The sequence below is a fragment of the Brassica rapa genome, chromosome A06 (assembly GCF_000309985.2).
Source record: "Brassica rapa cultivar Chiifu-401-42 chromosome A06, CAAS_Brap_v3.01, whole genome shotgun sequence".
Lineage (NCBI taxonomy): Eukaryota > Viridiplantae > Streptophyta > Magnoliopsida > Brassicales > Brassicaceae > Brassica > Brassica rapa.
The window spans coordinates 15,654,558-15,796,781 of NC_024800.2; the positions used below are offsets into that span (position 1 = coordinate 15,654,558).

The 142,224-nt window shown below is 38.2% G+C and overlaps 13 protein-coding genes, 2 long non-coding RNA genes, 1 other non-coding gene and 1 pseudogene across 24 annotated transcripts in view; 6 read left to right on the plus strand and 11 right to left on the minus strand.

Annotated features, from left to right (window-relative positions):
* LOC103873636 (brefeldin A-inhibited guanine nucleotide-exchange protein 5) overlaps positions 1–500 on the minus strand; it is a 38,297-nt gene extending 37,797 nt beyond the window's left edge. For 3 of the 4 annotated variants that reach the window (XM_033272331.1, XM_033272330.1, XM_009152042.3), the window contains exon 1: positions 189–500. In XM_033272331.1, the coding sequence (XP_033128222.1) occupies positions 189–291 (103 nt within the window). In that variant the 5' untranslated portion in view covers positions 292–500. The remainder of the gene's footprint in view (positions 1–188) is intronic. The other variant, XM_009152041.3, reaches the window with a different exon arrangement.
* Positions 501–5,492: 4,992 nt separating this feature from the next.
* LOC103873633 (protein FATTY ACID EXPORT 2, chloroplastic) lies at positions 5,493–6,707 on the plus strand. Its single transcript, XM_009152039.3, has 3 exons — positions 5,493–5,942; positions 6,164–6,298; positions 6,393–6,707. Exons 1-3 carry the CDS (start codon positions 5,558–5,560, stop codon positions 6,530–6,532), a joined length of 660 nt encoding a protein of 219 aa, XP_009150287.1. The 5' UTR covers positions 5,493–5,557; the 3' UTR covers positions 6,533–6,707.
* A 147-nt stretch (positions 6,708–6,854) lies between these two features.
* On the minus strand, positions 6,855–11,694 carry LOC103873635 (indole-3-acetaldehyde oxidase). Its single transcript, XM_009152040.3, has 9 exons — positions 11,453–11,694; positions 9,606–11,374; positions 9,305–9,514; positions 9,000–9,218; positions 7,951–8,907; positions 7,764–7,859; positions 7,573–7,671; positions 7,280–7,469; positions 6,855–7,195 (listed from the first exon to the last, which is right to left on the minus strand). Exons 1-9 carry the CDS (start codon positions 11,583–11,585, stop codon positions 6,969–6,971), a joined length of 3,900 nt encoding a protein of 1,299 aa, XP_009150288.1. The 5' UTR covers positions 11,586–11,694; the 3' UTR covers positions 6,855–6,968.
* Positions 11,695–11,815: 121 nt separating this feature from the next.
* LOC103873632 (protein NPGR2) lies at positions 11,816–15,268 on the plus strand. The gene is made up of 3 exons (XM_009152038.3): positions 11,816–12,805; positions 12,894–14,143; positions 14,344–15,268. Exon 3 carries the CDS (start codon positions 14,583–14,585, stop codon positions 15,087–15,089), a length of 507 nt encoding a protein of 168 aa, XP_009150286.1. The 5' UTR covers positions 11,816–12,805; positions 12,894–14,143; positions 14,344–14,582; the 3' UTR covers positions 15,090–15,268.
* Positions 15,269–20,114: 4,846 nt separating this feature from the next.
* Positions 20,115–20,536, minus strand: LOC117125829. Its single transcript, XR_004448256.1, has 2 exons — positions 20,446–20,536; positions 20,115–20,373 (listed from the first exon to the last, which is right to left on the minus strand). It is a non-coding gene; the product is annotated as an uncharacterized LOC117125829 (long non-coding RNA).
* A 10,813-nt stretch (positions 20,537–31,349) lies between these two features.
* Positions 31,350–31,456, minus strand: LOC117126386. Its single transcript, XR_004448954.1, has one exon. It is a non-coding gene; the product is annotated as a small nucleolar RNA R71 (small nucleolar RNA).
* Positions 31,457–51,623: 20,167 nt separating this feature from the next.
* LOC103873629 lies at positions 51,624–58,787 on the plus strand. 2 transcript variants are annotated; one of them, XR_004448250.1, is made up of 5 exons: positions 51,624–52,663; positions 53,372–53,451; positions 53,599–57,829; positions 57,933–58,009; positions 58,194–58,787. It is a non-coding gene; the product is annotated as an uncharacterized LOC103873629 (long non-coding RNA). The 2 variants fall into 2 exon arrangements; XR_634016.3 differs by having other exon boundaries at positions 51,627–52,663; positions 53,602–57,829.
* Positions 58,788–62,123: 3,336 nt separating this feature from the next.
* On the minus strand, positions 62,124–84,177 carry LOC117125827. 2 transcript variants are annotated; one of them, XR_004448244.1, is made up of 3 exons: positions 82,849–84,177; positions 70,735–71,146; positions 62,124–65,946 (listed from the first exon to the last, which is right to left on the minus strand). XR_004448244.1 is itself a non-coding variant. In XM_033272334.1 (2 exons), the coding sequence occupies exon 1, from the start codon at positions 72,246–72,248 to the stop codon at positions 71,181–71,183; it is 1,068 nt and encodes a 355-aa protein (XP_033128225.1). In that variant the 5' UTR covers positions 72,249–72,686; the 3' UTR covers positions 62,124–65,946; positions 70,735–71,180. The 2 variants fall into 2 exon arrangements, 1 of the variants encoding a protein (XP_033128225.1); XM_033272334.1 differs by lacking the exon at positions 82,849–84,177 and having other exon boundaries at positions 70,735–72,686.
* LOC103873628 lies at positions 80,341–82,855 on the minus strand. The gene is made up of 2 exons (XM_009152037.3): positions 82,573–82,855; positions 80,341–82,210 (listed from the first exon to the last, which is right to left on the minus strand). The coding sequence occupies exon 2, from the start codon at positions 82,181–82,183 to the stop codon at positions 80,555–80,557; it is 1,629 nt and encodes a 542-aa protein (XP_009150285.1). The 5' UTR covers positions 82,184–82,210; positions 82,573–82,855; the 3' UTR covers positions 80,341–80,554.
* A 3,057-nt stretch (positions 84,178–87,234) lies between the features above and the next one.
* Positions 87,235–93,493, plus strand: LOC103873627 (N-alpha-acetyltransferase 35, NatC auxiliary subunit). The gene is made up of 16 exons (XM_009152036.3): positions 87,235–87,492; positions 87,561–87,628; positions 88,012–88,167; positions 88,277–88,444; positions 88,974–89,124; positions 89,533–89,612; positions 89,901–90,173; positions 90,269–90,412; positions 90,999–91,130; positions 91,535–91,633; positions 91,775–91,837; positions 92,066–92,270; positions 92,375–92,493; positions 92,602–92,670; positions 92,806–92,904; positions 93,056–93,493. Exons 1-16 carry the CDS (start codon positions 87,381–87,383, stop codon positions 93,281–93,283), a joined length of 2,166 nt encoding a protein of 721 aa, XP_009150284.1. The 5' UTR covers positions 87,235–87,380; the 3' UTR covers positions 93,284–93,493.
* A 5,915-nt stretch (positions 93,494–99,408) lies between these two features.
* On the minus strand, positions 99,409–102,235 carry LOC103873625 (calmodulin). The gene is made up of 3 exons (XM_009152034.3): positions 102,039–102,235; positions 101,319–101,688; positions 99,409–99,905 (listed from the first exon to the last, which is right to left on the minus strand). Exons 1-3 carry the CDS (start codon positions 102,112–102,114, stop codon positions 99,722–99,724), a joined length of 630 nt encoding a protein of 209 aa, XP_009150282.2. The 5' UTR covers positions 102,115–102,235; the 3' UTR covers positions 99,409–99,721.
* An 18,269-nt stretch (positions 102,236–120,504) lies between these two features.
* Positions 120,505–123,851, plus strand: LOC103873624 (annotated as a pseudogene).
* Positions 123,852–124,199: 348 nt separating this feature from the next.
* Positions 124,200–129,651, minus strand: LOC103873623. Of its 3 annotated transcripts, none has more exons than XM_033273170.1 (4): positions 129,600–129,651; positions 125,967–126,790; positions 125,043–125,853; positions 124,200–124,960 (listed from the first exon to the last, which is right to left on the minus strand). In XM_033273170.1, the coding sequence occupies exons 2-3, from the start codon at positions 126,750–126,752 to the stop codon at positions 125,605–125,607; spliced, it is 1,035 nt and encodes a 344-aa protein (XP_033129061.1). In that variant the 5' UTR covers positions 126,753–126,790; positions 129,600–129,651; the 3' UTR covers positions 124,200–124,960; positions 125,043–125,604. The 3 variants fall into 3 exon arrangements, with proteins under 3 accessions (XP_033129061.1, XP_033129059.1, XP_033129060.1); XM_033273168.1 differs by lacking the exon at positions 129,600–129,651 and adding an exon at positions 128,986–129,479; XM_033273169.1 differs by lacking the exon at positions 129,600–129,651 and having other exon boundaries at positions 125,967–127,806.
* A 3,645-nt stretch (positions 129,652–133,296) lies between these two features.
* Positions 133,297–134,241, minus strand: LOC117125706. 2 transcript variants are annotated; one of them, XM_033273173.1, is made up of 4 exons: positions 134,157–134,241; positions 133,846–134,067; positions 133,668–133,733; positions 133,297–133,549 (listed from the first exon to the last, which is right to left on the minus strand). In XM_033273173.1, exons 2-4 carry the CDS (start codon positions 134,024–134,026, stop codon positions 133,377–133,379), a joined length of 420 nt encoding a protein of 139 aa, XP_033129064.1. In that variant the 5' UTR covers positions 134,027–134,067; positions 134,157–134,241; the 3' UTR covers positions 133,297–133,376. The 2 variants fall into 2 exon arrangements, with proteins under 2 accessions (XP_033129064.1, XP_033129063.1); XM_033273172.1 differs by lacking the exon at positions 134,157–134,241 and having other exon boundaries at positions 133,299–133,549; positions 133,846–134,085.
* LOC117125999 lies at positions 133,749–135,305 on the minus strand. Its single transcript, XM_033273171.1, has 2 exons — positions 135,178–135,305; positions 133,749–134,578 (listed from the first exon to the last, which is right to left on the minus strand). The coding sequence occupies exons 1-2, from the start codon at positions 135,248–135,250 to the stop codon at positions 134,217–134,219; spliced, it is 435 nt and encodes a 144-aa protein (XP_033129062.1). The 5' UTR covers positions 135,251–135,305; the 3' UTR covers positions 133,749–134,216.
* A 756-nt stretch (positions 135,306–136,061) lies between these two features.
* LOC103873621 (endoglucanase 16-like) lies at positions 136,062–138,907 on the plus strand. Its single transcript, XM_009152032.3, has 8 exons — positions 136,062–136,455; positions 136,526–136,738; positions 136,975–137,175; positions 137,257–137,334; positions 137,454–137,603; positions 137,685–137,793; positions 137,874–138,037; positions 138,317–138,907. The coding sequence occupies exons 1-8, from the start codon at positions 136,234–136,236 to the stop codon at positions 138,638–138,640; spliced, it is 1,461 nt and encodes a 486-aa protein (XP_009150280.1). The 5' UTR covers positions 136,062–136,233; the 3' UTR covers positions 138,641–138,907.
* Positions 138,908–140,785: 1,878 nt separating this feature from the next.
* LOC103873713 overlaps positions 140,786–142,224 on the minus strand; it is a 1,665-nt gene continuing 226 nt past the window's right edge. The window contains exons 1-5 of the mRNA XM_009152105.1: positions 142,162–142,224; positions 141,864–142,030; positions 141,706–141,767; positions 141,452–141,625; positions 140,786–141,410 (exon numbers count right to left, since the gene is read on the minus strand). The exon at positions 142,162–142,224 is cut by the window's right edge and continues 226 nt beyond it. Of these exons, the coding sequence (XP_009150353.1) occupies positions 140,786–141,410; positions 141,452–141,625; positions 141,706–141,767; positions 141,864–142,030; positions 142,162–142,224 (1,091 nt within the window). The remainder of the gene's footprint in view (positions 141,411–141,451; positions 141,626–141,705; positions 141,768–141,863; positions 142,031–142,161) is intronic.

Consider the following 142,224-nt stretch of genomic DNA (forward strand, 5'->3'; position numbering starts at 1 on the left):
AGCTGGTAGTAATAGACCACACTTCTCCTGACTAGAACGTTCTTGTAAACTTAACAAATAACACGTTGCCCAATTCGCATCTTTGTCCACCGTTCACAGATACAAACTATAAGCGAGAAGTTGATCTAAGGCCTAACATCTAGCAGATAATCAATTTTCTTTTTATAAAAAAAAAAAGGAGATCTGACCTTGATAGGCTTGAATGGCTTTCTGGAGATCAGGAAACTTCTTGCCCCCAGATTCCTTGAGCATCGTCTCGAACGCTCGGCTCACAAATCCACCCGCCGCCATATCAAAATTTCGTGAACAATCAAACACTCGATCGAACGAAATAGAGATAGATCGTTGCAGTTACGAGGGAATCGAGAGAGAAAATGCCTGCGCTCTCTGGTTTTTGCTTTATTCCATTGACCGAAGAGGCTTTGATCGAAGAGAGATCTGAAGCAGCGAAACGAGCCACTAGCTATAGATCTATTTTCTCTTTTTCCTCTTTAAATAACCATTTCCTATGTCACCCATTTGAACCGGGATTTTTAAGCTTTATTTATTCCGGTTTCTTTGTCTTTTGTTTAATAACTTAGGCTGTAATTGTTTACTAATTTTTTAGTTCGAAGAATTGATAAAACCAACTCAAATATTAAGTCAAACCTAAAAGTGTATTCCAAATTTTTTTTTTCGGATACAATTTTAAATTTATTGATCATCGTAAAATAATGTATGTAGAAGACCTAAAGTTTTTTAGGTTTAAAGAATAGAAACAAAGCTTAAAAAATTAAAGAGTATTTGCTTCAAACCATCTTCTCATCAGACCTTGTAGTCTTGGTTTCAAAACATATCCAGTGGAAGTGATACGTATTGGACCCAATTACAGTCAATACATTAATGGGCTGCAATCAAAGGTATGGACTGTAAGGAACTGAAACCCATAGCAAGTAACCGAGCTCAAAAGCGAAGCCATCGAAGTCTCGGAGATCGCGGAACAAGAAACGGAGATCGCAGAGCAGTTACAAAAGTCACGAGGTCGACTCACTATAAGGAATGAAGAACGAACATGAAGAAGGACACGTTGAAAATCCTAAAGAGAGCTACACACTTACATCGACCTTGTTTTCATCCCAATCTTAGACTCTTTCTTTACGGATCTCATTTGTATCACTCGATCTAATTCAACTCATTGTATTCGATCTTATTCAAAACATATATAGATGGTTCAACCAGTGATTTCGGTTTGAAGTGATGAAGTTACAAGAAATATCGTTTAAATTATCAATGTACCATTTCAGTTATATAATACACCGGCTAAACAAAAGCGGAAAACATTATAATATAGGTTAGTCGTATGTTTAGTCTATAATGGATCCTTAATTGTATGTTGTATCCTAGAGAAATTAAATTGGACTAACATATTTTGAAATCAATTCTAATGATGTGACCTCAGCAAAATTGAAATGTAATAAAGTGACACATGAGCAAAGTTCAGTTGTAAATATTACATAATATAAATTTACTATTTTTTTAAATCTTATACAATAAAGTAGACTAATCTCTCTCCTCCTTGAGCCACATCATCAGGTAAGAGTGGGCAAACTGCGACACGTCAGCAAGCTCAACCTCGACCGTTCAATGTATTTGCAAGCAGTGGTTCTTTATGGATAGTGTCGTTTGACTGAGGAATCTTTTTGAAACCAACTCTGTCTCTTCGCTTACCCTAGCAACCACAAACTTAGGAAACTGGCCACTCATCAATCCTTCTTTGTAACTTAGTTTTACATTTACGATCCAAGACCCACCTCCCATTACGTGACAATAATTTTCCAACTCTTGCTCTTTCGACTTTCACTAATTTGATTCTATAAATAGTCATGTCTATACCAAGAATTTCATCACTCACACAACCTCCTTACAAAAGCCAGTAAAAGACAGTCCAAGAGAGATGGATACAGTGGGAAAAGAATTGCTGGTGTAGGAGATAAGAAGAAAAGTTTTGCCCACAGCTCCATCGCCAACACTAACGCACTTTATAATAATTCGTAGCTGTTGTTGTTGTTGATACTGGTGCTGCAGACACAGAAGCTGAAACTGATTTGAGATATGAGAATAAGACTCTCTGATTTAGCTTCTCTTTCTCTTTTTGTGCCCTTGGTTAAGTGTAGAACGAAACTGAGACTTGTGAGGAAAAGCTGAATGATTTTGAAAAAACGTGGAAGAAAGGAGTCAACTTCAGTTTGAGATGTCACGTACACAAAAGTATTTTGAATCCATAGACTTGCTTTTTATTTTATCTTCTGTTGACAATTCTTATGTCCCATTTTGTTCAATATGACATACAAAACTCAAAGGTCCAACCTTTTTCAGCAAAAGATACAAAGTATTATAGAATAAATGTAGTTTATGTGTTGGTGCGAGGTCACTAAAACGATACAGTTAGTATGTTAAATCATTATTAAGGTTGTATAAGCGTATTCTTTTAAGAAACACTTTGGAATAAACGAATTAATTGGTACGAGACTGTTGACTATTTAAAGTTATCAACAAAAAGATCCGATGATGTAATATGATATTCATATTTGATTTCTTTTCTTTTTTCTTATAACAGAGGATAGCCAGCCATACAATTTTGGTGTAAGAAAATAGATCAATTAAAAAGTGGAGAAAACAATTTGTTGGCGCGTAAGATTTTCACTTTTTAATTTTATCACTTGCTTTTATGTTAATATATATAAATGAAATAGCGTTATTTAACGAATTAAGTTTGTTCTTTCAATATATATTTTTTAAAAATGGTTATGTTTATACAATGGATAGACCACCAAGCATCATCATTAACAAGAAAAAAAGGCAAGTCAATCATTATTATCGTGTTTATGCAAAAAGAACATAATTAAAAATTATGATTTCTTTCTTTCTAACATTCATAATGTATCTTTATGCAAAACTAGAGTTCAATCACCCTAAAAACGTGTAAGCAAATAAACGAAATAATATTAACATGTTTAAAGATTTAGTTCATTTTTAAATCAAAATAACATTAACATTCATTTTTTTTTTCTATTACAACTTTCATTATTTGTTCCACTATATAATCAATAGTACATACTACTGAGATGAGACATGCAAGGAGTTTCCAAACCCCAACCGCTGGAGCTCTGTTGAAAGTAACCGACATTGAAACTAAAGCTGCCACTGAAACCACATTCTACATAAACCTAATTCATATTATTCTCAAAAGATCCACCTTAAACAAGAAGTATGTACTACAATGTAATGAAAAATGGTCAACGGTGGCAAGTGGTTGACAATGCAAAGGAACAATACATAGAAAGGATTATGCAATTTTCCATTACAAAAACCCTTATGGCCTTTACAACCTCAATAAGTTTGGTGTTTTAATGTTATGTAGAAGAAAAATAGAAGAAAAGAAGAATCAACTATAGAATAAAGATAATATGAATTCAAACTTCACACCAAATCCACGGAACATGTTGGTTTCTTCTACACTTAAACCATCACTTCAATGCACATATTGGCAACAGTTTCAAATTTATGGATCAAGCAACCAACATAAATTTTCATATGTTCCACATTTTTACTTAAGTGCTTTGAACAACTCCTTCATCACTTCCTTTTTTTTTTTGAGAAAATCTCCTCCATCACTTACGAACTGAAAATATAGCAATACATCTTCACAAAGACTATGTACAAAAAAACACACCAAAATAAAAATCATAAATCATTTGTTCTCCAACTTGCATCAAAAGCTAAATACACTTTCAAAATAAATTCTAAATATCACGGTTCATTACATCACACATAACTCCCAAATAAATAAAATAGTTATATGGAACAATCTGGTGACAAAATGAAAACTGATCTTTTACAAATCAAGTTGCACCAAATTTTACAAAAATATAAATGCAAAGTAATTATTCCCGCCCTGTGATTCTCAATTAATACATGAACTAGGTGATAACCCGTACCCTGCGCAGGGCGAGTAGATTTAAAAGTATTATAACTTTTAATATGTAGACATAATAAAATTTAAAGTCATAGTAAAAAAAATATATGTAAAAAAGTACGGGTTATAGCTAAGAATTTTAGTATGTAATATAAATTTATATGCGATGGACTTTAAAATTAAATTGTATATTTTTTTGCATAAAGGTAAATTATAAATATAATATTAAATGAAACATAAGCAATTGTCTAATAAAATATAAAAGGAACAATGTATCAGAAAATAAAAGAAAATGAAAAATAGAGACAAAATAACTGTTGTCAATACTGTCTTCAAAAGTCTTCGTTTGCAATCCTATTATGAGCAATAGCAAAGAGATCATCTTGAGAAATTAAAAATATTATTTAACAAAATATGTGAATGCATGTATTACCTCAATCGTAAAGCATCAATTTCTGGAATACCAGTGGGGTCGAAGACAATTTTGGAAAACCGATCAATGTTAGTATCCTTCTTAAGTCAGCCTTATTATGAAGGATGAAGTTCTGGTCACGCAAACTTAATTTCACAAATATTTACATGTGATATTTGTAGCCTTCTTAAGTCGGCCTTATTATTGACGTCAAATAGGTAATAAAATGAAGTTCTGGTCACGCAAACTTAATTTCACAAATATTCTCCGATCGATTAATGTAAGTATTTCAATTCTAAGAATTTTGTTTCCTTGAATACGTTAACATTCTCATTTTGTTTTTCTATAATGTATTCGATCCCGTGATCAAGTCAATTGTGTTTCTTTTAAAATTTGAAGCATTAAGTTTTGGGAATAAAAAAAGGATTTTCGTTGACTTGAATCTAAAAGATCATAAAACGATTTGAAGCTCATATTAGTTTTTCAAAACATTATGATAAACATGGTTAACTTGTTGCAGGGTTAGATATGAACTGCAATACTGGTTATGATATTTTCATACAAATCGACATATCAAGCTAAAAGAACTAATTCAAACCGTAAAGAACAGATTATAAAGAAATTTAAAGAACCAATTATTTACTCAAGCGTAAATGATTATAAACACACGTATATTTTATTGCCTTATTTAAATGAACCAATTCCAAGTTTTTGAACAAACAATAAAGTCTCTTTTTGAATGGTAATAATATGTTGCCTTATTTAAATATTCTTTTTTTTTAATCCGAATGTAATTTAATGTTGATCGAAAATCTTATACTATAATGTAATGACCAGTGGCATTTGTTTGTAATTAGTCTAGTTGAGGAAGGGCTTTTAAAAAAATAAAGTGAGAATGCATGTGGTGATGACACTTAGAAAATAACACATATGTACTAAACATATGAAGCCAAAGTTATTTTTTATGAATGTTCCGATTTTATTGGCAGATGTTAAGCTAAGACCTAGACGTGGTGATGCAAGAATAGAATTGTGTGCAGCTTACCTTAAAGGCCCATAATTGTGAGCCCAAATGTAAGAGGCTGAGGAAATTGTTTAAGCAGATAGACGAGAGACTGCCCAAAACGTGTATATGTTCTTCCGTAGCCACCCACCATTCTCTTTGACAAATTAGTTGTTAAACGAAGAAAATGGCGGAGTTGCTTTTGAGTTCGTCGGCACAGTCTTCTCTCAGACCCAGAGGGATCCTCTCGTTCAATACCCCTTCTGCTTCACCGATCCGAAGTCTCGCCTTCACTAGTTCCAAAGGTTTTCATCCTTTAGCGTTCAAATCTGCTCACCAAAGGTTGATCACTTCTATTACTGTTAACTGCGTCGATTCGGGAGCCAAAGCTGTTGAAGTCGAACCTGTGATCGGCGGAGGAGGAGGTGGTGGAATCGGAGGGGACAAGTTCGGCGGGGGTGGGGGAGGCGGCGATGATAATGACGAAGGAGAAGCCGGCGGGGAGGAGGAGACGCCTTTGCCTTTGTCTATGTCGCAGAAGTTGACTCTTGGTTACGCTTTCCTTGTTGGAGGTCAGATTCGCTTTTTAGGGTTTTAGACTTAATTGGAGTCAGCTCAAGTTGATGCTTTAGAGGTTCTGTTTTGAATTGGCTTATGATTTTAACTATATGAGTTTTGTAAGTCTAGTGTCTATCTGTGTATGCATATCTAAACAATGAACTTGACTTATTGAAAAGTATTCAATCTGTTAAACTGTAGCTTATGGCTTCAATATGTCTGAAACTTGATGCAGTTGGTGGGCTGATGGGTTATCTGAAGAGCGGTAGCCAGAAATCGCTGCTTGCGGGTGGACTTTCAGCTGCTGTTCTGCTCTTTGTCTTCCGTGAGCTCCCAACTAAACCTGTTCTTGCTTCAACCATTGGTGTGGGTAAGGAAAGAAAGAGGTTTCCAGTAGCTTGCTATTTTTCTCCGTGAATGAAACTAATACTCTCTCATAACGCCTGAACTTGTTTTGTTAAAAGTGATGGCGGGTGCATTAACGTGGGTGATGGGAACTCGGTACATGGGTTCCAAGAAGATATTTCCGGCTGGAGTCGTGTCCTTCATGTCTTTCATTATGACCGGAGGATACATACATGGCATCATGCGCAGCCTTCACTAAGCAGCAGCCGCACCATCACTTAGCTTTGCAGTTGTGTCTAAACGTTTTCTCGGGTTTAAATTGGACTCTGTTTTTTTTTTCTGTTTGTTTACTTATGTAAAAGTACGCAGCTTTGTATTTGTTTTGTTTGAACCGTACCAGAAATAAGAAAACTACCCAATGTTTAACTTTCTTATTTCTGATGGATTTAGTGGCCAGAATCCTAACTCATAGGTTGATGATCCTGACAAGAATTAAATCGATTTCTCGATTGATGTCCCATTTTGCTATACAACAGACAAGAACTTTACAAATTGTTGCGTCTTTGTGATCATAGACGTTCTTTGAAAGCATGACAATAACTGATATTTGAATTAATAACACATGTATTATTAAGCAAGTATAAGATAATTATATCCGTCTTAAACTTAGAAACATATAAAATTTTCTGTTTAACTCATAAACTCGAGTTAACTAGGGATTTCCATTCCAAATAGCTCTCAACTATGTCTAGACCACAAAGCTCCTTGACAACGGGCATTGAAGCTGGAACTGGCAACTGAAACATTAAACTCGGACCATCCTCACCCTTCCACATCCTTAGCTGTTTCCGCGCTTCTTTAATCGCCTCTCTTGTAGCGCAGTGCACCGAAGCTGCCAGTAGCAAAGGAGGCTCTCCTGAAGCTGTATTTACATACAAAAACAAAATTACTGAAAAGTTAATTCCAAGATCTTCAAATGTTTTTTTCGTGTGTAAAAACTACGGACCTTTAGAAGAGAGTACACGCTTTTCATGGCGTCCACTATTCATCATCTCAACGTTGAACTGTCTTGGGATGGTGTCTACAGTCGGTATCTTGTATGTCCATGTGCTGTCTGTCACAAGGAGTCCTTCTGAATCGGTTATGTACTCTTCAAGCATGAAAAAACCAAGTCCTTGCACAAAAGCTCCTTCAATCTGAAGACCGAATAAAAAAAAATAATACCATCACACAACTGTACTGTAAGTGAAGAAGAATAAATGTGTGTTTGTGTGTGTGCTCTCTATTATTATTATTTACCTGTCCTAAATCGACAGCCGGATTGAGGCTTTTTCCGGAGTCATATAAGATATCTGTCTGTAGAACCGTGGTATGTCCGGTCAAAAGGTCTACCTCAACCTATATTGATTGATATACCAAAAGTTACTCGATTTCTATATTCCAAATTCAGAAGATAAATTGGGAGGAGAATACTAAAGAGAGAAGCTTACCTCGCTAACTGCAACACCATAGTTCAGGTACTTTGTGGGTTTTTCTTCTGGAGTATACAAGTCACTAGCTGATAAGTTCACTGACTGAGCATATGCCTGCGTTTATACATAAGAATCAAGAATTAATGAGAGAGAAAAAAAATCAAGAAGCAGTCAGTGAGTCTTTAAAGAAAAAAAGAAGAGAAACCTGAGAAATCAACTTGTTCCAGCTGATGGGACCATCCGATTTCTCCATTAGAGGTTTCAATCTCTTGACTAAGGTTTCGCAGCAGAGACGAACAGCTGCGCAGCTTCCCTCAGATGTTGTGCTACCTCCTGTAAAGTTTCCTTGGACCATACTCAATGTATCTGATTGTACAACTCTTATCTTATCCAGTAGCTCTTCAGTTGCACCACATTTGAGCAAACCAAGAGCATAGCTAGTCATTTGCTTCACCTTTGTCCATAAACCTTGTCCTAGCTCGATCCCACCAACCTCAACGACTATTGTTCCATCGCTCAAAACGCTTACTCTCCCTGGAGTTGCAAACATGGAAACCGGATAAATGATTGGAACTCGAGATATCCCTCGTTTTCTCCATATGTTAAACTCGTTGAACATTCGGACAATCGAAACCCGCTCTTCAAAGTTGGAAGATACACCCAGCTTATCCCACATGGAAGACAAAGTATACTCATGTGGCTCACCAGCAGCATCCTTGTAGAAGAGAGCTAAGCTCTCATATGTATGGAGATTAATATTTCTTATGGTATCAGCCTCCAAGGAGAGGCTAGAAGCTACATTTTCTATAATGGCTTCGGCGATATAGGTACCCTGAACATCCCCTGGTGCTCTCATGATTGCTTTACTTACCAGGTTCGTTTTGCAAAGTTTGATGTCAAAAGATATGGCTCCCCAATTGTACTTCTTCAACGCCCCAATGATATTCGATGGCATCAATATGCTAAGACCAAGAGTTGCTCCTGCATCAATTAGTATTTCTAGCTTCAAAGCTGTGATCTTCCCTGTGGATTTGAATCCAACGCTGTAGGTTATCTTCATTGGATGCCTCCCACCAGTCATGATCATATCGGTCTTACGGTTTACATATGTCCGCACAGGACGCTGCAGTTTATTAGCAGCAACAGCGCACGCTGCTGCAACCTGAGACGATGGAAAAGCTTTTTGACGTTTCTTGCGTAGAAAGTGAGTGAAAAGAAGACATTTAATTAAAAACAAAAAAACAAAAAACTTACCGGCATTGCTTTGACAGCTTTTCCTCCAAAGCCTCCACCGACACGTCTGGCTATGACGCGGACCTTGTTTTCAGGGATGCCTAGGCAAGTAGCGACCGTGGAGTGTACGTACTGAGGGATCTGACATGAACTATAGACTACAATGGAGTTGTCTTCATCTGGCACTGCAAGAGCTGTTTGCGTCTCCATGTAGAAGAAGTATTGCGACCCAAGTCTTATCTGTTTCATATCAAAGTATTTTTTCTTTTTTATTTTACAAAAAAAATGTGAAGGAGAGAGAGAGAGACTAGAATCACAATACATACTTGGGAGCTGAGAATTTGATGATCAGCTTCGGACATTCCTTTTAAGGTGTCTCCAACTTGTTGTGGATATAAGAAAGGATAAATCTCAAACATGCTAGATTTCTTAACAGCCTCTTCCACAGACAAGATTGGTGGTTCCATATCCTCTGTTTCGTAATCAACTACTGCAAGATTAGCTGCAGTATCTGCATGCCTCTGCGTATCCGCAACCTGCAAAAGAAAAAATATATATTATGTGTGTTTGCTAGTGTGATGGAATGGAACATAACTTAAAAAAACTCATTGTTGACACAAGACTTACCACGAGTGCGATGCATTGGCCAACATGAAGGGTTAACTCATCTGCAAATAAGGGCTCAGTGAAAGACGCAAACTTAAAACCCACATTCTTTCCACTTTTAGGAACATCCTCGCAAGAAATGACGGCAACCACTCCATCAGGTACCGAGTTATCCTTGAAACGAATACCTTTCAACTTAGCCGATGGCTTTGTGCTGTAGATGAAAGCTCCATAGAGGCAGTTTGTGGGCGCTGGAATGTCATCCACATAAACAGCCTCCCCAGAAGCTTGAAGTGATGCTCCAGATTTAGTAGCAGGATCACCAACCGGATAAAATTCTTTGTCTATTGGAACATGTTGTGAAGAAGACAGCATTGGCTGATCCAAGTGGTGCCCAGGTTTCTCTAAGGAGTGAAAGAAGTTGAAAAGAAAGCCTTGAGCTAAGCTTGATCTATAAGCAGGATTGCTTGTACCCTCTTGTGGCTTAACGATCTTGCCAAGTAAGGTAATAGCTTCATAGAGAACATTGTCAGTAACTACTTTCCCAGAGAGAAACTCCTCAACTTCCTTACACCTAATGGCGTGTTTGGTCCCGTAAGCTCCAAAGGCCAGCCGACAGTTAATAATCTCCTTTGTATCCAAATTCACTTGAGCTAGGAAAGCAGCATTCAAGTAAGCCAGAGCGCTTCCCAGCGGACGAGGTGCTGCTCTGTAGGTTTCAAAGACCACATCTCCAGAGTTTCCTTCATGATGCCAAAACGGTATTTCGATACTCAAAACCAGATCATAAGCATCAAGAGGAGGTCCCTGGAGAAACTGTTCAAGTGTTACCTTCTCCAGTCCTCTCGACAAGCTCATAGTGTTAACCGATGCCCCAGCTGCAACAAGTATAGTGGCAATGTCAGAAGGAAAGTTTTTCCTCTGAGCCATTACAAGGTTTCCTCCAATGCTGGCAAAGTTCCTGATAAACCTGGCAGCGATCTTCTCCATATGAGCAGCGAGCTTCCCAAACATGTGAATCTCTTTTAGAGCAGCAATCACTTTAGATATTGTTGCCACAGCTCCTATCTCAACCCCATTGTGACTTTCTCTTATCTCTCTCATCTCGGCTATTCGAGTAAGGTCCACGTATTTATCGTAACTCCCCTCCTTTTCATCCTTGTAGTATCCTGTGCTAGTATTACCAGCAACTAGCTTCATAGAAACTACATCACTGTTAGCCTTACAAGCTCCCACTATAATTTGAAGCTCCTCAACACTCTCCGGGCTACACCATTTAAGCGTTCCAGAATCAATACACTTAATCTCACCATCCTTGAGAAACTCTGGAAACGTACAGACACGCTTCTCACTATCAAAGCGAGGCAAGCTAGTTTTCTTACAGAAAGAGTTGAAGCCAAGATCCTCAATGTCTACATCAGAAGCAAAGCTCTTGCAAGCATCAATGATTGGACGGTATCCGGTACACCGACACAAGTTCCCGGAGACAGCTTTCTCTGCTTCAACAGCTGTAAACTCAGAGGCAGAAGATTTAGAGTCTAAGAGAGCAGAGAAGAGAGAAACAGACATTCCCGGTGTGCAGAAACCACACTGAGAGGCGTGAAAACCGGAGAACCGATTGTGAATGGAATGGAAACCGTCTCTGCTGTTTCCAAGTCCTTCTGATGTTGTGATGCTGCAATGGTTTACGCTGCAGAGGAGTGTGAGGCAAGAGCTGACTGTGAAGTCTTCCACGCTTTTGAGAATAGGATCGTATTTGGAGAGGAGAACAACACAAGCACCACATCCTCCTAAACCAAGACAATATTAAGAACTGTAACCAAAGAAAGAAGACAAAGGGTAATGAAATAATAATAATAATCACTCACCTTCGCCGCAGCTGAGCTTGACGCTCTTGAAAGGAGTCTGGTAGCGGAGGAACTCTAACAGAGTTGTTGAAGGGTCCACGGACGAGAGTTCAAGCTCGAACCTTTGTCCATTAATGGCGAAAACCAAGCTCATTCTCTCTCTCTCTCTCTCTCTCTCTCTCTCTCTCTCTCTCTTTCTTATCTCTCTATCACTTCAAGTGCGTACTAGTATATATTATTCTGACTACTGCTTTGTCCACGTATAAAAGTGATATATATATATTACCGACTAAATTGACTTTTCTTATATTTTATTTTCCTACACTTGTGTTACGTTTCCAAATGGTAACCATAGGAGATGCCCACTAAAAGAAACAATCTATATATATATATATATACAAATCTTTAACAGAAAAAAATATTATCACGTTGCAAATATAGATGCTTTCCCACCACAAAGTCTAAATTATGATTGGTTATTTATTTTGATCATTTTTAGGTCTTTTATTCCTTGATAATAAAAAAATCAAAATGGCCACAAATGAACACCTTTAGCAAGAGAAATTAATTTGATACTTAATAGTGCGAAAACTGTATGTGGATTCTCACATCTGCTAAAAAGAACAAGATAAGCTCTTGTTCCATGACTTCCTAGGATCCAAGACTGAAACTTTAGCATCCATTTCCAAGACTGAAACTTTAGCTTCCACTTCCATGGCTGACCACTTCCAAAAAGAACAAGATAAGCTCTTGTTCGATTATTTCATCGAGCTTCGATTCACTATGATTTTAATGTGTAGAAGAAGATCATGTGAATTAGTTTCTATAGTTGGAAACTTTTCGTCCATTAGATCTCCTAAATAGAAAATTAGAACATCTACAAGTGGAACAAGACATGAGTGTACATTGTTTTGTTTATTTTATAAAACATGAACATTGTTTTTTTTTTCTTTTGTGTTAGCATGTGGGTTGATTGAGCTCTGGTGTGTGAAGTGAAACACTCTTTATGTCCTTCTCTGTCCAACCATAATGTCTCTGATGGATTAGTTGGGACATTGGAAGTGAATTTGACAAATGAGTTTGTGATGCTTTTTTATATGACTTGTTCTTCTTTATTACCTCTCTCTAGCTACTACTACTACTGCTGCAATTTCATGTTGCTTATCTAGATTTTATCTTTCTATTATTTGAAAGACAAGGCAGCAGTGGGGGGGGGGGGGGGGGGGGGATCATCTTGATGGGAGACAACTGCTTGGACCAAGAAGTGAGGTTTCAGGCTCAATCATGAGCAATCGATTTTTAGGAAACAAGAGAAGTAACTCTGATTCACAATTCACGGCTCAAGACCACCCAGAGACTCTGCACTGGTCCAAGGTAAGATAAACCGGAACCTACATTACCTTACCGTGTTCACAGCTTCAAGGAACTCTGTTTTATGTGATCTGTCATTGTCAAAAAGCAGATGCTAAGAAACGGACCTGGAAGCCTCTCCATGAATATGAACCGTATGGCAAACCAGCCTCCACGAGGAGGAGGTGGACAAATCAGTCATTTGCTTCATCAGCTGTCTTCAAGCAGGTTCAAGGATGAAAACGTGGTACCATCAGTTATCTCCCAGACAGCTGCAGATGAAGGTTCACGGACAGGGATGAAAGGTCCAGGTGTCATGAGTCCTTTTACAATGCCAAATCCGAGCAGATTCGAATGTTTTACCCCTTCAAGGTGTGATGTCTCTAGTCTTGTGATGCTTTGTCCTCAAGTCAGTTTCAACTTACGTACTAACTATTGTAGTCATCAGTCACGGACTTGTAAAGCTTTGTGTCTATATAAACATGTGAACTCTTGTAGTCTTGTGAACTCTTGTAGTCTTGTCTATATAAACTTTTATTCACAACACAACACTCTTCTTCATTCATCACACATCTTTTCTCAAGTTCCTTCTCAAGTTCTTTTTTGAAAATAAGTTTCCCTCGACTTGTAAACAAGTTTTATAAAAAAAATTCATCTCATGGTTTCTTTTTCTCAAAACACTTTTGAGGGATCACTTGATAAAAATTTTGATCAATATTTTGATCAAACCTTTGAAAATTTTTCAATTCATTACCTTTGAGAATTTTTCCATTCAAGTTCAGATTTTTTTAAAAATCCCTAATTAAGAAACTTCCATTGGACCGCTCAAAATGAGAGTTTCTTAATTAGAGTTCTTAATCCTACTTAAATACATTTAAAATATTAAATAATCATTAAAAACCCACTTAAGAATCATGGAATAATCATGCTCTAAATATAACACTTTTAGAATCACTAAAAACCCCATATGTGCCTCTTTGTTATTGGTTAAAACAATAAAGGAGAAAATCTGACCTTCTCTTTCTTTCTCTTCGTTAATGTCTTTTTTTTGTTTGGTCTGAGAAATTGGTTCGTCGATGTTCGTAGATGTTTTGAAAAATCTCTCCAAATCATCACACGAGATCAACCGTTTGTTTGTTGGATGAGAGATGCTGAGCTTGGATAAACAAAGGCCTGAATCGTCATCATCGGAGGAGGCGCAAGCTGTGACTCCGTGGGTTGTCTCCGGTAATGTCGATCACGAGAAGGTGATCGAAAAGTTCGGCTGCGATAGGATAGACGAGTGGCTGATTGCTCGTGTCGAAAGACTCACCGCCAGTGCCGGTGCTGATTATTATCTTTCATCCTCCAAGAAAAACAGAGGTTTGATCCCAAAGTTCAAAACTTTTCATTCATTCTTCTTTGGGTTTCGAATTTCAATGTACTTTTGTAATAAGTTTAGGCTAAGATTTGTGTAGAAGGTTGAATTAGCGTATAGCAAGACAAAGATTGCGCCTTTGTGGGTACTTATTTGATATAGTTGAAGATTTGAGTAAAGCTTGTGACTTTGTTGGGTTTTGTAGGGTGTTTGGATCCAGAGGAAGCTATTTTCAGAACGGGAGGATGTGTCTGGTTTGCTGATGGCTTCTAAGATATGTGGTGAGAGGTCTGGTCTCGCTGAGGAAGGCATAGACTATGCGAGGAGAAGCTTAGGCAACGAGTGCGTTCAGTTAGATGGTGCAGCGCGTCTTGTTTTAGGCATTGCACTCACCGAAATCTTTGATGTACTGAGACCGAGCATGTAGCTAGGCTCTCCGAGGGGATGCAGGCGCTGGAGTCTGCTGATATAACAGACCCGAGAGTCCTGCACCGTCTTGCGTTGGAGAACGCAGAGGAGAGGAAGCTGGATTCCGCGTTAGCTTACGCTAAGCACGCGTTGAAGCTTGGAGCAGAGTCTGATCTTGAAGTATGGTTGCTTCTGGCTCGGGTTTTATCTGCTCAGAAGCGGTTTTCAGACGCCGAGACTATTGTTGATGCAGCGCTTAACGAAACGGGGAAGTGGGAACAAGGGAAGCTGTTGCGTTTGAAGGAAAAGTTTCGTGTGGCTAAAGGAGAAGTCAAGGATGCTATTGTGACTTACACACAGCTTCTCGCACTCCTTCAAGTTCAAAGCAAAAGCTTGAGTTCTGCAAAGAAGATGCCAAAGGGATATTATGTAGAGGGATGTCTCATCATTTCAGGGAGATGTGTGTTGGAGACCATCTTGCTGATGGAAGCTATGAAGAGCGGGATGATCCTGATGGTGGATTGGAAGAGGCTTATCAGGTGACTCGTAGTGAGATTCACTTTACAATCTGTCTGCAGGTTTCTTCCTGTTCCATTTGTTGATACCATCTGATCAAACTTCTCATCACGACTGTTTGTTCATTCACATCTTTGATCAAACTTCATGTCATGTATGCTTTTTTCATCTTATAAATAAAACCTCATTGAGGTTCTTCAAATTTTTTTTTTTTTTTGGGCTTATTGTACTGATGATTTGCTAGGATTTCATTTTTTTCTCAAATCTCACTTTATTGGATCTATCATTTATGAAAATAATTTGGAGTTATTTGAAAATGATTTATAGTTGAAATTTAATGAACATAAATTCCATGTCGTGAGTAGGTATTTGAAAATTTTATCAGTTTTCTTTTTCTTCACTGAATTTAGAAAACTTTTACTTTGCCCTCAGCCTTTGTTTCTTCCAGTGAAAAGCAAGAGAACTCATTTCAGAATTATACTTGAGTAAATGAAAGCGATCAGGAAAATTAAAGACTCAAAACAAAAGGCACAAAGAACAAAAAAAATGATAGTCTTATCCGTTTCTGGGCTTTTTCAAGTTTCCGTTTCAGACGAAGCTGTAAGGCTTTAGCCGCCAGTTGATTAACGCTTAGAGATTCAATACTGGTTTTGGTTTTTGAAGGTAATGTTATTTGCTCTATGTTGAGTCTCTACAATCTCCACTGATTCATTCTTCTGTTTAGAAGCATTTCTTTCATGAAGCTTCCATCATTTGAAAACCTATTCAAGTGAGCTGCAGCTTCAGATATCTGCTTCCAGTGTTCATGTCTATGAGTTTGGCCCTTTTTTCCCTAAGATAATGAAAGATTATTTTTAGGGAATATCAATACACGATGACTCATATAATCATCCTTCAAATACTCCCAACCATTACCCTTCAAATAAAACACGCCACAATGGCAGAATATTGCCTGTCACACTGAAACGAGCCTGCAATATATATTTTAACTACCTGGTAAGAAACTAACCATCTAATCTGAACCAATAAGACTGTATTTCTAACTTAAAATTCCCTCACCTCTTCATATATACTTTCTCCCAGCCTTTCTGGTTAGTAGCAACATCCTATCAAAACCAATGTTCTTTCTAACAATATACCATTCTAACAACTAACTATCAGTCTCTCCACGTACAATCTTGGCTTAAAAGTTCATCTCTTTTGCTATGCAATCCCAAGAATATGTATGTAGCGATACTCACAAAACTTTCCAAACATAATTCAAACCCCCAAAATTAACCGTTAGAGCTTAGATCTGTTCTCAAATTCTCTGCAACTTGGAGTGAATAACTGAAGAAACTAGTGTATACCACCTTGAAGTGGAGCTTCACGGATCTGTTCAATCACTTTCTTAAGCTCTATAGCCATCACAAGTCTTTGATGAACAACAAGGGACAGAACTGGAGATGTAACTGGGAGAACAGCTATGATGGTTGTAAGATCACCTCCACTTGAGTCATCCGGGCAAAGCCATTTCGTTTTCTTTTTTAATCTAACGAGCTTTAACGACGTCATTACGTATAAAGACAATCCTATGGTTTTTAAAAAAATCCTACCTAAATCACCATCTAAATTACCAACAAAATCTTCAAATCCCTATTAAAATCTTCAAATTCCACTAAATTTAAAAATCCTAGAATTTTCTCAAATCCTAGCAAATCATCAGTACAATAAGCCCCCTAAAAAAAAAATATTTGAAGAACCTCAATGAGGTTTTTCCATTGGAGGAGAAAAAAATTTAATTAGATTAACAAGGGTTCTTAAGTTTTCATATCACAAATTAACTACTAAATAATTCATTAGAACCTTTGATAGTCTCTTACCAATGGACATGCTCTTAGAGTCATGTAGGATCTCTGAATAGTAAAGGTTGAAGTTGAGGCAATCCCAGAAGCGAGAGATGTAAGACCTGATCCCGGCCGACTAGGCCGCGGTCGATGCCTCACGTCGCTCAGTCCATACCCGGACCGAACCTCTAAAAATTTTGCCCTTTATTTAAAATATCGCCCATTGGCGAGGGCTAACTCAGATCCTAGCTCAAGACTACCTTAGTCATTCCCTAGCTAGATCCCTTCAACTTATGCACAGCGGAATAGTATCTACTTAACCATTGGTCTAAACCAATCTAACACTTGTCTGGTCAGATCACCTCAGCTACTGGTCAGTAAACACAACTGCCAGCTAGCTCCAAGGTCGATCCTGAACCTAGACCAAGTCATACAATCAGAGGTTCCGTTCCCCTAAGCCATTCTATCTAGATCTATGCAACATTGACAGATCATACTTTTGCCACATTCCCGGAGCTTGTTAGCTCATTGGCCCAGCTACGCTAGCTGAAGGAACTCGTAAACCAGCTGATCGAGCTGTCACACTCGAACTGAGCTAGGACCGAGCTATGACCAGCTGCCATATACTGCGTCCCGCTCCTTTACACACACAAAACAACTCCCTTAGGTACTTAGTCATTCAGCCAACCATCCCCACAGACATAAGTAACCCTTGAGAAGTCTTCAAACAGCTAAGGACATGCATCTGGCCCTTACCGGCTCATGCACTGTCTCACATCCTTTTTGCCTTATCAACTTATGATACCAAGTCCAGCTCATGGACTAACAATGCCCATCAGATCCTGAGTCAATCAACCAACCACCCCACATGACTCAGAACTGATGAGTCTTCATACTTCCTAATCAGTCATGGAACCATGTTCCACTGAACCTGATTAGTGTTGCTCTTACCACCGGTGCATCCTTTGATCAATCAGATCAGACACCTTGATCCATCATCCAAGGATCAGGTCGTCCATCCTTGCCCATGATCAGATCACACACGGCCTGCCTTACCAACACCAAGGTTGATAACCAGCAATTCCTTATGATCAATATCATAAATGACAATATGTTCCAGCACACAAACATATGATCAGATATCCTAACACAAGGATCTGACCCCAATATGCTCTCAGGTGCAATTTCGACCGCAAGCAAACCTGCTCCAAAAATCAATTAAAATTCATGACAATTCATGATAAATCATAACTAAGAGAATGGTCCAATCAGATTTCCCAGAACCGGCCTCCATCCCATAGATCTCGGCCAAGATCAGCCAAACCGGCCCAAGGGACCATCTCTAAATCAATCCCTAAAAACTCATTAGGATTCATGATAATTCATGATAAATCTTAACTAAGAGAATGGTCAAGTCAGAATTCCAAGAACCGATCTCGATCCTATGGATCTCGACCTAGAACAGCCCCACCGGCCACATTGACCATCTCGAAATCAATCAGATAAAAATCCCCAAATACCATGATAATTCATGATAATTCACCACTAAGAGGATTCCAAAGTCAGATCGCCATAAATCCATCAGGAAGTAGGAGATCCGGACTTAGCTGCCAAACCAAGGCCATGGAGGGTTCTTCTGAACCGGCCAAGCCATGGTTCAGTGCTACTATGTCTAATCATCAATCTCAATCATAAGAAGAAGAAATAATATGATTAATAATCATAAAACAGAGTAAGGTGTAACTGAAGGACCAGATCAGCCCATAGTGTACCAGACTATGTCCAATGGTCTGCAGTCCCCACCTGTTACCTCATCAGGGGCGTCCATGCTCTTCCTAGCACGCCTTCATCAAACCCTTTTCACATACTTCCAGTATTGATAAGATCTAACCATGGTTCGTGACCATCACTCCTTCCATGGAACTTCCATGAAACCAGTTTCTACACTTCATCCACCTTCAAGGCTATTCATGCCATTGTGAGTGAAGTCCGGCCTTCTCCCTTCTCTCCTGGGTGTTTTCGTGTGTTCCCAAGATGCAGAGGAAGCCTAGGACGTGTTCATCAGTGGTGGAAACCTACCACAGGGTCGTTCATAACTCCCCTTGCACTTCCATGAAACTGCCTTTCTACACACATCTGCCCTTAAGGCTGTCTTGGCCTTTAGGAATGAATTCCGGTCATCTACCTTCTCTCCTCACCATTTGCGTGTGTTCTCAGGCCCTGGAGGATGCATTGGGTGATAACATCACGGATCAAAAGCCACCAGAAAGTCGTTCATAACTTTCCCCCTTGATCTCTCCCAAAACTGCCTCTTTATGGCCTTCACACCACCATGGGTCTTGGATTGGAAATCCGACCAAATCTCTGTCTTTTCTCTGTGTTTCTTTGTGTTTCAGGGTGTAGGACTTGCCTTCCTTATATAGGAGAAGGGGTGGTTACTTCTTAACCATTGCATCCCTTCGGTATCATTTCTGGCCATTGATTTAATCAATGGTACAGATTGCACCCTTTCGCCTATGGCAGTTACCACACGCCCTGGAACTGCCAAACCACTCCTGGACATGTCCAAAACTATCCCACACGGACTGCTCATGCCCCTGGCTAAATCCCAAGAGCCCACTAGCCCATCGGTACACACGAGTCACCCACATGTCGCGGCCACTGTCCAGACCCGCCCCAACTGCCCAACACCTGAACACTCAGTCCAGCTGAGTTGAGCTGATCCCCAGCTGATCCAGCTGAGTGAGCTAGACCATCCAGCTCAGGGAGCTGACCTACACTTCAGTGAGCTACACCAAGCTGCACTACACTTCACCTAGCTGGTCGAGCTTGTTTACTGCATCGCCCAGCTGTTATACACTGTGTCCAGCTTGCTTCCTTTATCTTCTTCAATCCTTCTAAGTCCCTTGGTCAATTTCCAGACCTAGACTTAGTTTTCCCATGATCCATTCTGATCACTCACTTCATCGAGCTTCACCTGGATCTTGTCCAGCTACCAGCTCGCTTGTCCAGCTCCATTGAGCTTGTCTCCTTCTTGGATTAGCTATGCCTTAGCTTCCTGATGCTCTTAACCTTACCTTCAGGCCATGATATACTTGTCCTTAGGTCATATGACCTGACTGGTGCGTTTCCTCGCACCACAGTCCGTCCGGACGTTCCTATCCAGGATCAGGGACATGATAAGTCTCCCCCACTTACGAAGGATTCGTCCTCGAATCCAGTGGTGTTAACCTCTTGTCTCATGACAAAGGTTCCATCCGAACTCCTTTGTACCCGGAACATGGAGCATGCTCGATTGGTTCTTTCTAACCAATTCGTTGCATCTCCCACCTTGTTCCTTCTCACTGACCACGTCTTGGTCATCATATACACAACAAGTCTCCCCCCTTGATAGATATTTAACCCAAAATCTTATCAAGTGGTTCATCAAGCACCCATACAAAGATATGACTTGTGTCACTGACCCAACTCTCCAGGTTGCGTTCCTAGTAGACACCAAGTCCATGTAGAACACTTCAGTTCCATGACTAGATCAAATTCAGTACCTAGGAACATACTGAGTACTCAAGTCTTAGTAGATTCAACCAATCTCCAAGCCACTCGATGCACCAGCCAAGTCCTAGCGAACATGTTCCAATCTTTAGGCTGCTCACTCTACCATGAGTCCTAACAGATTGTTCTGTTCCCTTAAGTCCTTCCTGGACAATAAGGTTTATGATTCCAGCAACTCATCAATCCTGGGTAAAGGGTACTTGTTCTTCACAGTCACCCTGTTCAAACCCCTATAATCAATGCACAACCTAAAGCTACCATCCTTTTTCTTAACAAATAGGACTGGTGCTCCCCAAGGTACACTAGGGCGTATGAACCCCTTCTCAAGCAACTCCTCAAGTTGCTTCTTCAGCTCTGTCATCTGAGCTGGTGCCATTCTATATGGACTTTTAGATAATGGGGCCGTTCCAGGTTCCAATTCAATGATGAATGGGTCAGCTCTATCAGGGGGAATGCCCTGTAGTGCCCCAAACACATCCTGAAATTCCCGAACCAACGGTATACCCTCTGGGTCACAGGCCCCTACAACCTCATCAGTGTAAATGGTAGCCAAAAAGGCCTCACAACCATTTCTAAGCATCCGTTCTACTTGGACTGCTGAAACCACCAACTACAAGAGGTTGGCTTGATTCCTTGGTACTTAATCGGGGTCCAAACTCGTTCTCAAGTTGCACCCTTCCCCGGTGACAATCTAGAGTTGCCCGATACTTTCCCAACCAGTCCATGCCCAAGATCACTTCATGATGCTTGAGGGGGACAACAATCAGATCTATAGGCATCGGCCTATCCAGGATCACCACAGGGATGTCCTTAACCAGACCGAGTGAGTTCATAACTTGCCCTCCGGCCGCACTCACTCGTTCAGGACCATCCCATGTTCCATACTGGAACAAACCTTTTCCAACCACTCCTGGACTCACAACACTATGTGTAGCTCCAGTATCAAATAATGTGTTTCCACACCACCGATCATTAAGTACTTAGATGAGTAGGATCTTGGTTTGATCACACATTTGGAAAATGTCCCATACCATTCTCCAAAGCATCACACATCTGTGAATGTCCCATACCATTCACAAAAGTGTTGATAGTATACTTCAATCCTCATCATACTAAGATACTTAACATCGTGTTTCTAATTCCTCATGGAATTGATCCATTACATTCACTCAATCTTAAGGAATCCTACCTTGACTTACACTGAGTCCAAGCTGATCCATCTGATCACAAGCCCACTCATGTACTAGCCATGTAGCGTCTCCCTTAGACTAACATGAACATTGCATATGCTCACTTATTTTGAACGGCCACCAAGGGATAACATTTACCTCCAAGAGAGTGCTGCACGTTTCTTTCAACCTAAGCCACTCTCTGGTCCATGTTACTTCCCTTGTCCAGGTCGTCCATACAAAGATCTTGCATTGCGTCCATCATCCAAATAACTAGAAAACTAACCTTTCTATTTCAGGGTCTTGCCCTTGGAGAGTGCATCTTGGCTAAGCCGGCTCATCTTGGAACTTCCCCGTTCACAAGCATGAAACCCAATCTTACCTCAACTCCCACTTGGCTCACCACAGCTAAGGTTCCAAGTCCTCTCAGTTTTCAAAAATAATTTCGGTTTGGAACCTAACATCTTTGAGCACTGTCCTCAACAGGATCAAGCATGCTCTGATACCAACTTGTAAGACCCGATCCCGGCCAACTAGGCCGCGGTCGATGCCTCACGTCGCTCAGTCCATACCCGGACCGAACCTCTAAAAATTTTGCCCTTTATTTAAAATATCGCCCATTGGCGAGGGCTAACTCAGATCCTAGCTCAAGACTACCTTAGTCATTCCCTAGCTAGATCCTTTCAACTTATGCACAGCGGAATAGTATCTACTTAACCATTGGTCTAAACCAATCTAACACTTGTCTGGTCAGATCACCTCAGCTACTGGTCAGTAAACACAACTGCCAGCTAGCTCCAAGGTCGATCCTGAACCTAGACCAAGTCATACAATCAGAGGTTCTGTTCCCCTAAGCCATTCTATCTAGATCTATGCAACATTGACAGATCATACCTTTGCCACATTCCCGGAGCTTGTTAGCTCATTGGCCCAGCTACGCTAGCTGAAGGAACTCGTAAACCAGCTGATCGAGCTGTCACACTCGAACTGAGCTAGGACCGAGCTATGGCCAGCTGCCATATACTGCGTCCCGCTCCTTTACACACACAAAACAACTCCCTTAGGTACTTAGTCATTCAGCCAACCATCCCCACAGACATAAGTAACCCTTGAGAAGTATTCAAACAGCTAAGGACATGCATCTGGCCCTTACCGGCTCATGCACTGTCTCGCATCCTTTTTGCCTTATCAACTTATGATACCAAGTCCAGCTCATGGACTAACAATGCCCATCAGATCCTGAGTCAATCAACCAACCACCCCACATGACTCAGAACTGATGAGTCTTCATACTTCCTAATCAGTCATGGAACCATGTTCCACTGAACCTGATTAGTGTTGCTCTTACCACCGGTGCATCCTTTGATCAATCAGATCAGACACCTTGATCCATCATCCAAGGATCAGGTCGTCCATCCTTGCCCATGATCAGATCACACACGGCCTGCCTTACCAACACCAAGGTTGATAACCAGCAATTCCTTATGATCAATATCATAAGTGACAATATGTTCCAGCACACAAACATATGATCAGATATCCTAACACAAGGATCTGACCCCAATATGCCCTCAGGTGCAATTTCGACCGCAAGCAAACCTGCTCCAAAAATCAATTAAAATTCATGACAATTCATGATAAATCATAACTAAGAGAATGGTCCAATCAGATTTCCCAGAACCGGCCTCCATCCCATAGATCTCGGCCAAGATCAGCCAAACCGGCCCAAGGGACCATCTCTAAATCAATCCCTAAAAACTCATTAGGATTCATGATAATTCATGATAAATCTTAACTAAGAGAATGGTAAAGTCAGAATTCCAAGAACCGATCTCGATCCTATGGATCTCGACCTAGAACAGCCCCACCGGCCACATTGACCATCTCGAAATCAATCAGATAAAAATCCCCAAATACCATGATAATTCATGATAATTCACCACTAAGAGGATTCCAAAGTCAGATCGCCATAAATCCATCAGGAAGTAGGAGATCCGGACTTAGCTGCCAAACCAAGGCCATGGAGGGTTCTTCTGAACCGGCCAAGCCATGGTTCAGTGCTACTATGTCTAATCATCAATCTCAATCATAAGAAGAAGAAATAATATGATTAATAATCATAAAACAGAGTAAGGTGTAACTGAAGGACCAGATCAGCCTATAGTGTACCAGACTATGTCCAATGGTCTGCAGTCCCCACCTGTTACCTCATCAGGGGCGTCCATGCTCTTCCTAGCACGCCTTCATCAAACCCTTTTGTTGTAGTACCCACGACTGAGGTTCTCATTATCCGCAATGGCCCTACCATAAGGTCCGGTTCAAGAGTTATAAGAGATGGATTTGCCAAAGCTGTCCAGGAGCTGCTTGCACAGGAACAAACCGGGTTCAAGCAACTATTGATCCAGGAGTTGTCTGACTTGAAGCTTGAAGACACCGGTGAACCACTAGAGGTTCCAGACCCTGTCCATTCGAGCCAGTTCTCCTCCATCGGCCAGAATGAAGCCGGCCTGACCATTTCCACCTTCATACTCAATCCATCCAACCAACTTGCTTCCGGTTCAGAGATATAGCCGACCATCAGAAGGAGTAGTATGTGTTGTACTCTTTTTCCTTATCGAGGTTTTGTCCCACTGGGTTTTCCCGAAAGGTTTTAATGAGGCAACAAGCAAGCATACTATGAGTTCTGATCCGGACATCTCAAACCGCGACCGGTCTATTGTTTTCTTTATTTTTATTTCGGTTAAGACCTTGGCCATTTGTCTAGGCCCTTTTTTATCTTTAAGTCCAGTAAGGAACATCTATTTAAACCCTTGTAGTTGCCAACTTTTCGGCTAAGTCTTTTATGAAATCGTTTTTGCTTTAGCAAAGAAACCCTAAGTCTTTCAGTTGTGTGAAACATTGAGAGCAGCCGTGTGACATATCAAAGAGCCGATCCATTGTTCTTTGTGGCGTCCTTCGATCCATTCCATTCCTTGTCCGAATCTTGAGAGAGACACACGTCCAACAAGAGCCGGATCCATATCTATCTTCTTAACCGCCCTAGGCATCTTGCTGAGAGAGACATACGTCCAGCAGCAGATCCCATCCGCCAATCTCCTCTCTTCTCTATCTTTTGTTTTAGATTTCATTCAACCAATTCCATAAACAAAACCAAAAGAATCATAACTTGTTTCTGTTCTACATCCTGTTGAAAACTCACTAAAAGTTCCTATCTGTTTCAGGTTCGATCACAAGCAAGAGACGAGCCGGCCAGTACCATCCGTCCGAGGCAAGACTGAACCGCGGAACGGCCATCCGTCCGTCCGTCCGTCCGTCCGTCCGTCCGACCCTCCGACCCGTGCCTACAACATTTTGGTATCAGAGCTGAAGTTTCCTGCGAAACTCAGTTCTTTCTGAACCCTAGCCGTCACCATTCAAAAAAAAAAATATTTACTTTCCTTATTTTTTTAAAAAAATTTTCGGAATTGTTCTCCAAGTTTTTGATCTTCCATTTAAAAAAAAAAAAAATTAATTACTTTCCTTATTTTTAAATTTTCGGATTGTTTTCCAAGTTTTCAAAAAAAAAAAAAAAAATTCCCTTTCCTTTTTCAAACCTGATTCGATTTTGCCTTAACTTTTTTTGCATTTACTCTTAGCCTTGGTCGATACTCAAAGTATCCGACCCAAGCAACTATTTAACCCCCCCTCTTGCCTTTTAATCTTTCTTTGAGTTTCTTCTCAGAGAACTATGGGAGATGTAGGTCAAGACCAAGCGGCCATAAACGCTCAGCTCCTAGCTGACAATGAGGAACTGAGGGCGAGCCTTAGGACTATCACAGCCGAGCTTGCTCAGATACGGCAGGGAGGCAGGCCCAACGGACCTCGACCACCAGGAAGGCATCAGCCGGACCCGCATGACACTGACTCGGACGCGGACAGTACCGATGATACGCGCAGTCAGGACGAGGAGAGGCCGAACCGGGGAGGTAGGAGGAACGCGCGAGGACCCCGGGCCCAAGTAGGAGGAGGCCGCGACCATAGGGGAGGTCGAGACCGAGAGGAGGAAAAGCCTTGGTTGGGAGGCAAGGCGCTTAAGCTTCATCCCCCAACGTTTGCCGGCAAGGTTGATCCGGATGCCTACATCGTGTGGGAGAAGCGCATGGAGTACATCTTCGACTATTATCAATATAGTGAGGCCAAGAAGGTTGCCCTAGCAGCAGCCCAGCTGACGGACAATGCTCTTTCGTGGTGGGATCGAGACGTTGCTAAGTCCGGGCCAGTGTGGAGAGCGCGTAATTGGACCGAGATGCGGACTAAGCTTCGCGCGAGGTACATTCCATCTTACTACCAGCGTGATGTGCTAAAACGTTTTCGTAAACTTACGCAGGGAACTAAGACTGTGGAGGAGTACTTTGAGGAGTTCGAGGCACTTAGGAATAAGCTTGAGACCGACGAGCCCGAGGAGACAATGATGTCCCAATTCCTGGAAGGGCTGCAAGACCGCATTGCCCGCAAGGTGGAGAGACAACACTATGAAGACTTCAACGATCTATTGCACTTTGCTACGCAAGCCGAGCAGCACATCAAGCGCAAGACGGCCAGTACCAGCCGCAGCAAACCTGCTTGGACGCAACCGGGTTCAAAGCATGGCGACAAGGGCAAGACGATTGAGATTGAGAGCCGATTCAAGACAAACCAGGCTGAATCGTCTAATGCATCTAAGCCGGAGCAGGGTAAGACTCAAGCCCAAAATTTGCGTACTCGTGACATCATTTGTTATAAGTGTCAGGGCAAAGGCCACTACGCTCGGGATTGTCCAAACAAACGAGTGATGGTCCTAAAGGGGGATGGCGAGTATGAATCCCAAGATGAGGCAGAGGCCGCGGCCGCGATCTCTGATGAAGAAGTAACCGACTACCCGGAGACAGGCGAGCTGCTAGTGACCCGGAGAGCTCTTAGCACCCTCTTTGACCCAGAGACCATCCAGCGGGAGAACATCTTCCACACCAGATGTAGTGTTGATCACAAGGTATGTAGTTTGATCATAGATGGCGGATCTTGTACTAACGTGGCTAGCAAGTATCTTGTTGATAAGCTAGGGTTGGTCAAAACTGCCCATCCTCGACCATACCGTCTCAAATGGCTCAATGATGAGACTGAGCTCAAGATTGCCGAACAAGTTGTTGTGTCCTTCAGTATTGGCAAGTACCAAGACCAGGTCAAGTGTGATGTTGTGCCCATGCAAGCCGGCCATATACTTCTCGGAAGGCCGTGGCAGTTTGACAAGGAGACACTTCACCATGGCCGCACCAACATCTACAGTTTCGTCCACAACAACAAGAAGCACAGCCTAGCACCTCTCAGCCCTCAAGAAGTTCATGATATGCAGAAGGCAATGACGCAGTCCGGCCAGGTAAGTAACACTAACCTTTACATGACTTCCGGACAAGTGCTTAAATCATTACAACGTGAGACACAGGTGCTACTAATGATCTTTAAGGAAGGTTGTTTTGCAGGTTTAGAAGCTCCTGAAGTACCGGACGTAGTAGAAGACCTCATGGGACGTTACAAGGATGTCTTCCCTGACGAGATCCCTGCCGGCTTACCCCCTATCCGTGGCATAGAACATCAGATCGATCTTGTACCCGGCGCGCCACTACCAAACCGAGCCGCTTACCGTGTCAACCCTGAGGAAGCTAAGGAGCTGGAACGGCAGGTCCAAGATCTCATGGACAAAGGCTACATCCGCGAGAGCCTTAGCCCCTGTGCAGTCCCGGTCCTACTAGTGCCTAATAAAGATGGGACATGGCGCATGTGTGTGGACTGCCGAGCCATCAACAACATAACCATCAAATATCGGTACCCTATACCTAGATTAGATGATATGCTGGATGAACTGAGTGGGTCTGTTGTGTTTTCTAAGATTGATCTCAGGAGTGGATACCATCAAGTCCGCATGAAGGAAGGAGATGAGTGGAAAACCGCCTTCAAGACCAAGCAAGGTCTATACGAGTGGCTGGTGATGCCGTTTGGCCTTACCAACGCCCCTAGCACCTTCATGAGACTCATGAATGAGGTCCTCCGACCTTACATTGGTAAATTTGTGGTTGTATACTTTGATGATATCTTGATTTACAGCAGGTCTTTAACTGAACACATGGGACACCTAGAACAGGTTTTGAAAGCCTTAAGGCAAGAAGGCCTTTATGCTAACCTTAAGAAATGTGTATTCTGCACTGATCAGTTGGTATTTTTAGGCTTTGTTGTGAGTTCACAGGGACTGAAGGTTGATGAGGAGAAGATCAAGGCCATACAAGACTGGCCGACCCCAACCACGATCGGACATATCCGCAGCTTCCATGGACTAGCCAGTTTCTACCGACGATTTGTGAAGGACTTCAGTACCATTGCCGCCCCAATGACCTCCGTGATCAAGAAGAATGTAACCTTTGCTTGGGGTCCTGCCCAAGAGGAGTCTTTCAACAGGCTTAAATATAGTTTGACACATGCACCGGTTCTAACTCTTCCTAACTTTGATAAACCTTTTGAGATTGAGTGTGATGCTTCAGGGACAGGGATAGGGGCCGTACTGACCCAAGGAGGCCGGCCAGTGGCTTTCTTCAGTGAGAAATTGAGTGGAGCCGCCCTCAATTACCCCACCTATGATAAAGAGCTATATGCTCTAGTAAGGTCGCTCGAAACTTGGCAACATTATCTTTTGTCTAATGAGTTTATTATTCATACAGATCATGAGACTCTTAAGCATTTGAGGGGCCAGACCACACTCAAGAAGAGGCATGCCAGGTGGCTGGAGTTCGTGGAAACTTTTCCTTATGTGATCAAGTACAAGAAGGGAAAGGACAACGTAGTGGCCGACGCCCTATCCCGGCGCCACACACTCATTACCACCATAGAGGCTAAGATCATGGGTTTTGAGCAACTCAAAATGTCTTATGAAACTGACCCTGATTTTTCTGAGCTTTACAGTAACACGGGTCCATTCTATCAGCAGGACGGGTTCCTCTTCAAGGAAAAACGCCTGTGTATCCCTCATGGTTCCATGCGAGATTTACTGACCAGAGAAGCTCATGGGGGTGGATTGATGGGGCATTTCGGTCGGGACAAAACTCTGAGCGTCCTGTCCGACCACTTCTATTGGCCCCGGATGAGGCGCTACGTCGAGAGCCTTTGCGCCAAGTGCACTGTCTGTCTCAAAACCAAATCCAGGTCGCATCCTTATGGTTTACACATGCCTTTACCTATTCCTATTGCACCGTGGGTCGATCTGTCTATGGACTTTGTGCTGGGCTTGCCCAAGATAGAACACAAGGATTCTATTTTTGTTGTAGTGGACAGGTTCTCCAAGATGGCACACTTCATTCCGTGTTCCAAGACCAATGATGCAAGCCAAACCGCTGATCTCTTCTTCAAGGAAGTGGTGCGTTTACATGGAGTGCCTCGTACCATTGTGTCCGACCGAGACACAAAATTTCTCAGCCACTTCTGGAGGACATTATGGAAAAAGCTTGGAACCAAGCTCCTTTTCTCGACCACTTGCCATCCACAGACTGATGGACAGACCGAGGTAGTAAATGATATCTTGCATATTTGCATTGTTTTATCCATTCATCCATGAGCATTTTCATCATGTAGATTAGGATTTAGCCATGTCTAGGTTGCATTTTGCATTCATTGTCCTTATTAGGTGTTGGAGTGCCACATGGAGTTCTTGGGGACATTTGGATGCATTTGGAGCTTAAAGGACGTGAAATAGGTGATCATTGGACGAGCAGAGCATGGGAGCGAGGTTCCGCAGCGACGTCATGAGCTCGCTCCAAAGAACCCCCCAGAGCGACTTGCCCAGAGCGACGCCCCGAGGTCGCTCGCATCTCACACCCCTCTCGGAGCGACCTCCCAAAGCGACACCCCGAGGTCACTCGCGTCTCTATGGCGAGACGACACGAAGCGAAGCCTGGAGCGACCTCTCAGAGCGACCTACCAAGGTCGCTCCCGATCCAGAGCGACGCGTTGGAGCGACACACCAAAGTCGCTCGCGACCTCTCGCCCGGAGACACCAAAAATCGGCCCTGGAGCGACTTCCCGGAGCGACACCTGCAAGTCGCTCCGCGTTATTTTGCTGCCGAAAATCATGATTTCTCAGGGACCTTTTTGCAATTTATTTTGGACGTTTTGCACTTGGAAAACCTATGTTTTAAACATCTTTTGTAGCCACCAGGCAGATTATCTTTGGATCTATTGAGAAAGACACAAGAACTCTCTGGAGAAGTTCATCTTTTGGATTTTGATTGTTATGTTCTTGTGTTCTTGTTGATTTCTTATCTATTTCTTTACATGATTAATCTGAAATCCAATATGGGTTTAAGAGGAATCATGGAGATTAGTGAGTAATCACCTTTTGAATTCATGGGTTAGGGAGATTAAGGGTGATTAGGTTAGAGCTAGGATGTTTTAGTGTAGATCATTCATATTTCCTTGCTAGTAGAGTAATCATAATGCATCTTCTGAGTTGGCCACTCAGTTGTTGATCCTTAGGCATTTCTCACCCGAAAGGTGTTCGATGAAATGCCCGAGACAACTCTCCTAGGCTTTTAGTATACTTTGCCAAAGACATTTGTTGTTAAAGATGCTAAGATAGCTAATAGACTTGTTAGTAATGATTGCTTTCATATTATTCAACCAAAGACATTTGATGTTTGAGATATGTTAGCAAATGAGCATTCATCTAGACATAGAGCTTGCTTAGAATTGTGTCTAGGCTTAAGGTTGATAGTTTGATTGATCATTTGCCATCCTTAGTTCGATACTTGATCACCCAAGGTCTAATCCCTATGCCCATGAGTTCTCTTTTCCCTTAGTCAAGAAAGTATCATTCTGTTATTGCTTTCTAGTTTAGTAGTAGTTTAAAACCCATCTAAATCATTGGTTGCACTTAGATTAAGTGAGTACTTGCATTCTCAGTGCTTTGATATCCCTCAGAACTGGTTCGACAATCTTTTATACTACAACATTTGTCTTAGGAGCCTTGAAAACTCCTAACATCAAATTGGCGCCGTTGCCAAATTCTGAGTCGATTTGAACATTGAGATTTAGTCAATTGCTTGAGACTAAGTCATTTTTATTTTCTTTTGTTACTAACTCTTCTTCACCTCCCTTTAATCTACAGGTGTATGAACTTGAGGAGCAAGGGTCCATCAAACCTAGTTCCAAGAGCAGCAGACATCAGAGCTTTAGAGAGAGAGTGTGCTAGAAAGAGAAGAGAAGAAGACCATCAGGCTCAATTGCAGAGACTGAACACTGACATGGGAGACGTTCATCAAGAAGATGCAGGCGTCAATGGCGCTAACAACAATGGTCCACCTAACCAACAGCGAGCAGCTCGCCCCATTGGCACTTACGACCGTCCCAACATTCATGGTCATAGATTGGGAATCCGAGCACCCGCCGTGGCAGCCAACAACTTTGAGATCAAGTCAGGACTCCTCAACGTGATCGAGAACAACAAGTATCATGGCTTGGCTCTCGAGGATCCATTTGATCACTTGGACAGGTTCGACAGCTACTGTGGGTTGTCAAAAACCAATGGTGTGTCCGAAGATGCTTTAAAGCTCAAGCTATTCCCTTTCTCTTTGGGGGATAAGGCACGTCAGTGGGAGAAGTCTCTACCCAGCGACTCCATTACCACTTGGGATGACTGCAAGAAAGCATTCTTGGAGAAGTTCTTCTCTACTTCAAGAACTGCTAAGCTGAGAAACGAGATCTCCAGCTTTCAACAGAAGGGCTTGGAAGGTTTCAGTGAAGCCTGGGAGAGATTCAAGGGCTATCAAGCTCAATGCCCACACCATGGTTTCTCTAAGGAGAGTTTGCTGAGCACATTCTACCGTGGTGCTCTACCTAAGTACAGAGCCAGACTGGATACAGCTAGTAATGGGTTCTTCTTGGGGCGAACTGAGGAGGATGCAGAGGAGCTGGTTGACAACATGGTTAAGAGTGATGCAGTCTACAGTGGAGACCACGACAGAAGCAGTAGAACTGAGGATAAGCAAACGAGGAAGGAGTTGAAAGCTCTACAGGATAAGATAGACATCCTCCTTGCTGATAAAGCTACCCAAGAGCAGCTGCACTTTGTTGGCAACCCAAGCCAAGAGACACCAGCTGTTGTCCATGAAGTTGAGGGTTTGGAAGGTCAGGAAGAGCTGTGTTTCATCAACAACAATGGTAGCTGGTACAAGAAAGAACCCAACTTTCAGTACAACAACTACCAACAGAAGTCCTATTCCAACAACCAGCAGAGTGGTTATCAGCCTCGGAACAATCAGCAAGGCAGCTATCAGCCTCAGCAAAATCCCTCGTCTGGTTCCTCTGCTCCTCAAGAGAGCAGCACTGATACCTTACTGAAACAAATCTTGGAGTCTCAGACTAGAAGTGAGAAGCATGTTGGTTATGAGTTGAAGAACCTTCATACCAAGATTGATGGGAGCTACAATGAGCTCAACAACAAATTCTCACACCTTGCTTCTACAGTCAGGAATTTAGAGAATCAGTTTGCTTCCATGAACACTCACCAGAATCGCCAGCAAGGATCTCTACCTGGAAAGTCTGACCAAAACCCCAAGGAGGCCAAAGCTATCACCCTTAGGAGTGGTAAACAGTTGCCTCCTAGAACCCTCACCAAGGATGCTGAGAAACTAGGTGAGGGGGTTGCCATCAACATAGATGATGAAGTGGTGATTGTTGATGAGAAGATCAATGACGAGATCTTGGAGAAGATAGTGGAAGCCAAAGGTAAAGGAAAGGTTGGGGAAGAGAAGAAGACAGTAAAAGATGGTGAAGTTGTAACTCCAGCAAGTGAAAGTTCTTTTGTTCCTCCTCCCTATGAACCCAAACTTCCATTCCCTGGTAGATTCAAGAAGCAGCTGCTAGAGAAGTACAAGGCTCTGTTTGAGAAGCAAATGAGTGAAGCTCAGGTTGCAATGCCCATCATCGATGCTTTCATGTTGATTCCTCAATACAACAATTTCCTGAAAGATGTTGTAGCTGCAAAGAAGAAGGAGATGGACGGCATGATGACTCTTACCCATGAGTGCAATGCCATCATCCAGAGGCTTGATGTTCCAGAGAAATTAGAGGATCCAGGAAGCTTCACACTACCTTGTGCTCTTGGACCTATGGTATTTGAGAAAAGTCTCTGCGATTTGGGAGCTAGTGTCAGCTTGATGCCTTTGTCTGTTGCAAAGAAGCTTGGATTCACTCAGTACAAGAAGTGTAGACTCTCTTTGGTGTTAGCTGATCGTTCAGTGAAGTACCCTGTGGGCATCTTAGAGGACCTCCCTGTGAAGATTGGAAGGTATGAGATACCTACAGATTTTGTGGTGCTTGAGATGGGTGAGGAGGCTCAAGACCCATTGATTCTAGGAAGGCCATTCTTAGCTACAGCAGGAGCTATTGTTAATGTGAAGGAAGGCACGATTGATCTCCATTTGGGTAAAGAGAACATCCTCCACTTTGACATTAAGGAGAAAATGAGGAAACCAACTGTGTTCGGGCAAGCCTTCTACATTGAAGAGATGGCCACTCCTGCTGATGAGCATCTTGAAGAGTTACCACCTGAGGACGACGAGGAGGGAGCATCTCCCTCTACTCATTCCCTATAGAAGGTAAACCACCACACTCCCTTGTATATACCATCTCATTTTTTGCATATTAGTCTTCTTTTCGGTATCTCTCTCTACTTGACAACACAGAGACTGTGTAACTCAAGTTTGGGGGAGGTACCAAGTATTTGATCATGTTTGCTTTGATGTTGTTTCATTGAGTCATGCATTGCATACCTATTTGCATATTAAAAAAAAAAAAAAAAACAATCATTTAGTTTGCATCATTTGCATTTCTAGGAGAGTCTAGAGCATATAGGTTGCATTCACTTGCATTGGGAGCAATGATTTTAAATGCCTTGTAAAGAACACTACGTTGCACCTGAGTAGCTTTTGCACCTCTCAAAAAGACTTGTATGTTTCGAGCCTTGAAAACTCTTCCTGAAACTTGTTGATTGATGAAACTCAGTCTTTGAAGCCAACTACAATCTTATTTGAACTGAACGAACTTAATGTTTCTTGCTCATGGTCCCTTGTGTACTGAGTCATGGCTATACACACTTGAGTTGTCACATCTTTTATGCCGATCTTTTTTGACAAACTCTAGTGGTAGACCACTCCCAAAACCTTTTCCTCCTTTTAAGCTTTCATTGTTTGATGAGTGAGGCCTTTTTCGGAAAGTCTTACATGTGCATAATGTTGAGAGTATCGGGAACGACAATGCTTGATCTTCATTCTTGCTAGATTGGGCACTCTATTGTCTAGCTATAGGTGGGGGGTGAGTGTTGTGATTATGATTTGGGATAAATGAAAAAGAAAAAGATTAGACTCTTTGTGCTTAAGTGAATTGTTTTGTTGGGATAAGTAGAGGAGCATCTAGCTCAAGTTTTGAAAAGTCTTGGCCCCCAGCCTAAAAAAAAAAAAAAAATAAAGGCAAAAGAAAAACGAAAAAAAAAGAGAAAAGAAAAAAAAAAAAGAAAAAGAAAAGAAAAAGGGGGCTAGCAAAGTTGTTAAGAGCTAAGAAATGTTTTGAGGTTGTGAAAAATCCCTTGTAGATTTCAAAGAGAAAGAGTTGATGTTCTTAGGATCTTTTGGTGAGAGATGTGAGTTGGGTTTGACATTTGAGAATAATTGTGTAATTGTACGTTTGGGAAAAGGGTAGAACAATGGAGATTGAGCATTGTATGCATGAGTTGATCCCTTTCTTAGATATATTATGTGCAATGTCAAGGCTACTTGTTTCGAGAGTAAACCACCTTAAAGATCATATGTTTTGAATCTCTTGAATCACTTGAATAAAAGCATTTCCTTATCCAACCAAATGACTTGGACCAACTGACCATTTGCAAGAATTCACCTGATGTTTTGTGCTTAATGAATGTGAGAGTTGGTTGATTTGAATGTGTGGATGCTTGATGATGAGTGTAAGAACAAAAAGAGTTAAGATAGGCCTAGAGAAGCTAGAGTGTAATAAGAGAGGGTGCTAGTTGTGTTTCTTTTGGCTATGTGCTCCCACCTTCAACCTCTCTCCCTAGAGTTCTAGAAAGTTCACTTGTGGACAAGTAAAAGAACAAGTTTGGGGGAGTTGATATCTTGCATATTTGCATTGTTTTATCCATTCATCCATGAGCATTTTCATCATGTAGATTAGGATTTAGCCATGTCTAGGTTGCATTTTGCATTCATTGTCCTTATTAGGTGTTGGAGTGCCACATGGAGTTCTTGGGGACATTTGGATGCATTTGGAGCTTAAAGGACGTGAAATAGGTGATCATTGGACGAGCAGAGCATGGGAGCGAGGTTCCGCAGCGACGTCATGAGCTCGCTCCAAAGAACCCCCCAGAGCGACTTGCCCAGAGCGACGCCCCGAGGTCGCTCGCATCTCACACCCCTCTCGGAGCGACCTCCCAAAGCGACACCCCGAGGTCACTCGCGTCTCTATGGCGAGACGACACGAAGCGAAGCCTGGAGCGACCTCTCAGAGCGACCTACCAAGGTCGCTCCCGATCCAGAGCGACGCGTTGGAGCGACACACCAAAGTCGCTCGCGACCTCTCGCCCGGAGACACCAAAAATCGGCCCTGGAGCGACTTCCCGGAGCGACACCTGCAAGTCGCTCCGCGTTATTTTGCTGCCGAAAATCATGATTTCTCAGGGACCTTTTTGCAATTTATTTTGGACGTTTTGCACTTGGAAAACCTATGTTTTAAACATCTTTTGTAGCCACCAGGCAGATTATCTTTGGATCTATTGAGAAAGACACAAGAACTCTCTGGAGAAGTTCATCTTTTGGATTTTGATTGTTATGTTCTTGTGTTCTTGTTGATTTCTTATCTATTTCTTTACATGATTAATCTGAAATCCAATATGGGTTTAAGAGGAATCATGGAGATTAGTGAGTAATCACCTTTTGAATTCATGGGTTAGGGAGATTAAGGGTGATTAGGTTAGAGCTAGGATGTTTTAGTGTAGATCATTCATATTTCCTTGCTAGTAGAGTAATCATAATGCATCTTCTGAGTTGGCCACTCAGTTGTTGATCCTTAGGCATTTCTCACCCGAAAGGTGTTCGATGAAATGCCCGAGACAACTCTCCTAGGCTTTTAGTATACTTTGCCAAAGACATTTGTTGTTAAAGATGCTAAGATAGCTAATAGACTTGTTAGTAATGATTGCTTTCATATTATTCAACCAAAGACATTTGATGTTTGAGATATGTTAGCAAATGAGCATTCATCTAGACATAGAGCTTGCTTAGAATTGTGTCTAGGCTTAAGGTTGATAGTTTGATTGATCATTTGCCATCCTTAGTTCGATACTTGATCACCCAAGGTCTAATCCCTATGCCCATGAGTTCTCTTTTCCCTTAGTCAAGAAAGTATCATTCTGTTATTGCTTTCTAGTTTAGTAGTAGTTTAAAACCCATCTAAATCATTGGTTGCACTTAGATTAAGTGAGTACTTGCATTCTCAGTGCTTTGATATCCCTCAGAACTGGTTCGACAATCTTTTATACTACAACATTTGTCTTAGGAGCCTTGAAAACTCCTAACATCAGTAAACCGTACACTCTCTCAGTTATTGAGGGCTACGGTGGGTAAGAATCTTAAAAACTGGTTGAGTTGTTTGCCTTTCATTGAGTTTGCCTATAACCATGCAAGGCACTCTATTACTAACCTCTCCCCTTTTGAGATCGTGTATGGCTTTAGACCAGAGACGCCCATGGACCTAGCCGCATTGCCACCAGCCATGCAAGTCAGCCAGAGTGGTGACAAAAAGGCTGAGTTTGTGAAGAACATGCACCGGCAAGTCAAGGAGACTTTGGAGAAGAAGGCTGAAAGGAACCGGATTAAGCTCAACAAGGGGCGCACAGAAGTTATCTTCCAGCCAGGCGATTGGGTGTGGCTCCACATGAGGCCAGAACGGTTTCCGGAAGAGAGGAAGAGCAAATTATCCCCACGAGGGGACGGACCATTCCGAGTGCTCGATCGGATCAATGACAATGCCTACCGGCTAGAACTGCCAGGTGAGTTCCAAGTTTCCCGAATGTTCAATGTGTCTGACTTGTCTCCTTATATTGCAGATGACGGAGATGTTCTGAGGACAGAACCTGTTCAAGAGGGAGGGGATGTTGTAGTACCCACGACTGAGGTTCCCATTATCCGCAAAGGCCCTACCACAAGGTCCGGTTCAAGAGTTATAAGAGCTGGATTTGCCAAAGCTGTCCAGGAGCTGCTTGCACAGGAACAAACCGGGTTCAAGCAACTATTGATCCAGGAGTTGTCTGACTTGAAGCTTGAAGACACCAGTGAACCACTAGAGGTTCCAGACCCTGTCCATTCGAGCCAGTTCTCCTCCATCGGCCAGAATGAAGCCGGCCTGACCATTTCCACCTTCATACTCAATCCATCCAACCAACTTGCTTCCGGTTCAGAGATATAGCCAACCATCAGAAGGAGTAGTATGTGTTGTACTCTTTTTCCTTATCGAGGTTTTGTCCCACTGGGTTTTCCCGAAAGGTTTTAATGAGGCAACAAGCAAGCATACTATGAGTTCTGATCCGGACATCTCAAACCGCGACCGGTCTATTGTTTTCTTTATTTTTATTTCGGTTAAGACCTTGGCCATTTGTCTAGGCCCTTTTTTATCTTTAAGTCCAGTAAGGAACATCTATTTAAACCCTTGTAGTTGCCAACTTTTCGGCTAAGTCTTTTATGAAATCGTTTTTGCTTTAGCAAAGAAACCCTAAGTCTTTCAGTTGTGTGAAACATTGAGAGCAGCCGTGTGACATATCAAAGAGCCGATCCATTGTTCTTTGTGGCGTCCTTCGATCCATTCCATTCCTTGTCCGAATCTTGAGAGAGACACACGTCCAACAAGAGCCGGATCCATATCTATCTTCTTAACCGCCCTAGGCATCTTGCTGAGAGAGACATACGTCCAGCAGCAGATCCCATCCGCCAATCTCCTCTCTTCTCTATCTTTTGTTTTAGATTTCATTCAACCAATTCCATAAACAAAACCAAAAGAATCATAACTTGTTTCTGTTCTACATCCTGTTGAAAACTCACTAAAAGTTCCTATCTGTTTCAGGTTCGATCACAAGCAAGAGACGAGCCGGCCAGTACCATCCGTCCGAGGCAAGACTGAACCGCGGAACGGCCATCCGTCCGTCCGTCCGTCCGTCCGTCCGACCCTCCGACCCGTGCCTACAACACCTTTTCACATACTTCCAGTATTGATAAGATCTAACCATGGTTCGTGACCATCACTCCTTCCATGGAACTTCCATGAAACCAGTTTCTACACTGCATCCACCTTCAAGGCTATTCATGCCATTGTGAGTGAAGTCCGGCCTTCTCCCTTCTCTCCTGGGTGTTTTCGTGTGTTCCCAAGATGCAGAGGAAGCCTAGGACGTGTTCATCAGTGGTGGAAACCTACCACAGGGTCGTTCATAACTCCCCTTGCACTTCCATGAAACTGCCTTTCTACACACATCTGCCCTTAAGGCTGTCTTGGCCTTTAGGAATGAATTCCGGTCATCTACCTTCTCTCCTCACCATTTGCGTGTGTTCTCAGGCCCTGGAGGATGCATTGGGTGATAACATCACGGATCAAAAGCCACCAGAAAGTCGTTCATAACTTTCCACCTTGATCTCTCCCAAAACTGCCTCTTTATGGCCTTCACACCACCATGGGTCTTGGATTGGAAATCCGACCAACTCTCTGTCTTTTCTCTGTGTTTCTTTGTGTTTCAGGGTGTAGGAGGAAGCCCTGGCGTGCCTGAAAAGGCACGGACTTGCCTTCCTTATATAGGAGAAGGGGTGGTTACTTCTTAACCATTGCATCCCTTCGGTATTATTTCTGGCCATTGATTTAATCAATGGTACAGATTGCACCCTTTCGCCTATGGCAGTTACCACACGCCCTGGAACTGCCAAACCACTCCTGGACATGTCCAAAACTATCCCATACGGACTGCCCATGCCCCTGGCTCAATCCCAAGAGCCCACTAACCCATCGGTACAGACGGGTCACCCACATGTCGCGGCCACTGTCCAGACCCGCCCCAACTGCCCAACACCTGAACACTCAGTCCAGCTGAGTTGAGCTGATCCCCAGCTGATCCAGCTGAGTGAGCTAGACCATCCAGCTCAGGGAGCTGACCTACACTTCAGTGAGCTACACCAAGCTGCACTACACTTCACCTAGCTGGTCGAGCTTGTTTACTGCATCGCCCAGCTGTTATACACTGTGTCCAGCTTGCTTCCTTTATCTTCTTCAATCCTTCTAAGTCCCTTGGTCAATTTCCAGACCTAGACTTAGTTTTCCCATGATCCATTCTGATCACTCACTTCATCGAGCTTCACCTGGATCTTGTCCAGCTACCAGCTCGCTTGTCCAGCTCCTTTGAGCTTGTCTCCTTCTTGGATTAGCTATGCCTTAGCTTCCTGATGCTCTTAACCTTACCTTCAGGCCATGATATACTTGTCCTTAGGTCATATGACCTGACTGGTGCGTTTCCTCGCACCACAGTCCGTCCGGACGTTCCTATCCAGGATCAGGGACATGACAAGAGAGCCCAAACCTCCCATGTTTTGGTGATCTCCGGTGACACATATACAGATCCTTCATCTCTTTCTCAAACTTCTGCTTCACCATCATCACCTGTTTCATGATTTGAATAATTTAAAAACTCAAGGCTCTCGCAACAATAAAAGAAAAAGAAAAAAAAAAGAATTTGGTAACTTCATGCGCCAGACGAAATATGATTACAATACCTAAGCTCATGCAGTCGCATTGCCTCATAGATACTTCGCTCAACGAGTCACCAACATCAGATGATTCAGAAAAGTCCCTAGTCGACGAACATTCAGATGAGCATGACGTATCTATCTCTGAAAACCATCTATCTTCTGTTTTCTGGTCATCAGACTCTGAACCACTCTGGTCCCTAAAATCCCAAGAAAATTTCATCAATTCACGTTCGGGAGGCTGGGAGTAAATGATATGTGTCATCAGGAAAATCACCTGGCCAAGTCCATTGCAACTGTTGAAGGAACTAGTAAACTCTCATCCAGTGTGTAATTACCGGAACTTTTCTCAAGTCTTTCGCCGTCACCAAAGGAAATTGGCAAAGATGTTGCTCCAGGAACCTAAATTTCAAATGTCAATAGAAGATAAACCTGAAAAAATTCTTGCAGAAATGATAGCTTCGCATGCAAAACTGACAGCTAGGATGAGGCCTAACACTAACACTAATGAGACGCTTCTACAATGGTGTGTTTTTGAAATAATCTGATAGATTTATAATGTAGAGTAAATATTTGATCTTGTTTGGAATATACAATACTCATGATTTCCAGAACTAGAATAGCAATGAGAGAGCGTCATCAGAAACATAAACCAAAAAGACCATAGCTTCGAAAATAATATCAAGATAATGATTGGTAAACAAAAATCAAAAGAAGTACAATACCTGCCCAAGGAACAGTTCAAACTTTCTTGAAAGGTCACAAAGTTTTTCTTGCATTCTTCTGTAGTAATCATCTCTTTTCTGTATCATCACTTCTATATGCAATTTTCTGAAAGTTATTGGAGATGGGTACACTAGACTAGAGGAAGAATAATGCGTCCAACAGGGAAGAAGATCTGCATAATTTCTGAGTCCAGATGCAGAAAGATCGCACAATTCAAGAAGTTTTGTAATTACTTGTAGCTGTTGACCAGCCCTTAGTATAGGTTCCAAGAAGCCATCCAAGAAACATGGAACAAGCCCTCCTTCTTGCTCCTAGAGTGCAGAAATTGAATCAATCTGCTATCAGTGGATAAATGATACTAAAATCAACGATGCAGAAAAAGAGAACAAAGTATTACCTGAAAGCTTGGTGAGAAATAGGGTTTCTTTGTGAAGAAGATAACTTTCTTATTAGGGTTTTCAACTTAGGTTCATCGATTACAATGGAGTATATTATATAGGGAAAGCATGTACTCATGTAGAGACAAAGGAGAGCACAGATCAGCATGTGACAGCACACAATCCTAAGGTTTCAAAACAGTTTGATAGCTGTATTTCCTTAGCTGTATGTCCCGTACGAAGACTACCTTTAGGCGTCACATGATCTGTGCTTTTGTTACCGTTGAAGAGTGATGAAGATGACTGGGCCTTTGTCTCCGAAGCTTGTGTTGTGGGCTTTGGGTTTACACACCCCCTCAAACTTGGAGCAGGAGGCTTACTGATCCCAAGTTTGTCGCGCAAGGCAAAGAAAGGTTGTTGCGGAAGCGACTTAGTGAAGATATCAGCCAGTTGAAGAACCGCAGGGACCTGACTGACGACGAGAGCACCCAGAGCAACCCTCTCGCGTACATAGTGAAAGTCTGTGTCAAAATGCTTGCTTCTGTTGTGAAGAGCTGGATTAGCAGTCAAGTAGACAGCAGAGAGGTTATCACAAAACAACTCAGGTGTATCAGGAAGAGAGATCCCCATCTCACCAAGTAAAGACGCTATCCACTTGATTTCGGTCGCTGTGAGGGACAGAGTGCGGTACTCTGCTTCTGTTGACGATCTTGACACAGTTGGGTGCCTCTTTGCAGACCACGAGATTATGTTGGAGCCGAGGAACGTACAGAGACCACCTGTGAACCGGCGAGTGTCTTTGCAACCAGCCCAGTCACTGTCACTGAAGCCATACAGAAGGAAGCCAGTTTGTGCGTTGATATTCAGACCAAGGCGGCATGTCCCTTTGAGGTAACGCAGTATTCTCTTTAGGTTGGAGAAATCAGCAACTGTTGGAGAGTGCATCTTCTGGCACACGTAGTTTACTGCAAACTGAATATCTGGCCTTGTCAGAGTTAGATACTGGAGCTTACCCGCTAAACTTTGAAAATATGTCGGCTCAGAGAACAGCTTGTCGTTGCCAGGTACCTTGTCTAACTGTATTGGTAACGGAGTTGGCATTGGAGCACAATCTGACATTCCTGCAGCCTCTAGGAGATCAAGTGTATATCTTTCTTGACAAAGGAACAAGCCATCAGTGTGTGCTTGGACTTGTATGCCAAGGAAGTAATGCACTGAGCCCATGTCTTTCATTCGGAAAGTAGTATTCAGCGTTACCATTAGCTTCTCAATCAACTTCTCATTGTTTCCTGTCAGTAGCATATCATCCACGTAGAGAAGGAGGTAGATAACATCGTCTCCATGGAGATACACGAACAGAGAAGGATCGCCATGAGTGCATTTAAACCCAAACTCCAGTAAGAAGGTACTGAACTTATCAAGCCAAGCACGTGGAGACTGGCGAAGTCCGTAGATAGCTTTGCGTAGCTTGCAAAGGTGATGAGGCTTTTCTTTATCTTCTAGCCCCGGAGGCTGCTTCATATACACAGTCTCCTTGAGATCCCCGTGGAGAAAGGCATTTTCTACAACCAGTTGTTTGATTTTCCAACCCTTAACTATCGCAATGTGTAGCACTGAGCGTATTGTTGCTGTACGTACCACCGGGCTGTAGGTCTCAACAAAGTCAATACCCTCAGATTGCTCGTTTCCTCGAGCTACTAGTCTTGATTTGCGCTTGTTTAAGGTTCCATCTGCGTTTAGCTTCGACTTATGTACCCATCCACTGCTGATTGGTTGAATGGTGGGATCAGGTGGGACTAGATCCCACGTATGAGTGATGTCCATATTATTTTTCTCATGCTGCATTGCATTGGTCCAGTTTGGGTCCTTCAGAGCTGCAGCGAGAGTCTTCGGTTCAGGGTAGAGAGATTTTACAGTGACCAACGCATACTTTGGGTGAGGTTTCCTGATCCCATCTTTGGCTCGAGTGATCATTTGATGAACTGGTGCAGGTTGCACAACTTGTTGTTGAACTGGAGACACAAGAGGCGAAGGCAGAGGAGGGAAATCATCATCAGAAAAGATAGATGCTGCAGATGCAGGGGAAACAGGAGGTGGGGCTTGAGTCTTCCTTGGGGGAGGGATAAACTCTTCAGCAACCGGTTGATCAACCACCTGTTCCTTAGCTGTAACATGTTCAGAACGCCAACTTGAGAGAAGAGGAGTGTCCAGTGATGAAAGGAACGACTGAAACTCCTTTTCATATGGAAACTTGTTTTCTTCAAACAGAACATGCCGACTGATATAGACTCTAGCAGACGGTGGATGTAAGCATCTGTATCCCTTATGCTTCTCACTGTAACCAAGAAAGACACAGTGTAGACTTTTCGGATCAAACTTATTCTTGCCATAAGGCCTGAGGAACGGATAGCAGCTTGTTCCAAACACACGCAGAGAGGAATAAACCGGAGGTTTGCCAACAAGCATTTCATAGGGGCTTTTCTTTTCAGGTAACACTGAAGATGGCATCAAATTGCCGAGATATGTAGCAGTGAGAAAAGCTTCGACCCATAGCTGGTGAGGAACCTTACTTTGAAACATAAGTGATAGTCCCAGCTCAGTAACATAACGGTGCTTCCTCTCAGCGAGACCGTTTTGTTGTGGGGTATGGGGACAAGAAAGATGTTGTTTGATCCCGCAAGACGCAAAATGATTGAGCAGTTGTTTGCTAATAAACTCTCCACCACCATCACTTTGAAACACTTGTATTTTGCTGTCTAGTTGTCTTTCTACTAGGTTCTGGAAGCTCAAGAATGCAGTAAAGAAGTCTGATTTCATTCTCAAAGGGTACATCCAAGTATATCTTGAGAAATGATCTACAAAATCTGCATAAAACCGAAACCCTTGTGTAGACACAACTGGAGAAGGCCCCCAGAGGTCACAATGCACTCTCTCTAAGGGACGGGAAGCTACAAACTCAGAACTAGAAAACGGTAAACGACTAGACTTGCCCAGTTGACACGCCTCACAGAGCTGACGACTGAGATTATTGATGATGATGGCTTTATTTGATGCAAGACGCTGGAGAACTTCATGGTAAGGGTGCCTAGCCTCATGTGCCACACATTACCGCTTGCAGCCTGCTGTCTGTGAGAATAGAAGGCCGTGAACTTCAGGTTCTCCAAGACGTACAGATCTTTCTGTCTAAATCCTTTGGTTAGTATCTGCCTTGTCTGTTTGTCCTTCACAATAACACTATCAGCATCGAACTCAATTGAACAGGGATAATCAGCCGTAAGTTTTGAGACAAACAGAAGTGATTTAGTCATTGCAGGACAGATAAGAACATCTTTAAGGGGAAGATTACCTTGAAGACTAGGCAACATCGCAGTACCAACGTGTGTTATAGGCACACACTCACCGTTACCAACCAACACAGTGTCATCTCCAGTATATGCCTGTGAGGACTGAAGCTGAGAGACGTTATTGGTGATGTGAGCAGTTGCTCCAGAGTCAGCGTACCATTCCTGACCAGAGTCGTAGCGGGTATCTTGGGCACGCATAGCAGCCAAAGCGGTGTGGTACTCCTCTGCTTGGTAAGAGTGATCGAAGCGTTTGTAACACTTGTAGGCTGGATGGCCAAACTTGTTACAGATCTGACAGGTTGGACGGTTATCAAGCGCAGAAGAGGAACCCCGTCCAGAAGACTGACTGATCTGTTGATGAAAGCCACGACCTTGGGTGGAGTAGTTCCCTCTGCCACGAGAACCACCATGACCTCTACCGCGAGAAGAGTATCCCCCTCTGTTAGTGTAGAAAGCTTGGTTGATAGAGACGTCTGTTGGAGCTTCGTAGGTAGCTAACTTGTCGTGAAAGCTGATAAGCTTAAAGACAACATCATCGTAGTTAGGACCCGGGAAAGCATCCATTGAGCTCTCAATGACAGTAGAGATAGACTCGTACTCTCTCCCAAGTCCACGCAGAACGCCATAGATCTTCTCTTGCTCAGACAACGGCACACCTAACGAGTCCAGCTGGTCGCAAAGCGACTTGATTTCAGCGAGATAAACCGAGAGAGTCCGAGAACCCTTCTTTGTTGTCTGGATTCAACTCTGGAGGTCGAGCTTTCTTGTTGGAGAAACGCGGTTGTATTTCTGTGCGAGGTAGTACCACAGCTCTTGAGAAGAACGGAGACCGTAAACACTACTGATGACGGTTTCAGACAAGGATCCGACCAACCAAGCCATGATACGTTGATCAGTACGGACCCATTGAGCGTACTCAGGATTTGCGGTCTCTGTAGTTTGTTCGCCATTCAAGGTGGTGAGAATCGGAGGTGGGCGAGGAGTGCTACCGTTCACATGACCGAGAAGAGACTGACTGTTGAGAAATTGCTCGAACTGAAATTTCCAGGAAAGATAGTTTGAGTCATTGAGTTTCAGAGTGACACACTGAGTGATTGTCAAAGGAGAGGTATAAGGATCACCATCCATGGCTCTGATACCATGAAAGCTTGGTGAGAAATGGGGTTTCTTTGTGAAGAAGATAACTTTCTTATTAGGGTTTTCAACTTAGGTTCATCGATTACAATGGAGTACATTATATAGGGAAAGCATGTACTCATGTAGAGACAAAGGAGAGCACAGCTCAGAATGTGACAGCACACAATCCTAAGGTTTCAAAACGGTTTGATAGCTGTATTTCCTTAGCTGTATGTCCTGTACGAAGACTACCTTTAGGCGTCACATGATCTGTGCTTTTGTTACCGTTGAAGAGTGATGAAGATGACTGGGCCTTTGTCTCCAAAGCTTGTGTTGTGGGCTTTGGGTTTACATTACCCTGGCCCTCTTCAACGGGGAGATGCCAGCCGTATTCCAAGAAAAAGATGTCGATTCAGTGACACATTCCACAATGAACTCTTTATGAGGATCGTTAAGTTCGGCCTTATAAATCCAAGATCTTATAAACTCGCAATATGGCTCACATGTTTTCAGGAAAAAAAACTTAAGCATAGCACTATGAGCAGGATCAGCAACCTACAACAGAAATTGTCGGGAAAAGTCATCAGAAAGAAATCAAAATTTACAAGTTCTTTGTGTAGTAAGGATAGTTTGTAAGCATAAGTTGGACCTGTAATCACCAAATAAATTGGTCTACATCACAAGGTGCAAATAATTATTTAAATGCCATGCATTAATATTCTTCCAAGTTTCTTTAAAGCATTTAAATCCAGGACTTACTAGAAGTGCACATTTTCATGAAAAAAATATAATTAGACGAACACTAAAAAGTAATATAACTTAGCCTAACCTTAAGTTGTGAATATAAGTAAGTAAGCAGGTCACTTCCTTTGTAGAATCCATGAAACCGTGTGGTTGCTTCAGTAACCAGGCATTCCCAAGGGGAGCCACAATAAGATAGGGATACATCATACAAGTCACATATGTTGGCAAGAGCTTCAATCTGTGTTCGTAACTCTCTAGTATGTAGAAAAACTTCCAAGAATTTTATATTTGGGTGAACTACGTTGGTAAGGCAGCCTAGCGAAGAGGGACCACGGTCAGAGCCGTCCACCATGTTAGATGAACGCCTCAGTTGTACAGATGCACATAATGTATCCAAACCAGATATATAGCCTTCTAGGACCTTTCTCACAGCAATAGCAAAAGCCTGATTAACAAGAGTATAGCAGCTCCCCTGTCCGTCAACTTCCAACTTCAAGCTCGTGAAATGTCCTACAAAACTATGGAGAAGAAATACCAAAGAACCAAAGCAGCCTATGTCTCTAAGAATCTGTCCCAATGCGTGAGTGCTTGACAACCAATGCCACAAGCTTGGTATGTGGTGGGTGGTCCTATCAGCGGGCTCAGAGCATAATAGAGAAGAGAGTTTCTCTATGCTAATAAGAGAAGACTCAACACCTTGCAGAGCATTCGACGCCAACCTAACCAAGCTTGATTCCTATTACAAGCAACAAAACGTGGCGGAAAGGAGAAGCAGTCTCAATTACTAGCCGCATAATATATCTAGACAGAAAAAAGAGAGGACCATATACATCTCTCATCAAAGCATTAGAGATATTCCATTGTTCTGAATAACATGTAATTACTAAGAATAGTAATCTGTGAACAACAAGGTTTCTTCAAATCGTAAGCTTCCCTAATATAATGATTTCACCCTAACTCAGTACTGTACCACATCTTCTTAACTAAACTCAAATCAATAAAACTGATTCTTTTTCCCCCAAATCCCCAATTAGGTTTCTGATCCTATCCTAGCCACTCAAGAGCTAAAAGCAAGTTCCTGTATCCACACATACAAACATGAAAAGCATAAATCGTAAACTTACAGAGACAAAGGAAGAGGACGGAGGAGAAGGATCAGATGTTTCAGTCTTTAGGAAGTTCTATTTTTGATAGTAATGAACATTTTAAAATTGCATGAGAAGGAAATGTTGGGAGCCAAAAAGAGTAGCTCCGGCTACAACACGTAGACAAGAGCGGAGATTAATTTCTTCATCTAAAAATGAATTAGCATGAACTGAGGCATTATCAAGCCCAAGAAATCGAATCCATTTGATCAGGGATCGATCTGCGACGAAACCGTGAGCAAACCAAGTATCGAGAAGAAGTAAAACAATGGTGTAACATGAAAGAGACTGGATTGGCAAACAAGACAAATATATAAGTTAGTATATATGTAAATATGACAAAAGTTACTCACCTGATGGTAAAATGTTCGTTTAATTCACTTGTCTGGCATGGGTTCGGCCCTCCAAGTGACAGAATTTTATTATTTTAGCTAAACCGACATCGTTTTAACTCTCTCTCGACATGTCTTCTCTGTCTAGACATTGACTCGCTCAAAAATAACGGTTGACTAACTAAACGTTAGTCAGAGTAGTTTTTTTATGAAATTCAAACTATCGTTCAGTTCGTGTATGAAGTTCAAATTATTGTTCAGTTTGGGTATAAAGTAGTATCCTTTGTTCATTTTCCTTTTTTCTCCACGTGATAAATGTATTTCTCTCTCTCTCTCTCTCTCTCTCTCTCTAACTATCTTCACTAATTTTACTATCCATTCTCCAGTTTACCAGTGTAATTCTTTGAATTTCTCCGACCTGCTCCTTGTTATTCAAATTCTCTTAGATACAAGATGTCGGCGAACCATATATGCTCGAGAAAGGGAAACTAAAAGATTACAGAGCCAAGTTCAGAGCCAGAGAGATCTGGAGCTTCCAATCCAACTGATAGTTTAATCAGGTTTCATAGGAGAGATATACTAGGCACAACCATGAATGATTAAGCTAAGCTGTCGGTGATGATATTTAAGTAAGAGACTTTCCGAGATGAAGGGAAGGGTCAATATACTAGTAATGAAGAAGAGAAGGACTAAGAAGTCGATCATCAAAAAGAAGAGGTCATCTGGCGGCATGGTGGACCTATGTCCCCTTTGGTATCAGATCTTATTCCTCTCAGGCATAGTATCGACAATTATTTTATTATTCAAGCATGATATCCCTAAAAAAAATTTGGAATGTTAGTCGTTGAAGGCCAGTGCTGGAAAAATCATTTTTGGTCAACATTGAAAAGTGTGAATGAATTCGTCACTCGCTTGTACGTCAATGCCGGCTTCACCTTGCTGATTCAAGGCACGATCAAAGACCATGGGCTCCTCTAGTGTGCTACACTTGTGTGTACGAGTCGTGGTTTGGGAAAGATGCCAAGATGTGGTTTCCTATCCCGCACATCATAACGTCATACTGCAACAAATGAGAAATCTCCCTTTCTTAGCTGAATGTCGAGTAAATTCGGATTGTGGTTGCCCTAATGGTTTCCTATCCCGCACATCTCAATATTTGTCAGGTTCTTCGAGGAGTTGGCAATGGTTAGCATAAAGAGCAACACGGGGTTTGCTCATGTCAAGATGTAGCCTTCTCACAATATTATGACTGGTTATCCTTCCAAAAACCAAAACTTTGCACAACATTTTCTATATGAAGATCAACGAGGCAGCTTTAGCCTATGTTTGGGCCACTAACATTCCATGCTCAAGATATCGCGTTAAACGGAAAAGGGCCCCAAAATCTGGAATGTGAACCAAGAGAAAACTCCCTAATTATGCTGGCTATTTGGCGAAACTTTGGTGGAATTTTCCAGAATCCAATGCATATTTTGGACGACATAGCGCTGGATCAACACGAACCGTCCTCTAAGCCAATTCCTGCCACAAACCCTTCCAAGAAGGCAAGGAAGAAAAATTCGACTAAGAAAAAGAAAAAATATTTTGGCAAAATTCAAGAAGTCGATGGAAATGCTGAAAACAAGGCTTCCCAAGTTGAAGGAGTTATCAGAGACTAGGTGTGCCGACTTCTACACCGAGTTTTGAGGTTTAGGGTGGTGAAAAACATTCAACTCTCCCCATAACTTCAAAGAAAGGAGCCAATATGGTAATTCATGATAAGAATGAAGAACAAGCTCGAAAGAAAGCCAAGACTATCCCATTAGTTCAGTGGAGGTCTCATACTTCAGCACAACTTCTTTTGTGAACAACAGTGAATCATGCGTGGACTTGTTCGACCAGTTGAAGGGTGGTGTGAAGGAGTTTCCCGCCGTGACTGACTTGAAAGATCCGGACATATATTGTGATGTAGCTCGTATCGGGATCCATATAAGTAATATTTTTCTAGCCATTTTCTTTCTTGCTTATATATGGTAAATACATATCACTTTTGTGCCTTTGAGTACATTGTTCATATCAATTATATGGTTGTCGACTATGAGGCTACCTTGGCGAAAAAGGAAGAAGACTTGGAGTGCGCAAAGGAGATTGCTTGAAGGGTACCAAAGGCCTACCATACACGTCTACAGGACTCGTCGACAGACCGCCGAGGGTGGAATCTCGGAAACCTTCCTCCAAAAGTCGTTTAAGATTTGACAACTTTCTATTTTGGGTAAATACCGTGTGACTGGTGTTATACTATGAGTAGAACTGGATAGATATAAAACTGTCTTGAACCTCATGCCTGGGAGAAAATTTCAGCTTATTAAAACATAACTAATACATTAATTGTAAGGCATTTTGGACATCAATTATTCTATTACAATATACTCTCTATGTTTCACATGTCTGCCAAATTGAGTCTTAGAGGTTCTTCGCTCGATTTCGATAGAGAAGAAACCTTTGGTTATTATCAATACAAACCACTGTACATAGTCAATTCCAAATAAAATACAAAACAAATCTTTTTTATATTTTAGATATCTCTGAGCTGTACTTTTCGACATAAAACATCACACAATTAAGAAAATCCATGTCGTTATATATCAATTAGTCAATAGTAATATCTCTTTCAAAATTGGTATTGGCCGGTGAGTCGGCTCAATGAAAATGTATAAATATGTTTTGTTTATGTATATATAATTATTTTCTTCTCTCCATATATATTTCGATGAAAACTTGCACATGTGAGACCATGTGAAAACCATGAGACTTCGGTAAAGACAAACTATTGCATTCTCCATTTATTATGTAGCAGTGCCTTAAGACAACTCCTTTCAACTCTGTCCCGTGTTGTAAATACATTCATAGACGCAATTCTTCCTCTGCCCATTCAATCCATAACTATGTATAACTACGTTGCGGCTACCAAGGAAAAATGAGCCACCTAACAAAAAATGCGTTAAATAGGCTATTGGCATGCCAATGAGATATGGTCTTAAAATGCCCCGACCATGTTATAATAAACACACACACTCACATTAAATGTTACCATTTACCAATATTTGAAATCGACCGGAGTTGGATAATTTTTATATTTTTGATATTGGAACTTTGGATAAGAAAAAAAATAAGTCAAAGACAAAACTAATAGATAATAAAAATACTGTGCCACTCTCTCTCTTTTCCATCATTAGAGTATCGTGTATAAATAAAACCCCACATGAGCGCCAGCAGAGGACGACACACATCAACAATATATCATCACAATCAATACTCTCTTTATTTAGATGAAGAAGAAGAACTCGGGCGCCAGATTTTGCGTCCCTCGTGTAAAAACTAACTTATCAAGAACCACAGCGGGTGACCGGAACATCAGTGTCACCCCCATGACTCTCCTAGACCGTTTTCGTGAAGCCGTTCTCCGCATCATCATGATCTCTGCCCCCTCCATTCCTACTCCTCACCGTAGTAAGCCGACTAGAGTAAACTCCCAAAAGTACTATAACTCAACCGACACATATCACAATGAAGCCGTGGCCGACTGTATCGAGTTTATCAGGACCAGCAAGGGTAACGATGTTGAAAACGGCCGCTAAAGCCGTCACTCATTTAGCTATTTTCTATTTATTGAATGTTTCCTTTTGCTTTATAGTTTGGGTTCTTGGTCGATGTATAAATCATTTTGTAGGTTGATGGAATAAAAAAGGTATGGTGTGTCCAATGTCCTGCTTAGAGCATCTCCAAAAAGACTCTCTATTATAGAGTTTTGCAAACTCTATATTTGAAGTTTCAAGATGTTCTTCTCCAAAAGGAAAACTTCAAATTTAACTTCAAAACTATTTGTAATTTACATTATGCTCCTTATATTTGTCATAATTAATATAAATCCATAAAACTTTTGTAGATAACTAGCACATATATAAAAATATTATAGCAATATTAATTAATAAAATCTTACATTAAAATATAAAATTATAAATAGAAATACATAATTAAATATTAAACTACAAGAAAAATACCACATTATTACATAAAATTATTTTATTAGTGCTCCATTTTCGGTTATACAAAATTTCTTTGGACAATATTTTAGAAGTTCCGGAGAAAATTTACTAGACTATTAGTGTTGATGTAATATTTAAATTTGTATAACAATTATGTCTTCATGTATATATCTTCTTAAAAAAATTATTAAGTTTCTTTTGTAATATTCTTTTTTGTCTAAATCTAGTTTTAAAATATTATAAATCTTTATTTTGATTTTTAAAAAACTTTTACATGTAAAATTTTAATTTATAAAAATAAATTTGAAATATTTAAAATATACAAAAGTTTTAAAGATTAAAACCATGAATGAAAAATACTTAAAAATCATAAATGTGATATGTATAATTAATTATAAGGACCAAGATGCAAATAAAAAGATGAAACTTCAAATTTAGAGTTTTGAGTAGTGAAACTTCACTTCTTAAAACTCTAAATTTGAAGTTTTGAAGTTCTTTTTTGGAGAGCCAAAAACTCTATATTTGAAGTTATAGAGTTTTTTTTGGAGATGCTCTTAGGATTTTACAATTTGTAATAAGCAACACTTCATAATTTTCACAGAAAAAATCATTTTAATCAACTACATGCTAGTATATCGTGTAAAGTAAAATTGTTGAGTGTTGACGGTTGTGAAAAGAAACATAAGTTAATGTTTGCTACCGGTCAGAACTTACGGACGGACATTAACTACACCTTAACTTCAAATTCATATATATACTTAAAAAAGTATATATACATATACTTCAAATTTACACACATATATAAACTTATATATATATATATTAAAATATTTATAATTTAGCCAGTGATTATGTAGCTTATGGTTCAAAGTAGTAATAACTAAAAAGAAAAACTGACTATCCGTAAATATGATTTTTGAAGTGATTTTCTAAACCTTTCTTAAATGCAATGGTCACATTGATTTGGAAAAAAATGATTATGGTATTCTTAAATTAAATAATATTGGTATTGATTGGAATCTTATAACATAAAGAAGAGCTCCACTCTCTTTTCCTCCTGCCACGTCAGTAAATGAGGTGAGGGGACGCTGACACGTGTTGTCTATTTTGTTTGTGCAGGCTTCTGTTTTGTTGGGCCATGTCTTTCTACGTCGAGTCCATTGCATGCTTTAACCAATTCAACGTGATGAAACGCCGCGTTTTTCATTTGGGTTAACGAGACATCATACTCGCATCTCCAAAGCTAATGGGGACTTCGGTTGAGCAGCCGATTTTCGTCTCCTTCTTCGCGATGTCAGTAACCGATTTATCATCTTTAAGCACTCAATTAATTGATCACCCACGATCAAGATTTAATACGAGATTTTTCTTATGCAAGGCGGTGGAGTTCGACAATAAAAAGGTATGATTTCCTATCTTCAGAAACATCATCTCATTCATGGTGTATCTACATACTTCCACGGCGTCTCACATACTCCCAATCTCCACTTCCCAAACCACTCCCTCCGCCGCTCCTTCTTCCGTCGAATCTCAACCACCCATCGCAATCCCTTAATTCCCGTCTTCATCAACCGAGTCTCAGAAACTGTCACGATCGGATCTTTGTGCTTTTCCTCACCGATGTTTGATCTGTTTTTGTCTCGGCTGTGATGGTCGGAGTCGTGTTGATCTGTGCTCACCTAGCGTTTAGGGCTCCGAAAGATCTTTTCTTGGATGAGGAAGAGCAAGATCTTTCCTTTCGTTTATTTTTAAGTTTAAGATTCAGGAAATATCATTTCTGTTAAATTTTATTTGATTCCTCGATTGGTGATTTAAGCTGTGGATTGAATCTAGGGTTAGCGTTCCTTTAAAATTTTGGATTCTTTAGATAGTTTTTCATTATACTCCAATTAAATCCTCCTTAGACCTCTCATTGTTCTTATTCATTACCAAAACTGAGTTTCCCTCTCTTTTGCTACTTAGGTAATAACTTTGATGGCTACACGCTTATATCTGTTTGTTAAGTGTTAGTGTGAGTCGTCTGTTGATTGATTGTTAATTAATAAAAGCAATTGAACTTGATAACCTTCACGCCAAACAACTAAAATGGTTCTGTTTTTTTTTCTTACAGGTTAAAAATTAATTTTTAAACAAATTTTTGACGTTTGCAAGAGCTCAACCTGAAGCATGCAAGACGGATATGTTATTGCAGTAAGCTCGCCAAACTTGATGATATTTTTACTGGAATAGTCAGGTGTTGTCATAGATAATAATAGTTTGCATCTTGCTGAGGGGTTAACATGGTAAACACAAGCATCTTACTTAACTGTTTTTTGTCTTGCGGTGTGTGCCTGTTAGCAGGAGAGGATATGACTGTTCACTACAGGTTTGAATGTCAGGATAATCTTGACAAGGGTTTTGAGACCAACACACCTTTCTCTTGGATCACATCCAGTTTCAAGGAGGATGCTTAGTCTGGTGCTACAACTCAGTCTACTCTTTCTCATGAATCTGCTGAGTCGGATTCCCTTTGAAGACAAGTATCTTATCCACTCATGGGCCCTAGGTTGTGTAATTTTTAATAGGTGATCTGTACATCATCATACCGTGTCGTTTAATTAAAACATAACAAAGTTTACTGCCTCTTTGTTTGCGTTTGTTTTTGGCTTTCACCTTATATGCATGAGCTCTTCACATATTCATGATATTTGTTTAGTTATGTACAGATCTTTACTCTTTTGGTGTTATTGAGTCCTTCAAATATTTACCACAAACCTCTTTATTCAAACCTGAAATGAACTAAAAGGTCACCTACTCAGTCACTCATGGAAGCTTTCTATAAGGTATCAAACCATTTAATTAGAAAGAAAAGAGCAACAACTCTAATTGCTCTGGAGTAGTGTCCGATATAAACACAGATTCCATTCTACAAAGAAGCTATAAAAAATTCTCTAAAAAAAGAAGCTAAAAAATAAGAAAGAACCCTATTAAATATAAAACTGAGGAATGCTTTGGGGAATTCAAGTAACAAAATACATAGGCAAAAAATTTCAAAAGGATGAAAGCTTTGAGAGCTATTGCCTTCACTAAATCATTATGAACCATTTTTCTATCTATGAAGATCATGTCTTGAGATGGGCGCACATTCGACATTTAACTTTTAAATTGTTTGGCCTTCAGTAGATATATTGAAAAATTGTACGTACATCAATTACAATATTAATACATCAATTACAATATTAATGGTTAACTGTCTATATACTTAGGCTGTAAATAAGCTAAGCTTAACCATTTTAATAGAAAACCAAACATTTATATTCTACAGCCAAACAAAATACTGATCGAATTAAATCAATTTTTTTTTTAATATGCTTTAATCAATCCAAATTCGTTTAGAAACAAAAAAATATATATCCAAAACACATAATAGTTAATAAATAATATACATTAAATCCATGTTGTAAAATGTATATATGATATCTTATAAATTTTATAAGCCTTTATCACCACTAATATATATATATATATATAGAAATTTTTGGTGAAACTTCAAAAAAAAGAAAATTAATGTAAAAATATCAATAAAATATTTTAAGACTATAGAATTTTTCAGCTTAACTCGGTACAAATTAACCTAAACCATTCTAAAAATAAACATTATTTTGTAAAATATGTTAATATACTATATTTCCATTAAAAATATAACAAAAATGAATTCTGAAAATAATATAATATAATCTCATGCAAATGTAAAAAAAGAAAACTTATTTCCATTAAAAATATAACAAAAATGAATACTGGAAATAAAAAGTATAATACCGTAAAATATAGTTGATAAAATAAAATATAGTTGATAACAAATAAAAATCTAAATGCAAAAAAATTATAAATAAAGGTCAAATGTTAACAAAATAGATATAATATTTAAACAAAATTAACAAATCTACAATATGATCTTAGAAAAAACAATATGTACTATATTATAAAACTAAAATACATTTTATATAAAATAATTTTATATAAACACACCCTACCGAATATTTAGTCTTGAAACTATTTACTTTGTAAATATACAAAGTCATATAAATCTTTGGCGACAACTGAGGACTTTATTGCTGTCCACTTGCAAACTTCTTGCACATATCTTGAATTGTTGTATGCAGTCGGTGAAAATACTGTCAGATATGTGATAAGTGAGAGCTCCTCCGTTCTCTTTTGCTCTTTGATTTTTATAATCTTTTTTGTTGTTGTATCGTACATGAGAATATTACTGATTAAAAAAATGTTATCCTCCCTTTCAGTTGTTATGAGGCTAAACAGAGGCGTGAAGACATGAAGACATCCTGTTAATTTCAATGATACACGTACATTATAAACCGATGTCCAAATATATATAATTTTTTTTTGTAATGCTCAGGTTTAATTATTAGAATATGATATTTTTACTAATTAGAGCTACATTTTTCAAATATATTGTTTTAAATATAAACAAAAGTAGGTTAAATTTATATTTTCACGTACACATTATTATAAATTAGAGTTATAAACCCGCGCCTCAGTATAATTATATTTTTAAATATAATCCATTTGAGATTCAAAGTAATCCTTTGCTTTATGATCCATTAAATATAATCCTTGGGTTTATGATTCTTTAAAAATTCAAAGTAACAAAATAAATTCGCTTTTCAGTTTTGAAAAGATAATTATGAGTTAAAAATGAGATATTACTATCCAATATTCATATATGTATCTCTTTCCACAATGTAAAACATAATATCTAACTATTACAAAACATTTATATATAAAAAGATTAATATATTTTTTTTGTCAGAAGGTTAATATATTTTTATGAGATTATTAAATATCATCATATTTATTATACTTATGTTTTTAATGCCATGTAAAAAGGGTATTTTATTTATTAATTCCATAAAAAATATTAACAGTTAGCCATTAAACTAAATTACTTAAACAAAACAATTAACCAACCACAAAATGAAAGCTCACCGAGTTGTTATAATCAGTGGCAGATCTAGAATATTTTTATAGTGGGGACATATATTATTTAAATATAAAATAAAAATACTTATTACAATTATTTGTTTATATAAAACATATTCTGTTCAAATTTTTTAAATAATAACTATTATTACATAAACAAAATTTTGAGAATATATATATATAAGTTTAAAATTTATTTCTATTATAATATATTTTTTAATTTTAAATATCATTAAAGTAAATAAACATTCTGAGAAATATTTACATAATAGATAATTAAATAAAAATGATTAAAATAAAACTTGGTAAAAAGAATATGCGAGAAAAAAATGAAGAATATGCGAGCAATATATCATAGGACATAGATTCAAAATATGTTGAAATCATTAAAATAATGACATTTATGGGAGAGGTAAATTAGGAAATAGTTTATGATTTATGTTGGAAAGGAAAAAAAGTTTAAAACAAAACAAGATCGAATTAAAAACGTGACTAAACCATAAATGAACGGGGCTAAGACTTTTAGTTAATGGGGGGGGGGGGGAGTAGCAAATAACGTCAGCTTTAAAAATTTTATTCTGGTAAACAAAAAAAACTACACCAGTATTATATATAATATTCAACCTTTTCAGATTAGACGTCGTTCTAATTTTTTCACATTAATTAAGAAAAATGTTAAATGTTCCGTTTACTCCTATTTAGTTATTTAAAATTTATTGATTATTTTCTATTATTTTTTTTTGATGAAAAGCTATTATATTACTCAAACTTGAGGTGGTCTGGATAACTAAACCGGAATAGAACAACCAACAAAATGAAACTCTCTATAGAACGATTTTACCGTCAAAGATAAAAAATCAAAAGTCCGTTTATGTAAGAATTAAACAAATTAACACATATATTAATTCGAAAGCATACAACCTCACTCACACCACATCTAACTTTTCGTGCGGTTGATCTCCGGTAATCATTTCCTCGCACAGATCATTTAGTAAAGCAAACAACGCTAACACATATTAGTTCCAAAGCAAATCTAACACACTACCAATAAGAGCTAAACCATATTTTCTCCATGCCCAAACATCTTAACAACCATAAACATGATTATACATATTTTTTTTTCAATTCCTAACATAAAACACATGCAAAGAAAACATACAATAATATAGACATATACATCATATTGGTATTGATTGGAATCTTATTACATAAAGAAGAAAGCAACTCTATTTTCCTCTTGCCAGCGCAACAAATAGGTTGAGGAGGTACCGACACGTGTCAAATTATTAAAAGGCAGCGTTTGATTTATTCCGAGTTTGGGCCGTCTCATTTTGAAGCCCATGTCGTGATGTAATCAACATCTTCGTGTTGAAACGAGGCGTTTACTATTAGGGTTATCGTGAGTGTAGCTTCGCTTCTCCAGAGGTAAGGGCGACTTCCGTTGCTAGCGCAGCCGATCTTTCGTTTCTTTCGTCGCACGATGCCAGTAACCGATTAATCGTCTTTAAAACCCCATAAATCGATCACCCACGATGTAGATTTAATGCTAGATTTTGTTTTCCAAGGCGGTGGAGTCGACTACAAAAAGGTGTGGTTTCCTCTTTTCAGAAATTAGATCTCATTCGTTCTAGACTCATCAGAGAAAGAAAAAAACTATGGCTAACGTTTTAGTACTCCCCTCTGATCTGCAGACCGGTGTTATTATCGTTCTCCTCCTCCGCCATTGTTAATCTCATTTTCCTTCCTCCGCCATTGGCCATTTCCCCAGGTAATTTACATGAAACTCATCTTAAGCTTCAATTTTATTATTCCCTTCCAACACATTTAATCTTTATGTATGATCATGTTCTCAATTGTATATACACATTTGAATCGAAAAATATCAAACACGTTCGAATGAGGATGAATCTCTGATCTCTGTTTGATTTTTTTTTGGATATATGATCTTGTAGGAGCATCTCCGCAACCTGTTCGTTATAATTCCTCAAAGAGCTTAGAAAAGCCTTTTTTGGTGTTGTTGAGAGGACATGAGAATGGAGTTCCCTAGCAGATCCAATCAGTGGTTATGTAACGACACGACGACATGTGGAGAAACGTGGAGATCCAATCATCAGTTCTCAGACAGGAGAAGAGTTTTCAAATGAGTTTTTAAGGCTGCAGCAACAACATCAGATGTTTTCATGTCGGAGATCTTGAAGCTTCTTTGTAGTTTCGGTGGAAGGATCTTACAGACACCTGGTGATGGGAAGCTTAGATACATTGGAGGGGAGACTCATATCATCTCCATACGGAAACATGTTGGATTAAACGAACTGAAGCACAAGACTAATGCTCTGTGCAACCATCTGTGTATACGATCAAGTATCAGTTACCGACAGAAGATATTGATGTGCTTATATCTGTTTGATCGGATGAGGATCTTCTTCATATGATTGAAGAGTATCAAAAAGAAGAAAAAGGAAAAGAATTGATAAATTATGTTATTCGATTCACACAGTTTTTTATTTCTTTTGCAAGAATCTGGTTTTGGTTTTCTTCAGTTTCAACATTTGATTTTAATCATTTACTAGATTTTGACCCGCGCTTTGAAAGCGCGGGATAACATTTCGGTTAAATTTTTTGACTTAATAGTTACTAATTTTTGCTCTGAATTTTAGTTTTTGAGTTTTGACATATTTAACTGAAAGTAATTTATTTTAACTTCTCATAGTGATAGGCATTCGGGTTTAAGGTACGTGTCAGTTAGGGTTATTCAATTTTCAAGTTATTGGGGTTTTAGGACCCGTTTAGGAGAACCATGCATTTTCGAATCAGATCGATTCGGGTGATGTGCAGTTTGAGTCGGGTTTTTATTTTCTTATAAAACCGAAGTGAACCAAATTAAAAAAGTTTGGATTTAAAGCCAAAATTTATAAAAACACGTCCAAAACCTGAGTTAAACCTGGAAAACTGAAAAATCAAGTAATTCACGTAATTGGGGGGGGGGGTTAGATATTTTTATTGATAAATTATATTATATACGGATAGAAAGTAATACTTTATTATGTTTAAATAAGAACCATTCACATTTTTGTAAATCACTGTTACGAAGGGGATGATCTAACAATAAATATTTTCTCAATATATAGGATAGTTTATCATATAATATATATATATATATATATATATATATATCTGAAATAAAATATATTCGAATATAATTAAAATAATAATATTTTTTGGAAACTTTAAACTAAAAGTCTATTGAATAATACAATATTTTTTGGGTTATAGATAGTTTATTTACTAAAGTATGAAACTTTTTACAATTATTTGATGACATATATTTGAAGAATATAATTGATTATAATTCTGTAAACTTAGAAAGGGTTTAAGTATTTCATTGAAAGGGAAAAGAAATCAAGTAATATATAGTAAGGTACGTCATGGAATAATTTCAGTAATTAAAAAATATAGATTTTAAATAAGGCAAAGACATGGTTGTATAAAAGGGTCACTTTCTTTTTGGATAATTCGGTTTATAATTAGTATTTAGAATATTTTATAATTTTACATCTAAATATAATCAATATTTTTAGGTATACAAAATGTATTTTGGATATTTGGGTATCCATTCGATTATCGGTCTTATTTCGGTTTTTATGTTCGAGAGAAGTATAAGTTTGGACAAATTTATTAACCGTTTGTTTGTTCATTAATATGTTAAGGCATAGGCGTTTGGTTATAGTCTTTTTGGTTTTTGGTTCGATTCCGCTTTGGTTGTCGTTTTTTTTTGACTGGTTAATTATGCTATTAAAAATTATGAGAAATATTACATAGACGATATTACAGCCGACAATTCTACCTGCCTTATGAGGATTCACGCCTGACTGCATCACCCTGAGTAGCCCTATGAGATCCATTCTTGACGGTACTCCTTGCGCTATGCTGAAGATCTCTTGTAAGCATTTTCTCTAATTTTCTGCATAATTTGTCTTCTCCGGAAATTGAAACTCAGACCTCTTCCTGTAGAAATTGCGTTGTCTGGGGTTTGAACCCTAGACCTGGGTGTAGAAACCTTTAAACCTTGGTTGTCGTTTTTAGTTTTTAAATTTAAAAGATATATGAACTGTTAGAGTAGTTATGACTTTGGGTTTAGTTTGGTTAACTTAGTTAAAAAGTTTGGTTTGGATAACAATGTTAGAAATCTGATAAAATCTGACAAAACTTTTGTTGTGTATTTGATAAATAACTGATTTAAAAATTTTAGTGATAGATTATAAATAAATATTTATCATATTAAATCTGTTGTAAATATCCACCTATAATTATAGAATATTCTAAGTATTTTTTTTGAACTATTATTCTAAGTATTTTGATGTTTATAATTATGAATTTTTATTAGATTTCCCTGATAGTATATAAATCAATAAATTACTAAGTAAAACATAATTTTATATACTTGAAATATTTAGTAAATAATAAAAATTTGGAAGGATATTCTTAAAGTTATACCTGAAAATTATGATAATTTAAAATATTTCTGAACCTTGATTCAGTTTTGGTTTCATTTTTTTTTTGAATGGGTTCGATTGTTGATTTTTGATATGCCAAAGCTTAAATCTGTTTTTAAAATTTTGTCTTTACCGATTTAAATTTTTTAATGATTAAATATAAATAAACTATTTAAGATTGTTATCATACTAATTCTGTTGTAAATATCCACTTATAATTATAGAATATTCTAAGTATTTTTTGAACTAATATTCGAAGTATTTTGATGTTTATAATAATGAATTCTTATTTGATTACCCTTATAGTATATACATAAATAAATTACTATGTAAAACATAATTTTATATACTTGGAATATTTAGTAAATAATGAAAAATTGGAAGGATATTCTTAAAGTTGGTTAAATTTCTTTAATCTCTGCAAAAATAATATTTGAGTTTTAATATTAAAGATCTCACTCTCGATTTTCTCTCATAGTTGACCAAAAAAGAATTTTTTCCCATTTATTCTTAAATATTAGCTTTTGACATAACACCTAAGAAAGATCTGCCTTTTTAAAAGGACTGAAATGGTTTAGGGTTAGATTACAAAGTCACTGCTTTCAGATAATCTGCCTTTTTAAGAGGTCTGGATTTGTTATGAACAGAGAGTAGACACTCATATCAAAGTAATTTAATCAAAGAAAAAAGCTTTTTATTGTTGGTTGAATACGCACAAACCTTTTTTTTACGCATATACTGTTGAATTATCATCTCGTTGGAGCTGGAATCCTTTGCTTCATCATTTGTGACTGAAATTTCTCCCTCGGTAAACAAAAACAAAACAATTTCACCATCAAATCATGTACAGCGATTAACTAAACCTCAAAATTAGAAAATTAGAATCATTAAATTTTACAAAGAAAAAGAAAGGATACGGAGACTTGCAGAGTAGCCATCATGATATTTGATTGGATTTTGGCTTAAAGACCTCGTCTATGATCTGAAGCACCATTTTTATTAGACTCACTATTTTGATTCTTTTCAGTCAATTAAAACAAACACTTCTTCACATCCCTTTCGTTGCTTGAATACTGGAAAGACACTGAGTAAGTGTCGCCGCCGCAAGAACTCCATTTCACGATCTGCCCAATTATCCTACAATTGTTCTCGTCGAAAATAATCTTCTCTGGCAGTTGTCTAGATTGAGGAAGAGTGGGAGAGATTTAAGGTAACCAAAAATACGTTAAATATATTTCCTAACAAATTAAAAGCAGCGATTCCTTAAAAAAATAAAAGAATTTTATTGAAATCATAGTTTAAAAATAATTCAGTGGCATGAGGTTGTAAATACTTCAAAACTTCAAGGTTACCTCAAAAAAAGCCCTTCAGTTTTAATAGTATTGATGATTGATTGTTGGGAGTTGTAACGGAGTGTAACAGAGTGTACATACTTAGTCTTTATGAAAATAATTTTTTTTTTGCTAATAAAAACAAACTACATCATTAATCATATAGCCTTGAGTTTTGTAAATTTGCAAGATTCAGTTTGAACTTGGATCAACCACAGGAAACCGGAAATGCAAACTGATTGATTTGTCGATTTGGCCAGTCCCAAGAAGCATGAACTGGAAGATCACAGTCAAGGAAACACCTAGGAAGCAGTCCCATAGAAATCGGAATCTGGTTTGGTCAAGTGACACTGTAGGCTCTCTGTTATATGCATCTTCTCTACCAAACGATCTGTTTGAATGACTTTAATAATCATATCCTCACACTTCAGCAGGTGCAAGATTTCTCACCAATAACCGAAAGCCTCTGGAACTCAGAGCCAAGCCTAATCAAATTCATTGAGGTTTGCTCATTGTGACATTAAGAAATAAGAACATCCCAACAAATTTTACTAATTATTGAAATCTTATTTTATTAGAAATATTCAAACAAAACATTCTTTGTTTTCCTCTCTATCTCCAATCTCTCTCTCTTGACCTAACCAACCCACAAATTCTGAAACAGAACATCAGCACAAAGTACAAAAAAATAACCAACAAGAGCTCCAAACTTGCTCTAATGCAACCAAGAATCTCAACCTGTCTCTAAAGAGAACTAAAAAATTTAACCCATATGATCTGTGCACTCTGCGTCGCCTTTCTCGCAAATTCCTCATCCGCTTTCTCGCCTTTCGCCTTCCTTACAGATCCAAAATACTATTCGAAGGGCTCGGAAGCATCAACAAGAAGAAGAGAAAGACTTCCCACAATATCCTTAAACTTTACATCAACAGATTCTCTCTCAGTTTCAAGCTTTTCCAACAGTTTCTTGATCGCAAAGATTCTAACGTACAAAGCGTGTCCTCACGGTTCTCAAATAGAACGATAACGGTTCTAATAGAATATAAGTGTATTATCATTAAAAAAAACAACACCAAAAGAGATGCATACTAAAGATTTGTATGACAATGCTAACTATCTTTGTGGTATAATAAAAGAGAGCATGGAGTCGGTCAAGCAATGTAAGATTGCTTTGGAAAAAACTAAATAATATCTGGATGGCCAATTGTTGGAAGCGCATCAAAAATCCATCCATAAAATTAGTCATTAGACTTGATTGATACTTAACAAACTATCGGGGCATAAAAACAACAATAACATCTCACCATTACAGACCTATACAGTCGCTATGACACATGCTTTTATTACAAGCATTCGTTTTTTAATAATTTGAGTCTTGATTTTCTATTTCAGCTTTCATATAAATAAAACTAAAATACATCTTTTCCGAAAATTACAGAGACCAGAATTCAAGCTATAAATACGTGAGTCGGTAACTTTGGACTATCTCAAACAATTTGATCTCCAACAGCATCAACCTAATACAAATTCGTAATGACCCAAATAAACAAGAAGTGAACGCCAAAAAGATTAAAAGATTGATTTACTTCTTTTGATTTTAATCTTTGAAGAGAAAAACATATGGCAGAAAATATGTGTATGCAGTTTGGTTCGTCTTAGTTTTCAGATTATTAATCGTTGTTACACTACATTTAAGTTATTTTGGTTAAATTAAGGTTTGCTTCTCTCTAACTTATTCGAAATAAATTATCTGATATTATTTGGAATGAAACTCAAGTAAAATTCTGCTATAAATGTAATATTTTGTTACTTTATAAAACAAATCTATAAAAATATTTTCAAACAGCATAAAAAACATTCCCTACAAAATAATTTGTTATAAAAAAATTCAACAAAACCAAAATAATCTACAAAACATAATTAGTAAAACAAGTTAAATCAAATTTCATTATAAACTGAAAATCTAATATAAACTGAAACAAAGATATATTATAAAACATCATTTTAAATAAAATACATTATTTATTATCTATAAAGTTATTGAATAATTATATAGTACTTTGAAACATAAGTTCTTATAATTTTATCACATTACATTATATTTTAAATTTATTATCTTGGAAGTGGATTAATTTATAATCGTGAGAAAATTAATTAGTATACTAATATTATAATTTGAAACTCTAAACAAAAAAAATTGTGTTAACTATTCTTACTTTAGATTTCTTCAATTATATCAAAATAAAATAAAAATCAAACGAATAAAAATAAACCATTTCATTTTTTATTTAAAATATTGTGTTCCCTTAAGAAAAATACCGTTAGTAGTTCTTTCAACTCAAACCAATAAAAATTAATAAATTTTACAGTATGATGTTAGAAAAAGTTAACTTTTATGTTCAATTTAAATTAATTTTCAGATGTTTTATAAAATTTAAATATATTTTAATATAAAATAATTTTATTGTAAACTCACCCGTCCGTAGGACGGGTTAACCCCAAATAATATATATTTTAACTCAAATAAAATTCTCACTAAACGTACCGTAAAGACATGTTTGGTAAAAAGATATAACATAATCCAGTACTATATATAAAATAAATTAAATAAAAATATATGAATCTATTTACAAGTTTGTTTTTTTCTACTAACAAAAATGAGAAAAAATAATCTCACTGATTTGTTTTAGTCATGCAACCGAGGAAAATCACAAGAAATGATGTAAAACCACATCTAATTATAAATTATAATTAAAACATAAGTTACTAAACAAAAGAAAATCATTTTAACCTCTTAAAAAAAGGATCATATTTATAAAAATAATACGTAGTATTTATTTTTAAAGAAATCAAAGCCAGTTTGGTTTATTTAGAAAATCATATTCTAAAATATAATAGATAGTATTTATTTTGTAAAAACATAAATAATTATTCAGATAACATGGTTTATTTAGTTTTCAAATCCAATATCAAATAAAAATTAACAAATATGTATATTTTTAAATAATAACAATTAATATTAAATATTTATTCCGATTAGTTGAATTATTTGTGTATTTGCTTCCCGCCCGTAGGGCGGGCTTATCCTAGTAAACTGTAATTTGCATATTTTGTTATAGAATTAAAGTTGTAGATATATTTGTTGTGGCTATATATATTGAGAAAATTGCAAAATATGACCTATAACTTGATTAAAATACAAAATTATACTCCAAATTTAATAAAATAAATATTAATCCAAGAGACTAGTGAAATTACATATATAAAAAATCTGTATGCACTTTTATGAACACAACCCCCTGAAAGTAATTATAAACATTTTTAAGTGATGTAAATTAGATTTACTAAAATTGAATTCTTTTCAACATAGATGATTGAATATATGTTATAAGACATGAATGTCTTTGGTATAGGGTTTTGTAACATATGTTATAGTATTATTTTTATTTTAGGGTTAATTTTAGAATCTTAATTTTTTTTTAAAGAAAATTCATTTGAACATATATGTGTTTAGTTTTGTATATATTAAACACTTTTAAGTTGATCATATGTTTAATGAAGTGTTTGTTGGTATTTAGTTAGTTATTTGATTTTATGGTTTAGAAGAATTCTTGGAAAGTTGTCTAACATATAATGTATTAGAAGACTTCTCGAACGAAGAGTAAAGATATGGTTTAGAGAACTTTTTTAGAAGTTTTCTAATGCATTTTATGCTAGAAGATTCCAAGAAGTATTCCGAACCAAAAATAATTAACCACTAAAAATAATTAACCTAATTGGAATTTTTGTCTCCTAATATAATTTTTTTTATACATTCTCTCTATTTTTTTTCAAATGGCTGCAACAAAAATGTGATGTTTCTCACTCTAAAACTCTTCAACCTGTTGACCTAAGCTTAACTTGAGTTATAAGTTAACTCCTAATGAGGTTAGGAGTAAAAGATATTGAGAGTTATCTACAAGATATATTACCTAATGAGTTTAGGATCTTATATGTGCTATATAAGGAGATGCTAATCTTGTGGCATAACTTGTGAGATTACAAGCTTTAGTTTTTTGAGAATTATTTTCTAGAGCTTTGAGATTAATAAAGAGTTTGAGTTCTTGAGTTCTTGAGTTTGAGTTACAACATCAAGTTTGGTTTCAATACGTGGTATCAGAGCTTCTATATTGAAATCAAACCGTTCAAGAAATCAAAGAGAGAAACATGGGAGATTTAACGGTGACTACGTTCAAACCAAAGACGAGTGGTCCCTCAGCCATCCAATGTCCCATGCTTACCACCACCAATTACACAGTATGGAGTATGCGTATGAATGTCCTGCTCAAGGTGCATAAGGTTTGGGAGTCGATTGATCCAGGAGCTGATAACAACGACAAGAGTGATATAGCTCGAGCGTTCCTGTTTCAATCAATTCCTGAATCACTAATCCTACAAGTTGGTAACTTAAAAACTGCAAAAGAAGTATGGGATGCGATCAAATCAAGGAACATAGGAGCTGATAGGGTCCGAGAGGCAAGACTTCAAACACTGATGGATGAGTTCAATCGTATGAGGATGAAGGATACAGAAACCATAGATGAGTTCTCTGGTAAGCTTGCGGAAATATCCTCAAAATCTGAAGCTTTAGGGGAAGTTATTGAAGAATCGAAACTTGTGAAGAAGTTTCTAAGCAGTCTTCCAAAGAAGAATTACATTCATATCATAGCTGCGTTAGAACAAGTTCTTAACCTCAATACAACAAGCTTTGAGGATATTGTGGGAAGGTTAAAAGCTTATGAAGAGAGAACTAAGGTTGAAGAGGAAACAGAGGATCAAGGAAAACTTTTATATGCTAATAGTGAAAATAGAGGACCACAAGATAGCTATGGAAGAGAAAGAGGAGGTCAAGATGGTCGTTATAACGGAAGAGGAAGAGGAAGAGGACGCTATAATGGTTGTGGTAACTGGACTCAAGGAAGAGATGCATCTCGCATCGTGTGTTATCGTTGCGACAAGACCGGTCATTATGTATATGATTGTCCCGACAGGTTACTTAAGCTTCAAGAAACACAGGAGAATGAGAGTGATAGCACACACGAAGCTGAGGAGCTGATGATGCATGAGCTAGTCTATCTTAATGAAGATAAAGTAATGCCAAGCAAGTTTGAGACACAATCCGGAGCTGATAATATCTGGTACTTAGACAATGGGGCTAGTAATCACATGACTGGCAATCGAAACTACTTCACGAAGCTGAACGAGAAGATAAGTGGAAAAGTACGGTTTGGTGATGATTCAAGGATCGACATCAAAGGAAAGGGCTCAATTCTATTCATCAGAAAAGACGGGAAACGGAAAACATTGGCTGATGTGTACTTTATACCGGAATTAAGAAGTAATATAATCAGCCTTGGTCAGGCTACGGAATCAGGTTGTGATGTTAGGATGAGAGATGACTATCTAACCATTCGTGATAAAGAAGGGAATCTGTTAGTCAAGTCTGTAAGATCAAGAAACCGATTATATAAAGTCACAATGGAGGTTGAGAGAACAGAGTGTTTTCATGTAGAGAAAGTAAGCGACTCGAGCTTATGGCACTCCCGTCTTGGACATGTGGGAATAGACTCTATAAAGACAATGATGACAAAGAGATGGTTACCGGTATGCCAAATTTTGGCGTTGAGAAACAAACATGTGCGTCGTGCCTTATGGGGAAGCAAACGAGAGCGTCTTTTCCAAAATCAACAGCCTACCGCGCCACGAATATTCTTGAACTACTACACGGTGATCTCTGTGGACCTATCTCACCATCAACTGCGGGAGGAAGCAGGTATATATTTGTTTTGATTGATGATCATTCGAGATACATGTGGACGATTCTTTTGAAGGAAAAGAGCGAAGCCTTTGATCGCTTTAGACGTTTTAAATGGTTGATTGAGCAAGAAACCAAGGCCTCGATACAGACTCTACGCACAGACAGGAGAGGAGAGTTCACGTCTCAAGAGTTTCAAGTTTTCTGTGATAATAATGGAGTAAAACGTCACTTAACAGCTCCATACTCACCACAACAGAATGGGGTTGTGGAGAGACGAAATAGGACGCTAATGGAGATGACCAGGAGCATCATGAAGCATATGAAGATACCAAACTATATGTGGGGAGAAGCTGTGAGACACTCAACCTATTTGATAAATAGGGTTGCTACATGAACGCTGAAAGATATTAGTCCATATGAAAGCTTTAAGAAGAAGAAGCCTAATGTGGGACACTTAAGAGTATTTGGTATCTGAACTGCATTGCACTCATGCATCCCTGCCTCCTCTAAGATCTTGGCCCCATATCTCTCTTGTTTAAATGGGACACTTAAGAGTATTTAGTTTCAATGTGGGACACTTAAGAGTATTTGGTTGCATTTGTTATGCAAAGAAGGATACACCACATCTCAAGAAGCTAGAAGATAGGTCACGGGAACTAGTACATCTCGGAGTCGAACCAGGCTCTAAAGCCTACCGCTTATATGATCCTGTGAAACGTAAAATAGTAATCAGCCGAGACGTAATATTCACTGAGGATAAAGCTTGGAGATGGAATAAAACTACAGATAATGTGTCTGAGGTAAGCTTTGATGTCATGTTACCTGATCTTGGTAAAGAAATAGAGGCTAAGGCTAAAGAAGAAGAAAGCGATAAAGATAAGAAAGAAGAAAACGGTGAAGCAGAGGAAACAGAGGAGGAAACAGAGGAAGAAACAGAGAGCTTACCGAGAAGATCGACAAGAGTCAGTTCAAAACCGGTCTATTTGGATGATTATGTGCTAATGTCTGAAGTTGTTGAGACAGAAAGACTTCTACTAGCTATTAATGAAGAACCTTGGGACTGGAATGAGGCAAAAGGAGAGAAAGTGTGGAGAGATGCGTGTGAGGATGAGATCATATCCATAAAGAAAAATAAGACATGGACGCTTGTAGAGCTTCCTATGGGATGTAAAGCTATAGGATTGAAATGGGTGTTCAAAATAAAACGTAATGCAGATGGGAGTATAAGTAAATACAAGGCTAGACTTGTAGCCAAGGGTTATGTGCAACGATATGGTGTGGACTTTGAAGAGGTATTTGCTCCGGTTGCAAGAATAGAAACCGTGCGTGTGATCATAGCTTTGGCAGCAACAAATGGTTGGGAGATTCATCACCTTGATGTAAAAACAGCTTTTCTTCATGGAGACTTGATTGAAGAAGTTTATGTTTCACAACCTGAGGGTTTCAAAGTAAAGGGAAGTGAAGAGAAGGTTTATAGGTTACATAAAGCTCTTTACGGTTTGAAACAAGCACCAAGGGCTTGGAATATTAAGCTAAAGACGATATTAAAGGAGCTAAACTTCAGTAAATGTTCTAAGGAGCCGTCATTGTTTAGAAAAGAAACAAACGCGCATCAACTTCTGGTGGCAGTGTATGTGGATGATCTCTTAGTCACTGGTTCGAGTATGAATGTTATACAAGACTTCAAAGCAGAGATGGCAACTAAGTTTGAAATGACTGATCTTGGCCAACTCTCCTACTATCTCGGGATTGAAGTGATTCAATCTAGTGACGGTATTACATTGAAACAAGAGAGATATGCGGCCAAGATCTTAGAGGAGGCAGGGATGCATGAGTGCAATGCAGTTCAGATACCAATGGATCCAGGTTTAAAACTATCTAAAGCAGAAGAAGAAAGCGATGCTAATGAGAAAGAGTTTAGAAGAAATATCGGGTGTCTACGGTATTTAATTCATACACGCCCTGATATAGCTTATTGCGTAGGAGTTTTGAGTCGATATATGCATCAGCCTAAGGAGACACATGCGTTGGCATTAAAACAAGTGCTCAGGTACTTGCGAGGAAGCTGCTCATTTGGCCTATATTACAAACGTAAGAGTGAGAGAGGGCTTGTGGGATACAGTGACAGCAGCTACAATGTAGATCCTGATGATGGTAGAAGCACAACGGGACACATATTTTATCTAAATGAGTGTCCGGTCTCTTGGTGTTCAACAAAACAAGAGATTGTAGCTCTCTCGTCTTGTGAGGCTGAGTTCATGGCAGCGACAGAGGCTGCAAAGCAAGGCATCTGGTTACAAGAGCTCCTAGGCGAGATAACAAGTGATTCGAAGAAAGCATTGATCCGTATTGATAACAAGTCAGCAATTTCTTTGACAAAGAACCCGGTCTTTCATGGGAGAAGCAAGCATATACAAAAGCGATTTCATTTCATTAGAGAATGTGTAGAAGAGGGACTTGTAGCCGTGAATCATGTAGCCGGCAAGGAGCAGAAGGCTGATATCTTAACCAAAGCGCTTGGAAGGTTAAAGTTTAAAGAGATGAGAAGCTTCATTGGAGTTCATGATATGAGAGATAGAGATGTTAAGCTTAAGGGGGAGATTGTTGACCTAAGCTTAACTTGAGTTATAAGTTAACTCCTAATGAGGTTAGGAGTAAAAGATATTGAGAGTTATCTACAAGATATATTACCTAATGAGTTTAGGATCTTATATGTGCTATATAAGGAGATGCTAATCTTATGGCATAACTTGTGAGATTACAAGCTTTAGTTTTTTTAGAATTATTTTCTAGAGCTTTGAGATTAATAAAGAGTTTGAGTTCTTGAGTTCTTGAGTTTGAGTTACAACATCAAGTTTGGTTTCAATACAACCTCTCTCTAATCTCTTTGAACTTGAAAACACCAAACTTTGTATCAATTTCTCATTTGTTATCTCATGTTTTTCCCACTAATTTATCTTGTTTTTACAGGTTTTTCATTACATGGTTCTCATATTTCACTTCTTTCATAGTAGATCTATAAATTTTGAATACGTATTTTTATGTGTATTATATTTTAGATTCTAAAAGTTACATATCAAATATTTACACCTCAAAAACAAAAAGAAAACATAGCCCCCTAAAACAATCTCAATAACTGTATTAATATTTTTAGTTAACCACATTGAAACTGAAACTGAATAAAGAAGAGCAATAACAAAATTATTCTTTACACATAATATATAACAAAATATTGCAAAATAGAAACAAATATTAAACCAAGTATTTTATGAAGATAGATATACCTTAATTTTTTTTTTGTCATCAACTTATACAGACTCATACAGACTCTGTAAACCAAATCGGAGTATATTGATCCATGTGAACAACAAAAGACGGTTGTCTCCTGGCACTGCGTGCTAGGCTGTCCGCCCTTGAGTTTTGCGTTCGTGATACATGAACGATCTCTGATTGGAGGAAACTTTCTTTCAGGACTTTAATGTCTTCCAAATAACTTGCAAATGCTGGCCATTCTTCTGGTTCCGAAACCATCTTCACCAATTGAGAACAATCCGTAGCAAACGTGACCTGAAATTGACGTAAGTTCCTCATACATTCCATTGCCCAAAGTAGTGCTTCCATCTCTGCATGGAGAGGCGAAAGACTAGTCCGAACATTCCTTGCCCCCATCAACCCGGCAAACCCTTCTAAAGTACTGAACCAGCCCTGTCCAGAAAAATTATCATTTTCCTTCCAAGAACCATCTGTGAAACACCATCTACCTGGAATCTCCGGCAAAGAGATGACATCGACTTGTGATACCGTTCTCTGTTCTTTTACTAGCTGTGCTTCCGCCCAGAGTGCAGATTCCGTTTCTGCCAATTTAAGCGTATCCCGAGGATCAATATCCAAATTGCTAAAAACTTTATTATTCCGTCCTTTCCAAATATACCAGAGTATCCATGCAAACTGATGATCCTCTAATTGCGGAAGAACTCTCCAGAAAAGATAATCCATATTTGTAAATAGAGACTCTGTTGGAAAAATAGCTGGATTAGATGGTATCTGCGAGAGAGCCCAAACCTGAACTGCTGGAGGACATTCAAAAAACACATGGTTTATAGACTCCTCGTTAGCACCACATCTTGCACAACATATATCCCCAGTTAACCCCCGTGCTTGCAGATTTTTCTTTACTGCAACACACCCCGTTACCAATTGCCAAAGGAAATGTTTTAACTTTGGTGGACACCGTATTTTCCAACAAAAAGACTTCAAAATATCTACTGTGGGTCCAAACATTACTGGTGGTCTTTCCCGATCTGGGTAAACTCGCTCTACCTGATAACCTGATTTTACCGTATATTTTCCATTGTTTGTGAAATGCCATCCAGTTCTATCTACCATCTGAGTCTTGCTCAGTGGTATGCTTTCTATTAGTTTCACATCCTGTGGGTCCACAAGAGTCCGAAGTGCCTGCAAATTCCAAGTCCGCGTAGTAGGATCAATGAAATAATCCACCGTGAGATCTGGATAATGATTGTGTTGGTTTTTGTTGGCTGGTCTCGGGCGAGTGGTTGGGAGCCAGAGATCATTCCATACAGAGATAGATGATCCTGATCCCACCCGTTTGATTAGTCCTTTGCTTACCAGAGATCTAGCAGATGTGATACTCCGCCATCCATATGACGGAGAGTATGAGCGAATCGGTTCCAGGGGTGAGGCATTCTGTTGGGGTCAAAAACGGTTACGACGGAATTACCACCCGAAAATCCTCGGAGATCGTATTCCCGAAAGAGTTAGTAAAAGAAGAGATGTAATTTTCGTAAAAATAACCTATACGAGGTTTTTACGAAGAAGTATCCTTTGGGATTCAAACCAAGCAAACCAAGCTCGGTCGCTACGTATACACGCCGTCCGGTCGCTACGTAGCAACCAAACCCGAGCCAAGCTCGGTCGCTACGCAGCGACCGAGCGCTCGTCCCGCTCGGTCGCTACGTAGCGACCGAGTAAACCTAGGTCTTGCCCTAAACCCAATGCTCTGGTCTCAAACATCTCAAGGCATGATATCTAAAAGATACGAGATCATAAACCATGTCTCTCCGTTCGTATCTCAATGTTCTCGAAAATCGTAAAGATAAGTAAATTTTTACGAAAATCACGAACGAACCAACAGATTGAACGTCTAATAAGAACTACATACGAGACGACAACTCGTATTTACTTCAACCCTACTCAGGAAAACTCGAAACAAAACATTTATCATATAAATAAACCGCGTAAAGCGGCAAGGGATTCAAAGCCACCAACGGCCAGTCCCGGAAATACAAATACGGCCATCTAGGCCTAAACGAAATCCAGATTCAAAGGGCCACACTCGGCCGAAAACAAGCATAACTGATCCATCCCTCATGATCCAAAGTCAAAGTCCCCGGACAACGAAGCACCAAACGCATCCGCGGGACGATCCACTTCCTCGCCACCATCGGGAAAACCGGTCGGAACCTCCTCGGTATCAGGGGAAACCGGGATGGAATCCCAGAACCCTTGAATCCTCTCGTCAATCGGAGGGATAAGCGCCTCAGCGTGGGCACGGTCACTCATCCCACTCCTCATCAAGCTTATTTCCTCTTCAAACACATAGTCATCGGCTCGCGTCCTCCAAAGACTTCCGACCGAACCACGGCACTCGCGAAAGTCACCCACCGAGGTAAAGGCATTCTTGAGGTTCCCGTACTCAACCTGGAAATGAGATTCACGAGTCTTCATCACCTCGACGATTTCTCTTTTGCCTTTCCTCTCCGCTTTATGAACAGCCCGCGCATGATCACGAGTAAGCTGCGCCTCTCGCTCCAGCATCTCGCCTTGCACGCGAGCAAGATCCCGCTCCGCTTTCTCCGCCTTGAAGCGGTAGAACATGGCTTCTCTATGGCCCGCCTCAATGGCCAAGCCCAGCAAGCTCAGGCCCTGCAAAATCGATAGGCATGTTATAAATATATACATACGACAATCACCAAAAAATTCTCAAAAAAAAACTAACCCCATTGATGATGCGAGATCCTTCCGCAACGACTCTCGGCCTCGCCGATTCTTTCGTAGGAGGAGGAGCATCGAAACCCGATGGCAGCCCAGCAAAGAAATCATCGAAATCCGGAATAGGGGCCTCGCTCGAACCGCTCCCGTCGCCGTAAGCAAGGTTCGGATCCCATCCTGGAAGCATAGAGTCATCCATCGAAAACTCTATGTCGCTAAGATCGACATCTTTTCCCTTCCAAGAGCTCGACTCCGGCGCAGCTGTCGGAGCTTCGACGGGATTCTGGTCGTCGGGTTCGGAGTCGCTTCCCGTGTCCGCATCCAAAGCAGGACCGGGTTGCACGAATCTCAGTGCCTTCCGAACCCTCTTCGGCGTAAAAGAAGTCCAGAAGAAGGGACCATTCCTGAGAAGATCCCTCACCGAAATGATGTCCTCGGGGAACGGAGCAAAAGGGTTGATGAAGGGACGATCATTCGGCAACCTCCGGAACAATGGAATGCAACTCTCTTCGACGGATGCAGCGTCTATACGAACAAAGAAAAAGAACTTCTTCCACGAGTTGAAGTTCGAAATAAACTTCTTAACCACTGACATAAATTTCCGAGGGACTAACCTATGCTTATCCGTACCCCTGACAAGTTGAAGCCTCAAAAGCGCTTCATAATGATCGACGGAAAGGGAAAGGCCATGCTCGTAGCTTAGGATCAGGATCCCAATAAGGTGCTGAATGGCAAGGGGTGTCAACTGACTTATCGCAACTTCGAAACGGTCCAACACTCGGACGAGAATTTCGGGTATGGGGAACCAGAGGCGACAACGCACTACGAACGCCTCATAACAAGTAAAGTAACCCTCCGGGGGGTTGTTAGCACATTCCCCGCGGCAGGGAACCCGGAACTCCACAGCATCCGGGATGTGGTAGAACGATCGCATCGTCGCGAGAAACTCGTCAGTAGTCCTGCTTGCATCCTCTTCCTCGACTCCACGATGGACCAGGACCGGGAACGGCTTCTCCTTGGGAGGGGTCAACGAGCCATAATGAGCAACCCACCATGCCTCGTTCTCGGCAGGATGCACCGAGTGAGGCACGAACTCCATCTTCGGAACGACGAGCTCTTCATAAGGACTCGCGGACGAAGACCCTTTTTTGGCAATCTTTTTCTTGCTCGACATCTTTACACTTCTCTTGAGAGAATAGAGAAAAAGGGTGGAGAGAAAGATAGAAAGTTTTTTTGAAAGATCTTAGAGAAAAACAAGAAAGTGAAAAAATTATGGAACAAGTTACCTCTCTTCTTATAAGACATGAGGATTTACTATTCAAGCTCGGACTTTTGGATATTAATTCCATCCATCACGCCTAACTTGCCAAACATGCCTAACCGCACGCTAGGATCCTACGATGCATGATCCTAACGGGCTGGGGGGCTAACTGTTGGGGTCAAAAACGGTTACGACGGAATTACCACCCGAAAATCCTCGGAGATCGTATTTCCGAAAGAGTTAGTAAAAGAAGAGATGTAATTTTCGTAAAAATAACCTATACGAGGTTTTTACGAAGAAGTATCCTTTGGGATTCAAACCAAGCAAACCAAGCTCGGTCGCTACGTATACACGCCGTCCGGTCGCTACGTAGCAACCAAACCCGAGCCAAGCTCGGTCGCTACGCAGCGACCGAGCGATCGTCCCGCTCGGTCGCTACGTAGCGACCGAGCTCGAGCCAAAGCTTGGTCGCTACGTAGCGACCGAGCTCGATCGTCCCGCTCGGTCGCTACGTAGCGACCGAGCTCGAGCCAAAGCTCGGTCGCTACGTAGCGACCGAGCGATCGTCCCGCTCGGTCGCTACGTAGCGACCGAGCTCAGCCAAGCTCGGTCGCTACGTAGCGACCGAGCGATCGTCCCGCTCGGTCGCTATGTAGCGACCGAGCTCGAGCCAAAGCTCGGTCGCTACGTAGCGACCGAGCGATCGTCCCGCTCGGTCGCTACGTAGCGACCAAGCTCGAGCCAAAGCTCGGTCGCTACGTAGCGACCGAGCTCGAGCCAAAGCTCGGTCGCTACGTAGCGACCGAGCGATCGTCCCGCTCGGTCGCTACGTAGCGACCGAGCGATCGTCCCGCTTGGTTGCTACGTAGCGACCAAGCTCAGCCAAGCTCGGTCGCTACGTAGCGACCGAGCGATCATCCCGCTCGGTCGCTACGTAGCGACCGAGCGATCGTCCCGCTCGGTCGCTACGTAGCGACCGAGCTCGAGCCAAAGCTCGGTCGCTACGTAGCGACCGAGCGATCGTCCCGCTCGGTCGCTACGTAGCGACCGAGCTCAGCCAAGCTCAGTCGCTATGTAGCGACCGAGCAATCGTCCCGCTCGGTCGCTACGTAGCGACCGAGCTCAAGCCAAAGCTCGGTCGCTACGTAGCGACCGAGCACTTGTCTCGCTCGGTCGCTACGTAGCGACCGGGCTCGAGCCAAAGTTCGGTCGTCGTGTAGCGATTGAACCTTTCCGAACATCGATATGATACCAGTCCTTGCATTCTCGTCAAACCTTCGAATGCTATCTCCCAAAGACCGTAGCGAGCTCAGTCCATGTTTCCCGCTATTCTAATTCATCGATCAAACTTTGCGGATTAGAAACCGCGGAAAACTCGTAGTAAACGTGTCGAGTCAGAAGACGGCCCAAAGGGACCTAAAACACGACTCGAGGCCCATCCTACGATTTTTCCTAACCAAAAGCCCGTGAACCACAGCAAGGTTCACGCTTGGCCCACGAAGAAGGATAAATGTCAAGTTTCCGCGGATAAATACGGAAGTTTCGAAGATAATTGTGAAGATCGGGAAAAATGGAATATCTCCATTTTTATGCTATGACGGCTTAAGGGCAGAAGAGTAAAAGCGTAAACCGACCTTGGAGCTAGTATATAAGGAGTCCTAGGCGAGGAGCAAGGGAGAGAACTTTTTGAGAGCAAACTTAGCACTTAGAGCAATTTAGGCAATTTTCCGTTTTTGTTATTTCGAGCTGCGACTCAATTAGGTTTAGCCGTCTTAGGGTTGCTAGAACTAGGAATCTCGCCGACAGCTCTCGAGCCCAGGCTTATACCTTGTTGTAACGCTCATACGCAGATTCGGAATAAGATCTACTTTGCTCTCTTTTCGATTTCTTATTTTTATCGTTGTTATTCTCGTGTTCTGATTGCTTGACGTGTGGTAATTAACAGATATTCGGGTCCTCTGGGAAATTAGGGTTTTCCTAGTTTCCTTATTTAAACGGAAATCGACAGTGTGAATTTCGGTTCCCACACATTCCTGTAATACCGACCTTTGAAAACTCGAGAAAATAGAGTATTCGGCTTTTCAATCAGTCTCCATAACTGTTTACCAAGCATCGCCGTATTGAAATCAGTGATGTCCTTAAATCCCAATCCACCTTCCTCTTTACTAATGCATACTTTGTCCCATGATTTCCAATGCAAACCTTTTGTACTACCCCCTGGACTCCACCAGAATTGTGCTACCGCGCTTGTCAATTTCTTCGCGGTTGCCTTGGGTAATCGATAAACCGACATCACATGATTTGGTAATGCCGTTACCACTGATTTTATGATCACTTCCTTTCCTCCTTTCGTGAAAAACTTAAAAGTCCATCCATTGACCCTTTTATTTAACCTATCTTGCACAAAGCTAAAAACTTGAATCTTCGAACCCCCAAGATTTTCTGGTAATCCTAAATAAGTTCCCATGCCTCCAAGATTCTGGATGCCCAGAATATCTCTCAATTCCTGCCTGATGGATTCCTCAATCTTATGCCCAAATTGAATCGAAGATTTATCAAAATTAATAAGTTGACCTGATACCATCTCATATTCCTTTAATATCCGGAGAATAGTTTGACATTCATCCCTTTGAGCTTTACAAAAGAACAGACTATCATCCGCAAAGAGCAGATGAGAAATCGAAGGACATGCTCTGGCTACCTTCATGCCTGTTAGTTCTTTTCCATGCTCTGCCTTTTTAATGTTTGCAATCAAAGCCTCAGTACACAATATAAATAAATAAGGTGATAGAGGATCGCCTTGCCGTAATCCTCGGTGGGGAATAATTAAACCTCGTGGTTGACCATTTAGGAGAACCTGATATTGGACCGATGATATACACCCCATCATTAACTTAATCCAATGAAGATCAAAACCCATCTTTGCTAGTAAAGCCTGAATAAAATCCCATTCTACCCTATCATACGCTTTACTCATATCTGTTTTAATTGCCATATACTTTCCTTGACATGCCTTATTAGTCCGTAACCCATGGAACATCTCCTGAGCTATAAGAATATTATCCGTTATCAACCTCCCAGCCACAAATGCTAACTGTGTTTCTGAAATGAGAGACGGAAGACATAACCTCAACCGTTGACATAGAACCTTCGAAATAATTTTATACCCCACATTACATAGGCTAATTGGCCTCAACTCCGTCATCCTTGTGGGTCTCTCCGTCTTTGGAATCATTCAAATATTAGTAATATTTAATCTTGAATCCATTTCTCCGGAAACTAAAAAATTGTTCACCATTTCAACCAGATCATTCTTAATAATATGCCAGGAATGTTGAAAGAAAAGAGCCGTCATGCCATCCGGACCTGGTGCCTTTTCTGGATGCATCATAAACAAAGCCGCTTTAACCTCCTCCTCGGTTGCTAACCTCAACAAACGTTGATTCATCTGAGGCGTGATCCCCATCGGTACCTCTGTAAGAAAGCTGTCAAAACCTGTAGGTGAAGTAGTAGTAAATAATTCTTCGAAATAGTCTACAGCCACTTTTTCCACCCCATTATCCTCTGTAATCCAGTTTCCAGCGGTATCATATAATCCTACTATTCTATTACGAACTCGTCGTTGCTTAGTCAAGGCATGATAGAATTTTGTATTAAGATCCCCAGAAGAATACCACATATTCCTACTTTTCTGATGCCAATAATCTTCTTCATCTTTATATGCCTCTTGAAGCTTTCTAGTCACCTCCATAACATCCTCTTGAGATCTAGTATCATCTGTTTGTACCTCCTCAAGAGCTTTCTGCAAATCACTAATCTTGTCCTTTCCATAAGGTGGATTATTTTTCCGCCAACTTGCAATTTCATGTCGACAATTGCTTATTTTTTCCACTATATCATCCTCTCTCCCTTCACGATGATTTAACCAGCCCAAGGAAATTGATTCCATAAGGCCCTCTTGTCCAACCCACCTCTTATCAAAACGAAATTTCCCCTTCCTTCGAGGCACTTTATTCTCTAAATACGCCACCACTGGTCGGTGATCAGATGCCACCATTGCTAAATATTCTGTATAAGAACATGGAAATAGAGTATGCCACTCCTCATTTGCGAGGGCCCTATCTAACCGACATCTAACCGTCACTGCCCCCTTTCCTTTTCCCCTTCTCCCTCGCCAGGACATTTTGTTTCCTCGGGCCGGAAATTCCAACAAACCGCTGTTCCTTATCATATTATTGAAAGGAATAAATGAATCCGCACTTCTCACAACACCTCCCTCTTTTTCGTGATTTCCAGTAATTTCATTTAAATCGCCAATAATAAACCATGGTTCGGATCTTGAAAGTCCATACCTAGTTAAACGTTCCCAAACTTGTTCCCTCATTTTTTGGACCGGATCTCCATAGACAAATGTTAGAAAAACTCTTTTCCCCAAGGCCACTGCCTCCACATCTATCATCCGATTACTTGAGTATAAGATCTCAACCTGATACTCATTATTATAAAACAGTGCTAATCCACCACTTCTCCCATTTGGATCCACTGTAACTAGATTATCGAAACCAGAATGAAGTTGAAATCTTTGTACAAAGTCAAATTCCTGCTTCGTTTCCGATAGAAACAAAAAATCTGGTTTATGTTTATGCCATATCTCTCTCAGATAACTCATAGTCCACTTACTTCCCATTCCTCGACAATTCCAACTTAAAACTTTCATTAAAAAAAATTAAGGATTTGCACCCAAGAAAAAACAAGCGGGTATAAAGAGACCCATATTTTACCTTGTACCATAATTAATTCCATTCCTAATTCCGAAAATTCCATTTTACCGGCATAACAAGACAAAATGCTAATACAAACAAACATTCTAATACATTCACTGCCCACTGTGTATGTCCTCTTCACACTTAATACATTGTCTCCAAACCAAAATATATATCGAGAAACCAAACAAAACCGCTTTGCCTTTACGTGACCAGCCCATTTAATTATTTGGAGTGCTCTCCTCGTCACTTCATTTACTCGGTCTAATGAAACCAAGTATTGTAGCTTCTGCAGTGAACATATAATAGCCAAACATTGCCTCCAAATACCATTCATAATCCAGTACCACCTAAAGAAATGAAACCATAAACCGCTTTCGGAATGCCTAGCTATATACTTAAACAATACATTCTCCAATAGTCTTACACTTACACCCAGAGATGATGCCAACAAGACCAAGCGAAAGAAACCCTATTATTCCATAATAAAACCATAAAGAACGACCAACACATAGCCCACAATAACAAGAACCAAACGGAAAACAATACCAAATCAAGCAAAAAATAAATAAAAAAGCTCAAATATCTTATTGAAGCAATAAAAAAACCATAACCCATACGATGCCCATGCCACATATAACTTGCGGTTTCTTGATTCATGGATCTTTCAGGTACTTGGCAGGATCATGCTTAGGGGCTAAAGGTCCCTTCTCCTCTCCCTGCTTGGAGGAATCTCCATGCCGCATACCTGCTTTGACTACCGTTCGTTTCGCAGCCACCAACTGAGCCAGCTTCATTTTGTTGGAGGCTACTGCAGCTAACGACGGCTTGAGCGCCTTTCTACGGGCGCCTTGCCTCTTCTCCACCTCACCATTGACCCGATCATTCACTTCTGAATTGTCAATCTTTTTCTTCTCTTCAGGATCATCTGCTACTACCTCCTGCATTGGATCATCGTCCTCAAACTCCTCCTCATTTAGCGCAGAAAAAACATTCGCCAGAGTCTCCCCAGTCCCGTTACCAATATGACCACTATGCTGCTCTTCTAACCCCAAACCCACATCAGAAGCTAGACTATTAACTTCCATTAAATCCAAACCCATTTGTTCCAAGACTAATCCCTGATCTCCATCCTTACGTTCCAAGGTTACCTTAGAGTGACCTTCTTGAGTCTCCAGTAGCTCAGCGAGAAAGGCTTGGGAAGGCTTAGCCGGCACCTGTATCTTCTCCTCCTTTTGACGTGACTGCTCCATCCCAACAATCTCACCTTCTTCGCAACCGTCCGTTCGAGCCTCGCTACCTGCACTTGTTGCACCACGCAAGCCTGCAGGAGCTCGTACACGGTCATCTTGATGTGTCCGTGATTGGTCCCTTCTATAGCTCCTGTGACGGGAGTTTTCATCACCACCACGATGGCCACTACGGTGATTGTTGTTGTGAGTTTTACGCTCCCTGTCCGAAGCCTTGACCCACTTTGTGTCTCCTTCCTCAAACATTTTCCCTTTTCCTTTTCCTTGGTACTCACGTTTCTCTCTTACCCTATCTTGTTGCCCTCCATTCCCGTTGATAACCACCCCCTTGTAGCTTCGAGCTTTATCATCGTAATGGCTTTCGTCTTCATCTCTTATCTCCTTCGGCTTATCCGTGCTCTGTATAGTCTGCGGGCACTTCTCCATCTTGTGGCAAAGACTGAAACAAGTTTTACAGTAACCAAACAGCTTTTCATACCGCAATGTTACCGGAGCCTCTTCTTCTTCATAATACTCGCCTCCCTTAAAATCCACAGTCGTCTCGAATATTAACTCCTTGTACCCATCAACCGTGACTTGCACTCTACCATAGTCCAGATCCACATCTTTTGTCACACCATGCGCATCACCAATGCTCCGGAAGGTTGGTGCTTCCCAAAACTCCAATGGCACTCCCAAAACCTTAATCCAAAAGGTGATTTCCGACGGATAATTCTTTGTCTTCCTTGGTTGCCACCGTACTAACGAGATCATCCAGTAGTCAAAGTGAAATGGTTGCATCTTCAGCACCGTTTCGATATCTTCCTCTGCGTCAAAGTCGAACTGGAACCTCCCTAGCCCCAAGTCCGTGCCTACCACCTTGTCTTCCAGGTTCCAAATCTTAGGAAGCGTCACCACCAAGAACTTGACGTTCTGCTCCTCTGGATTCATGCATCTTCCAATTAAAGTTTTGGAATAGCCCTTGATAAGATCTGAATTGTTGAAGTGAGGGACCGAAATCTTCAGCCTCTTACGAGCACCATCATCGTTTTTCATCTCACCAGATCCTCCAATAAGTTGACTCTGAGACATTGTAAACAAAAAGCCAAACAAGAAAATGAGAAGTAGTGATTTGTATGAAAGTAAGCTTTCGAATGCGGTATTGAAGTTGAATCGAAAGTCATCTTTATAGTACTCTTCCAAATCCATGCCTCTCTGCCAAAGATCTAATCCATTAATACCAAATCTTTCATAAACACCCGTAGCAATTGAAATACGAGAATCAATTAAGCAATTTGAAATCTTTTTAATCACTCGTACAACCTTCAAGAAAAAAGAGAAAATCCTTATTTTCCAAAATCCAACTTTCCTCGATCGTAGCTGATATGAATTCACCATCGAGACAATCGGAAAGGATTCTGTATTGATGATTACAGAGATCGTACCTTCGATAAGAAAAGATTTTGGTTTTAAAAAATCTGAGAGCCCGATCCTTTTTCCATATCGTGATGATTCGCCCACCAACCCTTGATCCGATCGAGATTGTCCTCCCCAATCTCGTCTACAGATCCCACTCTTCCCCTCATACCTCATCCAATCGAATACCGTCTTGAGCAGATTTTCCCGGATTCCGGGATTCCACCGTCGCTGACCCATGATACCCTAGTAAATCGTCATCGCAGTCGCCGCAGAGCGTTTTGTTTTGTTTTTTGACGATATACCTTAATATCTTCGATAAATATTGTATTTTAAAGATTTTATTAATAAATATCTTAATCTCACCAAAATATATATTAGAAGCCAATTTTTTTTGGTCAACTAATCTTTTTATAGACTGATAGATAACTCTCCAACGAGAGAAACAATGTTTATAATAGGAAATAACAAAGTCAAACTTTCACAAAGAGCAAGTGCTAAAGTAACATATCGATAGGCAAGAAATTGTTAGATATCTAATCTATTAAAATAAAAGTACAAATAAAAATTACTCCTTAAACTTACAATTTAATTACACTAAAATGCCACTGAGTTAATTATTAAACATATATTTAAGTTTTCTGTTTTTTCCCTTTTTAGTAATACAGATTTCCTAAATTAATCTAACATACTCGGCAATTAAATCAAGTTCTAGAAATCAAATACAATCAATGCAACATTCCTATTTAATGCCTTGCCAATGTCTACGGATGAAATTTATCAAACCATAATCTTTAATATTCTCCTAACCATTTTCATCTTTACGTATAGCTAAAGATTAAGCCAAAGCAAAGCAATGAAATGTTGAATTAATGGAATTCTTTATATTAATCAACAATTCTCTATATTATATCATACAAGTTTAATTCATTTATATTACCACAAGATCGATATATGCAATATTTGAACAAAATATACAAATAAAATCCGTTTAACCAAATTTAAATCCATTCGTTTAGTAACAATAAAATCTTTTAATAACAATAAAATTAATGATTTAAACAAACGATTTCAACTATACCAAAATCTACCGTATAAGAAAACTGGTTAACTATACCAAAATCTCCCGTATAATAACAATAAACTATCACATTAATCAAAACAATTAAATTTAGATTTTAGTGATTTATAGTCGTTTTAAAAAATTCAAAAGATAACATATAAGAAAAAATCTATATTTTTTTATTTTTGATTAATGTGATATTTTAGTTTCTTTTAATAATATAAAATTGAACTAAAAGTATGGAGGATAAAAAATTGTTATCAAATATTTATTATTTATAATCATTAATTGCGATATATATCAATCATATTAGGTAATTTCGTAGTTTTTATTTAAAGAAATAATAGAGAATATTTTTTTGTACACTATTAATTAATTCGATGGTTAGTTTAATAAAAACTATTTCTTCCGTTCTAAAATAGATGATATTTTGGAGAGTTTTGGTGTTTCAAAATATATGATGTTTTGATATTTTATATTAATCTTAGTTTTATTAAAAACTGTGTGACCAATGATGTTTTATACTTATTTTTAAGGATTGGCTAAATTAATTGTAGTTTATATTTTTAATGTCACTTTTTAGGAAAGAGTGTATATCTTAATTCTTGTGCATACACCCAAAACATCAAGTATTTTGAAACAGAGGGAGTATAATATATGATAAGATGAACCAACATATTTCTCTAAGAATTCAAAAAATTATTCTCATGGTGTCACGTGACTACAAAAAATGTTTAATGCTCCAGAATTAATATATTGGGGATAATATCAGAAGTTAAATTTTTATTTAAAATAATTATTGTAAAATAAAAGGTAGACATATATAAAATTAAACTAACTATTCGAAACAACTAAAATACCATCAAATAAAATACGAGTTACATCTATATTATTAAAGTTGAAGTACACATTGAGATTGTTTGGCAATATGGATAGTAGTTAAAAATAGTACTGTTTGGAAACATGGATAGCAGTAAGTTAGGAAAAAAAATAATGGGTTTATGCTACTAAAAATTTGAAAGTCTATTACATTATATTAAAAAATAATGGGTCTATGTTACTTGATATATATATATTCAAATCAAAATAATAATTTAAAATTGATTTATATCAAAAATTTATTCAAAAATATACATATATTTAAAATTTGATTTTTGCTAACATATTTTTCAATAACTATTATAAAAATGTTTTCAATATATATAATAAAAATACAATACAAAGCCCAATTTCAAATACCAACTTAAATTATGGTTTTTATATTTCATATTAAATTTAAAAATATAATATATGTGATTATTTATATGATTGTACGTATAAAATATTATGAACTATAAGAAAACTTAATTGATGGTACATATAAAATACGATTAATTATAAGATAACACATATATTGTAACCTATGATGACACATATATATAATAGTGATTAGGAGTGGGTGTTCGTGTTCATTTTCGGGTCTTTTTGGGATTTCATGCCCAGTTCAGATCTTTGAGGATTTGGTTCGGAATTGGATAACCAATTTAAATAGGTTTGGTTTAAATATTTGGATAGAGAATTAATAATTATTTACGTATTTTTGGAGTTTTGAGTATTTTTTAACTATTTAAAATATTTACGTTTCATTATTTATATATATTTTCAAGTATTTATGCGAACTTAAAAGTATCATATATATTTAGGATGTCTTTAAATATATTAAATCTAAAAATAATTAATATATATAAGTATATAAATCTATTTTGGATACCCAAAATACTTTGGTTTGGATCGGATTAGGTTTCAGTTCTTCAAATACCAAAATTTTGAATAATTCAGATATTTAATCAATTCCGGTTCGGATTTAGTACTACTTATTCGGATTGGGATCGGTTCGATTTTTCGAGTTCGAGTTTTTTGCCCAACCCTAAATAGTGACATAAAAATCAAATAGCATCATATTTTTTTTTAAAATACACCCGCACGGGCGTGCGGGTCAAAATCTAGTACGATATTATTTTACTTGCTTGAATGTCTATCGACAATCAATATGTGTTGGTTTGTTAACCAACACCATATGAAAAATATTTTAAAAGATAAATAATCTTATATTTGACCCATAAAAACGAAAAAAATACCCATGCGGGACGTACACGTCAACAACCAAATATCTGAATTACATTTTACGCAAAAATGTTTTAATATAAAATTACTTGATGTAATTTGACTACAATTTACAAATATAACATTAAATACAAATACGAATCAAAATGTAAAATTAAATACCTGCGCGGTCGCGCGGATCAAAGTCTAGTAAGCCATTATACTTAAATAACCAAAGACATGAAGAAGTCCTCTAAACTCGATGTCTATAAGCTAGAAAGTGAGATGAAGCTACGCCAGACAAATAGCACATATGAAGCTCCAATGACTGAAGTTGATACCAAAACTGTGACAGGAGTAACAATCAAGATAACCACTAGGGATTGATCAGTTTCATTAGTAGGAACAACAGAGTCCCAAACTACTGGAAAGTTTGACCACACATACATTGAGCAGTTGATATCATCTTCCATAAGGTTCCTGCTATAAAACTACTTAAACAAATGAAATACAACCTAATAGCAAGGTGAAGACAGAAATTTGAAAACAAATTTTATCGTTAACAAGGGGGAGTTTTAAGAATGTTTATGAAGCTCCAAAGACTGAAGTTGATACCACAACTGAGACATGAGTAACAATCAAGATAACCACCAAGGATTGATCAGTTTCATTAGTAGGAACGACAAAGTCCCAAACTACTGGAAAGTTTGACCACACATACATTGAGAAGTTGATATCGTCCTCCATAAGGTTCCTGCCATAAAACTACTTAAAACAAATGAAATACAACCTACTAGCAAGGTGAAGACAGAAATTTGAAAACAAACTTTATCATTAACAAGGGGGAACTTTAAGAACGTTTATAAAGCACTAACCCATGACATAAAGAGATGAGAAATAGATTTTAGTAAAAAAGTATTAGAAACCAACTCATATATTAAATCATTATGTAAAAACTGGTTAGCGCCAGAAACTTCAAAATCATTTTCTCACTCAAATCACAACAGAAGTACTCCTCGCTGCACTAAGAGAGAAAGAGATATACTGAATGAGGGATAATTAAAGATAGCGTCTGGAAAAATGGAACAAGAGAGAGATACATGCATCAACCGAGTAGTTTAGAATATACAAACATCATGCGCGTAACGCGGACAGACTACTAGTATAAAATATAAACAAATAAAAATAAAAGCAAATGACGTAACCGTTTTTTATGGTTTATAACATTTTATCTCAGCCACTAGATCACATTCATTTAATCGTTTAGATAGCTACAAGAACAAACACTTTCAACGCAACATAGCTTTTCTTTTTAAATATTAACTAAATTTCTCCAATTAGTTTGAAACTCAACAAATTGGCTACCTTTTTGCTGACTCATTTTCTTCAAACCAAGGGTAATTTAGACACATATATTCCACTTTATAAGCACAAAGTACACTACATGCACAAAATAACTAAAATGGTAAAGGTACATGTCCATAGTATGCTAATATGTAAAGCTCTCCAAATTGTGTAATTGACTCTATATATATAATCTAAATGGGCTTAAAGCCCACAAGTTATATGATTGTATAGGAACCTGACCGGGAAATTGCCCTAAACTGCTCAGGCAAGTGTTCAGCCCCCGATACCATAAACCGGCAAAACCCCCTCCCAAGTTTTCGATTGAAGGCGATTTGTTTGTTAGCGATGCAATCAGTGAGGGAAGAAGAATCGTCATCGATTGATCAGGGGCCTAGAAGCTGCGGTGATAACTCTGTCTGGGCCCATGTATCGCCTCTCCTTTCCGCCGCTTGCAGTGGTACTCTCTCCCTCTCCTCAATCGATTCTTTTGGTTTAGACTCTGTGCCTATTTTCTTTCTCATGCAGATCTTCATGAGGGCGAGCTCATTCATGGAGATAATTTCAATCTTTTTGCTGCTATGTCTGCGTTGGAGGTTCCTGCTCTTCTTTATTTCCACAACACATAGATAGTTTCTTTTCTTCTTTTTACATTCTAGATTGAAACCTGGTGCCACTAGTTATGAAAGCTTTATAACCCTAGTGTCCTAGAAAATGCATATATATATATATTGTTACTTAATAAAAGACATATTAAGGTTCCGAATGGTGAATGGTGACTGCGGTTTGAGCGGTGCAGGACAAGCTGTTCAACTGCTGTGTAGTTCTAACAGTTATAAAAATGTATAGATATATAGTATATATAAACATTTTTGTTACTGTTAACTTCGGGACGGGACGATAGTCACGATTCGAAGCCTAAGTGTGCATAGCTGCTCCATATGACTAGTTAATTGATTTCATCTTGCCAATCTAATAGATAATGGACCCAAAGATGGATTCCGGGATGGTGTCTACATTTTATTCTATTGACGAAGCCATTGAAAGTGGCTTTGCCCCCGTCCCTATCAGTTCTGATAGGACTGTCGATGTGCAATGCATCATTGACATTATGGACCATCTCTTGGCCTGCGAGGTAATCTTTATTTAATTACCTCCGACTTGGAGTTTTCTTTTAATTTTTGCTTCAATGGTATTTACCTGATCTCTTGTCACTTCCTTATAAGCTTTCTTCTCTTTCGCAGGCAACGTGGCACATGGGTCACTCATTGGCACAAACTGTGTTTTCATGCATCTATGTTCTGAGACCTGACAGGACATCTTCACATGCTCTATTGCATTCCTTTTGTAGGGTCATCCGAGCAACTTGCAGGGCTCTTGTTTCTGTTCTTTCGGATGCACGTACAAACGAAGTAAATTAACTTTAGCAAATTTTTTATTCCTCTTTATTATTATTATTTTGGTCCATTGCTAATGTTCCGCTTTTCATTAGTGGTGTAGTGTGTGTTAAATGTTTGCTTCTTAAATCTGATGTATCCCCCATGTTTTTTGCTGGTTTAAAGAAAAAATCTGTTGCATTCCCTTTCTGAATTTCATTTTTCTCAATATACTTAAGCTTATCTATGTTAAAATGTTAATGCTCCCACTATAGCTTAGAAGCCATATTTCCCTGCTTGGAGACACTGGATTCACTTTACTCTTTTTTGAATGAATACTCTCCTCTTCTAATTAAGTCTTTACATTCGTTTTAGTCTAGCTTAAGATGCTACAACTTTGTTGTTTATATTAAATTTCACTATAGCGTTGGTAAATGCATAAAAGCGCTGGATAAGATTTGTTGTTATATTTTCTAAGTTTTCGCATTGGACTATACTAAACAGATGCTCCTGCTGTAATGAATTTTTACAGTGAATGATTCACCTGTTGCCTGTTTGATAACAGGAAGAGGATCTTTTTACCATGACATATGGTCTTCCTTTTAATGGAGATGAAGATGGGAAGGGCTTGTTACTCTTAAATGCGGTCGAAGAAACAATCTGTCGTCAGCTGCGTGCTTGCAAGGCTACATCATCAAAGAGGAGAGTATTGGAAGGTACTTTCTTTGTTTCCATTACTTTCTTTGTTATTTTGCATGCACATGCTTCATGCTTGCTAGATAGAGATGCAAAGAGAGTATTCATATGGTGGAATCGAAGAGTCTTTCATTTCGTCTTTTCCTTGATATGCTCTTGACAATGTATAATGGTGATTTGGATTATGAATTGGAATAAGATATTGTGCAGCTGCTCCCTAAACATATAACAACATGCCCTCTCTGGCCTATATATGATTATTTTGAGTCTTCTACTGAGTATTGATATATGTAAAGTCTGCTGATCATTTCTATTGAAGAATTACCATCTCTGGAGTTATATGATTCTTTGTTTAATTGTAACACTGCTTCATAACAGCACGAAGAAAGGCCAATGACTTTCTTTTTCTTGTATGTCGAATGATGCAGAATTGGAACCTCTACAAACTAATCCGCAATTGGAAGAGGGCTTTTGCAAAGCTCTGTTATGCAGGATACGTTTTCGTAAGGTCTCATGCTTTTATAATTACTTCTTTGAAAAGTTTTGTTACATTTTATTTGTTGTTTACAGATTTTCTCAACTTAACATTTGGAGGTCACATTAACTAGTGTATAATATAGTACTGAGTCTGCTCGTTTTATGATAAAGTTTGTTTCATTTATGGTTAGAAATACTTGTCAAACATATGAGTTACGAATTGTTATTTTGTTTCCGTAATTGTCTTTTACGTCTTAGTAGAGCTGTAATGGAGTTGTTGCATTGCTAGTCCTCTTAACTTTTTCTCAATAACTTTCAGCATTTTCTACACGCTCTTAATTGTATGAGAAGACCACAAGGACGAGGCCTAGAATTGGCAAGGAAACACATAGCGTATTGCATAGCCGAGCTAGAGTCTGTTCTGAGCTCTGTGGAATTTCTAAGTTTAGAGACTGTCGAAAATGGCAAAAACGAGATGGAAGAAAGTACAACTGGATCGGGTCGTCACCCAATTGGATTTGATCCTAATTTAAACAAACGATTATCAGCTCCAACTCCCCCGCGTGCCATTAAACTTCTTTCTTGGAAAAAGGTTGGGACATCCAAGTTCTCTGTATGCATAATATATTGTGTGTATCTATATATTTGTTTGATAACATCTTTCTTACAACTTTTTTTGTTCTCCAGGCTATCGACTATTATGTGAAACTTCTTCACAATCTGGATCAGATCTGTGCATTCAAATTGGAACCAGATTTAGATGCCGTCTTGCAGTTTGTGGTTCAATTTCAGAAATCTCGTCCTGATTTAGTTGCTAGAGCTCATCTTCAGGTGCTGATCTATAACTTAATACATCGATGTCTCGCAGCTCTATGCTTTCGGCTTCCTATACCAATACATTCACATTTTATTGTTTTGCGCAAATATTGTGGCTGTGATTGTACTGAAGTTGTTCGCATGCATCCTTTGGGTTATGTTTGCGTAGTCCAATATATTGTCTCTTTTTTTCCCCTTACCTTGCTCGCAGGTCTTTTGTTTTAATATCTCATTTTCTGAGTAAGAGTTGAATGATTGAACAATGTAGATATGCCAGCAATCTCACTAATTTGTAAAGTAGATTTCTATGAACCTAGAATATACAACTCTAAAGTCCCCTTCCTCAAGAGACCTGTTGAATCTTCTCCACGCTGTTGATCTTTTACTATTTCTTAATGACTAGATGTTAGTTATGGCGACGTGGGATTATGATCTGATATACATAACTGTGGTTGATTCTAGACTCTGATTGTAGTATCGGTTGAGCACTGATACGGTAGTCTTTTTTGTTATGATGTAAGCAATACTTGTAAAATACATTACGTATTAAGCTAGAATAATGCCTTTCCTTTTAAACTCAATGAAAGATTTTGTTCTACAGCTTCTCCTTGTGCAAGATGGGAAGCTTTATGGCCGTGATACCTTTTTGACTATTTGCGCAAGATCTCTTGCATTGGACGTCACAAAGAACCATGGACTTCATTTGAATGAGTACATTCTTCAACTTAATCAGGTACCTAGTATTTAAAAATACTGTGGAGTCACTTATTTTGTATAAAGATATGAAAAAGGATACACTTATTCACCTACAAACAAGTATAAGGTGGTTTTTTATTTTTTTTTCCTGGTGAGGCACTCTGTTTTAAGTCAGCTTTGGACTTTGATTTTTGGTAGTTATTCATTTGTTTGAGAAAAATGGATGGCAAATTAATTTGGAAAAGGGTTTTAAACCTTCATAAAACCTTGAAGATTTTCTTATGTATATAAACAATGGCCATAAATATAGACAATTTTGTGGAAACTTTGGCCATAATGTTTTTGATAGCCTCTGGAAAGATGTATCAAATGGATGAAGTAATCAACAGGTTTCTAACATAGAAAGCTCTGTCTGATCTCTGTTCTGATTTTGATGTGCAGTTGATGATTAATCTGCTTAAGATACTATGTGCTAATACCCCATGGCAGAGGCGTAAGCTTGGGAAAATATTAAACGACTGGAGTATATTCAATGTGCAGGTGATACCATTTACGATTATGATATAACAGTATAACGTTTTTTTGTCTCTTAATGTTTTTGCTTACCCTAAAAATTGTGTGCCTACTGATTTATGTTTTTGTGTTAACATCTCAATTCATTTTGGGTCCTGTATTTGGCAGATGGGGATCACTGTTGGTAATATGATGCAGCAAGTTACAACACCGCGCACTCCGAAAAATGGGGTATGTTAACTACCATTACTGTGCCATCGATGCCAGGTCCATTGAAAACATCTATCTGTAAATTTCTTGCTTTGGCAGATGGGGATTACTATTGTACTTTTGTTTTTAGCAGAAACTAACGAGTAGTCTAACCTCTAAATTTCTTGCTTTTCTCTTTTTGAATTTAGTTTGCGCTAGTGAAAAGTAGAGATGGAATAGTGTTAACATGCATATTTTGTACCTTTTCAGGATAAGTCTCTGCTCATTTTAAATCATATTTATGGTTGGTTAGAGGAGCAAATTCATTGGGTGGCACTTCGCTTTCTTGTGCTGGGGTTTGATCTAGAGCTCTACTCTCCAAGTGAATATTGTATGGTATACTGGTATATGTACATTATACTCTGGAAGCTTGCTGAAAAAGCACACTTCAGGGTGTTAATTATTGTTCACACTGGTAAGCATTGGTAAATTCTTTTGTTCCTTTTGTATCCTTGGCGTAATTGGATACTGTATTTGTATGTCTCTGTTTACTCACGTACGCGTCATCACTTGGATCAGAGGAACGGAAGGCAAAGAAGAAGGAGGATTATTCCAGGGATATGGCTCGGGAAGATAGGATTAGTCTATGGGTATTACTTCTCAAGTGTCAGACTAGCCTTGCACAAGGGCTCACAGTGGTACTTTTTTTTTCTCTTTCAGTCTCTTGCTTTCAAGCTCGTTTGATTAAAATGTCATCAGATACTTTTTTTCCCAACCTAACCAAACCTTGTGTACGTAAACCATAGATGATTGCTGCTTTAAGAAATGAAGGAATGTGTTTAAAGAGTCAAGGACCTTTTAATACCGAAAATGAGGTAAAGTGTAAATCTGTTTTCTGTTGCATATTTATCGATGTTTTAATATGCAAACTTCCAGTTTCTGTAATAGATTTGTGGTTTCTATTTCTTACCGTGTATGACAGTCGAGTTCCCATTTCCCTTGTCTTGCAGAAATTTGTTCAGCATTTTGGACTTCTCCAGAAGGCTTCGCTTCCCAAATATGATGCTTATGAGTCATTCTCTGAATCCACTTGTCATGCTCGTCTCGATGTAAGTTTGATCTTTACAACTTTTTTATAGTCAATCTCATTGGAAGTTGAATTATGATTTTTGTAAGACAATCATGAAGTTTTAGTAATGTGTATATGGGGTATGAATTGAAAAGTTGTATCCATTACTCTTTTGTTTTTGTTTACTGCAGTACCTTCCTGTGTACGAGTGCTTCCGAGACGCACAAAAGATGGCTAAAGAGATAAAGGTGGGTTACGCGAACGACCCTGATAAATTGGCAGAAGTAGTTGGATTAGAACAAGTAGCGGAACACAATATTATTGCCGTAAACCTCCTCTGTCAAGACCGTTCTCTTAAGGTCTCGTTTGAGTTCATCCATCATCCTCATTTCGCCACTGCTGTTGTTCGCCGATCATGAATATCTACCGACCCTATTTAGTTTTTTTAATCATGTGTTTTTCCCTATTCTATGATACCACCCTCCGTCTTTTACTGTAAAATTTTGTTGCTTTCTGAACTTTTTTACAATATTATTATTTGTATTATGTAAACTTTAAACCAATAATATTCGCTATAATTTTTATTTCTATAATATTAGTTGAAAAGTCAATTTTTTTAGAACAGTTAATTAGAGCAGTATCTGTAATAAATCAAATATATTTATTTGTTATTATTAAAAAAATTATTTTATTTTCTCTGTTTTTTAAATTGCGTTTTGCAACAATGATTCCCCATCAAACAAAACCCGACCGACCTATAAACACTAGACCCGAATCAATTAAGACAAAAAAAAGTTGATTTGGAGAAAAAGTTAAATTAGGGTTTAGTTCTCCTCTGTTTTCCACGATATAACGATGGTTGGCAATGGTACCTTTCTCCCAATAACACATATGTAGGATGCACTACGCTCACCACTTTTTCAGGTAACCTTCAATGAAATAAGGTTTTTATCTGTCCGGATATAAAGAAATTGTTATTATCAGTGTCTAAAATATGTGATGATCATCCTTGGGAGTGTATTTTTGATGCTAACAAAGTCTGTATTATCGATATCTCTAATCAGAAAGTGGTGGCCAAAGATCCTAACGATCTCTATATGTTGGAAAGCAGAGAGTTTAGCACTTTCTTCTCAAAAAGGCAATGTTCAAAGTGAAGATGTCTGGCATAGCCGGTTAGGACACGCAAAAAATTTATCCAACATTTTTAAGCCTGCAAGGAAATACACATCAGTAGAGCAGATCCACCTCCATTTGTGCGCTTTTCCATATGGCGAAAAGTAATAAAATTCAGTTTTTTTCTTCTGATTCTAGAGTAGAGAAGCCCCTAAAAAGAGTAAACCGTGATGTATGGAATCCTTCACCAGTTGTATCAAACCAAGAGTTCAAATATTATGCAATTTTTGTTGATGAACACTACCGTTGGTTTTATCTTATTAAACTCAAGTCAGGATTCTACTATATCTTCATTATGTTTCAACAACTTGTTGAGAATCAGTTGGGTACAAAGATTAAATATTTTCAGAGTGATGGAAAAGGATAGTTTACAAGCAATTAGATGAAAATTAACTTACAGCAGCATGGTATAAAACATCAGATGCCATGTTCGTACATCCCTCAACAAAATAGAACTGCTGAAAAGAAACATAGACACATCATTGAGCTTGGTCTGTCTATGATGTTTGAGAGTCATCTTCCTCGTCATCATTGGATAGAAGCAATTTACTCCTCGGTCTACTTGGCAAACCTACATCCTTCCAATATTATGCAGTTTAAGAGTCCAAAAGAAATGTTATTTGGTACTAAACTAGAACTGTCAGCGTTGAGAGTCTTCGGTTCGGCATGTTATCCCTATCTCAGATCTCTCTCAGATCACAAGATGGAACTAAGATCTCTGCAGTGTGTGTTCTTGGGATATTCACCAAATCAGAAATGTTACAGATGTCACCACCCTCCTTATGGAAAAGTTTACACCATAATGTTGATTTTAAAGTAAAAAAATAATGTTCCCTTTAAAAGATAAACACAAACAACATAATATATATTCTAAAGGTAGTAAATATTTTTTTTAAATAAATCTATTTCTAAAATTATTGCAAAATCATTTAAAATAACATAAACTAAGATATGTTTATGAATTTTTATTTATTTATTTAAGTAATTTTTATAATTTTTTCCAAATAAAATATATAATAAAGAATTTTTTATAAAAATTAAAACATAAATACTATCCATATAAAATGTAACTTCATTGAAAAAAAAGTTTACAAAATAATTTTGATAATAAAGTAAAGAAATAATCCCAGTTTAAAAATTTACCGGTTATGTTTTTATGCAACTTTGTACGGATCATCACTCAATTTTTCTAATTTTATTTTTGAATATTAACATATGCCAAATCATTTTTAAAAATCAAATATATATACCAATACATCTAAGATGAAGAACTAAACTAATAGAATGAATACAATTAATTTGATTTAGCTGAATGAGATTAAAATAGTCTTACTTTAATTTGAAAGAATATATGTAACACAATATACCCATAAGATGAGTAATTGGACCAATCCAACTCTTTTATCTAAAATAAAATATTAAATAACAATAATATATTATTATTTATAGTAATATTTTATACATATAAATTGTAGAACGACTCAACATATCAAACTGTTTTAAATTGGTTTTAATTCGTTTAAATAAATCTAAATTGGTATAAATTTGTTTAATCAAACAATAGTGTTAGTGCAAATCTATAAATTTGCGTAATTTTTTTTTATATATAGTTTTTATAATTCATCAAAATAATTTTATAATTATAAAAAAATATCTAATAAAAATATAAAACTAGATTTTTAGCCGCACTTTAAAAGCGCGTGATATTTTTTTGGTTCAGTTATTTTGGTCTAAAAACAATAACAATTTTTTGTTCAAATTTTAACATCTGAGTTCTTATGTCTATTAGTTATTTTATTTATCTAGTACTATATATACATATCTTCAGTCAAAAGTGTGTGATTTTTTCTTTTTCTATATTCTAATATAAAAGAAATTTTAAGATAATATGCGTATATAATGAGTATTGATATTTTAAAGTATAGAACTGAACGATTAATGTTGATACCAAATGTACATTTTCCAATTCTCCACATTCTGGATATTTTGGAAAGCTAAGAGATCCATCTTAAAGCTCTGGTCAGATGGCCATAATCTTATTCATAAGGCTGATACCCGCAGATGGATAGGCTGGCCAACCTCCGGTTTGTAAAATTCATATCTTCCTGGTCCGAGTAGCTTTGAGGATTATTCTAATTAGGCTTGACACCTTCTTGAGTTTAGAATCTCCATGAAAATTGGTTTCATGGCAAAAGTCTTCAGGGTTGGTGAGATATGAAGTTTTGACTGAACACATATCTAGGCTGGTACTTTGATTCGTTGATTGGTTCATTTGATTGGCCTTTGATTCAGGTACCGTTCCTGTTCCCACAACACTCATGGATTCAACCACTTTCAAATAAATTTATGGCGACTAGAAAAGACATCTGAGCACTCGTAACATACACTAACAGTCAAGGGAGGCAGTTATTACCCTTGGTTTTCTTGATGCGTTCACACATGCAAGCTTTAAAAGCTGATGGATATATTATCGTATGTTTAGAAGTATCTTCTTCCTTTTTTGAATAATAGGAGATTCAGAGCTAAAGTCTGAAATTTTCAACGTCCGAAACTACAATATGTAATATTAGTTTTGTTCCAACGGTCTTTCGAACTGGGGATTTCTAACACAATGACCAAGAGTCCTTTCCAGCTAAGTTAGTGACCTCTGGTGTCTAGAACACAAGAACTCTCGAACTCTTTGGTAATAACTCCCAAATAAGAACTCTTCTTATTAATCTCTTGAGGAAACTGTTAGGGGATTTTTGTGTAGGATCTTTGTGAGTACCACAGAACGATGGACAAGGTTGATATTGGTATCGATTTCTAATACTTGAAGTGTGAGTGCTTCCGGTATTGATTGAAATAATAGAGCCAAAGCTAGGTGGTTTTATCGCCAGTCTCTGTTTATATTGCTTCGCATACCTTATGAACTTTCAATGTTATCTTCATACGCATAACCCACACAGTATAGTTGGTTGAGTTAAGCATGGGGCATTTATTGAAAAAAACCCTCCTCCTTCCTTTACTTTTCCAGTCACTGATATGATATCAATTATGATCTTGTTTGCTCTGATACCAAATCTGGAACACAAGAACTCTCAAACTCTTTGGTAATAACTCACAAATAAGAACTCTTTTTATTAATGTCTTAGGAAACTATCTCAAAACCTCAGGCTCTCAATCACACAAACTCTCTTAAGTTATGCTACACATTTGCATCTCCTTATATAATACTTTAACTATCCTAACCTCATTAAGATTAACACAACTAGATATTTCATATTCTCTTATAGATAAACATAACAACATAAGAATAGGAAACTTATAACTCAAGCTTATCCAACATGGTGTTCGAAGATCTTCATAATTGTAAACTTGCCTGCACACTTCAAAGCTTTTAAGGATCTTTTATTATGATCACAACCACTACATTCTGTAGACATTCCCAATGGACGTGAATAAAGACACCATACTTTCGCCATAAAACTCTTAAGACTAAAATAATCATCACCTTCTATATTTTTGGCTAAAAGAGCCATGTAAGGCTAACTGTTCTTTTCATTTAGTTTATGTGATTTATTTTTAATTCTTAGCTTATTTATCATTGTTTAGGAGCCTATAAAAGATTTTGGTTGACAATTTGTAATATTAAGCTTTTAATCCCTTATATATTAATTGATGAGCATTATAACATTGGTTGTAGCCACGTGTTTTTACTAAGATGATTCTTACAAATCTTAGAAAAATGAGTTGGTATATTTAAACATATGTTATACTTTTTATTAAACTAAATATCAAATTGATTAATAGTATACAAAATAATATTTTCCTTTCATTTATTAAATAAAATCTATGAAATTACCTAATATGATTAACATATATATGACAATTAATAATTTTGAATAATAAAAATTAGATAACAATTTTTCGTATCCTTCATCATTTTTGTTTAATTTTATATTCTATAAATAAACTAAAAAATAAAATTAATCTTAAAGTACAAAAATTTAAATTTTTTTCCTATATGTTATATTTTTAATTTTTTAAAGCGACTATAAATTATTAATTTTGTTAAAAATCTCACATTAAAACATTGGTGATCAATGGTTTAATTTTTTTTGTTATAACAAGATACAAATAATCATAAAATCACAAAAATAAAAAAAATTAATTTAATAGATATTCGTATTAAATATATATATATATATATATATATATATATATATATATATATATATATATATGTGTGTGTGTGTGTGTCTATTTTGATATTCTTAAAATTAAATTCTGTACCATATAAAAATACATAAATTATTTAATTTCACATTTTAAATTGAAAACAAAAATTGAGACCTTAATATTTTAATTTTAAAATTTGAATTGAATTTTTTAACCGATTATAAATTACTAAAATTATTTAATATCTCACATTAATATTTTTGTGATTAATGTTGTTTTTAGGTACAACAAATATACAAATATTAATAAATTTATATGAATATGAGCCTCAATTAATAAATATTGATATTAAAATATACTATATATCTATGTCAATATCATTGAAATTTAATTATATTACATATAAAATAAATAAAATGATTTTTTTATTTATTTACCAATAAAAATTATTATAAATAAACAAGAGGGATTGTTTTGATTTATATGTTTACTCCAATTTAATTGTATACATAATAATTACTTGTTTCTCAATTATTCAATATATTTATTATTTCATAATACGTAAATGAATACAAAATAAATAATAATATGTAAAAGTAATTTGTATATAATATTCATTTCACGCCTTCATCGGATCTTCACCTAGTCTACAAGTAAAACATAAATTATTTTGTTTCAAAGGAAGTTTTATTTTTAGTTTCTTAAGTGAGAGATTCACTTCTGTCTCTATTGACCCTTTAAATCTGGATTGTTTGTATGGTTTACTACTCATTGAGAGAGTCAATTATACTCAGAGATTGAGAGAGTTGATCAAAAGTTTTGACCATTATATGTACACTGAGTTAAATTTTGCATAGATTACTGATCATTTTGTTCACCTTTTGAGAACTTGATTTTGATTCCTCAACTGTGTATCATGCACATTAATTTGACTGATTTATACTTCACTTGTATATTCATTGTAATCCTTCTTAATTATTTTAAGATACTCGTACTGAGTAGAAAACTATGTAATCACCATTACTGAAAGTTCTTCAGAGTATCAAGAAGTAACGATAAAGAATTTTAAAATTCGAAACTCAATACAATCTTTGATCCTAGGATCAAAGAAAGAGCAACGATAAGAAAAATGGGAGAAACGTCCAGAATGCAGATGGAAAACTGTTTCATCAGATACCTCGAATAGAGAGCCTTGAAAGGAGTTAAGAAAAGCTCGAATAAATACAGTCATCAACGTATATGAATTGAAGTTCATCTAAGAAACCTAAATCCATTACTCAAACGAGAATATGCATTAACTAGCCGAGCTTAGAAGCGGTACTCGCTACACCAAAATTGTTCTCTGATGTCCGTCAGCACAAAGCCAAACAGCTTCACCACACACTAGCCTATTACATCTTTCGAGTGCAAGATAAATAAGACACACAACATTTCCCCAGCTACTCTTTGTTTCTTTTTTTTTGGTAAAATGTTAAATAAATCCTCTTCGTTTCAGGTTATATCGTGAGCAGCAGCTACTAGTGCTATAGAATTGAGCTGAAAGAAGGGCGGTAGCAAAAGCGAAGCATACAGCTAGGAACAGGAATGCAGTGCGACTCGGAATTTGCGGGTTTCTGTCGGATAATTTCTTTCTCATGTTGTTTTGCATTCTTTGTCTTCTTCTTCTTTGTCTTCTTCTTCTTGTTAGTTGCGCATTTCCGAAGTTTACTGAGAACAAGAAACGATGGAAAAGAGTAGTTGGTTTCCTCTTTGAAAAAGAAAAATCAAAAAATAAATAGGGTATTTACAAAAGGGAAACAAAACACATAATAGATTTAAAATATTTTACAACGACTAGCATAGTAGTAGGGAAAAGATTACGAGTCAATGACTAGGATAGTAGTGAGTAATCTTTCTTTTTACAACGGATATAGAGTAAGTTTAGATGTGAAATTTATTAAAATATTTTACAAGTATAATTTTATTATTTCATTAATAAATTTAACTTATATACTAAAACTTCATTTACCATAAAATAATATAAAATTTGACAAAATACTTGAAACTGTACGAACATAAAACCTACAAACTAATAAAAATAGTTATATAATATACACAAAATTTTAAATTATTAAAAAGAGTAAAACTTACGGATAATTTAACATAGGCAAGAAAACCTAAAAGATAAGCCATGATATTTATAGGAACGGTCAACACTTTATCTCATCATAGATCCAAATATCAAATTTTAATGTACAAATACAGTGAAACTTCTATAAATTAATAATGTTCGGACTAAACCAAAACTATAATTTTTTATTAATTTATAAAGATATTAATTTATCAATATACTAATTGAACTAAAAATTCAATTTGAAACTATAAAATTATATTATTTTATAGATATATTTAGTGTATATTAATTTATATAGTATTAATTTAAAGAGGTTATCCGTAAAAAAAAAATGTTAACACACTTGTTTTGTTTTTGTTTTAAATATAAGAAAATACCCTCAAAATGACACAGAAGAAAAAGAATTCAAAATATCATTCTTAAAATATAAAAAATGTTTTTATTTATACTTTAAATAATGAATCAAATATTATTTATATATGTATATTGACTTTAGTGATTAGGATTATTTTAAAGGGTGGGCTAAAATTAAAATTTAGGTTTAGAGTTTAAGCTAATCTTGTTTTTTTTTTCTGTTTAATGAATATTATTATTTTTAAAAAAGTTCTCATTTTTGTTAAAAAGGTTTTATAGTAATATCTATGAATTTAACCTTCAAAAGATCTTAGGGTCAGTGCTTCTGGGATGAGGCAACACAGCCTTGTTAACTAGAATATCACTCATACCTTTAAGTGAATTTTTGAAAGTCACAAATGTTATTTTGAGCGGTAAAGGTTTTTGGTAAAGAACGTTGTGTTAAGCGGTGAACTTGAAGTGGTTTTCGTTTGTGTATGGTAAGATCTCAGCGAGGCACGGTAGGAAGGTCGCAAACAAAAAAACGAAAGGGAGTAACCAAATAATAAAAGCAAAGCAAACGAAGGTCAGAATCAAGAAAACAAAACAAGGAAGCAAATCTGTACTTGTTTTTCAGTTTAGAGAGATTGAAGAAAAAAAAAAAAGAGTCTCACTTTGCCATCATAACTTTGACGAACTCATCATAGTTGATCTGGCCATCACCATCGACGTCAGCCTCTCGGACCATCTCATCAACTTCTTCGTCAGTGAGCTTCTCACCAAGATTAGTCATGACGTGACGGAGCTCAGCGGCGGAGATGAAACCGTTCTGGTCCTTGTCAAAAACCCTGAAGGCTTCCTTAAGCTCTTCCTCAGAATCAGTGTCTTTCATCTTGCGGGCCATGAGGTTCAAGAACTCAGGGAAATCAATTGTTCCGTTGCCGTCAGCGTCAACCTCGTTGATCATATCCTGGAGCTCAGCTTCAGTTGGGTTCTGACCAAGTGATCTCATGACAGTGCCGAGCTCTTTTGTGGTGATGCAGCCTAAAAGAAGAACAAACACCCAGGTCATATGTCAAGATCGCAATGATCAAGAAACAGTTTGATTTCTTATTCAAAAAAGAAGTCTACCAAAGTTGCATACAAACGTATAAAAGTCTCTTTTTAAGGCTAAGAATGAACGCAATAAGGTAAGCAACAATGCTCCACTAATCGTAGATAAGAAAACATCTACAAAATCAATCTGAATGCTAATAATATTCGCGAGGATCTGACAGAGAGTTGGTTCAGAATTCAAATCAGGTAAACAGCCAAAGAAAAAGAGACTGAAAGCAATCAAATAGATCTTCCTGGAAATAAACACAAACTGAATAGAAAATTAGGAGATCAGAGACCATCTCCGTCCTTGTCGAATAGGCTAAAGGCTTCCTTAAACTCGGAGATCTGGTCATCGGTTAGCTGATCCGCCATTTTTCTTTTTGTTTCTTTCCCTAATCGCGTGATGAGTGAATTCTAGTTTATAAATGAGCGATCGATTCTATTTTGAGTTGACCATCTTACCCTCCCAACTTCTTTTTAGGGTTTTTTTCTTTCCTTTCCTCTCTTATTTTCATTCAGTTTTTTTACAGCCTCTAACTTTTCTAAACTTCTTTTCTAAACTTTATTTTAGACTAATGATAAAATTAACTAATCTATATTTGGAGGAATTTTTTTTTTTAACTTTTGGAAAATTTAAATGAATGGTTGTTCAAAATTTTTTTTAATGAAAACTCTAAAAAACTATTTGAAAATAATACTACTGTTTTAGTCGATGAATTTGCAAATCCTTTAAAATACAAGTCAATTGGCCAATAGAATTCTGATACATAAGTAATGTTTTCAAAAATTTAAAATAAAATCAATTAAAAATATAATATAAAAAATACATGTAGACAACAGTTTCTTAAATAATCCACTACACACGTTTTCTTTTTTCTTCACAATTTTTTTTTCTCAATTCCTATAAATCTCTAAAATTTAACAGATACTTAAAAGATATAGCCTATAATCACTCAAAAGAGGCGTGTGACTGATAGGTAACATTTTAAATTAATCAAAAGGATATAGCCTATAATTAAGTAAATCTGATAGTTATTTGTCTTATCAGGTATTTGCAATCTTTGTAATGGAGGCATGAAGTTTGTTCGAAACCATGATCAAAAAAGGCAAGTGTTTGATTTAGAGCTTGACTGGTTTTCCCGCTACCACCCGCAAACACAGCTTTTGCGGTTGGTAGCGGTTGACAGCGTTTCAAAACAATCATACAAACCGCTACAAATCGCTTCAAACCGCTCTGAACCTCTTAAAATCAAAAGCTGGTTTCAGCTAGCGTTTGCGGTTGCGGGCGGTTGCGGAAAGATAATTTTTTTTTCTCTTTTCTAAAAACCATATAAATACAAAAATAAAAGTATTCAATAAATTTTTTAAAATGGAATTATAAAAATACTAAAATATATCTATTATATTTTAATTAATATTATAAAATTTTAAAATAAAAATATTTTCTATAATTTTAAAAATTTAAAACTATAACTTTGAAAATATAATTTACATATTTATCATACTATTATGATTTTTGATATTTTTATAATTATATAAAATGTAAATATTGTTAATTTATTATTTAACCGCTGCTGTATTTGGTAGTTAACCAATCATAAATATCCCGTAAACGCAACAATTTCTAACCGCAGAACCAGTCGTACAAATCTCTTAAAACCGTTAGAAACCGCAACCACCCGTATCCGCAAACGTCCATAACCGCAACCGCTGCGTTTGAACCAGTCAGGCCCTTAGTCAACAATGTCAATAACGTTTGCTTTGTTATGATATTGTGTTACAGAAGCATTACAAAAACTGTTTCTGTGATTAGGAAGAGCTCATGATGATATATCTAGTGTCTTGTGGAGAAAGATAAGAAACATATTAAATCAATGTGAATTTAAAAGCAGAAAAAAAACTTTATAGGCTGTATTGTATATAAGCTCAAGGAGACGCCTCTGTTAATGTTGAAAAGGTGGCAAAATGGGTGCTGCCTGATTAATTTCGAAAACAAAACAGAGGTATGTACATGTTTATATTAAAATTTGTATTTTCTAAAGAAATTAATTGGTCCTCATTCTCTACAATACATAATATGGTGAACCTTACGAACAAAGAAACAGATGAGTTGGATATGGAAGTGTAAAGGATGATTCTTGTTGATGCGGTTAAGTACATATTTATACAATACAAATGAGCCATTATAGGGGAGTATATCTGTGATTGATATACAATGATTGTAAAGAATATACGGAAGTAATGAGAGTATCTTATTTCCTCAGGATGGAGGTGCTTGAGCAATACCAATCTCGGATGACACTTGAGTGAATGGAGCACGTGCAAGAGGCTTGGTTAGAGCATCGGCAAGTTGATCTTTTGAAGAAACATGAGCCACCCGCAGTATGCATGATGTGATTTGATTCCTTATGAAATGATAGTCAAGTGCCAAGTGCTTCATTCGGAAATGAAAAACAGGGTTAGCACACAAATAGGTTGCTCCAACATTGTCACAATAGATGACTAGAGGTCCATTTATGTTGATGCCAAGTTCCACTAGAAGAGATATATCCAGCGAAGCTCTGCTGATGTATTAGTCACTGACTGATATTCAGCTTCGGTTGATGAGTGGGCAACACCTTTCTGTTTCTTGGAAGACCATATCGGATGTTTTCCAAGATAAATAATGTATGCATTGGGGGAGATGAAGTCGTCAGCGTCTCCAGCCCAGTCAGCATCTGAGTAAGCGTGTAGAGAGGCGAAGTTGTTGCGACTGAAGTAGAGACCATGGGAGGCTGTTACAGCTAGATATCTCAAGACACGCTTAGCTGCTTGCTAGTGATCCAATGTAGGAGCATGCATAAACTGGGATAATTTGTTGACAGCATACGAGATATCCGAGCGTGTGAAAGCCAAATATTGTAGACTGCCAACTGCTGATTGATACTCTGTTGCATCAGAGAGTCTGGTCCCCGAATTGATAGAGATTTTAGGGTGTGTGGCCATCGGGGTTAAGACATGATGAGCGTTGAGGAGCTTGAAGCGGGAGAGAAGATCGAGAATATACTTCCTTTGAGTTAAATGTAAACCCAAAGCTGTCTGTGTGCTTCAATCCCTAAAAAATAGTTGAGGTCCTCGGGTTCTTTTACAGAGAATCGAGTGGCCAAAGAGTCCAGTGTCTGTTGCAGGAGAGCAGAGTCATTACCAGTTACGATGATGTCGTCTACGTAAATGAGCATGTAAATAAGACTCGTTCCTCTTTTGAGAATGAAAACCGAGGTGTCAGCGAGAGAGTTAACAAAACAAGACTGTATGAGGAAGTTGCTGAGTTCCAGATGTTAGGGTATTTTTGTGTAGGCTATTTGTGAGTACTACGGAACGATGGACAAGCTAGTAAACCAAGAGAATTCGTATGTATTAGCTAGAACAAAGCAAGAAAAAGAGAAGTATTGGGTAAGAACCCTAATTCTAGCCGTCTAATTCTAGTCTCTAAGCCTTGGAGAAGTCGATCCCTTGCTTTAGGGTTTTAGTAGCTCTTATATAGTCGTCTGGGAGTCGGTTCCATTAGGTTAAACTCTTCTATATTCGGAAATATGGAAGGTTCTCCTTATCGGAAGTTTTCCATTTTTTGGAAGGGAGCTCGGTTCCAGGGACCAAACTCGGAGTTCCTTCTAGAGGGGACCTGGAGTGTTCCCTTAATAGAAATCATGGTCCGGAGACCGTATAAGATATCGACTTGCGAGGTACCCCGGTGGTTAGGCCATGTTTTACCTCTTGTTGCTAGGTGATCCGCAGGGTTTGACTTGCTTTTGGGACGAGCGTCCTTGCTGGAGGGTTCCTCCTTCTTCTCCAGGGTTCTGCCTCTTTCTTGGGTCTAGGGACCGCGGTCGAGACTCGTTTCATGCCCCGGACGTTAGTGTTCGGGGACCACTATCTCTTGTTGATGAAGGTTTTCAGCACTTCCATGAAACGTGTAGTCACATTCATCCACCGGAGTGACCAGGTTCGGAGGCCTCCTGCCTGGCTAAGTGTCTCCATCCTGCGTTTGAGAGGCGCCCTTTGCTCCGGAGCCGTCCGATATACCCTCTGAGGAGGTCTCCTTGAAGTACTCGTGCCCCACTTGTTTATCCGCGAGACCACTGGCTGATACCTGATAAGGTTTTCGGTGATCTTGTCTATGTGAGGCAGGGGACGAGGGTTCTGCGAGGACCAGGTCTTGCAAGCAGATGCAACTTTGAAGGGCTTCGGGGGAGACCATGCGGAGCGGTCGACATAGGTACTCTGAGGTTTCCTCGGGTTCTTGGAATCTTTCAGGGTCCGCCTTCTCCAGAACGACCCCCAATTACTTGTATCATTGACCACTGATCCCTGGGTTTGCGGGGTCCGAGGTCTTCTATGTAATTGCTATAAGACCTTGGTCTTCCCCTTCAGGGTGGTCTGGTAGCAGGATCGAGAGTTTTCCTGGTCTCCCCTAATTATTCTGATGCCCCAGGGTGTAGGGAACTTCACCATCTGATGAAGGGTTGAAGGGACTGCTTCCATGGCGTGAATCCAGGGTCGTCCCAAGATCATGTTATATGCCGATTGGCAATCTACAACCAGGAATTTGGTAGACATGTTGACCCCTTCAGCGTATACTGGGAGGATAGCCTCTCCGGCGGTTTGCTTGACCTCGCCGCTGAATCTGATGAGTGGTGTTACCTTGCGCACCAAGGTGCTCTCCTCCAGCCCAAGGTCTTGGTACGCCATCTAGAAGATAATGTTGCTGGAGCTTCCGTTGTCTACTAGTATTCTTCTTTACCAAGCAGTTTGCTATGGTGAGAGAGATAACTAGAGCACCATGGTGGGGATCTAGGATCTACTCTTGATCCTTAGCTGTGAAGCTTATCTCGTTGGTGCCTAGAAGTAGGCGTTTCGGTTGGGTCGTTTCCAGACCATGCTTAGCGTTACGGTGCTTTTCTTTGCGGCTGCGTGGCTCACTCAGCTTACTTCTGAACCTCCGGATATGACATGGATCACCCGATCTTGGCGAGGTGGTGAGGTTGGTGCAGCTCCTTTAGATTTCCCTTATGTCTCTTTGCTGAGGTGGGCATGGGTTTTCTCTAAGAGGAATTCTCGGAGATGCCCCTTTTGGAGTAGTTCGTTGACCTCGATCCTCAGGGCGATGCAGTCCTCGGTTGTGTGGCCATGATTGCGATGGAAGTCGCACCAAAGTTCTGGGTTCCGGAACGAGTCAGGTGCTTTCATCTTCGGAGGCCACTTAACCTGTTGGCCCATCTGGCTCAGTGCGTTGACTACCTCTGGTGTTGATACTGAGAGATGGGAGATATCGGGCCAGGTAGATACCAACATCCCTTCTTCCGTTTCTTGATGCCGGTACTGGAACATGCCCATGTTCCTACTACCAGAGTCTTTGGATCCTTTCTGGGAGAATCTTTCTTCTCGGTCTCCTCAATCTGATCGGACTGACCTTTGGTCCTGCTTTGGCTGAGCCTTGGCACGGCTAGCAACATATTCTTCCCACTTCACCTGCGCCCAGGCTCGGGACAACACATCTTCCATGGTCTTGCAAGGGTACATGGTCAACTCTTTGTATAGCCCCCCCATCTGGAAGTAGACCTCTTTTGAAGGCAAAGATCACGGTAGGGATGCTGCATTCGGGGACTGCCACTTTCTCGTGGTTGAAGCGGGCTATGTAGTCTCGCAAGGGTTCCACTCGATGCTGGATGATCTCGTAGAGACCATCTGAAGTCTTCTCCAGGCTCTTACTGCTTGCGAATTGCTCCACAAATTTGTCGCTCAGGCCTGCGAAGGAAGATATGGACCTGGTAGGGAGATTGATGTACCATTGCAAGGCAGGTCCGATCAGAGTGGAGCCAAACCCTTTGCACATCGTGGCTTCACGAGACTCCTTAGGAGTGCAACCGCCAACATCCTTTGCTTGTACTGCGCGATGTGATCGTCGGGGTCGCCAGTACCGTCATACATCTTGATGCTGGGGAAGGAGAGCTTTATAGGCATCTCGACTGGGACGAATTCCTCCACGAAGGGGGTATCGGCGTAGGAATTTGGGTTGCTCCTCCGAATTGGGGGAGCTACTCCTGGTAGGCATTCTACCATGGACTGCATAGCATCGAATCTCTTAGAGAAAATCTGCTCCAGGTAGGCGGTTATGGAGGACCCTGTTGCCGCAGCCCTCTCGGGTGCTTCCTTCCCGGGTTCCGGCTCGGAATAGCTCTCTACCAGGTCGTGGATTTGAGGATTCTCGGTCCCTTCCTGAGTTGCCCTAACTACTCCCGACGTAGGAAGTGTATCAGTTGTGCCCTCTCCGGAGTTGGGAGTGTTCAGGTTTCCCATGGGCCCAATTCGGGTATTGAAACGATGCTTCTAGTGTCCTGTTGCGTTGAGGGATTGATTATGGTCCTGGAGGACAGTGTTCTCCGACTGAAGCTGGCTTAGCTTCTCGGCGCTTTGCTCCTGCTATTTGGAGTGTTCGTCAAGTTTCTCCTTCAGATTTTGAACTTCTGTAGAGAGATCGGGGTTCTCTCCGGTAGTCTCCCGAGCTCGGTGCATGTCGGTGATTTGGCTTTGCAAGCCGTCTATTTGCTTTTGAAGCAAGAAAAAGCGAGGTTACAAGGTATTGGGTAAGAACCCTAATTCTAGCCATCTAATTCTAGTCTCTAAGTCTTGGAGAAGTCGATCCCTTGCTTTAGGGTTTTAGTAGCTCTTATATAGTCGTCTGGGAGTCGGTTTCATTAGGTTAAACTCTTCCATATTCGAAAATATGGAAGGTTGTCCTTATTTGAAGTTTTTCATTTTTTGGAAGGGAGCTCGGTTCCAGGGACCGAACTCGGGGTTCCCTTTAGATGGGACATGGAGTGTTCCCTTATCGGAGACCCGAGGGTCTGGGTCCTGCCTGGAGGCTGGAGGAAATGATACCGGGTATTTTCCCCCAACACCAGATACCAGGCCCTGGGGACTTGTTTCAAACCATACATAGCCTTGTGAAGACGACATACATGAGTGGGATGATCTCTGTCGATGAAGCCAGGAGGTTGGATCTTGTAGACTTCCTCTATAAGAGTACCTTGTAGAAAGGCGTTATTTACGTCGAGTTGTTTGATAGGCCAGGAGCGACTCACAACAATATCTAACACCAACCGTATTGTTGTCGATTTGATCACATGACTGAAAGTTTTTGTGTAATCGATTTCCGGTAACTGTGTGTAGCCTCTTGCGTCTAAGCGTGCCTTGTACCTGCGAACAGAACCGTCAGGATTGTATTTGATTATAAAAATCCAACGACAGCTGACCGGGTTTTGATTTGCCGTAGGTGGAACCAAAGAAAAAGTTTCGTTTTTAACAATGGAGTTGAACTCATCGGTGACAGCTTGTCTCCATCTCAGGTCTGTGAGAGCTTGTGCAATGGTTTTTGGGATAAAGTGATGGGATTGGGAGAGTTTAGTGGCATAGGCATACTTGGAGTTGGGTTTCAATATTCCTTTCTTGGCTCGGGTAGTCATTGAATGACAGTTTGGTTTAGGTGGAGATACGGTGGTCGTCTGTTGAGATGTTTGGCTTGTGTTTGTCTGAAGAGAAGGAAGGTTTTGATTTGGTGGGCTTGAAGGAGTTGAGTTTTGTAGGTTGGCCGTAGTTTGGGTTTTTGGGTTTGGTATATTTGTATGGGCCTCATGGGGTGGGTAAGTTTTCATGGGCCTAATTGGGTATATTTGGATTTGTGGGGCCGGAGAAAGTTGTGGTTCTGCTTGTTCCATCAGTGACAATGGTGGTGAGGTAGAAGACGGTGATTGATCTGAAACCCGTGGGCTGTTGAGGCAGAGGCGAGACAAGTGGCCTTTGAATCGAAGGAACGCGAGTAGCAGGTTGAGTCCAATCTGTAATGGAAACAGCTGGAGAGGAAGAAGAAGAAGAGTTTGTGAGGGATAGAAAAGGGAAGTTATCTTCAACAAACCTGACATGTCGTGAGACATACAAGCATTTGGAAGTTGGATCATAACAATGGTATGCACTTTGGGTTAAGGAATAGCCTAGGAACACACATTGGGTTGAACGTGTTTCTAGATTATGATTGCGATAAGGTCTTAACCAGGGAAAGCAAAGAGAATCAAAAATCTTAAGCTTTGAGTAGTTTGGCTGGATTTGAAAGAGAAGGCTATAAGGAGAATTAAGAGAAAGAACTGGGGTAGGCATTCTGTTTATAAGGTAAACAGCAGAAGCAAAAGCATAGGTCCAGAATGTGTTTGGGAGTTTAGCTTGATGAAGAAGAGAGAGACCTGTTTCAACAATATGAAGAGAGAGACTAACCGTTATGTTCTGGAGTATTGGGAGGAGTATTTAAATGAGAGATTCATGTTCCTTAGAGGAAAGAGCGCAAGGCAGGGAATTCTTATTTGCTAGTATTTACTTTCGTTTTCATTCTTTCAGATTTATTGCAAGATCCAAGTATGATTATTACCAACATATCGACCGTGGACGAGACGTCGACATTGATCGATCTACAATCACATACGACGATCGATGCATACCGATGCACATCGATCGATTCCCACTCCGGTCAAGTTTATCTTCCTAACTTGTTACATTGAGTACTTATGATTTATTTCCACCATAACCCCGACTGCGTTACACTGGGAAAGTGTAATTTAAGTCTGGGGGAAGGTTTACTGATATAATTTATTCTGATTCTTATAAAAGTATTTTAATAAAATTATGCTTAGCTATGTTAAAGGGACTATGATCTTATTATTGATTTATACTTGAATGTCTAACCACTCTTTAGCACCACTCTAGATTTACTGATTGCAGATGGTACTAAAGATGCTAAAGTGGATCAACCTGTCAACTATACACACTTGCCTTGACTGTTTGAAGGAACCGAAGCTGATCTCCAACTCTAAACATGACATAATTGCTTGTCTTGGGCTTGGTATACATGGGATTCGATTCTTCAGACAAGTCTGGAAGGTAACGCCTTGTGTAGATTCATTTATCACATTTCCTCTCTCTATTTCGACCCTAAAGTAGTTAGTTTTTATCTATAAAAAAATCCGAAATTTATTACTTAATTAGGACTTACGATCTAGTTAAGAGAAGTCTGAACAGGACTTGGTGGCTAAAGCCATTAAGACTTGATTCATAAAGATTCCAATAAAAAGAATTCGAACGGGATTTGGAGGCGGCAATCTTCAAGGCTCGCATCACAAAAAATTCTTGGATATAGGTAAAAAAAAAGTGAACAGGGCTTGGTGGCAACCACCATTAAGTCTTGATTCATGGAAGCCTGTCCAATCTTGGTCACTGATCCTGCAATGGAAGCAGACTTTGACTCAAGAGAGAAATTAGAGAGAGAGAGAAATTAAGAACTAACTTTTACCTGCAGTTCCAGATACTTGTCTGAAAATCCTTGCATCCTGTGATCGACACTCCCAGTGGTAAAGCATGCACTTTTATATTTATGCTAGGAAATGAGGTTGGTAGAGGGGAATGTCAGACATGATTTGTTGAGTTGTAGACTAGTTGAAATTGGTTGCTAAGCTAGGATATTGCATAATGTGCTTTTGTGATTAGGATTTTTTTAGATGTGGTTTGCGAAATTGTAGAGGTGATGATTTCTATGTTTTAAATCTGTAAGTCCCTGCTGTTTTCAAACCTCTGTCAAAGAGACTGCCTATTTGTTTTGCTTGAGGACGAGCAAAAGGGTAAGTCTGGGAGAGTTGATATACCATGGATTTGACTCATTTTCATCCATGGTATATAAGTGTTTTACTATCTATATATTATATATTCTATCCTATTAGGTATGTTTTCAGGTTCAGAAGTATCTTGGAGTAATATGATGATTATGGAGCATTTAGGAGCTTAAAAGAGATTTCATCCGAGCTGCCCATTAGAGGTCGATACGAAGAAGAAGTAATCGATCGATGTACATCTTGTACCATCGATCGATGTCGAGACGCGGAATGCGCGACTTGGTTCCAGCCGACTTTAAATCCAAGGCTTCACCAAATTACAAGATTACCCCTGACGAGTTTTTAACATAATAGTTATATACTTGCCTAAGTGTTAGGAGGGAAGAGAGCTTTTAGCCACCATTGTATTCTTACTTTCAGCATAAGAGAAAATCATAGAGAGATTTGTGATTGGAATTCCATTGATTCATCTATTCTATTCTATGCAGTTTTATCTATATTTTGTGTCATGAATTGCTTAGCTATGTCTGAATAGTTTACTTGTTAGATTCAGAGTTCAAATAGGTTAGAGCGATTAGCCCCAACTATAAATTTGTTAAGTTGTGATATTCATTGATTGATTGTTCTTAATGCTTGTTTTAGCCTTGTTCACTAAAACATGAACCTAGGAATTTGAATGTGTCAAGCATCCTTGATCATCTTGTCGTGAATCTAATATGTCATGCTAGGACTGCTAGAGAGAGCTAACCACTGATCTAGGAGACTAGTGAGCATTATCAATCCACGCCTAGGGCTTAGCTAGAAGCATCGATTGATATTGTCTTCTGACAATCGATCGATATTTGCGAAAGTTGTATCGATCGATATCCATATAGGATCATCGATCGACACTTTCTTGTGATCAAAAGACGACAGTTGAGATCCAAGATCTAGTTAGTTAATCAGTGAAACGTTGTCATCGCTGATCACTGTGATTAAAGAGTTGAGCTCTAATATATCATGCATGAAAACTGTTTGGCATCTATAAGATTATAATCTCCAACACCAGAATAGAAACCCTCTATCTAATATCTTCCAGTAAAGTTACACCCCCGATCATCTTGTTAGTCGAGCAATAGACTTGCTCAATTAGGATTGCTATTTACTTTTAAACCCATAAAACAACAAACACCTAGAATTAGTAACCTTACTAGATTTAATAGGTTCCCTAGCTCCTTGTGGATTCAATCCCTAAGTACTGCAACTGAACCTCTTATTTGAGAGAGTAATTCACTCCTTATGGTAATTTGAGTGGTATCAGAATGCATGCTTCAACTATCAACATGTCAGGCATTTAGCACCAATTGTAAGGATTTAATCTCGATGATTCAAGACCCAGGAGCTTGGCCCAACTTCTCCACTGAATTGGAAGAGCTGCGGAAGCTAAATAGCAGATTTCCAGATTTTTCAATTGTTTTTATTCTTCGATCTGAAAATGTATCGTCTCACTCATTAGCTAAGATAGCAAGATCTTTTCATAGGGATATGTACTACATTGGTTGTTTTATTCCGGTCTGGTTCCTCAAACCACCTCAATCTTGAGTAATAAATCAACTGTTTGATGTCAAAAAAATCCACATAAATATTGCTATCTTCCACCTAATTATTTATCACTCACTTCAATTTTAACATCTATAATAGTTTTGTTTAATAAAATTCAACACATTACCCCACATTTTAATTCATATTTTATTTTTTTGCAATATGTAATTTATATATTTTACTTCTAAATGAATAGATAAACATAAATATAAATATAAAAAAAATATAAAAAATATGGATCTTATATATTAATAACAAAACTGAAAATTACCTATGGTATTTATATATAGGTTGGCTGCCTAAAACTTCATGTAAATACACCTTCCCAATCTATACACGCCCATGCTTATCACCTCATGATCAACCACCCCACCCCCCCATCTTCCTACTCCTGGCCAGATCCCCCTCTTACAAATTTGAAATCATAATTAAAATATGTAAATAGCGTTTAGTTAATACTGATTGTCCAATTAAAATGTGGCAAAACCCGACCCGGCTATAAAAAATATGGTTAAGATTTACAAAATCGTTTAACTTACAAAATCCATGGTTGTAGTTGTGAAATTAGGAAGTTAAGCTATATTTAGCATATCTTCATATAGTAGTATATCATATGGTACATATGTAAAAGTATGTATGTTTTTTCTTTTCACAATAATATGGTTAAGATTTACAAACTAACTATAAGAGTACAATATAAATGATGTAAGAATAAGACTTTATGTAACCTTTATGAATTTATTTGCTAAGAAGATGTCAAATATTCATAATAAATTTATGATTATTTGTATATATTAAATAGAATATGGTAAATATGTTGTTTTGTACATAGTTGAACTATATATTTTGAATTAGTTATATCAAGTTGTACCAAAATTTAAAAAAAAAAACAACAATGTGTCATATGATTATGATGTGTGTTTTTAGAAAAGTGAAACAACCTTATTTTTATCGGGTTTCATCAAATTTGAGTGATCTGATTTAATTTGAAAAAAATAATTAAAAAATAATAGTAATTAAACAAAAGATATAAATACCCATTCAGGTTTTTATTAAAAACGGCTAGTTCACATTTATAAGGGATAGTTCATAATTCTTTTACATTCTCAAAGTCATAAGATTTTGATCCCATCATTTCGTTTCAGAGATGGTAAAAATCTTGAGTTTTCACTTAATGGATTTGATGAGGCTATTAAATTTTAAATGTTCTCTTCTCATCAGACACCATCGATATCTTAACCCAACTCAATCATCGAATAAAATTCTAGAATATCTTTTGGTCTCTCCATCTCGAGTTAGCCCAATATAATAACCTTTTTTTAAGAGTAACTAGATTTTGACCCGCGCTTTCAAAACGCGGGATTGTTTTCGAAACATTTCATATTTATTTGATATAAATTTGTATTTTAATTGTATCTACACTTAGATATTACAAATAGAACATTATATTCAATGTTTTGAAACCCGACCCGACCCGCAGTAAAATTGGCAAATTCGGTGGCTCATATGTAATCCATTTTAGTTTTCAAAAAAAAAACTGTTATTTAATTCTATAAAACCCGTAACAATCGTTAAAACCCGAGATCTGGTTATCGGTTGAGCTGGTAGATGACCCAATATGTAATTCGGTTTGATTTATTATTATATTTAGAGTATTGTAATATATATTCATGAATGTTCAGATGAATAGTGAATATATTATGAAAGTGATATTCCAATTTAAATACAATTTTAGTCCAACTAAAATTCCATCTTGTTAATGGATCAATATTTGAGAGGATGCATACTAAAAATGAAATAGATTTGAGCATCAATAATGTGTATACGTCTATTACAAATTAATGATTTACGTTTGCAAAAAAAAATTGTTTATTTATTTAGTTATTTTACTTTTGTTATTCACATGTTATTAGATACTTTTTGATGTTTTGTCTATGGCTTATTTTAAATTTAAAAGTTAATTTCATTATTCGCATTAGAAATATAAATATTTATTATTTTATTTTGATATATAGTTTTATTATATTTAATTATTAATTTTTATAATTTTTATATATAATTATATATTTAAATAATTATAATATTAACCCCTTACTCTCTAGCATCGGTTCATGTTAATGTAATGTTTTATGATATATTTGTGTTAATATATTTGTTCAATTAGTTTATATTTGATATATATGTTACATGTCTCTTTGAGTAACCCGTAAAAATATATTCATAAACCTATCAACAATAACATGTTTCATCTTATAATTACTATTAATATTTATTTTATCATATATATATATATATATATATTTAATACTCTAACTATAAAAATTATATTTTTATGTATTTGGTGAAGGTTTTGAACAATTTGTTTTTTTTTTTGCATTTGGATTAATATATAGTTGTATATATACAAATGAATAGATATATATATATAAGTATTTATTACATTAATAACTAAAATATAATTGATTAGTTATTTAAATTTCGAATTAATATAAATTAAATTCATTAGTTTAAAAAATAACAGATTAATTAGTTAGTTCCTTAATTTTAGGTATGATGTATATTTAATAATTAAATTAGATATGAATAGAAATAATAGGAAATATAATTAAATATAATGGTTCAACCTAGACTATTTGTAAGTAGATAAAATTTGCTTCTGTTTTAATAGTATTGATTGGCGTAGATATACCTAGAAACCTATGTAATTTGACATATAACCTTGTTTCTTTTAAATATTTTTAATGACTATAATATTTTTATCTCTATCTCTCTCTTCTCCCTTTTATGTGTTATAATCTCTATTTATCTCTTGTACAAATTCTTCAAATCATCTTCTAATTTAACACAAATCTTTATTTTTTTATTCTGATTCTTTTGACACCCATAATGCTAATCTTATTATCTCACCCCAATTCCAATGTTTCTAATTTCGAATCACAATCAACTTTTAGATAATATATACGTTAGTAGGTATTTTATTATGCTATTATTTAGATTTTAATGGATTCTTAATTGATACATGAAGTGTTAGTTGTTACAAATAGATTTAGAGCTATTTAATAGATAACTAATTAACTGTTAATAGTTTCATTAACTGATATATGATTTGTTAGTCGATACATTTGTTTGATACATAGATTGTTAGATGATACTGAAAATATTAGCGGGATATGTTAGTTGGTATGTAGATTGTTACCTGCTATGTAAATATTTAGCTGATAGATCTAGAGTTACTTGTTTTCGACAAAGCATAAGGATATTTTCGTCCGCACAGTGTCAAAAAATTACTCCTTTTTGGATTATCCATAATTATGGGTATTCAGCAAATTTGGACCTTAACTGAGGATATTCCACACATTATCTCTTTTTTTAATTAATAAAGACACCTTTATCACCAATTCTTCTGTTTGGAGAGGTCACGTTTAGTATCTTCTTTTGTGTTCGATAAATAAAGAGATACTAGGTGACCGGTCCGCACCCTGTGCGGACATAAGAACATGATCGGTCTGCACCCTGTGTTCTCTCTCGGTCCGTACCTCACGAGAGGGAAAACAATAACGTCAGTATGAAGAAGCAGATATTGTGTGTATGTATAATTGCAACGTCACAAAATATTTTGTGTGTTTACGAAGATACTTTCATTCAAAAAATAGAATAAATAGTGTATAGTTTTAGAAGTAACATATTTTATATTATCATAAATTAGAATTTTATTGTATATGTTTCGTAATTCTTTATTTTAGGTGAATAATATTATTTTTCCATAAATAATAAACAAAAATTTATGTAGACATATTAAAGAAAATATAATAAAAATCAAAATATTATCCAGAAATAATATAAATTATGAAGTACATTTCTCGATAAAGAAAGCAAATTCAATTAGAAACGTGCAAAAAATTAAATAAATTTTGTAAGCAATTTGACGAGTTAACATTATTTGATAAATTTATAAATTTCTAAATTTTATTGAACATGAAATAATATTAAATTGACATACCGTCATCGGTCTCCTAACTCATCACAACCCATCTGGCAAAAACAAAAAATAAATAATTGTAACAGTTTATATATTTTAAAATTTGTATTTGAAAAAAAGTAGATTAAAATTACGTACCGTGACTACGGAATATTCTGAAAAATTTGTTTGTAGACAACATTCAACGTTTTTGTCTTCGGCTTCCCTTCTTTACCAGTTATTAGGATTTTTAATCCAGATCTCGACTTAACTCTTGAAAGTGCAACTTTGCCTTGCATTTTGTAAGCATTTTATAAATTATTTTAAAATTATGATATATTTATTCTTTAAACAACGATAAATAATTTAAAAATAATATTAATAAACATTTTTGGATTTTGTAATATTTAAAATAGTTATTATATAATTATATTCGAACACAGTTCATCAAGTAGAGGATAAAAATATTATAATTTTCTTATATAAAATTTCGTTCATTTTCTTTTATAGGTTATAAATATTAAAAGTAATAAATAAAACATTATTAGTCTTTCAATAATTTCGAGAATAGTTTCCATAAATTGTTATTTGTAATATTCGTTAGATTATACGGCAAGTGATGTTAAACGTCAATAAGTTAAACAATTCTTCCATATTTGAAAAACATATATATATATATATATATATATATATATATATATATATATATAACAATGACAAATTAAATGGTAGAGTATGTAAACACATGTTTTCTACCAGCGTGAGTTAGAACACCGCTGTATTTAAGAATCATAAGGGCCTCTACAGGTCTTTATTCTTCGCCTTCATCATTCCACTTCAGCGGCTTCAGTTGAACCTTCCTGTATATCCCTGAGAAATTTCCTCCCTACGCCATTCTAAAAAGTTCTCTGCTGTGAGAAAATGACCTCATGAATTAAATAAAAAATGCATAATGCTAGCTTACTTATAAGATAGTATATTCAACAAAAAAAAATGATATAAAATAGTATTACTAAATGATACTATGTAATACTTTCCCGGACAATATTCAACAAAGAGAGAGAAAGTACTAAAGAACCTCTTCAAGAACTGCTTTAACTTGTCGAAGCTTCTCAGCATGTTCAATCAAAGTTTTCTGGATCACTATCACTCTAACGACCTGGTCTACATATAAAAAAAAAAGAAGACCATATTGTCGTTACCAGTATTCAACACATGGAAAAGATAGACAAGACATGTTTTTTGGAGACAAGACACAAAGAGTTGAGTTCCGGGTTCTAAAAATGAGGAGCCTTTGCGTCTAAACACATTTTTCTTAGCACACAAGCAACATTGTCGTAATACCTTAATAGTATGAGAGGAGAGATTTGTGAATAATACTTTAAAGAATGAAAAGAGAATGTTTGTATTTTAAGACCTTGGGTGTCTCCTATATATATACAGTCGATTTATTCTCATATTAATGATTTTAATATTTTGCACAATAAATAATAAAATCGTTTAAAGAAAGATATTAAATGTGTATTGTCAAAAAATGATTTGCATATGATATGATTTTAACTTGCGCAAGTAATCCATATTAGAAATGTAAGTTATTAAAAACAAACAACATAATTAAAAACATTAAAATATTTTGTAAGCAATATAATAAATATGATATCAACATGCGCAAGTTTACCGTTTGAATAATAAGGAAAGTTTTTAATATTTGTCTTAATTCTAAATCTTGCCCAAGGGTAAACTAAATCGATAAAATTTAATGATTTCAACTTGCGCAAGTAATCCATATTGTGAATAAGTGATTTGCATATTTAATGATTTCAACTTGCGCAAGTAATATATATTAGAAAGGTAAGTTATTAAAAATAAATTTTGTCAATAAGTTATTTGCATATTTAATGATTTCAACTTAATCGATATTAAATGTGTATTGTCAAAAAATGATTTGCATATGATATGATTTTAACTTGCGCAAGTAATTCATATTAGAAAGGTAAGTTATTAAAAACAAACAATCTAAATAGAAACATTAAAATATTTTGTAAGCAATATAATAAATATGATATCAACATGCGCAAGTTTACCGTTTGAATAATAAGGAAAGTTTTTAATATTTGTCTTAATTCTAAATCTTGCCCAAAGGTAAACTAAATCGATAAAATTTAATGATTTCAACTTATGCAAGTAATCCATATTGTGAATAAGTGATTTGCATATTTAATGATTTCAACTTGCGCAAGTAATCTATATTAGAAAGGTAAGTTATTAAAAACAAATTTTGTCAATAAGTTATTTGCATATTTAATGATTTCAACTTAATCAATATTAAATGTGTATTGTCAAAAAATGATTTGCATATGATATGATTTTAACTTGCGCAAGTAATCCATATTAAAAATGTAAGTTATTAAAAACAAACAACCTAATTAGGAACATTAAAATATTTTGTAAGCAATATAATAAATATGATATCAACATGCGCAAGTTTACCGTTTGAATAATAAGGAAAGTTTTTAATATTTGTCTTCATTCTAAATCTTGCCCAGTGGTAAACTAAATCGATAAAATTTAATGATTTCAACTTGTGCAAGTAATCCATATTTTTAATAAGTGATTTGTATATTTAATGATTTCAACTTGCGCAAGTAATCTATATTAGAAAGGTAAGTTATTAAAAACAAATTTTGTCAATAAGTTATTTGCATATTGAATGATTTCAACTTGCGCAAGTAATTCATATTAGAAAGGTAAGTTATTAAAAACAAACAACCTAATTAGTAGGGGTGGACACTTTACCCGATATCCGAAGTGGCACCCGAACCCGATCCGAAAAACCCGAACTGAAATCCAAACCGAAGTAGCAAAATACCCGAACGGGTATTGAATAAGGAGAGATTGGATACCCGAACCCGAACGGATAATACCTGAACCCGAATGGATATCCGAAGATAACCGAACATATGTATGATTAACCTTATATTTTTAGTTTACATCTCTCATTTTATATAAAATATTTATATTGATACTACACATACTTTAAGTTCATATGATATACATACAATTACGAAAAAAATTATTTGCTACTCACTTAAAATGCATGTCAAGTTTTTTATTTAAAAAATTAACAAAAAGTTACATCTGAAATTTAAAAAAAAAAACTAAATTAATGCCTTTTTAGTTTTAAAATGTTATGTCCAAATCTATTAACTATTCAATCTATTAAAAATAAAAAAATTAGTTAACTGAGAGTTATATTTTTAAATATAAGAAACTTGAGAAATGAAAATTTTAATTTTTTTTTTTAAATCTAAATATCCGAACCAGATCCGAAATAACCGAATCCGAACTAAAAATACCCGAACCCGTCCCGAAGTACAGAAATACCCGAACGGGTTCTACACCTCTATACCGAAATGCCCAAAAATCTGAAATACCCGACCCGAACCCGAACGGATACCCAAGGCTAAACTAAATCGATAATTATTATCCCCTAGCTATATATGGGCTTAACGAAATCGATAATAGTTTTGGGCTTGTCTACATAAGCGATTGATTAAAATAAATGAAAAAGAAAAATTCAAAAAAATCAGCCAATAGAATTATAACGTTTTTCCTGAGAAGCTCTATATGAGTGCCACCTCAGCAGAAATCACTAAAGTGACTTCTCTTTTAATGTATAGGGGGATTGCATCGCACATACAAGAAACAAGTGCATATTAGCTATGTACCCTTTTTTGTCGTCTTGTGTAATTAGCGTTTACGTCTTTTACCTTTTTACTCCTATACGTTTTACACTTCGATTTTAACGATTTCCACTTCTTATTTGTGTATCTTTCTTTTTGACATACAAATCTACACGAAACATATTTTGTGTCAGACAAGTTGATAAATTTCATTTTATATAATAAATTAAAAAAAACCCCGTAACGTTGCGATCGAGGTAACTGAGAGACACATTTTCGTTTTCTACTTATAAGCAACTGTTCGTGCATTGGATTACAAATCAGACACTTATCATCTCTCTAACTCCAAATTATCTTCTTCTCTTTGTACTCTCAGAAATGGACAAAAATCACGGCGATCCACCTCCACTGTCCTTCCCTGACATAATGTTTGCGATAGGCGATGAACCATTGGGCATTAGGGTAACACCCTATCACAAACCCTCTTGCATTTCTAAGATTCTCAACGCTCTAGAAGAAGAAGAAGCACGGTTCGTTAGAGAATCTCCTTTCGGTAAACTCATAGAAATCGCCGAGAAACCTACCCTTTCTGGTCGTCTTGGGAGTTTCTTGTTTTCCCGTCTATTAAAGATTCGTAAGAAGCACGAAGTGTGGTTTCTTTTTGCCAGGAAACCAATTAGATTCTCAATCAGAGAATTCGCACTAGTCACCGGTCTCAATTGCCGTAGATACCCACCGCATAGCAAGAAGAGGAGCAAGAAGTTCTTATCTGAGAAGCCGTATTGGGGAGAGCTTGGGACTATGACTGAAGTCACGTCTCCTCTGTTGTAACAATGCTGAAAAGGAAGACGATGACCGACAGAGGAATGAGGATCAAGTACGCACTTCTTGCCTTGCTCTCAGCCGTAATCCTTCCAACCTCCCACAATCCCCGTATTTTACATGCGGCCGATGAGAAGATCAAAGATGTAGATCAGTTCCTGTCTTATCCTTGGGGACGCGAATCTTTTGATATGCTGATGAACAGTATCAAAGAGAGGAATGAATTATCTCTATCACAGAATACAATTGCGTTCAAAGGGTTTGTGATGTCGATTCAGCTTGTGCTAATCGAAGCCGTATCTTCCCTTATGGGGGTTGTAAGAGATGGAGCTTCGTCTGGATCCGAAGCAGAATCTGAAGAAGACGAAGAATCTGGTGTTGTTGAAAGGGAAGGGAAGAAAAGTATTAACACGGGGCACATTCGTTCAATCGATTCTGCTTGCAAGGTATTGTATCTCGATCACGTAATATTGTGCTCAAATTTTTTTGGTATTAATTTTTTTGATCTTTTTACAGGTAAACGTGGTTTCCATCATATCTGATGGCGCTGACCTACCGAACTTCGTGTCAGACGTGGGGTCAGACGACGAGGAAGATGTGCTTGTTGACAATCTTGTGAAGACAGCTCGACAATGATTCTCCTTTTCTAACTCAAATTTCAAGGGTGGTGCAACCAAAGCTGATGTTAGCCGTATGCATGACGAAGCCGTCAAGGAGAACAACAATCGGAAAACCGCAAGAGCTAATCGGAAACTACCTGCAACCGAAGGGATCGATGCTGAGTATGTCGCCTCTATTGTCAAAAACAGCTTATCGGCAGATCTATCCAACATGGGTGATCAAATAAAGGACATTGTCTGTCTCTATGCAACTCGCAAAACCTATTTCAGAAAAAGATGGAAGACCTTCTGAGAAACTCACAGAAGGAAATTTTGGACTCCATGACCAAGTATTGCACATGTACTCACGCTCGATTACCGGTCGATGCTCGACCCGATAACACCGGAAAATCAAATGTACCGGGGGGAGACACCACATCTTTTGTTGTGTCCGATATAATCCAGGAAGCTATGCGCTTTGCTAACAAGGAGTCAACTCATACACGTCAAGTAAGTATAAAGGACAATAGGTATCATGCAAACCATGTTTGTGTATCAAACATTGTTGCTAACTCCTACGTTTTTCAGGAAACTCGAGAAAATATGGTTGGTGTTCAAAGGGGACAACCCTCAGATGAGTTACAACCTTTCTTGTCTCTTTTTCTATCAAGAACTCTGTCCATGTAATATAACCATGAATTTGTACTGAGTTGCTGCGAATGCAATTCTGGTAGGATATTTTCTCCGAGTCTCTCAGGTCTGAAGACCAAGAAGCTATGGATCCAAACCTGAATCACGGTGTAGGGACGAGGTAACATGCCTATAAATTTTCTATATGTAATCTTTTGGTGAGTCAATACTTTATTGTTAGGAGGAAGGTTAGCGAAGCACATATAAACTACAACACAGTAACATTCAACCTAGTTGGTATAGTCAGTAACTTAAGACTAACCGTGTCTTTTTTGGCCGTACACTTGTATATATTAGACTGATACCAGATGCATAAACCCCGTTCTTTTTCTAATGATTGTGTCAGGACCCACTTGAAGCGTACATGTTCAACGAAGAGGCTGACGACATCGGGGAGGTTGTGGCTGGTCAAGATACCGTAACAAACCGCAACGCTGATGGGGAAGACACGGTACTTAAATTTTTTTTGCTTCTCATATCTTTAATGCTACGAACTACCATGGTAGCTTTTATTAACAAAACGTTGAAGCTATCTGTGAAAGTTGTACTGGCTAAGAAACGTTTGTGTAGCTACACGGCTAGCTCGTAGCAAACTAATCACCTTTTTATCCACCCGTTAATTCCAACCCAAATTTTGTTTTACAATGTGCAGGTGGAACATGTAATTGCTCCTCCTCTTAACAGCACTGAGACAAGCATGGAGGATCCCACTAACGTCGTTAATGCAAATCAGGTATTTATGGTTTGTTCTATTTAGTGTAGACGAACGTATTGTGGAAGAAGTAGAGGATATGAAGGTGTTGGTGAAGTCGAGGATATGAAGGTGTTGGTGAGTGATTTGAAAGAGGAGGTTTCGGAGATGAGATCTGATATGGTTGGCTTGGCGAAGCAACTGGACTATAGTCAGCACATGCTCCAGATGTCTGCTAAAGGGAGCTCTACCGGATGTTGTAGTATATTATAAGTCTCTGACAATTATCAGGTGACGACCTAGATTGCTGCCCGTATTTGTGAAATGTTGGTTATATTGCCGTTAATACTTCATCAAACTCTAATGGTATAATATACTTAATGCATTTTCCATGAATGTAATGTATCATGTACTAGGTAATCATAGGATTATGTCACTGTCACCTATGAATTCTAAACTTTGTAGAACTTAACAATTATGTATCCATGGTTGTTTTTTTTTTGTTTTTCAGTAGTAAAAGAAATATTATCTGATGAATTTGCGTATCATGGTGATGGTCCTATTAGTTTTAGCACTACTAACTACATGCATACCCCTAAAACGTCTAACACCTGAGCCTTGTTTTGTTATTCAGAATATAACCACATAATTTAATTTCATTGACCAGGCTAACAAAATTAATATCCCACATGCATCACAATTTAGTCTTGTTAAATCATCAACAATGTATAAGACAATTTACGTCTGTTCTGCCAAAGTAGAATTCCATTCCAATTCTACATAACCGTTAGAACAAAATCACCCACCCCCTCGATTGTTACATATTGAAACACTCTATACGGGGTTCTGGTTTAGTAACACAAATGTAGCCGTTAAACTATTGTCTGTTCATATTTTTCCAGCCCACCTTTGCTAAACCGTTTCCATGTCGGGCTTTTTTATTAGCAATGGCAAACATGTTTATAGCAAATATGTAGCATACATTAGCAGGCTATACTGAATCCACTCCACGCCATTTTATGTTTGAATTATGCTAGTCCTGTTTTTTTCATTCTAACTAGTTTTGTAACAAACATATCTATAAAAAAAACTCTGAAGTTATAGATTTCGAGCTGTTATTTATTTTTTGTGTGAATGCTTCATATCTCCATGTAGATACGTAGATATTTTTTGTTAGCAATACAATATCCAACACTGACAGTTCATATTTAGATATAGACCGGTCAAATAAACGGATGGAGTTTTTATTTATAGTCACAATGCAATACATCATAATTCCTACACACCTTTATATTGGGACTTTTCGTACTAGTACTCATAAACATACGATTATCCATGAGCTAAGCCGCAAAATGATTTCACCTCTTTCCGAACAACCGTCCCTTCGCATCAAACTCCCTCCTACATACTCTTCCAACTTCTTATATTGCTTCCTTGCATGTCGCTTTGTTGTGTCCCACCCCCTTACAACGGCTGCACAAAGTCGTCATTCGAATTCGTTTCATCTGTAAAAAACTCAACATATATTGTTATTACGATCATACTATATGAATTGTAACTTTACAAATATGAGTAAGAGAAACTCACGATTTTTTCATCCCTCGAGAAGAACCATTGCTTCTTTGGCGTACCAGGTGGCCCTCTTGTTGTAGGAGGATATAAATTCATCCCACTCAAATCACCAGCCAACTCGGTCACCTCACTATTGTCTGGCACCGGGAGCACACTTCCTGTTTATACGGACCTCAGCTCTCCCACAGTATATGAAGCTAACACCAAAGACTCGACGCTAACTTTCCCTCTTATTGCCGCAGCAACAGCATGAGAACACGGCATAGCTAGCATTTGGAATTCGTAGCAGCTACAAAATTTTTTAGCAAGATCAACATGAAAACTCCCACCATTCTTGTTGCGCACTTCATACTCATCCTCCGCAATAAGGGTTACTTGGTAACCCCCACCAATTTCAAAATTTCTCGTCAGCATACTTGCAACCATGGGTGTGATAGAGCCTCTATTCTTGTTTGTGGCTTCTCGAGGGTAGCAAACCACTCCGTCAACTTGGTACGGATGAAGTCAATCAACGGTATTTCTGGGAATTCTCGAGCTTCACGCAGCACGGCATTCCAAGACTCTGCCAAGTTGCTCGTCATGATATTGTAACGGTTCCCAGGAAAATGTGCTCTTGCCCAATGCTCCAAACCGATTTCCAGAATATACTCTGCGCACCTTGCATCCATGTTCTTTTAATGTCGTTGAAAATGCTATAGAAGTCTTGCATCCTGAAAGTCCGCGCCGCCTTTGCAACGAGATACTCCAAGTGTCGTGCTCTGAAATTTGAACGTATGTTCCTCTTCAAATGCACTACGCAAATGCAATGCCCTGCTGTTGGATACACCTGTATTTCGACAACAATATAAATTTATCAGTGTTCAATGAACTTTTTATTCAATAATTATGTCTTCATTTTAACATGCTACGAATTATATTACTGGATAATATAAAAATTACCTTGCTAACCCCCTTGGATATCGATGGGTGCCTATCAGAGACAAACACCAACCCCTCGTAACCATTAACAAATGTTGTCATCTGCTGAATAAACCACTCCCAAGACGAGTCATTCTCACTATCCACGATTGCAAATGCTAGCGGGAATATTTGGTAGTTGCCATCCTGGGCAGATGCTGTAAGCAAGCAACCCGCGTATTTACCCTTCAAATGTGTACCATCAACGACGATAACCTTCCTCATATACTCATAACCCTGAATAGAAGCACCAAATGCCACAAACATGTACTTGAAACGTTCGCCTCCGCTGTCAATTGTTTCTGTAAAAAGGCTTGTGATGGTCCCTGGATTTGCAACAACTAGCCGCTTCAGATAGTTTGGGAGCTGAAGGTAAGATGAAGTCGTGGTGCCCTTGACCTTGCTAATGGCAACGTCCCTTGAACGCCACGCTTTCCAGTACGATATATCTACATGATGATCACCATTCATCATCTGTTTTATTTCTCGGGGTCTTGGTCCGGTGCAAGCTCCGCCAAACTTGGTCCTCAAGAGCTCGCCGATAACAGTTGTTGTTGCTTGCCTTTGATAGCCACCTCGGTCGTCAATGGAACAAGAGTGTTTCGCATCCTTCAGCTTAACGGCATATACTCTCAAAGGGCAACTCTCTCCGCAGCACTCAAGAACCATCAACCCTGGTTCTGATTTCCTACTCCTGAAACGAAATTTCTTGTTTATTGCGTGAACCGCCATGTACTGTCTGAACGCGTCCCGGTTCCTGAATATCATGCATGTTGCCACCTCGCCATCGTAGTCTCCAATTTCGCCTGCAAAAGATATTGTTAGACTCTTTTATTGGACGTTCATTAAATTCAGTGTCTATTTGCAAATGCAAATATAAAGCTCCACTGAATTTTAACATGACTACCCTTCCTATTCAAAAAACACGGGGTCTAAATGAAAAAACCAAAATGCTAAATTTTATGTTTAGATGCTAAATAAAAACTAACAACGATGCATACTATGATCAGTTAACAAGTTATATGATGACCAATAAATTTTTATTAGCAAGTTACACACGACTATCTTATACAATAATGGTCAATCTAGAGTACAAAATAAATGTAGTTACACCATAGCATAATGAAACAGCAGTCGGCAAAACATTGTAGGTGATACAAACGGACTGGTTTGATACATTTGATAAACTTTATTTTAGCAGTCTAGACCGGAGAAAAACTTGAACAACCCAGTGGAGCAAATGTTACATCATTCTAAAACTTGCCAAAACACGAAACCAGATGATAACCAAAATATTAGCAAGCTAACACAAATGCAAATATAAACATCCGACTTCTCCATACGGAAAACAATAGCATAATCAAACAGCAGCGCGCCAAACATTATAGTTGATACAAATTGACTGGTTTGGTACATTAGATAAATCTTAGGTTAGCCGTCTAGACCTTGGAAAAACTTGAACAACCCTGACATAGGAAGTGTTACATAATTATAAAACTTGCCAAAAGACAACCCCCCCCCCCCCCATGATAATCAAAATATTAGCAAACCAACACAAACGCAATTCCGAACATCCGACATATCCATATGAAAAAGAGGTACTTGATGTAATTGAATCGTATTCTGTGGGAACCGAAATTCGCACTGTCGATTTCCGTTTAAATAAGGAAACTAGGAAAACCCTAATTTCCCAGAGGTCCCGGATCTCTGCGAGAGCCAACGACAAGTGACCGAATATATGCGGAAGTCATGAAAAGTTAACAAACGAGTTTAGAGAAAACAGTAGATCTTATTTCGAGTCCGCGTAAGAGCGTTGCGATCATTACAAGAGATCATAAAAGCTTTGGCCGCAAAGGCTGTCAGCGATTTACTTAGTTCTAGCGGCCTAAAAGCTCAAACCTAGTTGAGTCGCAGCTCGATAAGAAAAGACAAAAAAGATACATAAAAGGTTTTTGATTGATTTCGGACTGAACCTTGTTAAAGGCTGCCTACATACCCCTTTCGAGGATCAAGCCGAACGTAGTTAAATTGATAGAGCTGGACAAGAGACCGAACTGCCTGGGCGAGTTCATATAGTAATTGAGTGCCAGTCATAGAAACCTAACTTGTCGAGAATAAAGCCTAAAGTTTCTAAGTGCAGAGAATTCCGAATCTAAAAAGCTCTCCTTCATGCTTCTCGACTAGGACTCCTTATATACTAGCTCCAAGGTCGGTTTACGCTTTTACTCTTCTGCCCTTAAGCCGTCATAGCATAAAAATGGAGATATTCCATTTTCCCGATTTTCACAATTATCTTCAAAACTTCCGTATTTATCCGCGGAAACTTGACATTTATCCTTCCTTGTGGACCAAACGTAAACCGTGCTGTGGTTTGCGGGCTTTTGGTTAAGAAATCGCAGGATGGGCCTCGAGTCGTGTTTTAGGTCCCTTTGGGCCGTCTTCCGACTCGAAGCGTTTACTACGATTTCTTTCGACAAAGAACAAACTTTCCGCGGTTTCTAATCCGCGAAGTTTGATCGATGATTTAGAATAGCGGAAAACATAGACTGAGCTCGCTACGGTCTTCGGGAGATAGCATTTGAAGGTTTGACGAAAATGCATGGACTGGTGTCGTACCGATGCTCGGAAGAGCTCGGTCGCTACGCAGCGACCAAACTTTGGCTCGAACCCGGTCGCTACGTAACGACCGAGCGGAACGAGCGCTCGGTCGCTACGTAGCGACCGATGGAAACGGACGCTCAGTCGCTACGTAGCGACCGAGCGCTTGTTGCGCCCTTCGATGTTCTCCCATTGCCGGCATGTCCATACCAACATCCCATAATATTGGTGGCGCATCCCCTTGACCAACAGGTCCAACGACTTCGGTACCAAGCCCGGTTACACCTTCAACCAAAAAATTATATATTGTCAATTAATTTCAGATAACCTGCTAAACATACAGACTTACATTACACTTAAAGCATTAACGGGCTAACTATGATACATAGATCCTTTTACTCACCAGGGGTCGCATTTCCTTGACCAACAGGTCCAACGCCTTCATTACCAAGCCCGGTTACACCTTCACCATCGGTGGGAGAGTTTCTCTTGCGATTGGCTCGGTCTCCATTGGATTATCCACCGCCACCGCCATTGGATTTCCTACTCCCCCCTTTTTTTACGAAAGAAAACGGTTGAACCGATACTTTGAAGGGTTGTGTACGTTTCTTCTTCTGATGTTTGGAATGATCGATAATTCGGGACGATTTATAGACGATGCTTGGACTGTGATTAGGTTGTTTCCAATTTGACGACTTGGGATATGTCGGTTCTGAGAAAATTGCCAGAAATGAATCGGTTTTAAGATGACGTTCATGTCTCTAACTTTTTCTCTCTTTAGGAAGCGAGCTTGATATGCGTGGCGATCGTTTCTCGACTTTCGGAGAGTTTAGATCGGTTTGCAAGATCTGGATGAACAATTATTAAACGATATATCGAGACAGGAAAAATCGCTTAAAACTTAGTTCGCTAGACTATCCACCTAGGTTTTACGTTCCCTAAAGTTCTATGGCAGCCTCAAAGTAATTTCCAACGAAAATTCCAAGTCTGATTTCAAAAATTTCAAGTCGGAAATACCTTAGTTCTCTCGAAGATGCAGTTTTGTTTCTCCTCAGTTTTGCTTGCTCATTTCCCTTTCCTCTTCTCGTGTATGTTCGTCATTTCCGATATTGGTGTTTATCCTTTGAAACTTGACATTTATTTTCCGAACTTGACTGTTATCTTCTCCTTAGATACGACGTCAAAAAAGGTTCAACGTAATTGTATAGTTAAGGCGGCTAAGGTGTTAAGTTAACCGTTGCCGTTTTATACGATTAATCTGAATCCATGCGAGAAAACAGGTCTTTGCGGTCTTTTTTATTTATATCATAAAGTCTCAATGGTAACTTCAATCGAGGCGAAACAAGAGACCTTTCGATCGAGATTCGAAAGTGAACGCAAAGATGGAGGTAGGGCGAGTAGGAACAAACCAAGGAGTTTAAGATGAGTTTTACTTGTTTTTGTCGTAAAATCTCAACGGAAACTCCGACTGAGACGAAACGAAAAGCGTTTCGATGAGGATTCAAAGGAGAACGCAAAGGAGGACCCCTTTGAGGCCTGACAGGTCGCTATAGCGAGTGAGGATGTCATCTCGGTCGCTATAGCGAGTGGAAGGGAGCCAAGACGAGTCCAACTTGTTTTCGTCGTAAATTCTCGACGGAAACTCCGATTGAGACAAAACGAAAAGCGTTTCGATGAGGATTCAAAGGAGAACGTAAAGGAGGACCCCTTTGAGGCCTGACGGGTCGCTATAGTGAGTGAGGATGTCATCTCGGTCGCTATAGCGAGTGAAAGAGTGCCGAGACGAGTCCAACTTGTTTTCGTCGTAAATTCTCGACGGAAACTCCGATTGAGACGAAACGAAAAGCGTTTCGATGAGGATTCAAAGGAGAACGTAAAGGAGGACCCCTTTGAGGCCTGACGGGTTGCTATAGCGAGTGAGGATGTCATCTCGGTCGCTATAGCGAGTGAAAGGGAGCCGAGATGAGTCCCACTTGTTTTCGTCGTAAAATCTCAACGGAAACTCCGATTGAGACGAAAGGAAAAGCGTTTCGATGAGGATTCAAAGGAGAACGTAAAGAAGGACCCCTTTGAGGCCTGACGGGTGGCTATAGCGTGTGAGGATGTCATCTCGGTCGCTATAGCAAGTGAAAGGGAGCCGAGATGAGTCCAACTTGTTTTCGTCGTAAATTCTCGACGGAAACTCCGATTGAGACGAAACGAAAAGCGTTTCGATGAGGATTCAAAGCAGAACGTAAAGGAGGACCCCTCTGAGGCTTTACAGGTCGCTATAGCGAGTGAGGATGTCATCTCGGTCGCTATAGCGAGTGAAAGGGAGCCGAGACGAGTCCAACTTGTTTTCGTCGTAAATTCTCGACGGAAACTCCGATTGAGACGAAACGAAAAGCGTTTCGATGAGGATTCAAAGGAGAACGCAAAGGAGGACCCCTTTGAGGCCTGACGGGTCGCTATAGCGAGTGAGGATGTCATCTCGGTCGCTATAGCGAGTAAAAGGGAGCCGAGACGAGTCCAACTTGTTTTCGTCTTAAATTTTCGGCGAAAACTTCGATTGAGACGAAACGAAAAGCGTTTCGATGAGGATTCAAGGGAGAACGTAAATGAGGACCCCTCTGAGGCTTTACAGGTCGCTACGTAGCTAGTGGAGAGTTGGCTTGAGCTCGGTCGCTACGTAGCTAGTGGAGAGTTGGCTTGAGCTCGGTCGCTACGTAGCGACCGAGCGGTGTGCGTGTTCGGTCGCTACGTAGCGACCGAGCAGTGTGTGTGCTCGGTCGCTACGTAGCGACCGAGCAGTGTGCGTGCTCGGTCGCTACGTAGCGACCGAGCAGTGTGCGTGCTCGGTCGCTACGTAGCGACCGAGCAGTATGCGTGCTCGGTCGCTACGTAACGACCGAGCCGTGTGCGTGCTCGGTCGCTACGTAGCGACCGAGCAGTGTGTGCATGCTCGGTCGCTACGTAGCGACCGAGCAGTGTGCGTGCTCGGTCGCTACGTAGCGACCGAGCAGCGTGTGCGTGCTCGGTCGCTACGTAGCGACCGAGCAGCGTGTGCGTGCTCGGTCGCTACGTAGCGACCGAGCAGTGTGTGTGCTCGGTCGCTAGCGACCGAGCCGTGTGCGTGCTCGGTCGCTACGTAGCGACCGAGTAGTGTGTATGCTCGGTCGCTACGTAGCGACCGAGTAGTGTGTATGCTCGGTCGCTACGTAGCGACTGAGCCGTGTGCGTGCTCGGTCACTACGTAGCGACCGAGCAGTGTGTGTGCTCGGTCGCTACATAGCGACTGAGCTGTGTAATCGTTTTGTTGTGTTTCCTTATTCCGCGATTAACGTAGGGGTTTTTCAGCTTTTTTTTTGGGAGAACAAGTTTTATCCTTCCGAAAGGTTTTCGGAAAACGTGTTTTGGTAAAACCCTTACGCATCGAGATTTCTTTTGTTCGGTAATGAGCCAAACTTACGGAGTTTTGATAAGATTTATCGTTTCCCTTCGTGTTTACAGGGAGAAATCGCGAGCTTGTTTTAGTGCTCTTCCTGTGGCGGAAGGTAGCGACTAAGTTTTCGATTTTGTTGAAAACTACGTCGTTTGCGTAAGCGTTGGCCATAGGAGCAGTCAGTGCTGCGAGTTTGTCTTTCATATATCCAGACATCGTTTCGATCAAGCGTTTTGTGGCCATGAGTAAGAGTAATCTGTTACCCCCCCCTCCTTCTAGCGCCAAACTGTGGGAATCGAAATTCGCACTGTCGATTTCCGTTTAAATAAGGAAACTAGGAAAACCCTAATTTCCCAGAGGTCCCGGATCTCTGCGAGAGCCAACGACAAGTGACCGAATATATGCGGAAGTCATGAAAAGTTAACAAACGAGTTTAGAGAAAACAGTAGATCTTATTTCGAGTCCGCGTAAGAGCGTTGCGATCATTACAAGAGATCATAAAAGCTTTGGCCGCAAAGGCTGTCAGCGAGTTACTTAGTTCTAGCGGCCTAAAAGCTCAAACCTAGTTGAGTCGCAGCTCGATAACAAAAGACGAAAAAGTTACATAAAAGGTTTTTGATTGATTTCGGACTGAACCTTGTTAAAGGCTGCCTACGTACCCCTTTCGAGGATCAAGCCGAACGCAGTTCAATTGATAGAGCTGGACAAGAGACCGAACTGCCTGGGCGAGTTCGTCTAGTAATTGAGTGCCAGTCATAGAAACCTAACTTGTCGAGAATAAAGCCTAAAGTTCCTAAGTGCAGAGAATTCTGAATCTAAAAAGCTCTCCTTCATGCTTCTCGACTAGGACTCCTTATATACTAGCTCCAAGGTTGGTTTACGCTTTTACTCTTCTGCCCTTAAGTCGTCATAGCATAAAAATGGAGATATTCCATTTTCCCGATTTTCACAATTATCTTCAAAACTTCCGTATTTATCCGTGGAAACTTGACATTTATCCTTCCTTGTGGACCAAACGTAAACCGTGCTGTGGTTTACGGGCTTTTGGTTAAGAAATCGCAGGATGGGCCTCGAGTCGTGTTTTAGGTCCCTTTGGGCCATCTTCCGACTCGAAGCGTTTACTACGATTTCTTTCGACAAAGAACGAACTTTCCGCGGTTTCTAATCCGCAAAGTTTGATCGATGATTTAGAATAGCGGAAAACATAGACTGAGCTTGCTACGGTCTTCGGGAGATAGCATTTGAAGGTTTGACGAGAATGCATGGACTGGTGTCGTACCGATGCTCGGAAGAGCTCGGTCGCTATGCAGCGACCAAACTTTGGCTCGAACCCGGTCGCTACATAACGACCGAGCGGAACTAGTGCTCGGTCTCTACGTAGCGACCGAGCGAAACAGACGCTCAGTCGCTACGTAGCGACCGAGCGCTCGTTGCGCCCTTCGATGTTCTCCCATTGCCGGCTTGTCCATACCAACATCCCATAATATTGGTGGCGCATCCCCTTGACCAACAGGTCCAACGACTTCGGTACCAAGCCCGGTTACACCTTCAACCAAAAAATTATATATTGTCAATTAATTTCAGATAACCTGCTAAACATACAGACTTACATTACACTTAAAGCATTAACGGGCTAACTATGATACATAGATCCTTTTACTCACCAGGGGTCGCATTTCCTTGACCAACAGGTCCAACGCCTTCATTACCAAGCCCGGTTACACCTTCAACTAAAAAATTAGAAATTGTCAATGAAGATCAGATAACCGGCTAATCTTAAAGCCTTACATTACAATAAAAATTATTAACGTGCTAACTAATATACATAGATCCACCACTCACCAGGTGTCGCATTTCCTTGAGCTCCTTCATCCATTTCAGTATCATCGTCGTCAAGTTTGATGATCTCTCTAACTGGTTGTGTGCCTCCGTGTTGGTTAGCCAGAAAATTGTCTGCGAAAGCCATCTCCAACGAAACTCGGTGGAAGAGCCGCAAGCTGTCTTGTGGAAATAAAGCATCCATGACCCGCTCGGTCTGTGCTGCACGATTTCCAAAGACTAAACCTGTTGCATTGTAAAACAAATATTATACATTCATCAAAATTTATTAGCAAGTCACTTGATATTATTCTCTCTAGGCTTTAGAAATTTACTTTCGTAAACGGCTCTCGAGTTCTCGTTTGCGGTGTGATCAAGGACATACGTTGTATTGCCTAAAAATTAGTACGGTAGTGAAACTCGTATTCAGCAATGTCTTTTGGACCCATCGTTATGAGCATAGGAAGCTCACTTATCCAGGTTCTCCCATGGAGAAGCCAAGACAACACAGCTGTGCTCGAGATCGTCATCGGCGGTGCCCGGTTACCTTGGGGGCCGAGCATCCAATTAGGAAGTCGGTGAGAAATGACAAGAGGTGTATACTGGCTGAGACCGTAGCGCTGTCTTATTATCTGGTCAATCGTATCGTAGCTCACAGTTTCGTAGACGACCACCCTATAGCCTATGTCTTCTGGATGGGTTATGAACTCCCACTCTTCTTCCATTGTCCTCGCCAAAATCGTACAGAGCGAACCATCTGAGATTGAAACACACAATCTACTTACAAACAAGAAATTGCATGCATCTATATTTTAACACAAGATATGTTATCAATCTACAAAGAATAAATTGCATGCATCGACATATCTACAAAGAATTAATTGCATGCATCGATATATCTACAAAGAATAAATGCATGCATAACTTTTTTATACAGAAGATATGTTATCAATTGCAAACAATTAGCGGGTTTTTTTTATGAATGATCAATGATGTCTGTAAAAGTTAATTTTAGCATGTACGGATGAAACTAGAGCAAGAAAAGAATGAAAACAAATTAATGCTGACAGAAGAACATGGTGATGATTAGATAGTAAATGCAGGACTAACGGCTTAAACATGAACGAAACAAAATAAATGCAGATATAATGGACTTCTTTTATATATACGATGACAACAAATTAAATACCGACATCAACGACAATCCAAAACAAAAGGAAACAAATTTATTGCAGGTGAGAAGGTGATTCTACAGTAATTGCATCACACACACCGAAGAAAACAAATTTAGTGCAGGTGAGAAGAACATTCTAACAACAGAGAGAAGAACATTTCTTTTGTGTCAGGAATAATCACCTTGATTTATTTCCTCAAGTGTGAGGAGAAGCTCATCGTTGAGCTCCCTTTTATACACAAACCTCGAGTACATGTTTTAGAAACCCTCCCCCAGAAAAACTTTTCGCATGCAACCCAATATCTTTTCTTCTGATCTTCCTGGCCATGCAGCCGCTGTGTCAGGTTTTCCTATGTTTCTACTGGTTCGTGATGCTCAAACAAACACACGTAAAAGAGGTAGGAAAAAAGGCAATCATTACTAACCCCCAATTAAAAGTTTAACCATTTTAGCTTGCTACCTAAATACAGCCTACCCTAAATCGCGAACACAAAACGTCATGAGGTTAGTTTGGTAATTGCTACATCACCCGGATTGAATCTGATCCCCACACATAATTATTTTGTGTAGTTACCTAATTATGTACTTCTTATCAGATATTGAACCATTCATGATTTAAAGCGTTCAACATACTTTCAATGTTCTGTTTTTTAATTATGTAAAAACTAGTTTATACTCATTGACAAAGAATCGGCCTGTATTTGTATATATCCTCTAATCGAAATTTAATTTAATACAATCATTTCACCAAGAAAGGATAATGTACCGAGTGATGTAGGAGCAAATCATCCCGACTGATGTAGTCTCGGTGACGAGTGATGGAGGAGCAATGTATGATTTATAAATTAATTGAGAAAACAAAAAATCTGAAAACTTTTTTAAGGATTACGAAAATTAGAAAAGAAAATGAAACAAAAAACACAAAATAGTGACCAATGGATATGAATACCTAAGTCAAGATTAGTAAATCTATACTTAACTTTCCAAGAAAATTCTATTTTAAGTCTCTAAATTTTGGGCAATCTGAAATCTAATATAAAACCTGAGGTAGAAGAAGCATAAAAATAAATAAATAAAGAAACAAAACAAGAAAAAACGGAAAGTCTGCAATTTCTTTTCGTTTTTTTGTTGTTGTTAAAAATAAATTTATAAAAAAGGGAAAATATTCTTTTTTTTTCTGTGATCACTTCTTATATAAAGAGTTTCTATTTTTATTACAAAAAGAAGCTTTTGAAAATATGGGTAGTCCTGGGGATAAAGCAAGAAGAAATGTTGTGATTAGGGCTATATTGTTGGGTCTCATAAGCATTGTATGTGTGAATGGTACTATCATTAATTACAAGGAAGCCTTAACCAAATCCCTAATCTTCTTGGAGGCTCAAAGATCAGGCAAACTTCCTCCTAACAATAGGGTTCCGTGGAGAGGTGATTCTGCTCTTGATGATGGCAAACTCGCAAATGTAAGTTTTTGTGCTATATTTATTAGATTCACTACCAACATAATCTAATAATATGAGTGTATCTGTATAGGTAGATTTGGCGGGAGGGTACTATGACGCAGGAGACAATGTGAAATATGGTCTTCCAATGGCGTTCACGATAACAACGCTGGCTTGGTCCACCATTAACTATGAAAAAGAACTCCATGCCGCTGGAGAGCTCGAAAACACTCGTGCAGCAATCCGTTGGGGAACGGATTATTTACTCAAATGTGCTTCTCGCGAGAACCGCCTCTATGTTCAGGTCCGAACCAAATATGTTTTTAAGAAACATGTAGACATTTTAAACCTATTTTTCTAAATATGATTCTAAGATATACCAAATTTTACGTCTGGAATGGAAAGACTCCATTGTTTCATCAATTTGCATCATGCAAGAAAGATGAAAGTGGAAGTTTTTCAAAAAAAAAAAACAAAGATGAAAGTGCTCATTTCCTAGTTATAATATGGCTATGCGCCTATGAATATATGATCATATAGGTTGGTGATCCAAACGCGGATCACAAGTGTTGGGCGAGGCCTGAGAACATGCAAACGCCAAGGACGGTGTTGGAGATAAGTGATAAAGATCCTGGCACAGAAATCGCGGCCGAAACTGCCGCTGCACTGGCTGCTTCCTCCATCGTTTTCCGCCACATAGACCACATGTACTCCCGCCAGCTCCTCAACAAAGCCAAATTGGTATGCTTATCAATATATACATATTTTCACACATACACATTAATAAATAAACTAAAGATAGATAAATATTTCAATATGTAGCTCTTCAAGCTAGCCAAGAGCCACAAGGGTACATACGATGGAGCATGCCCTTTCTACTGTTCTAACTCTGGTTACAACGTAAATCTCAAAACAATAACTTCCAAAGCATTTTCTCTTCCAAATATCAATTTTCTCCCTGTTTTTAATATGTTTTTGTTCACACTGTAACTGATATCAATTTTGACACAAATCTGAAGGACGAGTTACTATGGGCGGCAACATGGTTATACAAAGCAACAAGGATTGAGGTGTACCTTAGCTATCTCAAATTTGAAGCCATAAGTGCTTACGTCGCTGAGTTTAGCTGGGATCTAAAATACGCCGGTGCGCAGATCCTGATTCTTGAGGTAATACATGGCTACAATTAAAGTTTGTTTTGGTGAAACAAGTTCATGCATAAATATGGGTATTTATGTATATATATGCAGATGATATTCGAAGGCGCAAAAGGACTTGATCTATACAAACAACAAGCTGATAGTTTCATCTGCTCAAATATCCCGGAGAGTCAGTACCACCAAGTGTTCACTACCCCAGGTACTGCCTACATATATTAACATACATTATAAACATATTTATGTTTTGATTCACAGCGTGATCTTATTGATTAATAATAGGTGGTCTGATTCACTTAAGGGATGGAGCGAACACTCAATATGTCACGGCGACAGCCTTCTTGTTCTCGGCCTACGCCGATATTCTCCAGAAACACAACCAAAAGATCACTTGCGGAAGCAAACAATTTGATTCAACAAATCTCATGGCCTTCGCGAAAAAACAAGTAATATTTTTTTCTTTTAAATATGCTTTACTCTTTCGTTTGTTTTTTTATTTCCTTACAAGTAAACAATAATACTTTGTACAAAGATTTATACGTTTGACCACTATACGGGCACACCTATTTGGGAACTGGAAGTTTCAAATGTTTTTTTCACTTATGAAGTGATTCGTAATATATATATATATATATATACTACAACGTAGCTGCAAGGAAATGCTTGTAGTTCGCACGAAACAATAGAAAATGGCCTGAATTTCTTTATGCCTTTGCACGTTTCAGATTGACTACATATTAGGGCATAACCCAAAAGGAAGATCGTACATGGTTGGATTCGGACCAAACCCGCCAATGCAAGCCCACCACAGAGGAGCCTCGGTTCCAGTGGCTGAAGGCAACGAGCCATTAAGCTGCCCAATGAGCTTTGTGAAATGGTTCAACAAGAACCAGCCTAATGCTAACGAGTTGACAGGAGCCATCGTGGGAGGACCCGACCGTCAAGATAATTTCCAAGATTTCCGGTGGACCTCTGCTTACACGGAGCCTTGCACTTACATCAACTCTATCGCCGTGGGTGTTCTCGCTAAGCTTGCCGCCACGGCTTAGAATCATATATACCACATTTCATAACAAGTATTATTCTAGGGTTTCCTTTGACTAATATATTTGCATACGCGTGTGGCTATTTATTGTGAATCTATTTTCATTCTTTTTACCTTTGTAGGTAGATTTCTGGAAATATGGTTTCCCGAAAATATAAAATTGTCATGGGTATAATAATAAGCCCTAATGTTAAAACAATAATTAAGTGAAATTAATGAATAGCCGGAATGGTAAATTCCTACCATTTCATGAATATTTTTTTGAACTTTATTTTGTTTTGTATGAAACAACGTTCTACTGTTAATTTCAATGTAATTTCTATGGAAATTTCAATTTAAGTAAACAGATGATCGTTGCCAGGTGTGTGGTGGAGGTGAATCTGTCGACCAAGTATTATTTGTTGGTTATATAATTTAGTAATTTGGAAGATAAGAACTACAAATTCCATCGTCGTTGTGCTCTTGATCTACAAATTCCATCATAGGTATTGAATCTATTCATCTGTGTCTCGTGCTCTTAATCTGTCACAAGCCACCATGCAACTAGCAAGTCACGGTTCACAATTCACAATGGGAAGCGAGTATATATAGAAAAATACTTCACATGATCATTAATTTATCTTTTAACCTTATAAATATTCTATCACTCAGTGGTTGGTAATGAAGATCACCAAATTCGGCACAAACCTCAATGAATATATGTTTCATAATATTCAGTGTGTTCAAGCAAGTTAAACACATCATAATTCATTGGATACGCGTGAGTCTTTACATAAACACTCAAATGAATATTCACAACAATTTAATGATGCAATCGCAAACAACCATAAATCATCAATCTGAACACTAGACTCATCTTAGACTCTTAGGAGATTGGCTAAGGAAGACTAGACCGAGTTTAAGCTTACATAACTTGCTGGAAACTCAAGATTTAGAACGGCCACTGAACGGCCACTGAGATGGTTACAAGGCATGGAACCTATAACCAAGCTCACCAAGGAGTCTAGCGTCCAAAGAGGTCAAATAGGCTTACCCCCCTCCCCCCGCCCCCCCCCCCCCCCCCCCCCCGATTTCTCTCAACCAACTGAACCAAGACAAAATAGATGGAACATAAGAGTCAATAAATCAGTTCGCCCCCACGGAAAAATAATCCATCATAACGGTATAGAGAAAAATAGAAATAACCAAATAGCATAATTTTTTTCCAGGACAACAATCAGCAAAGAGAGGGTAACCAGATTGATCCCACAATTCTCCTTGACCAACTAAACTAAGCAAACCCGATTGGAAAAATTAAATCAATCAGTCAAGAAAAATGCATATGTAAAGTAGTTTTAACAATTTAGTTCACTTAAAAAATATTAATAATTCTCTTTTTTTTTAAAGAAAATTTTAGCCACAAGAATAATACAAGTAGACATGATCATACATATGAACAAAATAATGTATTGAAAACTATATAAATTAGGGAAAATTTCCATAATAGAATGAAAAAACCATATTATTTATCCTCTTAGTATAAAACCAACATTAGTTCGTCCCTATAGTATAATAATTGTGTTAAATCAAAAACTACCCATTGATTAATCAAACAAAATTAAATTTAAACTAGTTTTATATATTAAAAACTTAATTAGAAAAAAAAGAAAAAAAAAACAAAAACCCAAATTTTGACCAAAAATAAGATTATGTTCTCTCCGCCTCTTTCTCTCTCTTTCCAAACGCGACTCCAAAGGTGATTTAGAGATTCTCGGTGAAATCAGCGGAGAGACTAGTGGCCGTGATATCAAGTCTCTCTTCAAGTGGAACACCCTTCATCTTGTTCATTCTGTTTTTTTTTTCATGTCTCTGTATTTGTGTTCTCAGTTGAGTCTGTGTTCTTCAATCGGGTTCTTCTTTACATGTTCCTCAATTGACTGATTGATTACAGTTTCTTATATGTGTTGTCGGCTTGGTTAGTTGATAGCGTGAACTACAAATGAATTAGGTTTGTGTTCTTCAATCGGGTTTCTCTTTACATGTTCCTTTTTTTGAATGAATGTTAAATTTTATTCATAAAAAAACTTTGTACAACAAGCGCAACCTTTATCTTATGAAGTACAACTTTCAAAATCAATTACTACCATAACTACGAAAGCTTTAGAAATATTCACATTCTAGTACATAACCGAAATTGCATAAGCTCATCCATTCCTTTAACTCCCTTTGCTCTCATCAGGCTAATCTTGTTTCGAATCACCTTATCAATCATTCTCTTCAGTGCTGACAACGGCAACATCTTGTCTCCATGTTTAATCTTGTTTCGTTCCATCCAAAACACATACAAAACCGCCTGAAATGCATATCTAACACAGAACATACTCTTCTTTTCCATTGTCTCATCAGTTATAAGAATCATAGTCTCAAACCAGACATTTGTATAGGAGCTTCGCAATATTCCTTTGGTAATATGCTCCCAAACCTGAGAGGAGTAGGAACACTCAAACAAAAAGTGGTCTCTCGATTCTGGAGCATTCTTGCAGAGGACACACGTTGTGTCAATACGATGGTTCCACCTAGCAACTCTATCCAAAGTGGACATTCTATCCATCGTCGACAGCCAAGCCATGAAACCAAACTTTGGCGTAGCTTGAGAGAACCAAATACCAAGAACCCAAGAACAATGCGTCTTAGTCTCCCTCAGCAACATCCAAGTCTCATGAGGCGAGAATTTCTGCTTAAATCCCGACTTACTTCTCAATAAACTGACATCATCCTTAACAGAGATTAGCTTCCTTTCAATTATGTTCAGATCTGATTCAATGTCATTAGTAACCCTGTTTGATTTCTTCTTCTTCTCCGAGTGTTTGAGACTGCTTCCTCAATCGTAGCTCCCCTTTTAACACATATATCAATAATCTCTCTCTCTCCCAACAAATCAGAGAGCACACCTTTGTCTGACCATCTATCATACCAGAAGGAGGTATGCCTACCATTTCCCAATTCTTTCCTATAAAAAGACTTATTCACATCTTTCAATTTCAACATCTTTCTCCACTTTCAAGAACCAACTTGCATTTTTGAGCTCACTTCCCAGAAACTTTTGCCCTTAAGCAGGTTGAATCTAATCCATTTACCCCACAACGACTCACCTGATAACATTCTCCAAATAAGCTTAAGCCTATACACCTTATTAACTTCTTTTGATATCTTAGCCCCAGCCCACCTTCATTTTTGATCATACATACATCTTTCCACGCTACTTTAGCACATGTGATTTTGAGCTCGGGCCCTGTCCATAGAAATGCAGAGCAAATTTGTTCCACCTCCTTTATGCATTTGCTTGGGATACGAAAAACAGCTGACCAGAAGTTGACAATTCTCATAAAAACTACTTTGATCAATTGAAGGCGTCCTGCATAGGACAAAAATCTGCACGTCCAAGAACTTATCATGTATCTGATTTTTTACAAAAGAGGAAAATAATCTTGCTTTCTCATCGCCTGAGTCATGAGAGCGAGACCCAGATAACGAAAGGTAGTTCACCCTCAGCAAACGAGAAGTTTGTCAATATACTCCTCTTCTCTGCCTCTGGAACACCAGCCATAT

Excerpts from the sequence above, each read along its gene's own strand:
- LOC103873633 (XM_009152039.3), top strand. The coding sequence starts at position 5,558 with ATGGCGGAGTTGCTTTTGAGTTCGTCGGCACAGTCTTCTCTCAGACCC. Across the intron at positions 5,943-6,163 it reads TTACGCTTTCCTTGTTGGAG|TTGGTGGGCTGATGGGTTAT; the intron begins GTCAGATTCGCT and ends AACTTGATGCAG. Across the intron at positions 6,299-6,392 it reads TGCTTCAACCATTGGTGTGG|TGATGGCGGGTGCATTAACG; the intron begins GTAAGGAAAGAA and ends TTTTGTTAAAAG.
- LOC103873635 (XM_009152040.3), bottom strand. The coding sequence starts at position 11,585 with ATGAGCTTGGTTTTCGCCATTAATGGACAAAGGTTCGAGCTTGAACTC. Across the intron at positions 9,515-9,605 it reads GCCAATGCATCGCACTCGTG|GTTGCGGATACGCAGAGGCA; the intron begins GTAAGTCTTGTG and ends TTTCTTTTGCAG. Across the intron at positions 7,196-7,279 it reads GCGTGTACTCTCTTCTAAAG|CTTCAGGAGAGCCTCCTTTG; the intron begins GTCCGTAGTTTT and ends ATGTAAATACAG.
- LOC103873632 (XM_009152038.3), top strand. The coding sequence starts at position 14,583 with ATGCAGGCGCTGGAGTCTGCTGATATAACAGACCCGAGAGTCCTGCAC.
- LOC117125827 (XM_033272334.1), bottom strand. The coding sequence starts at position 72,248 with ATGGTAGATAGAACTGGATGGCATTTCACAAACAATGGAAAATATACG.
- LOC103873628 (XM_009152037.3), bottom strand. The coding sequence starts at position 82,183 with ATGAAAAACGATGATGGTGCTCGTAAGAGGCTGAAGATTTCGGTCCCT.
- LOC103873627 (XM_009152036.3), top strand. The coding sequence starts at position 87,381 with ATGCAATCAGTGAGGGAAGAAGAATCGTCATCGATTGATCAGGGGCCT. Across the intron at positions 90,174-90,268 it reads AACTTCTTTCTTGGAAAAAG|GCTATCGACTATTATGTGAA; the intron begins GTTGGGACATCC and ends TTTGTTCTCCAG. Across the intron at positions 92,494-92,601 it reads TTGCACAAGGGCTCACAGTG|ATGATTGCTGCTTTAAGAAA; the intron begins GTACTTTTTTTT and ends CGTAAACCATAG.
- LOC103873625 (XM_009152034.3), bottom strand. The coding sequence starts at position 102,114 with ATGGCGGATCAGCTAACCGATGACCAGATCTCCGAGTTTAAGGAAGCC. Across the intron at positions 101,689-102,038 it reads ATTCGACAAGGACGGAGATG|GCTGCATCACCACAAAAGAG; the intron begins GTCTCTGATCTC and ends TTCTTCTTTTAG. Across the intron at positions 99,906-101,318 it reads GTCAAAGTTATGATGGCAAA|TAAACTTCGGAAATGCGCAA; the intron begins GTGAGACTCTTT and ends TCTTGTTCTCAG.
- LOC103873623 (XM_033273170.1), bottom strand. The coding sequence starts at position 126,752 with ATGATATTCAGGAACCGGGACGCGTTCAGACAGTACATGGCGGTTCAC. Across the intron at positions 125,854-125,966 it reads TATCCAAGGGGGTTAGCAAG|GTGTATCCAACAGCAGGGCA; the intron begins GTAATTTTTATA and ends GTCGAAATACAG.
- LOC117125706 (XM_033273173.1), bottom strand. The coding sequence starts at position 134,026 with ATGGATGCTTTATTTCCACAAGACAGCTTGCGGCTCTTCCACCGAGTT. Across the intron at positions 133,734-133,845 it reads TCAAGGAAATGCGACACCTG|TTGAAGGTGTAACCGGGCTT; the intron begins GTGAGTGGTGGA and ends CTAATTTTTTAG. Across the intron at positions 133,550-133,667 it reads TCAAGGAAATGCGACCCCTG|GTGTAACCGGGCTTGGTACC; the intron begins GTGAGTAAAAGG and ends TTTTGGTTGAAG.
- LOC117125999 (XM_033273171.1), bottom strand. The coding sequence starts at position 135,250 with ATGTACTCGAGGTTTGTGTATAAAAGGGAGCTCAACGATGAGCTTCTC. Across the intron at positions 134,579-135,177 it reads ACTTGAGGAAATAAATCAAG|ATGGTTCGCTCTGTACGATT; the intron begins GTGATTATTCCT and ends TTTCAATCTCAG.
- LOC103873621 (XM_009152032.3), top strand. The coding sequence starts at position 136,234 with ATGGGTAGTCCTGGGGATAAAGCAAGAAGAAATGTTGTGATTAGGGCT. Across the intron at positions 136,456-136,525 it reads ATGATGGCAAACTCGCAAAT|GTAGATTTGGCGGGAGGGTA; the intron begins GTAAGTTTTTGT and ends GTATCTGTATAG. Across the intron at positions 137,604-137,684 it reads CGCAGATCCTGATTCTTGAG|ATGATATTCGAAGGCGCAAA; the intron begins GTAATACATGGC and ends ATATATATGCAG.